Here is a 141,415-nt window from a genome sequence, read left to right on the forward strand (position 1 = left end):
ATATACTTTTGTATGCTGACATTGTGTCTTTCACTGCTTCACTTGCAGCTCAGTACTGGTCTTAAATCAGGTTACAGGAGTGCGACTGCGTCTTTACTGTGCTGCCCGGCCTCGTCCTCATCTGTCACTCGTCCCCTATGATACATATAAGTGTCTCTGTCTTTACTGTGGCCTTTCACAGCAGCTTGCCTCTGTCACGGCTCGTTCACACACTACAACACAATAAAACTTTCACCCATTCTCTCTTTCTCTTTTAAACCCTCCTGGTCCTTTTTCATTCCCTCTCTCCGTCATTCAGCTCCTCTCCTGCTCATTGCCCCAGTCCTTTCTCTTTCTCCCCCCCCTCCCTCCCTCTCTTTTACTCCCTCCCCTCCCTCTCTCCCTCTTGTCTGAACTCTGACAGGTGTGTAATTGAATGATTAATGACCACCAGAGTAACCCCACCCCCCCTTCCTCCCACGGACACACACTTTATGTTAAAATGAAATTGTATATATTTATGCACACACATATTCATGCGCAGACACATGTTTTCACATTACACATGTGTATCCATTTTGCATCAATAGCCCAAATGGTCAAATTCAAACCAGCAGGAGTCTTGAAATGATGGAAACATTATGAGGAGTGTAGAAGCAATATATGTATATATTATCACAGCACAGGGCCAACGCTATACAAGTGCTGCAACGGAGCTCATTTCAAATGACGCTGTTGTCATTTATACAAAACTAGTGCGGTGCCCATTCAGAGCCGTGTGTTCGTCCAGAACGGGCCGATTGCTGGGCCCCCAGAAGTTCTGCTTGTAGTGTTGTTGAGAACCGTGGTATGGCTGCTTGTACCCGCCAAGTGTGAAGTTGATTGGATGAACGCTTCTTGAGATATCCGAAGGCCAGTCATACAGACATACACAGACATACAGAGAATACGTCCTTTCAATGATCTATGATAATGCTGCTACAGCGCCACCTATTTGCCAAATGGCACCAAATTTGCCATGGTCACTCAGACATCATATCTACACATGTCTACCAAATGTGGTCCCAATAGCACAAAGCGTTCAGGAGATATGACATTTCTTATAATATAAGCCCTGCCCACAGCATTTGAGCTAACTTTGAGGGTCAGCTATAGCAAAATTATAAGGAACACCAATAATCCAAAAAAGTTAATTTTCCCGGCTTGGTCCAGAGATGTTTTGTGCCAAATTTGGTGACAATTGCTCAACATTTGTAGATAAGAGCAGCAAAAAACTAAATTTGGACAAAATTCAAATTGGTGGAAAATGAGCAATAGACGCAAATGGGTACGGTTTATATTACTAGATTCGTCTAGATTCACAAAATCCAATCTCTGAAATCTAGGATTCAAAAGTTACAGGCCTAAATGTCCTTGTTATAGCCCCAACATCTGGCCGAACTGCACCACATTCGACAGTGCACTCCCTTGGTTCCTGAGCAATACACCCGCCAAATGTGAAGTAGATCAGATGAGTGGGTCTCTTCGGAGATATGCGAATAACACACAGAGGAATAAACAGAGATGTCTCGCTTTCTAGTTAGATGTTTCAACTTATGTGCAATTCAACAAAATACATTTCCCACAAAAATGTTATTCACTTCTCAGAATTCAACCAAAACGTTACCCCTCTGTTTTGTGAAGTTGTATAAGGATATATTCTCTTCTAACCACAGAAACATTGAAACACAACGCACATATCCAAGCCCCTCTGTTTACCCCCCTCTCCTCTCCATTTGTCAACATAAAGGCAGATTTTATGCAGTGTAATTCCCACCGGCTAATGGAGTCTGTTGGTGAGAGGAAAAGCTGGCAATCTGTCGGAACCAATAATAAGCTGAGGCTGTGACTATGAATGATGCTGTGTGAGAGAGAGAGAGCTGTACACTGATATATGAATGTGTTGTTGATCTTTCTGCTGAGAACCCTGCCTTGGTTGTGATGTTGCAGCATCATATGTTTTAGGATCGTTGTTTTCAAATAGCTGCAGAGAAAAAAAATCTTTCAAGAGTGGCGATATTCATACATTATGAATGGAGTTCACTGTTATACAGTAGATCAACAGGTTCAGTTGTTGTAGGAAGGAATACAGAATTTGTGTATAACTGATCCTGGATGTTTAAAGGGGACACATCATGCTCATTTCAAGGTTCATTGTTGTATTTTGGGTTTCCAATAGAACGTATTTACATGCTTTAATGTTCCGAAAACACAATATTTTTCTCATACTGTCTGAAATGCTCTGTTTTAGCTCCTGTCTCTTTAAGATTGTAAGATTTTAAGTGACTCATGTTTCAGAACAGATAGCAGATTATTGGTAAAGCAACATACGTAACTTAACATGATTTACAGAGTGTGTGTGTGTGTATAGTTTTACATGTGACCACATTTCTAATGGAGGTGGAGAGTAAAAGTGAGGGACCCGTCCTGACCAACATGCCCTCAGAGTTGAGGGACAAAGAGAAATGAAAAGTGGACGGGTGCTGAGGTCAGGACCTGGGTGCTAGGGAGAACAGCCATTTCCTGCTGACCTCCGTTTGAGCTCTGGCCCCTGACCCCCCTCCCGCTCCAGGCCAAATGGGGGCAGGGTGTTCGGTGTTTGTTGTGTGTTTTGGGTGCTGTGGGTGGATGTAGGGTGGAAAAAGGTGGAATTAGTTTTGGATGTTTGACGGCTAAAAGGATGTAGATCAGAGAAGAGGTAAAGGTTATGGATAAGAGGGAAATTAGAAGGGAAAACAGGTTGTTTACGTTTTGGGTGTTTGTGATATTATCCTTAATTTAGGTGATAAACATATAGGACAGAAGAATGAGAGGACTGGAAAAGATATACACGAGCCATAAGGAGCCCTGAGATTACAACCAGCTGAGACCTACCAAGCGTGTAGGAGAACTACGGTGGCTGACGTGAAATCATGAATGGTCCTCTCTAGAGTCAGGGTTTGGTTTGTTTGTTCTGGGCTACTGTAGAAACATGGCGGCCGGTTCCGTGAAGAGGACCCAACTCTTTATGTAGATATAAACGGCTCATTCTCAGGTAATGAAAACACGATTCTTATTTTCAGGTGATTATACACTAAAGAAAACATACTTATTAATATTATATTCCTTTTTCTGCCAATAGATCCCCCTAAATGTCACATACTGTTCCTTTAAAGGAAAGATCTTCTCACTGTGATAATCCTGCCTGTGTGACAGATGACTGCGGCTGCAGCCGGAGGCCGCTGTCAGAGTCTCACAGATAGTCAGAGAGGAGGGAAACGAGTGACGTGACATACGACTGGAAAAAAGGAGGAAGATTACACCATTCGTCAAGAAAAGTCCCTTTAAAGGTGAATGGCTTTGATGGTGGTTTATTTAAAGTGTTTGAACATCTCATGAAGGAGTCAAAATATTCCTGGGTGGTAGGCCTTATGGATTATTGTAAATCAAGAACACACACAGTGTTTTTAATCATTTCCGCTGCCTGTTTTTGACTTGTTGTGTTTGGGAAGTCGTGAGTGAGGAGAGGAGGGTGCTTGAAATTTGTTATGTGTCTTTACACCATATATATTTCATTGACCCCCTTGAAAATGAGATGGTGCATCTCAAGAGGTTTGTCCTCTAATTGAAATGTTAAATCAGATGTTTATAGTTGATTGCACATAACAGTAGACCCTGAAGAAAACCTGCCACACGAATTGGCAAAGTTGAGGGCTGAGATGATGAGAAAAATCAAGCACCTGAGAACCTACCTGAGTATTTGTGGTTTCAGATTTCTGCAAAATTCCTGTCTATTTCTGCTTTTGAAACTGAACTGATTTTCAGTTTTTACTTTTTCTGTCAAACAGAGAGCCTAGACATTGGCCGTGTCCCAATTCCATACAAAATACGATAAACTAATCGTCATAGTATACATTAGAAAGCAACCCTATGTAGGAGTTCATACTACAGTAAGTATACTTGGGTTAGTAGTACTCGTATGCTCAAGACACAATAAGTGGCATAACGAAACTAACTAAATAACCAACAATGCTGTTTTTGCAGTTTTTATATAATAAATTAATGGTTAGTACTAGTGCTTTATCTTTTGCGTAAACAGGAAATAACAAGCTACCACAGTTGCTAATATTTAATACTTTTATTCACAAGATCTTCCTGGAACTGTCTCACCAAAATCTGCAAGTTTTCCTTTTTTTTTTGTTGCATTTTTATCAGTTTTTATCAACTGCACGCTCAATACTCAAGTAAATGTACGCATGGTGCTGACTTCTTTGAACACAATTAATTTAGTTACTGAAAACCTATTTAAAACTATGCTATAAGATAATCCTTTAGTAGTCCCACAGTGGGGGAAATTCTAGTATTACAAAAGCAAATTAAAGAAACTGAAGGAGAAAAGCTCAATGGTGAGCATGAGCTGCTATAAAAGCTGCCACTCATTATGACTAAAAGTTTAGTACAAAATGAGACACATTGACTGACGTGCTGCTGTCAGAAACTTAAAATCCATCACCTGCTGCAGCAATAATCTGTCCGGTACTGTAGGTAGAATCAGACGACACACACACACAAACAGATGACCAGCGACGCGTCTTACAAAAAAAACATTTTAATACTTTAACTGTATTTATCATCATCATCATTCAGAAATGTGTCAGCAGTCCGAGCCGAGTGGAGAGGGAGCCGAATGTTTAAAGAGTCCTTTGGCTGCAGCTCCCCCTCACACACCGCCGTGACACACACAACATGTACTAGAAATGCTTACAGAAAACTGTGTGTGTGTGTGTGTGTGTGTGTGTGTGTGTAAATGGCTTTCAGTGTAGCGTGTGCTGCTAATGTGTAGTGTGTATGTTGTGTGTGTTTTGCAGGAAGGATCCTAAGGTAACGGACACCTGTTGGCGTCTTAAGGAGGTCAGTGGTACGAGAGCGAGGCAGACTGGAAGTCATTCATAGTGTTTAGCTTCATGCTGAGGAAGAGCACTAATATTTCAACAAGCTCACGTGAAGCTGCATCCGCCTGGAGTGGCACACATAAATATAAAAATAGAATAAGAAAACAAATCAGCTTTGTGTGAAGGTGTGTGTGTACAGTAAGTGTGTTTCTTTGTGCAGGAAGACGGGGAGTAGTGACGAAGGCGTGTTCACAGCAGGGTCAAGTCCCATCCAGTAACGTCCATGAAGTCCCAATCTGATCGACCGTCTTCCTGTGGTTCAGCAGGCATGATGGGGAGTGTAGTTTAAAGCATAATGTGTCTCACCCACAGGACACAGTGGAGACATTTGGAGAGGAGGAAGCACTTCTACTCTGGAAGAGGTATGGCTTAAACCTGTGGGTCCAGACTGTGTGTGTTAATGTTTATGTCTACGTGTGTGTGTGTATGTGTGTACTGTGTGTGTAATGTGAGTGAGTGGAACAGCTACATTGAGGTCAGTGTCTCTCAGTGGGGAATGTAAACTTTCGGAGCAATGTGTCTTTTTTTCTTTAAATAGTGTTCAGTATGCGTCATTACACATACACACACACACACATACATATCTCACCTCACACACACACATTCATACTGTAATTTTGCCACACACACACTCCGACTCCCCCCCACAACTAGTGTGCGTGTATGTCCAGTCCCTGGGCGAGGAGCGGCTCTGCGGGGTGTACGTGTGGCGGCGGGTGGAGCAGCATGGCGGGGTGGGGGTGAGGGCCCGGGTACGGGTGGAGGGAGGGTCCCGGGTGGGGGGGGTAGCCGGGTTGGGACAGTAGAGCGCCGGGGTAGTCGCCCTGCAGAGAAGACATCCCCTGGAGACCTGGATGGGAGACACAGAGGACACGTTTACATTTCCATTGTTGTCAACTATTTAATAATCGCACTCTATTTTGATAATCGATTGATCGATTTGAATTTCTTAACTAAACAAAAGTCAAAATGCTCTGATTCCAGTTATTATTATTACTATTAGAGTGAGTTTGCATGGAAATCTGGTAAATTATATCAGAAATTCTACAAGAAACACTGAAAAGTGACGTTTCTTTTTGGCTCGAAAATGGTGAAATGTAACTGCAAAAATATTAATACAACATAACTGCAAAAAATTGTGAGCTTGTATCAGTTGTACTCTGATAGTAGAGCTGCAACGATTAATCGATTAGTTGTCAACTATTAAATTAATCGCCAACTATTTTGATAATCGATTAATCGTTTTTTTAAGAAAAATAAGTTTAAATTCTCTGATTGCAGCTTCTTAAATGTGAATATTTTCTGGTTTCTTTACTCCTCTGTGACAGTAAACTGAATAATTTTGAGCTGTGGACAAAACAAGACATTTGTCATGTTGGACTTTGGGAAACACTGATTGACATTTTTCACAATTTTCTGACATTTTATAGACCAAACAATTAATTGATTAATCAAAAAAATAACTGACAGATCAATCAACAGTGAAAATAATTGTTAGTTGCAGCCAACACGTTCTCATCCCAACTCGTCACATACCGACGCTTTGTCAGACTCCTCGGTAACAATAAACACATGCTTAATGTTGTGAATTAAACAAAACAAAACCACTTAGTTAGGTTTAGGAAAAAACAACATAGTTGGGCTTAAAACCTTCATGTTTGTACAGTGAAAATGTGACTTGACGTTGTGAACACAGCACACGAACAACGGATGAAAGCCTCGTGTTTGTTGGACCTATCCATCTCCCCTCACACCCACCCTATGTGTCTCTTTCGCTCTTTAAACTACGTCTCCAAAGCACTTTCTCTGAGCGTTTACTGTTTACGCAGAAGGGTTTACATTGTAGTTAATGGAACGCCCAGTGTGTTTCATACCGGCGTTTGACAAAGCCTCTGTATTTGATGCCCTGGGAGTGAGAACAGGATGGTATTTCCCTACAGACTTCTGTACCTGCTGTCCGGAGCCCGAGGTGGCCCTGTCCGTCGAGGCTGTAGCCCCCAAGAGCTGCTCCCTCTGGGCTGTAAGGACCACCCTGACCTGTGAGACAACACACACACCGTCACACACAAATATACACACAGAGTTGTTTACTGAGCGACCGACCATCTGACTGACTTATAAACACCGACCTGAGCGATTTGACTGGTCAATCATCGGCTGAACTATTCTCCTCCTGGCGTTGATGAACCTGCACACAGAGAGACATAAAAACAGAGAGAGAGATGGACGTGGCCGCCGTTAATGAAGAAAAAGGCTGACCGGGAGACTATTAACCTTTTCCATTTTACAACCACTTAACCCTTTCAGGGGGCAGAGTAAATCAACGTTAGGGCAGAACAGGTATCGATCGTTCTGTGATAATTGATTGATCGGGTCACTCTGTCTGTGTGTGTGCTGCAGCAGGGGAACAAATAAAAACATCTATGTTATCAGATTATAAAATCTATTGTTTAACATGTAACTCCATAATTTGGTTTTCTATGTGTTTCTGTATCAATATCTGAGGTACAGAGAGAAGTAATTGATCAGCTGCATGGAAATGTGCTGTGTATGTGGGTGAAGATATATGTGCGCCTGGGGAGTGAACAGGGTCAGTAAACCATCTGATTATTGGATATTGATTTGCTATTCTGTTTTATGAACATGGAGCAAGTGGATTTTACTGTGCTGCAGCTTCAGAAAAAAAGTGCTTAGCAGTGTGTTTCTTCATCTCTCTAATAAACTAGATTATAGTCTTCTCCAAAAGTCTTGTAAAGGTGCGACCTTTAATTTAACAGACATTTATTTGTGCAAAAAATGCACAATAAGGACTTATAAAATATAGATACTGCTCATTTCTGCACCACGCTGTCACACCGATATGTTATTGATGTGGCAACAGCCGTGCAGTTAAATTGAAAGTTGACGCTCTACATTTAAACACGACAGTTTAACTGATTATTGATACGCTGCAGGGCTAGAATTAGTGTATTGATTTGGGAGTGCACTGACCAGTTGTTGACCTGTAAGATGGTCAGTCCTGTGTCCTGGGCCAGCTGCTTCTTCTGCTCCTCAGACGGGTACGGGTGCTGGGAGAGGAAAGTGAAGCTTATTTTACAAACATGTTGGTAAATGCTTGTGGATCAACAAGAGAATAATCAGACATAATGTAACGTCAGCTTAAATCTACAACGAAACAATGCAAGTGAGAGAAATCTCAGTGTGAATACCGATGACCTTCCATCTGAATTCACATTTTCAACCTCAGCGTTAATCTCTCTCTGCTGTAATAATTGGAGTGAAGCAACATTTGACCTGCCTCATTTAGTAGCTAATTACCTCACCAACAATTACTCACTCCATTTCTATCACTTCCACAGTTATTCAACAGCGAGCATATTCTCATAATCACTTAATCCCCTGATTTTTCATTTCATCTAATTGACCTCCATTACACACTCGGCTCCCCTCTCTGTCTGTTCTTGTCAGCAACGTTTGCCTCTCGCTAAATCCTCTCTTTCAGTAATTAGTCTCTCTGACACCAGCTTTTCTTTCTTTGTTTCAGCTCTGCACGGTGGTGTAGTGGTCGTTGATGAGGTGGATGTAGGCCTACAAGGCAGCTACTGTATGTAGATAGATGAGTAGGATACCGAGGAGGAAGTAGGTATCCTCTCCTATTCACTCCAATGGCTTTTTGGCTGATAGGTGGGTATACTGTAAACCGCCAGAAAAAGAGGTGGGTATACCCCATATACCTGCGTATAGCCTCCTCTACACCACTGGCTCTGCAGAATGGTTTTAATTATTTTGCAAATTCAATGTTTCAAGTGTAATATCTAGGGCTGTAAAAGTTAACGCAATAATAACCCGTCAACTCAAATTCGTATAAACGCCACTAATTTCTTTAACGCATTAACGCAATCTATCTTTCGGAGGTTGAGTGAAGATACTGACATAATACTAGTAACCCTAAGGAATCCATTGGTACCAACCATGTCATGCTAGCTTGTCACAAAGGACGCCAAATAACGCTCCAAACTTGTGCTAAATTTTGGTGAGGAAAAACTGTCATGGCCATTTTCAAAGGGGTACCTTGACCTCTGACCTCCAGATATGTGATGAAAATGGGTTCTATGGGTACCCACGAGTCTCCTCTTTACAGACATGCCCACTTTATGATAATCACATGCAGTTTGGGGCAAGTCATAGTCAAGTCAGCACACTGACACACTGACAGCTGTTGTTGCATGTTATGATTTGATCATATCTTTTATGCTAAATGCAGTACCTGTGAGGGTTTCTGGACAATATTTGTCATTGTTTTGTGTTGTTAATTGATTTTGAATGATAAATATATACATACATTTGTATAAAGCAGCACGTTTGCCCACTCCCATGTTAATAAGAGCATTAAATACTTGACAAATCTCACTTTACGGTACATTTTGAACAGATTAAATATTTTATTACTAGGGCTATCGATTGACAGCCCATGTAATAATTTAAAGTCCTCTCTCACCGACAGGTGCTGGAAGAGCCACGCTCTCATGATGTTTGTTGCCACTTTGGGGAAGATGCCTCTCTTCTTGTTGTTCCTCCGGTCTCTGTCGGAGTCGTCGTCTCCTGTGCTGGGGGACCCCCCTCCTCCGTCCAGATCATCACCTGCAGGGACACACATATTATATATATATCTCAGGGACTGTTTCAGTGTCTGTCAGGTAGGGCGATTATTTTCATTGTCAATTAATTTGTCTATTATTTTCTCAATCGATCTCAACTTCAGACAGAATTTTTTTTTTTTTTTTACTAATATTTGATACAGTGCAGTGGTTTCTCTCCCTTACAGTATTTCGTGTGTGTGTGTACCTATGTCGCTACAGTTGTCTGCTAAGCTGTGTGACGGCAGACCACAGGTGCCCGGCGTTCCCAGCGGAGTAGTGGCACATTCATCCGGCTCCCGTAACCACGATGCATTCTGCAGGAAGAGAGGAGACAGAGAGGAGGTTGGAGGTTGGACGTGGAGGGATGGGAAGATGGAGGATTCCCAGCAGGTGAGAGAACACGGAGTCATGCAACACACATTGGTCACTATTCAGACATCCAGTGGATGCAGCTGGACTGTCTCTCCTCCAGTGTTACTGTCTCACCTGCTCCGACAGACTGGTGCAGGATCCAGTGAAGTCCTCCACGTCCGACTTGGAGCCGCCCTCCTTGTCGTCCATGATGAGGTCTGTGGGCATTTTGCCCTTCAGACAGGTGATGTAGCGGTGGCAGAAGTTATCGCACAGGTCATGCACCTTCAGAAACAGATTTACATCCATCAGTGCATACTGTTAACACCACTTCCTAGTCGGTGCCTAAAAAGTTCATACAGTAGGAGTGCTGTGAACATTGAACATTAAAGGAGAGGTTCACATTTTCACAACTTTCTCTTAAAACAATATACACATGTCCATATGTACATTGAAGCAGTCTGTAATCATTCCTGCGGTTCAAACTGGACATTAAAAGAAGAATTGTGAACATTTCCTTTAATAGAGAGGTTAAGCCCCTCCCCTTCCGGTGTCTCCCATGAGACCTTATCTCGGAAAAATATATGTATGGTAGTCCACGGCGAGAGACAAATAATTTTTTGATCCCGTTTGAATTGTGTCATGAATCACACATATGATGTTTGTCAATTTAAAAGATAATTTTGCAAATCAAGAAAGTCACAGTTTCTCGTAGTATCGTTTAGTTTTGTGTGAAACCGCTCAGTGAATTACATCTCTCGTCTCGCACAATATACGTCATCAACACTAGCTAACTAGCTAACGTAGTAGCTATGTTCCACGCACAAATGAACCGTTATCTTACCTGATGTGTTTTATCCAGCGACACCAGCAGGGAAGCGAAAGAACGAATAAGACCCATTGCTCAAGTGAGTACATCCCAGTATGAAACACAGGAATTGTAGTTTCAGAGAGAGACTACACGACTTTTGGGTGTATCGTCTTTCTAATTACGTGTTTTCATGATCTGATACTTCAACAGTTTTACAACAAACTGCCACTTTCTGGACTTGCGAAATTATCTTTTAAACTGACAAACATCATATGTGTGTTTTTGCGACACCCTCTCTCGCTGAAGCTACGATGTCTGTGTGTTTCCTACTGGGATGTACTCACACCAGCAACGGGTGTCGCTCCTTCTTTTGCTTCCTGGCTGATAAAAAGAGTCGCTGGATAAAAAACATAGATAAGTTAGCTTGCTAGCTAGTTTTGGTGACGTATATTGTGCGAGACAAGAAATGTAGCTCACTGAGCAGTTTCACAAAACTAAATGATACTTCGACAAACCTACGACAAACTGACACTTTCTTGACTTGCAAAATGATGTTTTAAATTGACAAACATCATATGTGTGATTCATGGCGTAATTCAAACAGGATCCAAAATTTTTTTGTCTCTCATTGTTGACTACCGTTCATATTTTTTTCCGAAATACGATCCCATGGTGGTCCAAAGTTTCCTTCCCAGATTTCCAAATTAAAATGCAAAGATTCCCTAAAAACCATCAGCGGTTTTGAAACTCTTGAACAAATGTGAAGTTATAATAATTCACATCGGATTAAATTTACTTTGTTAAGATTCAGAAAGACTTGTTTATTAATTTGATGACAAACAGCATATGGTTATAGAGCTGTTTAGCGATTTACATACAAGGCCTGGATGTCAAAAACAGTTAAAAAGTAAGATTCACCAAAAAGTGTCAAAATAAAAGCTTCTCTGCCACCAACCTTCTCTAACTCCAGTAAATGAAAGCGAAGAACCTGTATGGCCTGGATCATCTGTGGAGAAGAGAATATAGATTACTTATAAACACATATCCCACAATGCATTGTGAAAAAGCGTGTTCATATTCTTGTGTGATTTCAGAGCTCATCATACCAAGTTGTCGAGCTCAGGATTGGTAGAAAATATGGGCTCCTCAGATCGGATCTGCAAGAACAACAATATATACAAATAATAATAATAATTACAAATTTGCCTTTCATAGACGTCTGCTCTGTGATTGGCTCTCACGGGCTGTCACTCACCTGCTTGGCAAACGAGGCGATGTCGTCGTTGAAGGACTCAGAGGAGCAGACGTCGCTGTGATTGGTCATGCCGGGGAGGTGGGAGGTGGCTGAGAGGGAGGCGGAGTCTCGAGGGGAGCAGGTGGCGAGCTCGCACTTTTCAAACACTAAGGCCAGCAGTGGAAACAGTGGGTGACTGCACACACACACAACACACACAGAGACACACACAGACACACACAGAGACACACACACATACACAGTTAACATACTATACATAAACACAGTAACAGTTGACATATAGAGTACACACGATACATTCACAGAAGGTTAGAGGAAACTTTATAGCTCAGTATTTATGAAGCAGACAGCTGTTAACACATCACATGTATTTTCATATTCAGCACACAAATATAAACTGTATGTTAACTTGTTAGAAGTGTAAATATAATTTAAACAACTAACAGGCGACATAAATCATTTGTGTCCACAACGTCTAGGGTTTCATGCTCACCCATAGATCTGGTCTTTGTGGTGTTTGAGGGAGTCCGGGATGGCGGGTCCGTAGTGTGGGGGAGGAAGCGTTCTGACGTCGTCCCCGTACCCCCCCAACGACATGGCCTCCGACCCTGAGTAGTGCACCAGCTCTTCATACTGGAAACACAATTAGATGGAAAGACAGAAAACATGAGACACGTTCGACATCTGTGCCTGTCTGACATCAAATCTATTGTGATTTTATTAGCTGTCAGGCGGCTTCAGTGACTCGGCTTACTGGACTATAACACTCAGAGATCTGCTGCTGCTGGGCTTTTATATATCTGCAGCACTGTTTGTATTTAGTATTAGAACTTAGTGTTGTATGTGTTTGTGTGTGTGTATTAGAGCTGCAACTAACTATTATTTTCATTACTGCTTAATCTGACAATTATTTTCTTGATTAATCGATTGGTCTATAGCTCCAAAACCCACGTTGACATGTTCAATTTGCTTGTTTTGTCTGAATAACAGTCCAAAACCCCAAAATACTCAGTTCACTATCAAAGAAAACTAAGAAAACAAGCAAATATTCACACTCGAGAAGCTGGAACCAGTGAATCTTTGGCATTTTTGCTTTAAAAAAGACATAAACGATTATCAAAATTGTTGCTGATTAATTTTCTGTTGATCCAGAGATCAGTTAATCAACTAATTGCTTCAGCTCGAATGTGGGTACTACAGCTGCAACAATTAATCAATTAATCGATTAGTTGTCAACTATTGAATTAATCGCCAACTATTTTGGTAATCAGTTAATGGGTTTTTAGAAAAAAAGTCTAAATTCTCTGGTTCTTAAATGTGAATATTTTCTGTTTTCTTTACTCCTTCATGACAGTAAACTGAATATCTTTGAGTTGTGAACAAAACAAGACATTTGAGGACGTCATCTTGGGCTTTGGGAAACACTGATCGACATTTTTCACCATTTTCTGACATTTTATAGACCAAACAACTAATCGATTAATCGAAAAATTTAAATAATTGTTAGTTGCAGGCCTTGTTCTGTGTACTGTACAATCCAGCTGTGTGTGTGTCTGAATATCCCCCCAGTCCCTCATAAGGAAAACTCTCTTTGTTTTCTTAGTTCTTGGAAAGTCTGGTGTTTGGTGTTTAGAAGAAGAGGAGACGAGACAGGAGGGAGATGAGATCTGTGGAGAAACACGGCGAGCTGTAGCTGCTAATATCGTCTCCTCCCTCCTCGACTCAGACTAGACAGGAGCCGTGCTGAGACGTCCCTCACAACCCACTGTGACAGCCTCACTGGGGCACTGATCACACACCAACAAAGTGAGTGAGACACACATATGGCACGCCATCACACACACACACACGCACAGATACAGCATCTTGTACACATAGCATCATGAATATACATGTCTGACTCCCTGGTTTCCCCCCTCTCTCTCCCTCTCTCTCTCTGTCTCTGTGTTACTGAGCTCATTTGTGCTTCACTGCAGCTTTGTGTCTCTGAGGTGATGCTGCTCAGGTCAGCAGATCTGCTTCTGTTCTCTTTCTGCTGGATTAAAGGGACTCCAGTCACCGTCTCACAGGGGCCACAGGGATCACAGACAGACAGCACCTGCCGTAGGTGGCATGGACACCTTTCACTTGGGTGTTATTTCAACCAAACTATAAAAGTTATGATCTGCTTAGCCTAGTTGTGCTGCTATTCCCCAGATAGGCAGGCAGGCAGGCTACCACAAGAGGTTGAGATCTACTACAGAAGTGTGTGACTGCAGATAACAGCACTCTTTTTATATTTGTTCTTTCAGATTTGCAGTAATTAAAACTATATTTCCATTTATTTTGTATACTTTTTTAATACAGTCAGAACTCCAAATGACTCACAGACAGGATTTTGGTCCAAAAGTGTCCATTTTAAAATTATGTTTGTTGTTAAATATCTAAATTGTAAGTGGTGAGACAGCAGCAGTGAAACACAACATAAAAGCACTTATTCTTACATATTCCCTCTGGGAATTAAATAAAAGATAAATTAAATTATCCCTCTTCATGTGCATGCACTGTCCCCCCTCTGCAGGACCCTTGGAGGTCTCCGGACCACACTTTGGGCACCACTGTCCTAAACGGCTTATCAAATTGTTGTACTCCAGAGTCCCATATGGCCACAGGGATCACAGAAAGCACCTGCTCTGATCCTCTGAGGCTCTGAGGCCCTGGTCCGGGACACCTTCTAGTTTTTATGGAGACTGGCTATTAACACAATCACCGCTATCGGATTGCGCGTCTCTCTTTACGCGCGGCTCCTCTCGGGTTTCTGCGCGTCAAAGCGGATCAAAGCGCGCAAGTCGAGATGACAAATTCCAAGAATTTTCCCTCTTTTTAAAAAAAAAAAAAAAAAAGGTCACGGAGCTGGTAAACAGGCTTCAGATGGCAGGACAACAAGTTTTAATTGTGTTATTTAAACCAACGCAGACAAGTTATTACAGGCCCAACAGGCACATATGCAGTAATAACAGCATTAATCTTTGTAGAACTGGATTTATATTGGACTTAAACATTACATTAGTAAAAACTGAATTAATAAACCTTTACAATCAATATAGAAAGGCACGGGTCTATTTAACTATCTACATTTAATTGTATTATAATAACTATTATCTAAAACTAATGCTTCTTTTTTACATTAAAAACTATGTAGTCGAACTCATTCGTTTTTCTCAGTGCGTCGATTTAGGAAAAAGGAAAGTTAAAAGTAAATTTACTTTAAGTTTCGTAGTTTTTTTTCTGCACTTTAATAAACAAGATTGAGAACAACATAAAGTTGGAACGAAACGAGCGAAAGCTGCTATAAATACAAAGTATTTAAAACGCATTTATTAAAGCTGCCTGTATAGTTTAAAAACAAATAGTTTTGACTGCAAGTAGAAGTTTAGAAAATAAATGTTTCATCTTGCATTTAAAGCAGACTAAAACAAAACAAAACCACAGTGCCATAAAAATAAAACTTTTTAAACTCGCTCCAAACATGTTTCCAATTACGCATTAGACCAAACTCCATTTAGTTTTTTCTTCAAATTTATAAAGAATAAGAGAGATTTTAGTTTATCATGCAGCGTTATTACTGTGCAAAATAGAATAGTATAATATAAAGTTGAATGACTTAATGAAATATAACATCCATGCTTCTCCTTTTTAACATCCAGTAACCAGTTTTTAAAAACGTGTGACTGTAGAAATGACCAGTATATCCTCCTGGGAACCGAGTTAAAGTGTTGTGATTTCCTTCCTATTTAGGGTTAAAAAGAAAATCTTAACAATTTAGGCTTGTTAAACTTTATTTTTATTATCCACTGTAGTGGACTACAGGACTATTTCAGTGTGAAAAGACAAAGAAAATGACAGATTATGACTGTAGAGTGATATTAAACCAAGAATACATTCAAATTGATTAAAAAAAAGGTCAAAAGAGTAAGAGGATATGCATGTGGACAAAATGTCACAGAAGACACATGTCAATGACCAGTATATACCCAGAAAGTACATTTATATTATTTAACAAGCAGTAAAGCTACTTGATTCTTTATTTAAATTTTGTTTTTAAGCTGTTGTTGGTAGAGTTTGTTCTGTGTGTGTTGCAGCCTATTGACCTTTCCTCTGCTCTGTTTTCATACAGCAGTGATTTTCTATCTCCACACTGTACATCTCTAATTGCTCTTCTCTCCACTCAGAGCTTCTCCTGCTGTCCATCAGCCTGTTTCTCTCTTCCATCATCACCTCCATCACCATGCCTCTGAACCACTGTAGCAAATAAACTCACCTACTATGCAAAATAGTAGTTTTGGCTGCAGGTAGAAGTTTAGAAAATACATGTCTCTTCTTGCATTTAAAGCAGATAAAACAAAACCACGGTGAGTTAAACACTTTTTAAACTCGCTCCAAACATGTTTCCAATTACGCATTAGACCAAAACTCCATTTAGTTTTTCTTTAAATTTAACCATGAGAAAGATTTTAGTTTATCATGCAGCGTTATTACTGTGCAAAATAGAATATAAAGTTGAATGGCTCAGTGAAATATAACATGCATACTTCTCTTTTTTTAACATCCAGTAATCAGTTTTAAAAAACTTGTGGCTGTAGAATTGACCAGTATATACCCATATATATTATTATTTTTAAACAAACAGCACAAAACTACTTGATTCTTTATTTCAATTTGTTTTTAAGCTGTTGTTGGTAGAGTTGGTTCTGTGTGTGTTGCAGCCTACAGCCTATTGACCTTTCCTCTGCTCTGTTTTCATACAGCAATGATTTTCTATCTCCACACTGTACATCTCTAATTGCTCTTCTCTCCACTCAGAGCTTCTCCTGCATGCTGTCCATCAGCCTGTTTCTCCTCCATCATGCCTCTGATCCACTGTAGCAAATAAACTCACCTACTTTACAAGCTGAAGAGCTGCATCTCCATCTCCTCTGAATGACCTACACCACTCTAACCCTTATGTGTGCCATCATAACGCCTCACTGACATTGCACAATAAATCCATATTACTCTTAAGGGCAGGATGAGATATTAGATCAACAGTTCCTTGTAAAGCATTTTAAGAGATTCCAAGTTATACACTGTTAAGAATTTCCCAGTAAAATAACAGTAAATAACTGGCAGCAGGGTTGCCTTTATGTTACTGTAAAATTAACATTATAATACTGTCGCTGAAATTTATGTACTGTTAATGAAAAATACTGTTTTTTTATTATTTTCACAGTATTTTACAGTTAATTAACTGTTTGAAGATACATTGTATAGCTGTTTTTCACCTTTCTTTTACATTATCTTGAATAGAATGAATAGACTTAGCCGGTTACAGACATAGGAATAGTCACACTGAATACAATTAAAGGCACTTGTTAGGAAAAAGGCTATAATAGACTTGTTGACACTTTTCCCAAAATGTCTGTCTCTAGCTGGTTACAAGCACAGAATGCAAACCATAACAACATGTGAGTGAAGAACAATAAAGCTAATTCACTGATTTTACAATCATGTACAATGTACAAGCCTCACATGTGCAGATCAGGTCCCAGAATTAAAAAAAATACTGCATGAAACTGTTACTGATGATACTTTAGACAGTTGATCAGCAGTAAAGTGCTGTTTTTTAGGAATGCATTATAGTTCAGTTAAAGTAATTTAACAGGTTTTCTTTTGTATTAAAAGTAAAGCACTGTTTTTAGCAATAACAGGTTAATACTGTTGAAATCCTGCTGTAAATTAACAGCAATTTTTTACAGTGTAGGGATTATGACTCCTTAAAGTTGTTTTGCATGCAGCACCAGAAAAGCTCTTACAATTAGACATTTTTGGTGGTGTATGAAGAGAGAGCATTTCTTAATAGTTTTGCAGTACAAAAAGAAGGCACTGTTGTTTTCATACTAGTACAGTCCACTAGTCTGTTTCCAGTGGGCCTTGTGTTCAGTATGGCTGCTATACAACCAACCAGAGAGCCAGCAGAGCAAAGAGGATCCCCAACATATGGTCCCATTATGATGCTTTGTTTTTTCTAATTACCTCCTCTTCTCCCTGCATGGTTGATATATATTATCTGTTTTTCCCATCAGGTCTGAACCATTCCCATGCATTAAAGAAGAAACCAGCAGACCTACCCTCTTCTCCATGCGACTCGACAGCGAGTCCTACACCGGAGATGGTGATGCTCTGCTCGGTTAGTCCAGCTTCTTCTGTCACCCTGGAAACACAAGTAATTATTATTATTATAATAAACACTGAGGTTGTAAACATGATGCACACCAACAAAAACACGAGGCGGTGGTATAGAAAACAGAGCTCCCTTATATTACAACATTAGAGATTTTATTGATATTGATATCTTTGTATTGTGGATATGAGCTTAATGCTTTATAATACACTTAGAGGCAATAAACGCTATAATAAAAGCTTGCAGCCTATTAAATGCGATACTGGCTAAAGGTGTTGAGGCTCCAGTGCATGCATGGTGTAAAAATGTCCCACCGAGAGGTAAATATCCAGTCCTGTTCGGGTTGTGTCCGGTGTAGTCCAGAGAACCGGGTGAAAGTAGCGGTGTCCTGCAGCGCCTCGCCTCCGCCTAGTGCGCCTCTCGCTCCGGCTGCAGCCCGTCGGATGCTCGGTGTGTTGGTGGTTGGTGGTTGTTGGTGCTGCGGAGGAGAAAGCGTCCCTTTTCCCTTTTTGGCTCCTTGTGCTCGCTGTATGTCCGCGCAGCACCACGTACGGCAGACAGGCTGGTAAAATGTCACGGCTGCGAGTGAGCGATGGTGTTTTCTGTGTCAAGAGGAGAGGAGGAGGAGGAGGAGGAGTGGTGGTGATGGTGGTGGTGTGGAAGGAGGTTTCAGAGGGTCAAAACGCGACGGGGTCTCTTGGCCCTCCTCCCTTCCCTCCATCCCTCCTCCTCCCCTTCCTCCTTTACTCCTCCTCCTCCTCCTCCTCCTCCTTATCACACACACAAACAGCCACAGAAGAAGAAGACCCCCTCGATCGTTTTATCTCCTCGGAGCTGATATCATCCCTCCATCCTTTTCTCCTCTATCCCTGCTGCAGCTGCAAAATCTTTATCTAATTACAAATGCATTGGAAATATGCACATTTATCTTTTGTTATTATACTGTTTAACTTGCACCAATAAAACCAAAGCAAATTCCTAGTGTATACCTCTTACACCTGATTGTGATTCTGATTTAAACGCGCGTAATTGCGCATCTAAATGTTGGTTTACCTGCAGGAGAGTTCATTTTGCGTAAAAATAAAGAGTTTTAATGAAGTCTGCACCTCATACCTGGTTCATAAATAAGCTTGAAGCCTGCTGGATGACAAGAACTTTACTGGCTGGTAATAGTTTCCTCCTTTACTCCTCCTCCTCCTCCTTATCACACACACACAGCCACAGAAGAAGAAGAAGACCCCCTTGATCGTTTTATCTCCTCCGAGCTGATATCACTCCTCCATCATCCCTCCATCCTTTCTCCCCTATCCCTGCTGCATGTAGCATTTTCAATAGAGTCTATTGAGCTCTGAACAATCAATTAATGTGATAAGAGCAGATATTTAATCCATTACGCACACGTGTCTGCAGCTTGGAAATCTTCTACTTCAACTTCTACCGGTCCACAATAGAAAGCATCTTAACTGGATGCATATACTGGTATGGTTTGGCAACATTACATCATATGACCACAAACTCCTGATGAGGACAGTGAAAACAGCATCTAAAAGTATTGGATCACCACAGATTACCACAGTTACAGGACATTTACACCACTCGCTGCAGGAAGAAAGCACTTTGTACCATGCAGGACACAAGTCATCCAGCACACTGTACTTTTAAATGCATATGACAAATAAACCTGAAACTTGAAACTTGAAACTATTTCTATATTTATTTCTTTAAAAAAAAAAACTGGCAGTGAATTTGCCTCAAAATCTGGATCTAATCACAAATGCATTGGAAATATGCACTTTTAAACGCGCGTAATTGTGCATCTAAATGTTGATTTACCTGCAGGAGAGTTCATTTTAAGAGCTGCTGCGTAAAAATAAAGAGTTTTAATGAAGTTTGCTTCTCATACCTGGTTCATAAATAAGCTTGAAGCGTGCTGGATGACAAGAAGTTTACTGGCTGGTAATAGGTTTCAAAGTGTTTTATTGTTTTTTGTCAATCAGTTGTGAGTCAGCCCTTTTGACGCAGAACCAAATGGCCCTCTTTTTTGTGGATTGGGAGAAAACAAAGCGTGAGAAAGTTTCATTTTAACCAAAAAAACCTTTTCACGTGTTGGTGGAATAGCTAACCTCTCCGTCTTGTGTTGTAAATGTCACCTAAGTAACATAATAATTATTCAAAACTTGGCTCTTTCTCCGGTCCCCGCTGCGAGGAGCCAACAGGCGGCTGCACTTCAATCAGCAGCGGCTTGGTGAGGAACAGCAGGCCGGGCAGGGGGCTCCATGGGCGGCGTGGAGGTTGACCGTGCACCGGCCCTCTACAGCCAGGGCCAGGGGGCTTTCAACTCCGCAGGGTGCTGCTGTCCTGCAGAGGTGATCACAGAAATCAACCCCCTCCTACACTGAGCCGGTAATACAGCCATGACGCTGCTTCAATGGGCTGGAAAAGACCATCCAAGGCTTGTTTTCACTTTGTTAACAGTCTGAATGAGACGGATTAACACTGAAGTGTGCATCATCTGAAGAATGCATGTTAAAAAGGGGTTTAATTCCTCATTTATCTTCATGCAAAACCTTCACAACTTATATGCTATTTAAATGTTATGACTTCTTCAGCTGATTTGTGTTCACTTCTTGGACGATAAATCTTAAGTCTCTGTAACATTTATCTAACAGACTATTATCTAAACATGCAGATTGCACTCATTAATACTGAAGTGTGCATTATCTGAAGAATTCATGTTAAAAAAAGGGGTTTAATTCCTCATTTATCTTCATGCAAAACCTTCACAACTTACAGTATATGCTATTTAAATGTTATGACTTCTTCAGCTGATGCACACTGAAGTGTGCATCAGCTGAAGAATTCATGTTAAAAAGGGGTTTAATTCCTCATTTATCTTCATGCAAAACCTTCACAATTTACAGTATATTTGAATGTTATGACTTCTTCAGCTGATGCACACTGAGGTGTGCATCAGCTGAAGAATTCATGATAAAAGGGGTTTAATTCCTCATTTATCTTCATGCAAAACCTTCATAACTTACAGACCATCCAAGGCTTGTTTTCACTTTGTTAACAGTCTGAATGAGATGGATTAACACTGAAGTGTGCATCATCTGAAGAATTCATGTTAAAAAAGGGGTTTAATTCCTCATTTATCTTCATGCAAAACCTTCACAACTTACAGTATATGCTATTTAAATGTTATGACTTCTTCAGCTGATTTGTCTTCACTTCTTGGATCATAAATCTTAAAGTCTCTGTAACATTTATCTAACAGACTATTATCTAAACATGCAGATTACACTCATTTACATCACAACAACACTAAAGGATCTGTCATTTTTATCACCTCTCCTTGTGTCCTCCTTGTGGGACAACACTTACTTTTCTGCACTGGGTGAATTAAGGTTGAATGGGCCAGTATGAGTGAAAATAAAAAAAAAACCTTTTTCACAGAGCCCTTGCTATGAAACCACATAATCAAAACTGCATGCCCTCACTGGTGTAACATCACGTAGGTGGGCGGGGAAAACATCAAACAGGAAGTTGACCCTGCAAAGTATGTACTGCAACAAAATCAGTAAAAAAAAAAAATCATCATGTTTCTATTTTTGAATTTAGGTTGTTTTTATTTCTGAGCCAGAGAGTCTCCAGGGTCAAATATAAGTGTCATCACTATGTAGGATAACATAATAATAATAATACATTTTATTTATAGAGTTCAAAGAAACTCAAAGACACTTTGCATGAGTAAAAATACAGAAAAATAACACCCAACATTAATTACACATTAAAAGCAGTTAACAACACTTATGTTAAACACTTTATGTTCATTTCCATTGAATACTTTTCTATACATTGAGTTTCAATGATGTCAGGAGAAAAGAAACATATAAAGGAAAATAACTTTGGTTGATTTGGCAAATATATTATTATTAAAGGAACAGTTTGTAACATTTAGGGGGATCTATTGGCAGAAATGGAATATAATATGAATAAGTATGTTTTCTTTAGTGTATAATCACCTGATAATAAGAGTTGTTAATGAGCCGTTTATATCTGCATAGGGAGCGAGTCCTCTTCAGGGAGTCCGTCATGTTTCTAGAGTAGATCAGAACGTACAAATTAAACTCTGTTAACTTTTCCTGCTTTGGCCGGAGTTGATAACGTTACTCGCTCCCATAGCCGCTGCCGCCGCTCTCTCTCTCTTGCTTCACCACTCACTTCCCACGTACACACACACTCTACACACTGGCTCTGCTACAAAGGACCTACGCTGCTCTGACAACAACCGTCTCTAGAGAGGGACATTTACGTTTTCTTGTCGGCTACCGTAGCTCTCCAACAAGCTTGGCACACTGGAGAGGCTTCAGTTGGTTGCAATCTCCTCACCTCACTGCTAGATACCACCAGATCCTACACACTGCTCCTTTAAAACAATGCAGAAGAAAATTGAACAAAATTATATGCTCCAATATAAAATAGACTTGCTTTGATGCTTTTAGAAGATTTTCTTATCGTCTTCCTAAGATGTCGTTAAACTGAGTGAAGATTTCCAACCTAATTATCTAAAATCTGCATGTTTGAGCATCACGTTTTCAGCAGCATCATGTTTAGTTGAAATGCATGTGTGATGGGGTAACCCGGTTAATTCAAATTTATAAGTTAATCCTCCTGTTGTGTAGCTCTCCTGTGAGAAACCGGCTCCTTTCCTGCACCACTCAGTTGAATATCAGTCAGGCAGGTTCACTGTGGGACCATTCTGCATGTCAAGTCTGCTGCAGTTATTTGTCACTCGCTGTCAAGGCTCAAGCGCTCGCTCCTCTGCACCCACCGAAGCCTGTTGAGTTTGTGCGCTCTGGACTACAGTAGTATGCACGTGTGTTCCTCACTGTGGCATGTGTTTGTGTGTCTGTGGCTTTGTGTACTTGCTTGTTTACGTGCTGGAGGGTCAAGGTGCTCCTATTCTAAGTCGGGCCTCACTGCAGGCGATGCCCTGGGCTAGAAAACAGGAAGCAGGGAGGGAAGCTGTGGATGTTTACCTGCAAGACTGCTTTTGTCTTTGTTTCTCCCTGTGTGAGATTAGAAGTAGAATTAACCTCTGTAATAAAAAAAGATGTCAGACTTTACTTTTGTACAAACTGCGTAGTTTTTGCCCAACGTGATGGTGTTGGAGCAAACAGAAATAAGACATTGCCAGCTGTTGACCCCGCTCAAATGGTAATGCGTCATCTGCAAGGTGAAAAACAACAACCTCTACAAATTGTTGCTCCCCTCACCTCGCTAAAGAGTCTAGTTTCTCTACCAGAGAGAGAGAGAGAGATGGAGGAAGGTAGAAGGCCACCCAGCCTTGTTGACTTCAGTGACTCCGCCATTAAGAGAATATGGCGGCCGTGACCTCTGGCACAACCGCCTAAAACATCACAGAGCTGTGACCCTCCGCCGCCTCCTGCGTGAGGGAGAGGGAGTCAAGTGATGGAGGGAAGTAAAGGGAGAAAGGAAACAGAGAGGGGTAAAAGTGAGGGGTAGTCGAGGGGGTGCAGAGTGCATTTTTATGAGCCTGTGCCTCTCTAGTTTCTGGGTCGTCTGGCCGCATAGACATAAATTTTCGCCCCCTCCCTCCCTCCCTCCATCTCTCCTGCATGCTTTCTTCTGGCACGCCGAGCACATCCAGCCTTATCTGCTCTTGCAGCCTGTTTGCAAACTTTTCCCTCCAGTTTCTCTAGTTTTCTCTAACCCTCCCGGGTCATCCCTCTTCTACCTGTTTGGGCCTCTCACCATCCCTCCATCTTTCCCCTCTCCATCTCGTTTTGTTTATAGTAAGCCAGCACTGCCTTTCCCCCTTCTGTTATTTTCTTCCTCTGCTTCTCCATCCCTCTCCCGCCCCCACCCCTCTTATAGATGGAGATTAACTGGGGAGCGCAGCGCCATCCGTCCTCCTGACTGTTTGTTGTTAAGGAGATGGATGGAGGCTCCCTCTGCCAGCCCCACGCAGCCGCAATTACACCAGCCGCCATGATAGATGGAGGGGAGGGAAAGAGGGGTGGGGAGAGGGAGATACAGAGAGGGGCATCTATCACGCCCCTTAATCTACCTGTCACTGCGAGGGCTTGGGTGGAGGGAGGTGGAGGGGTGGAGGAGGAGGAGGAGGAGAGTCGGCTGACTGCTGGTCAAAGGTTTAATTCTTTTCTTTACTCTGAATTTGTTTCTTGGCTTCCTGGAGAAGTAGGCCTGCAAGGACTGGACTCATTAAATGTCCTGATCACTCCAATTGATTTCCCGGAGCTTATTGGATTCTGTTGAAAATACTGTGTATGTGTGTATGTGTGTGTGACAGGCATCAACATTAGTGCGGAAAGGAGGGGGGCTGTGCTGGGGTTGCTGGCCAGAGTAATATTCTCTGATAAACAACACGTTTTCATCTCAACTCGTCACATACTAACGCTTTGTCAGACCCCTCTGTCTCACTTTTCGGTCGCAGTAAACACGCGCTTAATGTTGTGACTTTAACAAAGACACTTGCTTAGGTTTAGGACAAAACAACTTGGTTTGGCTTAAAATTACTACGTTTTTGCAGTGATTTGAGTAATTTGATTTGTGTACGCAGACACAAATTTCCCTTTTTGGTCGTGACACTCAGCACAACTTTCAACAATGTATTTTTCGTGCTTTTTCCTAGGAATTTCCAGCAAAATGTGACGCACATGTCAATTTCCGATGCAGTCTTTCCAAAATGAAACTACTTAGTTAGGCTTAGGAAAACATCGACTTGGTTAGGCTTAGGAAACAAACTACTCAGTTAGGTTTAGGAAAAGATCACGGTTCGGGTTAAAATAACCCTGGAAGTGCTGTAACTTAAGTACGGAAGTTACGTGACAAATAAATCAATGCTGTCTTCTGGTTTCACATGGGGCGAAAGTCCTGATCCACCCCGACGTCCTTCCTACGCGGCGTTCGCTCTTTATATTTCCCGTTTCACAATTACATGGTTTACATACGAATTGATTTCTTACACAAATTTTTTTTTGAAATTTGTGTCTATGTACATGAATCAGTACATTCAATTTCGTGACTATTTCACAAACTTCTGTGCGACTGGTCTGAAATGTGACTTGACGTTGTGAACACGGGACACAAATGATCAGTAAAGAGAAAGTGAAATGTAACGCACGAAACACAAACAGCAGTCTCCTCAATGAAAGCCTTGTGTTTGTTGGACCCTCCCACCTGCCCTGTTTCTCTTTTCGCTCTTTAAACTACGTCACCACAGCACACTTTCTCTGAACTTTTAACATTGACGTGGATTGGTTTACATTATAGTTAATAGAGCGCCTGGTGCGTTAGCGCTAAAGGGTGCCTTGTACTTTGGTATCAAGCGTCGACGGGCATGACAAAGCGTCTGTATTTAACGCCCTAGGAATGAGAAATTGGCTGGATGAAAATAATGTTTATAGTTTCCTTTCCAGTGCTTGTGGATGCATTAATCTTTTGTACTTCATGTATGAAAAATATGGTAAAGGAAGGATAAATACGGTTTTCTACCTCAGTATACCGACCTGACTGCCTTCACCTCAGCTAAAACTGAATAAAAAATGGTTCCTGTATGCATGAGCATCAACAGGTAATACGATGCAGTTTCTGTTGCCCTTTTGCAGAGATGCACGCTTTGCATGTAGACACATTTCTTTGCATAGACCCCATTATGACATATACACGTATGCACACGACGATGCACCGCATAAACATGCAAACAACAGGATAGCACACACACACACACACACACACACACACACACACTCTAAGTTGTTTATCATCCCATCTGCACCCCGCCCACACACACACACTCTGCAGCTCATCCTCATACCTGTTGAAGGTTTCAAATCTGTGACCTATATCATCTGGTAAATCTGCATACATTACCTGTAATGCTTCTCCATTTTTCCCACAATGCTACAGAAATATTATGAAAAGTAATCTGTGGTCTCCTATCCTCCACCTCTCCTCCTCCCATCCCCATCTCCCTCCTCCACCTCCTCATCTGTCCAGAGGAGTGAGAGATGGGATGGAGGGATTAATACTCTTCCGCCCAAGCCAACCCTGGGAATGATAGATGGACAGATGCAGGAAGGGAGAGGAGGAGGAGGAGTAGGAGGAGATTAAAGGAGAGAAGTCTTGAGGGTTCATAAATCCAAAGTGGGAGACCTGGTCCGCATCACACACTAATAAGATCTGCAAGAAATCCATGATGAGGGAGGGAGACAGAGGTGGAGAGAGAGATGGGAGCGGTGTAATAGCATTAGATGTAATCTAATCATGGCAATAAGATGTGAATGGATGAGTGTGAGCATGGTGATTATGCAGAAGAGGGATGGAAGTGTGTTGATGAAGCTTTGAGGCGCGAGGACAGGCCGCGTTATTGGACAACAGATCAGCAGCGTTGTAGGCCTCGCTGGGGAGTTTTCTGCTTCGAACTCTGTGTTCGTTATGATTTAGTCTGATTGTGTCACTCTAAGTGCTCCCCAAGTGAACACAGTGGGCCTCAACTTGATGTAAATGTGAATCCGGAGCAAAATCCTAAGTGTATCCGTCGTGAAACCTGTGTGCTCATTCGTATATGTGTATGTGTGTCATCTTACTCAGCACTGTGTTATTTAAACCCAAACCGCAAGTGGTTTGTTGCCTAAACCTAACCAAATCGATCAATAGAGTGCTCCTGGGATGACATATTTTTGAAAGCCAACCAGGAAGTTAGCATCGCCCGGGTTCCCTCGACAAAAAGCCAATGGGATTTTTTCCTTGGCTTTTTCTTTATTATTGCACAAAATAAGCTTGTTTATGATATTTACACGTTTCTTCAGCAAGATAATCTCCACAAATAATCATCAGTTTTATGATATTTGAAGTGTGAATGCAATCTCCAGAAGTAAAAAGCTAACGTTAGGCTATAAACGAACTACACCACGGTCGCATGAGTGCGAGTATAAACAACAAGGCGGTAAAGGCGGACGAGTCGGCGTGTAGTCTCATTTAGCCACTTGTTAGCAACCGCCTTTTTTAAGACACGTAAAGGCTTCAAAATTCACAAGTTTATGGATGTATTTTATGTCGTAGAACAAAACGTGGTAACACTTCATTTTGCAGGTCCGCAAATTCCATGGTAACAAAATGTATCTAAAATTACTTTATTATAAACAATTGAAATTTGCAGATCTGTAAAATGAAGTTTTACCCAAAAGTTAAACTCTCTTCAGCTTGTGTTGTTAGGCATCTAACTAAAAACCCATTGACTTCCAGACGAGGTGTAAAATGTTAACTCATTTCAGGGTTTTAGGACTCATTCCTGCACCACTCTATTATGGTAAGAATCAACTGTAAGTGCATAAAGTGCAGCTGTGCAATCGTGACCTGACTCGGATCAGATAGAGTGCTCCTTCACCTCCTTCCTCTCCTCCGCGACCCCGCCACCACCCTCCACCCCCAAACTCCCCAACCTCCCCTCCATCCACCGGGGCCACATTTTTCATGGCCCAGCTGTCGGAGGGCCGTGATTGGTTGGCTCTGCAGACAGATAGCCGATAGGCTCTGATTAATAGTTGAGGCCCAAGAACTTCCTCATTGATCAACAGGACAGGCTGGAGGAGGAGGAGGAGGAGGAGGGATGGAGGAGAGAGAAAAAGCATGCCCTGTCGCTCTGCAAGTGCTGGCTGATAACCCTGATAGCAGCTCTAGTGGTGTGTGTGTGTGTGTTTCTATTTGTGAGTGTTTACAATAGCAAAGCGATGAGCGGATGTTAGAGGCAGGATGAAATGGAAGCACTGCAGTGAAAAAACGCTTCAGGTTTATTCACTTTCTTTAAAGCTTTTGTCTCTGCGCTGAGGTGTGTGATAGCATCTGTGAGTTCCCCATGAATAAGAAAGCCCGTATGTTATCAAACACAACACACACACACACACACACACACACACAGCCTATTTGGCTGGCAGCTAATGTCTGAGAGGCCTTTATGCATGTAATTGTGGTGTGTGACTGCAGGCTGAAACATGAATTAAGTGTTTGATATCTGGTTGTTATCAGCTGTCCACAAGAGACATTTCTATTCTATTCATCATATTTGTGTGATTGAGATGTATTTTTAGTCTATTTTATACTAGATATAAGTTTATTTGTTGGTACTAGGTATAAGTATATTTTTTAGTACTAGGTATAAGTATATTTGTTGGTACTAGGTATAAGTATATTTGTTAGTACTAGGTATAAGTATATTTGTTGGTACTAGGTATAAGTATATTTGTTGGTGCGCCTGCAGAGTGTGTGTGTGTTACAGTATCTAGATATGTGTGTGTTTGTGTGTGTGTCCCCCCTGCTGCTCCGTCCAGCCCGTAGTTGATTGATGATCTCGACTCCCACGGGGTCAGTGGGGTCGTGACCTCCCACTTTTGACCCCCTACGGAGAGGGTCACACACACAACACACAACACACACACAGCAAACAGATGGCCTTGGGACAACTGGTGCTTCCTCACCTTTTCTCACACAAACACTCTCCAACACTGATACAAACACAACAACACAACTGTATCACATCTACGGATAAACTGTGACGTAACACGTTCAGTTTTCCTGCCAACTCATGAACAAATGCTCTGTAATGATAGAAATAAATCTGCACCAAGTGTTCACAATAAAGACATTTGCTGACTTTTATTAAGAACAACAGATAAATATTGTTTGATTCCCGGTGTTTTACAGAGAACGAGGAACAAAAAGTGGGTTTGACACACACATGTAGCAATGTCGCGCCCTAGTGATACTACAGGGTTATGGCACCTGATCAATATTGTAAAAAACAAACCAAAAGCTAATATAGTATGTAGGAAACAGCCATATAATCAGTGTTATTATAAGCATATACAATCATAAACTCAGTAAATGTAAACCTTAAAACTCTCCAGTCTTCTTCAGCGATGTCTTAAATGATAAGAAACCATAACAGCGAATATAATTATCTGACAACACAGGCTAGTTTGGGATATCTCCTACCACCAGAGGACAAATCTACTGTAATTTACAGAGCCATTACAGGATCAGATCAAGTTATTAAGACAAATACCAGAGACACTTTCAAGAAAACATTATAAAAAATGCTAACAGTGATGCAATTAACTGTATGAACGAACAGTTAATTAATCATCTTGCTTGCTGATTGTTTTTGTTTGCAGTGTCTAATGGTTTGATGATGACTATCTTTGTATGTTATGTGAGGTTTGAATGTTTATAATTGTTTGTTAAACTGTGTGATTTCTGTGTCAAACCCCAGGAAGAAACTAACGTAATGACGTGAAATAATAAACTAAACTAAACTGAACCATAAATATCAAATCTAAGACAAAGATAGTGAGGGAAAAGGAGCATAAAGGAAACTGTAGTGGCCAAATTTGGTCACAAAAATCTGAATCAAACTTAAATCAAAGGGACTCTGACGCATCACGGGTATAAGAGTCCATTGTCCGTGCAAAATTTCTGTGTTTCTTATGATTAATTTATCCAAAAACAAGGAAGCAAACAAAAGAATTCATGTCTGTCACTGCTTCTCTCTGGTAAAAAACCATATGCCCACCCAGGTGCATGCTGGTACTTTACCTGCCTACCTAGAAGAATTAAACTGCAGGTGCCCACAGTGTGACCCAATTCACAAACAAAACAAAATACTAATTTTGCAAAAACAAAATACTAAATAAGAAAATAATAACGAAAGAAAACACTATCAAAATCTAATATAAATGAACATCTAGAATAATCAATCAAACAATACTACTTATTAATAGCAAAACAACTAAATACTAACAATTAATTTTAATTAACAATTAAATAGCTCCTACAGAATCTATTTCTACATTCCCAAATTAATATTAACTTTAAAAACAGGAAAAACATCTGTAAGGACACATAAAAAGATTACGGCTGTCAATCAACTGGAATATTTAATCACAGTTAAACTGTTCAAAAGTATTTAATACTCTTATCAACATGGGAGTGGGTAAATATGCTGCTTTATGTAAATGTATGTATATATTTATTATTGGCAATTAATTAACAACACAACACAATGACAGATATTGTCCAGAAACCCTCACAGGTACTGCATTTAGCATAAAAAATATGCTCAAATCATAACATGGCAAACTGCAGCCCAACAGGCAACAACAGCTGTCAGTGTGTCAGTGTGCTGACTTGACTATGACTTGCCCCAAACTGCATGTGATTATCATAAAGTGGGCATGTCTGTAAAGGGGAGACTCGTGGGTACCCATAGAACCCATTTGCATTCACATATCTTGAGGTCAGAGGTCAAGGGACCCCTTTGAAAATGGCCATGACAGTTTTTCCTCACGAATATTATAGTTATTTAGCCTCTTAAAATCTTTAAAAAATAAAACCAAAACACACACAGATGAAGCGCAGTGCTGAGATAGTTATGGATGGATGGTGAGGAGGAGGAGAACAGGAAAGAGGAAATGAAAGGAGATGAGGTTGATAATGAAGCAGAGCAGCGAGGAACACCAGCTTATTAACTGCTTCTTATCTGTTTCAGGGACCGGTGATAAGAGCTGATCGGGTTATAATGTGATCTGATCAGACCATCTTCTGCTGGGTGGCCATCTTCAGCCAACTGGACACATGTCTCTCAATCTCCTGAGAGGTGGAGGGAAGATTGTTGTTTAGGACTTTATCATCTTAATGTTTGTTATGCAGATTACGTAATAACATATCACGACGCATACGTACCTCTCTGGCTTTCTTTAGCGAGCGTCGGTCTGTGACTCTTCTACTCATCATATCAGCACAGTGAGCCGTGTCCTTAATGAAAACGATCTGGGCTTCTTCTCCGTCCTCAGTACTCCTGTCCTGAACCACCGACAACTCCTTCCATGGGTCAACTCCACCTGCGGTAATCATGTTATGGATTTTTAAATGAACCACTGTTTTGTGTTCTTTCACCTCCTTTCAGGTTCAGTCATTTGTTGTGATTTTGTCTCTAGTTTGTCTCACCATTGACATAGAGCACCCTGTGTGTGTGTGGCTTGTCTCCTCCATAGTAAGTGTTGGTGAAGGCGATGCGTCCAGGCAGGGAATGCTGGGAAATGCCAAACACCATAGGACAGAGTTCAGTCTGGCTCCGCAGGGTCACCATCCCAGAGAACGGACAAGTTGCATCCTCGCAGGTTTGGTCTACACACACACACACACGCACAAAGAAAGGGTGGCATGCAGGGGGTGATTTTAGACTCTTTTTATCGGTGCTCAAGCACACCTAAATTTCATCTCAGCACCCCTAAAAAATAATGATCAAACCCTCTGTGACCCCCGGGATTGCCGGCGATCCCGGCCAACATTACTGTCTGTAAGAGGTTGTAGTGGGCTCAGTCTTAAAGCTATGAATATACTTATGAAATTAGAAAACCTGAGGAATCCATTGGTATCAATGTCATGCTAGCTTGTCGGGAAGGAGGTTAAATAACGCTCCAAAGTTAGGCTAAATTCTGGCGAGGGACAACTGGCATGGCCATTTTCAAAAGGGTCCCTTGACCTCTGACCTCAAGATAGGTGAATGAAAATGGTTTCTATGTGTACCCACGAGTCTCCCTTTTACAGACATGCCCACTTTCTGCTAAATACATGCAGTTTTGGGCAAATACATGCAGTTGTTCGCATGCAGTATAGTATATATTATGTTTTGCTTATTCTAAAAATGATGTATTTGAATATTTTTGCATACTAGGGTCCCTAAACAGTCTTTGAATTACATAAATTGGGTATCACTGTAAAGACTCTTGTGGATCCAGTGAACTGAATTGTCACCTGACACCTGAATTTTGTGTTTTCCTTTACATAAATAAAGACATTTCCACGATAACTTGATGCAGAAAAGGCAGAAATTGGTGCATAAAAATTAAACAAGAATGCAGGAAATTAAGTGTTTGACATTCAAATTTCCTGGGGGACAAAACCCAGATCCCCGGCTTCATATGTGTCCCCCCCTCCAATGTTGAAAACAAACCTACACCCTTGACTTTACACATTGTCATTTGAGGCTGTGTGTGTGTGTGCGTGCTAGTGTGTGTGCGTGTGTGTGTGTGTGTGTGTGTGTGTGTGTGTGTGTGTGTGTGCGTGTGTGCGTGTGTGTGTGTGTGTGTGTGTGTGTGTGTGTGTGTGTGTGTGTGCGTGTGTGCGTGTGTGTGTGTGTGTGTGTGTATAGTACAGAAGCCAAACTCGGTGCAGGTCTGGTAGGTCCACTGTCTCGCGGCTCTCCTCCTGCCTGAGTGGAGGGACGTGTCCATCAGATCCTTCACTGTTTTCTCGTGGGAGACATCCAGACACGGTTCCTCACTGGTTGAATGGTAAATCTACACAAACAAACACATACACACACAGAGGAAAAACACGCAAAACATAGAAAGCCCTTGGGTCCCTGGCTGCATAATTCTCCTGGCAAGAGGAATCCTAAAAGGTTGCACCTTTTAATTTTAGCTCTAGGGGGCTACAAGCCTGTCTCTTCATGAAAATGGCTCCACAGTGACATCTGCTGGTTATACTGTGCAAACAAAGAGAAACTCACAAGCAGGAGTTCATCCTTGTACTGTTTGAGTGTGTTTTCTATACCTGTGCAAGTTTAACAAGGCGGTTGTAAGCCTCCATCTCCTCCTCATACGCCTCGCTCTTATTGGTCATCAAACCACAGAGCTCACTAATAGACATGAGCACCCCTTCTTCATTGTACTGCACCGTTCCCATGACGATGTCGGCCAGGTTTTGCATCAGCTCAATCTGAAGTAGAGGTGTACAGTAAAAGAGTTATTTTCCACTCATTTGTTCTGCATCAGAATTGAAAAAAGAATAGTATAGTATGTAAAAGAATTTCATAAAAATCATAGTATAGTATGTAAAAAAAAATCATAAAAAGTCATTAAAAAAGATATAGTATAGTATGTAAAAGAATTTCATAAAAATCATAGTATAGTATGTCATTAAAATATAAAAAAGTTATAATATAGTATGTAAAAAAATTATTAAAAAGTCACAAAAGGTTATACTATAGTATTTAAAAGAAAGTCATTAAAAAATTGAAAGAAAGTCATAGTATACAGTAGTATGTAAAAGGAAGTCATACAAATTATAATATAGTATGTAACTAAAATTACAAAAAAGTCATGGTATAGGATTTCATAAAAAGATAATAGTTAAAAGTAATGGATAAATGATTGAAATTATGAAATATTTCGTGTATATGTTCTTGTTTTTTGTGTTTAGACTTTCGACAAATAGGGGCCTAGTTTCAGAAATTGTGTTTTAGCAATTGCAAAGAAAACCTGTAACTATCTAGTTTAATATAATTCAAATTAGTGCAATTTAATTCATCTCATAGGGCTGTGGGATATCTGAAAGAAGAAACCAGTGTTTTAGAGTAGGCATACAGGTTTGCTTTGTCCAGCATGTTAAGAACTCCTTAACAGTCTGATAGTGCTGTTCAAAGTCCCGTTTAGTGGTCACAAGTATGGAGAGTTTACTACACCAGCATGTGATGACAAATTCTCTAAACTCCTAAAACAATAACATAACAAAGGACAAAAATGCCCAAACAAAATGCCACAGAGAGGGTTCTTTGTTCCCCTTTGTGAAGCCTAATAACCAATACATTTTCCCCTAAAGCATCTCATAAAAACCAAAGCCGTCACCTGATCATCGAGATCTTTGGGGATCTGACAGCAGCCAAAGTCCTCGGCCACCTGGCTAGTATTCCCACCCATCAGTGCTTCCACAGCAGCAAAGGCTTCCTGCACACCAGCCAGACACTGCAGGAAGAGACAGGATGAGTAGTGTGAATTTAACACAAGTGACAGACGGAAATGTAATTCTCATCACACGATGCACAGACAGGTGGCAGCCTTCACACCTTTTCTGAGCCACCGACTGCTTCGTTCGTGAGACTCAAGCCAACAATCTGAAACAGGAAATCACAGATGTGAGAGAGATAGTGTGGTTATTTACAGGAGGCATTCATCACCAGGCTAATTAGTGACTAAAAACAATTCTGCATGTGCAATATGCAGGGCCATAGATACACTAGTACACTAACGTCATGTCCTTGGTAATATTTCTGGGAATTGGGCGTGTTTGATTACACACATATTAAAATTAAATAATGGGCTGTGGAGACAACACGTTCTCATCTCAACTCGTCGCATACTGACGCTTTGTCAAACCCCTCGATGTCACTTTTCCGTCGCAGTAAACACGTGATTAATGTTGAGAATTAAACAAAAACACTTAGTTAGGTTTAAAAAAAACAACATAGTTGGGCTTAAAAGTACTACGTTTTTATAGTGCAAATGTGACTTGACGTGAACACGGGACATGGACGAACAGCTGATTGTAAAGTGAAAGTGAAATGTAACACATGGGACACGAACAGCGGATGCCACCATACTCCCAACGCACTTTCTCTGAGCGTTTACTGTTGCCGCGGATGTGTTTACATCGTAGTTAATGGAAAGCCCAGTGCGTCTCCTACCGTCGCAAAAGAGTGCCTTCTGCGTTGGTATTGAATACCGACGGCCGTGACACAGCGTCGGTATTTGACTTCCTGGAAATGAGAACGGGCTGGTGGAGAAGGCTTTGAATCAGCATTTAGACCATAAAGTTGGAATATAAAATTTAAAGTAACCACGAATGAGTAAATAAATGGTAAAAATTGGGGATTTTTGTTTTGATAATTTGCTTACTTTTTCTTCTAAAGCTTGTCAAAAATGTCTTAGGTGCAAGGGTGGCATTTGGACACTAGAGCTCAGTATTCTAATAATTCCTGGCTACGGCCCTGGTAATATGTTAATATTGTGACCATGCATTTGTGCCACTTTACATTGCTGTAGGCCGAGAAGTCCAACTCGGCCCTGACAGGAGCGGAGGAGGCCACAGCTCCGTACACCAGGTTGGGAAACTGCAGCAGGAAGCAAGAGGAACACAGACAAACTAATATGTAAGTTGATGCATTCTTATAATGTCTAATGTGTTTGTTTTCTGACCCGCGTGGCATATGCATAATAGAAAATGCATCTAATGCCTTTCACAAACTTGGGGATGCAATATAAGGTTGGGTTCTAAGTCTGGTGATATTCTTATTTCTTATTGTCAATGAATCCCATGAGAAGGTCAAAACCAACAATGAATTGACCCTTTTGTCTGTGTAGCCAAAGCCTGATATGTCTTATTCCTCTGTGCCATGGAGCTCCATTGTTGTCCAGAAACTATTAAAAACGCATCAATAAGCCACGGTGTTGCTGACATGCTCGTTACAATGAACACGGCCACTGTAACTTTATTTTGAGTCAATCCCACCTACTCCATCCTGCTGCTGTAAATGCTCGCTAATGCAGCGTCCAAATCGACCTGGAAAAAAAACATCAACAAATAAACTATTTAGGCTACTCCTGTCCATATTTGTGATTCAGTTTTGAAGATTTCCATCTACAGTAGGAAAGACTGGGAGCCACAGACAGGGTAGAGAGACGGACAAATCCATGGTTGGTTTTGTTCTTTTTGTTGACAATGAGAAAGCAGCAGCCTCATCCTTTAAATCTGAACAAACAGGGCAGATTATTAATGATCATCTAAGACCTGAGTGTGACAGTGAATAAGCTGCTTGTCTCATGTGTTGGTTAATGTCATATATATATGTGCACCTTTCCTCTGAACCAGGCGGACAGAGCTCCTGAGTACGAGCCTCCGAAGCTGATCCAGGTGTTCCTGTGGCTCAGATTGAAGCTTTGGCTGATGTACTGGTGGAATACAGCCAAGTCAGTGAGTCTAGACACAAAACACACACAAAAACTCAGTTTAACCATTTCAGTCTTTCACCTGACACACACACACATTATAGATACATGCACAGGCAAAGGCATATATTGAAACAGATAATAGATCAAATAGGGCAACACCTGTCCTGGTGTTCCCTTGAGTATCCTGGAAAATGTGTACCATTCAAGATCACTGCCTGATCATTGTCCCCCCCACTGTATATGTGATTTTAACCTGTCGCATAACGTCATGTATGTAATATAGTGGACAAGATTTCGGGTGGCAAACCAAATACTCACACACACACACTTATAAATAGACAGAAAGAAGGAGAGGGAAACTGAATGAACATAAACAAACCAAAAAGAGACACATGCACATACATATGCAATGAGGGAGAGGAAGTGAGGTGAAAGACACACACACACACACACACACACACACACACTGGTAAGGAGCCAACACTAACGCCTGCTGGCTGCTCAGGTCTGCCAGGTTCTCCGTTTTCAGGCCGTCAGGGTTGATGCTGTCGCCATAGAAACGATGCTCCAGAGCCAATAGCAGAGCCCCGTGCTCTTCAGCCATGTCAACATGGTGACCTGGGAAAACATGGTCACAGCAGATAAGATTCAGTGTAGCAAGGTCTAATACTTTTTTGAAAACAAGTAAAACACTGACACTATTAGGGGACCAAACCGTTTAAAGAATGTTTTATTTTGTTTAACATAAACCTTGTACTACAGGCTTTAAGTTCTGCAAAGTACGAAGAAGCATGTATAAGATATAGGGCATGATAAAGAAAAGATGATAAATATGCTTGCAAACACACAAGTGTCATCTGACTAACACACAACATGATGCTTCACTCATTGTTTCCACTTTCATTTCCAAATCTGTGAGGGGGTGTATCAGCTTAACCAATCTGCTGTTTTGTGTGTCAGACGGCGGAGGACATCCTACTGTACCTGCCAGAACGTCAAACTCAAAGATGGGCCCTTCTCCTCCGATGAAGAGGAACACTGGACCATCAGGACGCTGCCAGTGCGCCTCGTTCACAAAGAACCTCTTGAAGAAAGAAATGTTTTATTCAGAATCACCCAAACCAGCAGTACATTCATAGGCTTTGTGTCAGTAATACTTTATTTAACGCTGCATTGGACACATTTGCACATTGGCAGTGAGAGCTAAATGAAGCTGAAGGTGAAAATGTTCAACCAGTCTAGATTTCTCCAGATGGATGCTCAGTTTAGCTGTTGTTTGTAGAGCAAAGTAAAGGCAACACAGTTCAGTGGGACAGGATACTGATGTAAGCTGAAAAGCAGCTGTTTTGAAGAAGAAGAAGAAGAAGAAGAAGAAGAAGAAGAAGAAGAAGAAGAAGAAGAAGAAGGGACCTGAACACATGTATTAATGGAGAAATGTCAAAGCGAGGGGCCTGCCCATGGACAGGCGCCCCGAGCAGCTGGTGCCTTGCTCAAGGGCACCTCAGCAGTGCCCAGGAGATGAACTGGCACCTCTCCAGCTTCCAGCCCCCATTGTTAGCTTTAATGCTTTGGAAAAACAGTTGAACAATCCTCAGAAATAACATACGATTGCGTCGTATTTGATGCTTTAAATGAAACATTGCCTTCGTGAGATCATGTGTGATTGTTTCTTATGTCTGAAATGTCTCAAGGCCTTTATCATGTCATCATCTTCACTCACACTGTCATTGATCTTTCTCTACCTGAGGGAAGGTGCTGACGTCTTGTCGGTTGAAGTGGTCCAGCTGCTGGTGAATCCTGCCCTCCTTCACATGTTGGAGAGGCTGACGACTACTGATCGTCTGGAGTTGCTGCTTGGCTTCCTGCAGCTGGAGATTACGCACACGCTCCTTGATCTTCCTCAGAATCCGTCCTGGCATTAAAAAAAAGAAACCAAGAAGCAGGGAGAAGAGAGGAGGACAATGATGGGAGTCATTTCAGCAGCCGTACTGACCTGCTAGCCTCCATGCATGCACCAGAGGTGAGTACTTGCTCTAAGAAGCCTCCTATGTGGCTCTATCAGCCATTTGATGCATAAAAACAGCTTATGTTCATGTCATTGATGTGATGGTTTGCAAAAATACCTAAAACTCGACCTACAAAATCTCTGATCTATTTCAAGAACAGTCATAACATCAGTTCCCCCAAGGGATTCACTGTCAGCACCAGCTTCTCTTTTCTTTTGTCTTCCGGCTCAAATGTGACAACTGAAAACATAAATAACCTCGAAATATGACTCGATCGCCTCAGATTTGTCATATTTGTGCTGGAAGTATGATTTCAACTTTAGCAAATCTTGATATGTGTGAATTGCTTTGATTTTTTTTTGTGTGTGTGTATCATCAAGCTGTCAAGTTTTAAATCTGTGAGTAAACACATTATCACATCCAGTTGAGCATCAACTCACCTGCATCGGTTGAGTTGAAGAGGAGTAGAATGATGAGACAGCGGGCCGGTGAGAAAAGCATCTTTACCACCAAATCAGGAGACTTTAAGTTAAATGTAATGCATGTCCAATCTGCAGGACGCCACCTCTCATCAGCTCCCTATATAGTCCCTGATGATGAGGTGATCCCTTGTGATATGACCTGTGCATTATTATGATCTGCATTTGGCATATCATGAGACTGTGTGTGTGTGTGTATCTGCCACATATAAACTGCTCAGCAAAATAGAGCGTCAGCTTGGTGATGTAACGAGATCTCTCTGCCTTGTCATGGCGTTTTTGGAGTGGTTGAGTTACAGGAGAAAACCACACACACACACACACACACACACACACACACACACAGACACGCATACAAGCTTAATCCCAAGAAACACTCACGGTGTCTCTCAGTGTTGTGTGTTCTTAAGGAGCAAAAGAAAGACACAGTGAGTTGCTCTGATAAGAGAGTCGACTGAATACTTAAAATGTAGGCTAATGAATTTGTAATTTAAAATGAAAATGTAATTAATGAAATGCTTCGTTTGAGTTCATACATCTCAAGTCTGTCTTACAGGTCCAGTGTGGATCTGGTGGTATCTAGCAGTGAGGTGAGGAGATTGCAGTCATCTGAAGCCTCTCCCGGGTGCCGAGTGTGTTGGAGAGCTACAATGGCTGACGTGAAAACGTGAAAGGATCTCTCTAGAGCCAGTTGTTGTAAGAGTAGCGTTGGTCATTTAGAGAAGAGCCAGTGCGTAGAGTGTGTGTGTATGTGGGAAGTGAGTGGTGAAGCAAGAGAGAGAGAACGGCGGCGAAGGCAGCTAGTAACGTTATCGACTCCGGCCCAAGCAGGATATGTTAACAGTGTTTGGTTTGTCCGTTCTGAGCTACTGTAGAAACACTCCGTGGAGAGGGGACCTGCTCCAAAGAGCATAGAAGTGAAGAGACAAAACACTGCTTGTTATATTTATAATATTTTTGTTGTTCAACACAGGCCATTTCGGAAGAGACATTAATTAGACAATAAAAGAGAAATAATTTGTAGACGTTTTACTGGCGTCCGGTAGTCACTCTCAGTCTAAAATGGCGAAAGCGTAGCTTTGCTGCTGGCCGTTGATGTTGCAATGAAACAAACAATTGACTTTCACTTCTTGGCCATATACAGTATGTTCTTTGCCCACTCCCTTTGTAGATATAAACGGCTCATTCTAAGGTAATGAAAACACAACCATTCTTATTTTCAGGTGATTACACACTAAAGAAAACGTACTTATTAATATTATATTCCATTCCTACCAATAGATCCCCCTAAATGTTACACACTGGTCCTTTAAAGGTGGCTGTTTAGTTGCTATTTGTAAGCCCTCCAGTTTGAGGATGTGGTATCACATTAAAGATCATCATGCAGTTTCCTCTGATGACACTAACCCACATCCTGACATCTGAAAAGAGCTGGTAAGTTGCTCTCTCACCGTCTTTCTTTCCGTCCAAAAAGCAACGCTGATCATTTTTTCAGATTAAAATCAACGGCATTTGTGCCACACTTTGATCGGTTCAAATTGAAGCAGTTGCTACTGTAGGTAATAAATGGACAGTTCAGTTCATAGATTTTTTTTTTAACATTGACTAATAGAAGAAGAAACATACAGTAGAGTTCCTGTTTTAGAACATGTAAGAGAGGTACATGTGAAAAGATAGATTTAAAGTGGCTACATTCAACGTTTGTATGGATCATGTGTGATGAAATTTAGCAAAAAAGCAAAACCCACCGTGCACGGCCTGCTCAGCACCAAAGAGACAGAGTGGATCAGACCTATATCCCTCAGGTCAACACAGTGGTCAAGTAAATATAGCAACATTAGCCAGTCAATATAACTTGTATTGTGCAAATATGATGAAGCATACAATTTTTGGGGTTATTTGAGTTGTGTCATAGTGGGATTGCTTTTTGTATAGCGCATGAAAATCATAGTAGTGGTAGAAAATCAATTCAATTCTGAAGTAAATTTGAATCAACCTGTTTTTTACTAGTAACTTACACACAAACTACATAAATGTGAACTTTGTTTTATGCCATACATTGTGTAAAATATCACCACAAATGCTCATAAAAACATAAATCTGCATAAAACTCAACATGTCAATAAAATTATGTGCATGAAACTCCACGTTACCCTAAAACTGAGTGAATTACTCACTAATCAACCATAAATGTCAATTATCTCTAAAATATGTCATTTAACTTAAAATATGTCATTTAAAATATGCAATTAAGGCTGCAGCAAGATATAACATTTTTAAATTGCACGAAAACTTAAAGGTCCCATATTGTGCTCATTTTCAGGTTCATATGTGTATTTCATGTTTCTACTAGAACTTGTTTACATGCTGTAAAAAAAAAACTAAGGCTGTCAAAGTTAATGCGATAATAGAGCGTTAACGCAAATTTGTTTTAATGCCACTAATTTCTTTAACGCATTAACATAACTTGTTTTTAAGTTGTAGCGGGCTCCAAATATAACGCCCCAAACTTGTGCTCAATTTTGGCGAGGAAAAACTGGCATGGCCATTTTCAAAGGGGTCCCTTGACCTCTGACCTCAAGATATGTGACTGAAAATGGGTTCTCTGGGTACCCACGAGACTCCCTTTTACAGACATGCCCACTTTATGATTATTGTACATTTCCTGTCACTTTTTTAATCTGCCCTCCCAATCTGTCATTTTCAACTTTTAACCTCACTCCACGCAGATAAGGAGCAGAGGGAGGAACTGATGTGTCATGCGCTTATAGAGCGCATGACACATCAGTAAAGCACACAGACACATTGCTCTTCTCATCAGGTAGACATGAACAACACAATGGAAGATGGATTCGAGCCACAGCCGGTTTATGCTGTGATCCATGGCTGTATTCTGGCACTGGGTCTGCCTCTCAATGCGGTTTCACTGTGGATTCTGCTGAGACACCACGGCCTGAAATCGCCCAGTGCCGTCTTCATGGTCAACCTGGCCATCTCTGACCTGCTGCTCATCATCTCTTTACCCATGAGGGTCTACTTTTACGCCACGGGCACCTGACCACTGAGCAAAGGGGCGTGCATCTGGATATCAATGTGTTCTCACAACAACATCCGCTCCAGCGCCATCTTCATCACCTTCATCAGCGTGGACCGGCTGCTGGCTGTGGTTTATCCTCTGAGGTCGCGCCATCTTCGAACCGCTTCCAACGCCTTGAAAGCTGTTGGGCTCGCTTGGCTGTTTGTGGTGGTGATGAACATCCCAGAGACAGTTGAATTTTCAAGATTTTTAAAGAACCTCAATGGATCCACCTGTTTTGAATATCCCCAAACGTTTCGTCATGGATCAGTAAAGGCTTATCGTAAATCATTAGTGGGTTATCTTCAGTTGGTGTTAGTGCTCACCTTGCTGGCAGTCAACATCGTGTGCACCACTTTGGTGTCTTGGACTCTACGCAGACATCTGAATAACTCTGCAAGGGTCAATAACAAAGTGAATGTCATGCTAATTTTTGTCATGAACTTGGTTATGTTCACCATATGTTTCTTGCCGATGCCGATTGGTTTCTTAACAATTGGGACATCTCCGATTTTAATATGTCTTGCTACTGTGAATTGCTGTCTGGATCCACTGTTGTATTACTTCTCTCTGGATGCCTTCTGGAAGAAAAAAGAGGATACAGATCTTCCAAGAGAACAGTAGATAAATGACCTGCTATTTTCATGAGATGGCTTCAGATTTTCCATGTTTCCCATTCTAATTTTCCTATTTTCCAGCAAAATCGTTTGTTTGGGTGTGTCATGCTGATTTTGGCTAGTATTGTGAAAGTTGTAGATCTCGTGAGAGATGGGGAAACGCTCGGCTTGTAAATATACAGGTGTCATGCTTAATTCATGCTTAAAGGCTGTAACATGTCCATAAAGAGTACAAACAGTTTCAGGAGAAATGATGACTCTTTAAGAAATATTTTGACATTTTGCAAAATACTTTTATTTCCTTTCTTGCAGAGAGTTAGATGAGAAGATTGATACCACTCACTCAGTAGTGCCTTGATATAAAATTAGAGCCTAGAGGCTTTTAAAGACAAGTTGTCAGAGGTGGAAATTTCACACAGACACTGTTTTAAAAGAAAGTTATTTAAAAGAATGGTGTGTTGGCACAGTTCAAGCCATCACATTGATTAAGAGATTTTGTACAGAAACAATAAAGGTGGTGCAGTAAAGCAAAATGTGTAAAGTGAGGAGTAAAATGCATTTTTCATGTTAATATGTAACAATATGTACAAATAAAATGTTTGTATCACTTTAATACTCTTGGAGATATATCAAAAATAAAAGTTGAATTCTATTAAACCCTTTTGAGCTCAATATTTCAAAATGTATATAAGTGATCGTCTTTTTGATAAAAATGTTTGTGAAAGTTGTAGATCTCGTGAGAGATGGGAAACGCTAGGCTTGTAAATATACAGGTGTCATGCTTAATTCATGCTTAAAGTCTGTAACATGTCCAGAATGAGTCCAGACAGATTCAGGAGAAATGATGACTTTAAGAAATATTTTGACATTTTGCAAAATACTTTTATTTCCTTTCTTGCGGAGAGTTAGATGAGAAGATTGATACCACTCACGTGTCTTTGTGACAATATGACAGAAACAGTTACTTAACCTATTGCTTGTATTTAGTACAAATATGACGCCGGTAAAACGTCCGCCTACAAAGTGCCGTACAAAAGTAAAACAAAATAATTTCTATTCCATTGACATATTCTACCGAAATGGCCTGTGTTGAACAATAAAATATTATAAATATAATAAGTGTTTTCAGTCCAAAATGGCGGCAGAGGCTGTTTCGTCTCTTTGCTTCTATACTCTTTGTATATATTGTAGATTTAATAATAATAATAATAATAAATTCAACTTATATAGCGCCTTTAGAGAACTCAAAGACGCTTTACAATATCGGGGGAAACGGTGTGAGACAAACAGGAGACAGACGACACACACAGGTGCACTCTCATTCATACACACGGACAAATAGGTACGGGGAGGCGGGGCTAGGAGTAGGCAGAGGAGAAAAGGTGGGTTTTGAGGCGGGACTTGAATAGGGGGAGGGAATCAGACTGTCTAATGAGTTGTGGGAGGGAGTTCCAAAGCTTGGGAGCTGCCCTGGAGAATGCTGAGGGTGGGGTCAAGAATCACGCCAAGGTTGCGTGCCTGGGGGGAGGGGGAAACAGAGGTGCCATCGATGCTGAGTGTGAGGTTGTTGGTTTTGCTGAGGGTGGATTTGGAGCCGATGAGGAGGAGTTCTATTTTGTCACTGTTTAGGGTGGGTTGTGGGGGGTGTTGGGGCTGAGGTAGAGCTGAGTGTCGTCGGCATAGCAGTGGAAGTCCAGGTTGAAATGGTGGAGGATCTGACAGAGGGTGAATATGTAGATAATGAAAAGGAGTGGACCGAGTACAGAGCCTTGGGGGACACCTTGTGTGACTGTGGATGTGGCAGAGGAGTTGTTGTGAAGGGAGATGAAATGAGAACGGTTGGTGAGGTAGGACCGGAGCCAGCTGAGATAGATTTGTGACTTCACAAATGTACATAAATCCTGACAGTTTTTTTTCAAAAGTATAGTTTCTGAATACAGGCTGTTTGTATTTCTCTGTGGATTGAGAGTTTTGATACTTTCACAGTATTTATACAGCACTTAAACCTGCTTTATAATATAAAAGACGTGACATTATGAGACTTTTAAAGTAAATTTGTTTATTCGTTAATGTCACAGTGACCACAGTTCCTGAGTTGAGTCACTTACATTTCCTGTCACTTTTTTATGTGTCCTCCCAATCTGACATTTTCAACCTCTAACCTCACTCGACCCAGATAAAGAGCAGAGGGAGGAACTAATGTGTCGTGCACTTATAGAGCGCAGCATTCAGTAAAGCACACAGACACATTGCTCCTCTCATCAGGTAGACATGAACAACACAATGGAAGATGGAATCAAGCCACAGCCGGTTTATGCTGTGATCCATGGCTGTATTCTGGCACTGGGTCTGCCTCTCAATGCGTTTTCACTGTGGATTCTGCTGAGACACCACGGCCTCAAATCGCCCAGTGCCGTCTTCATGGTCAACCTGGCCATCTCTGACCTGCTGCTCATCATCTCCTTACCCATGAGGGTCTACTTTTACGCCACGGGCACCTGGCCACTGAGCACAGAGGCATGCGTCTGGATAATATTGCTCTATTCCAACAACATCCGCTCCAGCGCCATCTTCATCACCTTCATCAGCGTGGACCGGCTGCTGGCTGTGGTTTATCCTCTGAGGTCGCGCCATCTTCGAACCGCTTCCAACGCCTTGAAAGCTGTTGGGCTCGTTTGGCTGTTTATCGTGGTGATGAACATCCCAGACAGAGCTGAATTTTCAAGATTTTTAGAGAACCTCAATGGATCCACCTGTTTTGAATATCGCCATCATCCTCCCCGTCAACCTCATAATAAATTAGTAATGGCTTATCTTCAATCTGCGTTAGTGTTCACCATGCTGGCAGTCAACATCGTGTGCACCACTTTGGTGTCTTGGACTCTACGCAGACATCTGAATAACTCTGCAAGGGTCAACAACAAAGTGAATGTCATGCTAATTTTTGTCATGAACTTGCTTACGTTCACCATATGTTTCTTGCCTTTGTCGATTGGTTTATTAACATTTGGGACATCTACGATAACACCTTTGGTATGTCTTGCTAATGTGAACTGCTGTCTGGATCCACTGTTGTATTACTTCTCTCTGGATGCCTTCTGGAAGAAAAAAGAGGATACAGATCTTCCAAGAGAACAGTAGATAAATGACCTGCTATTTTCATGAGATGGCTTCAGATTTTCCATGTTTCCCATTCTAATTTTCCTATTTTTCAGCAAAATAGTTTGTTTGGGTGTGTCATGCTCATTTTGGCTTGTTTGTGAAAGTTGTAGATCTCGTGAGAGATGGGAAAGGCTAGGCTTGTAAATATACAGGTGTCATGCTTAATTCATGCTTAAAGGCTGTAACATGTCCAGAATGAGTCCAGGCAGTTTCAGGAGAAATGATGACTTTAAGAAATATTTTGACATTTTGCAAAATACTTTTATTTCCTTTCTTGCGGAGAATTAGATGAGAAGATTGATACCACTCACGTGTCTTTGTGACAATATGACAGAAACAGTTACTTAACCTATTGCTTGTATTTAGTACAAATATGACGCCGGTAAAACGTCCGCCTACAAAGTGTCGTACAAAAGTAAAACAAAATAATTTCTATTCCATTGACATATTCTACCGAAATGGCCTGTGTTGAACAATAAAATATTATAAATATAATAAGTGTTTTTAGTCCAAAATGGCGGCAGAGGCTGTTTCGTCTCTTTGCTTCTATACTCTTTGTATATATTGTAGATTTAATAATAATAATAATAATAAATTAAACTTATATAGCGCCTTTAGAGAACTCAAAGACGCTTTACAATATCGGGGGAAACGGTGTGAGACAAACAGGAGACAGACGACACACACAGGTGCACTCTCATTCATACACACGGACAAATAGGTACGGGGAGGCGGGGCTAGGAGTAGGCAGAGGAGAAAAGGTGGGTTTTGAGGCGGAACTGGAATAGGGGGAGGGAATCAGACTGTCTAATGAGTTGTGGGAGGGAGTTCCAAAGCTTGGGAGCTGCCCTGGAGAATGCTCTGTCCCCAAAGCTGCGGAGGTTGGACTTGGGAGTGGAAAGTAGACCAGCTGAGGTGGATCTGTGGGACCGGGAGAGGAGGTCAGAGAGGTAGGGGGGGGCAAGTTGGTGGAGGGCTTTGTAGGTGAGGGTCAGGATTTTGTAGGTGATCCGGTGGGAGACAGGGAGCCAGTGGAGGTCTTTGAGGACTGGGGTGATGTGATGCCAGGATTTGGTGTGGGTGAGGATTCGGGCAGCTGCATTCTGGACCGGTTGGAGTTTGTTGATGGAGGTGGTGCAGATGCCGTAGAGTAGAGAGTTGCAGTAATCAAGGCGGGAGGAGATGAAGGTGTGGATGAGCTTCTCGGCAGCGGGGGGTGTGAGTGAGGGTCGGATCTTTGCAATGTTACGTAGGTGGTAGAAGGATATTTTGACAAGTTGGCGGATGTGAGGCTCAAGGGAGAGGGTGGGGTCAAGAATCACGCCAAGGTTGCGTGCCTGGGGGGAGGAGGAAACAGAGGTGCCATCGATGCTGAGTGTGAGGTTGTTGGTTTTGCTGAGGGTGGATTTGGAGCCGATGAGGAGGAGTTCTATTTTGTCACTGTTTAGGGTGGGTTGTGGGGGGTGTTGGGGCTGAGGTAGAGCTGAGTGTCGTCGGCATAGCAGTGGAAGTCCAGGTTGAAATGGCGGAGGATCTGACCGAGGGTGAATATGTAGATAATGAAAAGGAGTGGACCGAGTACAGAGCCTTGGGGGACACCTTGTGTGACTGTGGATGTGGCAGAGGAGTTGTTGTGAAGGGAGATGAAATGAGAACGGTTGGTGAGGTAGGACCGGAGCCAGCTGAGATAGATTTGTGACATCACAAATGTACATAAATCCTGACAGTTTTTTTTCAAAGCACAGTTTCTGAATACAGGCTGTTTGTATTTCTCTGTGGATTGAGAGTGTTGATACTTTCACAGTATTTATACAGCACTTAAACCTGCTTTATAATATAAAAGACGTGACATTATGAGACTTTTAAAGTAAATTTGTTTATTCGTTAATGTCACAGTGACCACAGTTCCTGAGTTGAGTCACTTACATTTCCTGTCACTTTTTTATGTGTCCTCCCAATCTGACATTTTCAACCTCTAACCTCACTCCACGCAGATAAAGAGCAGAGGGAGGAACTAATGTGTCGTGCACTTATAGAGCGCAGCATTCAGTAAAGCACACAGAAACATTGCTCTTCTCATCAGGTAGACATGAACAACACAATTGAAGATGGATTCGAGCCAAAGCCGGTTTATGCTGGGATCTATGGCTGTATTCTGGCACTGGGTCTGCCTCTCAATGCGGTTTCACTGTGGATTCTGCTGAGACACCACGGCCTCAAATCGCCCAGTGCCGTCTTCATGGTCAACCTGGCCATCTCTGACCTGCTGCTCATCATCTCCTTACCCATGAGGGTCCACTTTTACGCCACGGGCACTTGGCCACTGAGCAAAGTGGCATGCATCTGGATCACAATGATCTTTCGCAACAACATCCGCTCCAGCGCCATCTTCATCACCTTCATCAGCGTGGACCGGCTGCTGGCTGTGGTTTATCCTCTGAGGTCGCGCCATCTTCGAACCGCTTCCAACGCCTTGAAAGCTGCTGGACTCGTTTGGCTGTTTGTGGTGGTGGTGAACATCCCAGAGAGAGTTGAATTTTCAAGATTTTTAAAGAACCTCAATGGATCCACCTGTTTTGAATATCCCCATCATCCTCCCCGTCCACTTCATAATAAATTAGTAATGGCTTATCTTCAGTCTGTGTTAGTGCTCACCATGCTGGCAGTCAACATCGTGTGCACCACTTTGGTGTCTTGGACTCTACGCAGACATCTGAATAACTCTGCAAGGGTCAACAACAAAGTGAATGTCATGCTAATTTTTGTCATGAACTTGGTTATGTTCACCATATGTTTCTTGCCGACGTCGATTGGTATCTTAGGATTTGGGGTAACTACGATAACACCTTTAGTATGTCTTGCTACTGTGAACTGCTGTCTGGATCCACTGTTGTATTACTTCTCTCTGGATGCCTTCTGGAAGAAAAAAGAGGATACAGATCTTCCAAGAGAACAGTAGACAAAGGACCTGCTATTTTCATGAGATGGCTTCAGATTTTCCATGTTTCCCATTCTAATTTTCCTATTTTTCAGCAAAATAGTTTGTTTGGGTGTGTCATGCTCATTTTGGCTTGTTTCTGAAAGTTGTAGATCTCGTGAGTGATGGGGAAACGCTAGGCTTGTAAATATTCATGTGTCATGCTTAATTCATGCTTAAAGGCTGTAACATGTCCATAAAGAGTACAAACAGTTTCAGGAGAAATGATGACTCTTTAAGAAATATTGACATTTTGCAAAATACTTTTATTTCCTTTCTTGCAGAGAGTTAGATGAGAAGATTGAAACCACTCACTCAGTAGTGCCCTGATATAAAACTAGACCCTAGAGGCGGTTAAAGACAAGTTGGCATAGGTGGAAATTTCACACAGACACTGTTTTAAAAGAAAGCTATTTAAAAGAATTGTGTGTTGGCACAGTTCAAGCCATCACATTGATTAAGAGATTTTGTACAAAATCAATAAAGGTGGTGCAATAAAGCAAAATGTGTAAAGTGAGGAGTAAAATGCATTTTTCATCATGTTAATATGTAACAATATGTAAAAATACAATGTTTTTATCACTTTAATACTCTTGGAGATATATCAAAAATAAAAATGTAACTCTATTAAACCCTTTTGAGCTCAATATTTCAAAATGTATAACCTCTTACAATGTTTAAACTAGACACTCCACTATAGTAGATAGTTACCACTTTTTAAAAGATTTTATACAGATTTTTAAATTCCTTTTAGTTTTTAAGTTACTCTCATTTCCATACTCTCCTTTCATTCTCCATTTACTACAACTCATAAGATAAGAAGTATAATAAATAAATAAAAATAACAATTGAACAAGATACAACCATCATTCCATCTTCCATACCTTTATTTATATCTCAGTAAACACCGACTCCGACACTTCATGTTGGTTTTAAAACTCTGAGGCCTTTTTCCCTATTTATGGTCCACATGGTTTCTTTTTTGTAGCCTAATAATGCATGTTGCATCAACACTGCAATGCACAATCATGCTATTTACATCTCTTTTTTCAGGACAAACTGGGCTATAAGAATATGTACTGTATGCCGCAGTGATGTCACATGAATCGGCACAAATACAAAAGTGGAAATCAACAAACATTGTAGACAACACAGATCAAAAACTATTAACATTACAGAAGCGAAATAGAATGTGTAAAACGGCAACATCAGCGCCCAGCAGCAAAGATACGCTTCCGCCATTTTGCACTGAAAGCGAATACCGGACGCCAGTAAAACGTCCGCCTACAAAGTGCCGTACAAAAGTAAAACAAAATTATTTCTATTCCATTGGCATATTCTACTTTGTGACATCACAAATATACATAAATCCTGCCATTTTTTTTTCAAAGCACAGTTTCTGAATACGGGCTGTGTGTATCTTCTGTGGATTGAGTGTTTAAATACTTTCACAGTATTTATACAGCACTTAAACCTGCTTTATAATATAAAAGACGTGACATTATGAGACTTTTAAAGTAAGTTTGTTTATTCGTTAATGTCACAGTGACCACAGTTCCTGAGTTGAGTCACTTACATTTCCTGTCACTTTTTTAATGTGCCCTCCCAATCTGACATTTTCCACCTCTAACCTCACTCCACGCAGATAAAGAGCAGAGGGAGGAACTGATGTGTCGTGCACTTATAGAGCGCAGCATTCAGTAAAGCACACTGGCACTGGGTCTGCCTCTCAATGCGGTTTCACTGTGGATTCTGCTGAGACACCACGGCCTCAAATCGCCCAGTGCCGTCTTCATGGTCAACCTGGCCATCTCTGACCTGCTGCTCGTCATCTCCTTACCCATGAGGGTCTACTTTTACGCCACGGGCACCTGGCCACTGAGCAAAGAGGCATGCATATGGATAACAATGCTCTATCACAACAACATCCGCTCCAGCGCCATCTTCATCACCTTCATCAGCGTGGACCGGCTGCTGGCTGTGGTTTATCCTCTGAGGTCGCGCCATCTTCGAACCGCTTCCAACGCCTTGAAAGCTGTTGGACTCGTTTGGGTGTTTATTGTGGTGATGAACATCCCAGAGAGAGTTGAATTTTCAAGATTTTTAAAGAACCTCAAAGAACCACCTGTTTTGAATATCCCCAACATCAACTTCGTAATAAAATGGTAATGGCTTATCTTCAGTCTGTGTTAGTGCTCACCATGCTGGCAGTCAACATCGTGTGCACCACTTTGGTGTCTTGGACTCTACGCAGTCATCTGAATAACTCTGCAAGGGTCAACAACAAAGTGAATGTCATGTTAATTTTTGTCATGAACTTGGTTACGTTCACCATATGTTTCTTGCCTTTGTCAATTGGTATATTAACATGTGGGGTACCTACGCGTAGAGCTTTAGTATGTCTTGCTACTGTGAACTGCTGTCTGGATCCACTGTTGTATTACTTCTCTCTGGATGCCTTCTGGAAGAAAAAAGAGGATACAGATCTTCCAAGAGAACAGTAGACAAAGGACAGACTATTTTCTTGAGATGGCTTCAGATTTTCCATGTTTCCCATTCTAATTTTCCTATTTTTCAGCAAAATAGTTTGTTTGGGTGTGTCATGCTCATTTTGGCTTGTTTCTGAAAGTTGTAGATCTCGTGAGAGATGGGAAAGGCTAGGCTTGTAAATATACAGGTGTCATGCTTAATTCATGCTTAAAGGCTGTAACATGTCCATAAAGAGTACAAACAGTTTCAGGAGAAATGATGACTCTTTAAGAAATATTGACATTTTGCAAAATACTTTTATTTCCTTTCTTGCAGAGAGTTAGATGAGAAGATTGATACCACTCACTCAGTAGTGCCCTGATATAAAACTAGAGCCTAGAGGCTTTTAAAGACAAGTTGTCAGAGGTGGAAATTTCACACAGACACTGTTTTAAAAGAAAGTTATTTAAAAGAATGGTGTGTTGGCACAGTTCAAGCCATCACATTGATTAAGAGATTTTGTACAGAAACAATAAAGGTGGTGCAGTAAAGCAAAATGTGTAAAGTGAGGAGTAAAATGCATTTTCCATGTTAATATGTAACAAAATGTACAAATAAAATGTTTGTATCACTTCAATACTCTTGGAGATATATCAAAAATAAAAGTTGAATTCTATTAAACCCTTTTGAGCTCAATATTTCAAAATGTATATAAGTGATCGTCTTTTTGATAAAAATGTTTGTGAAAGTTGTAGATCTCGTGAGAGATGGGAAACGCTAGGCTTGTAAATATACAGGTGTCATGCTTAATTCATGCTTAAAGGCTGTAACATGTCCAGAATGAGTCCAGACAGTTTCAGGAGAAATGATGACTTTAAGAAATATTTTGACATTTTGCAAAATACTTTTATTTCCTTTCTTGCGGAGAATTAGATGAGAAGATTGATACCACTCACGTGTCTTTGTGACAATATGACAGAAACAGTTACTTAACCTATTGCTTGTATTTAGTACAAATATGACGCCGGTAAAACGTCCGCCTACAAAGTGTCGTACAAAAGTAAAACAAAATAATTTCTATTCCATTGACATATTCTACCGAAATGGCCTGTGTTGAACAATAAAATATTATAAATATAATAAGTGTTTTTAGTCCAAAATGGCGGCAGAGGCTGTTTCGACTCTTTGCTTCTATACTCTTTGTATATATTGTAGATTTAATAATAATAATAATAATAAATTAAACTTATATAGCGCCTTTAGAGAACTCAAAGACGCTTTACAATATCGGGGGAAACGGTGTGAGACAAACAGGAGACAGACGACATACACAGGTGCACTCTCATTCATACACACGGACAAATAGGTACGGGGAGGCGGGGCTAGGAGTAGGCAGAGGAGAAAAGGTGGGTTTTGAGGCGGAACTGGAATAGGGGGAGGGAATCAGACTGTCTAATGAGTTGTGGGAGGGAGTTCCAAAGCTTGGGAGCTGCCCTGGAGAATGCTCTGTCCCCAAAGCTGCGGAGGTTGGACTTGGGAGTGGAAAGTAGACCAGCTGAGGTGGATCTGTGGGACCGGGAGAGGAGGTCAGAGAGGTAGGGGGGGGGCAAGTTGGTGGAGGGCTTTGTAGGTGAGGGTCAGGATTTTGTAGGTGATCCGGTGGGAGACAGGGAGCCAGTGGAGGTCTTTGAGGACTGGGGTGATGTGATGCCAGGATTTGGTGTGGGTGAGGAGTCGGGCAGCTGCATTCTGGACCGGTTGGAGTTTGTTGATGGAGGTGGTGCAGATGCCGTAGAGTAGAGAGTTGCAGTAATCAAGGCGGGAGGAGATGAAGGTGTGGATGAGCTTCTCGGCAGCGGGGGGTGTGAGTGAGGGTCGGATCTTTGCAATGTTACGTAGGTGGTAGAAGGATATTTTGACAAGTTGGCGGATGTGAGGCTCAAGGGAGAGGGTGGGGTCAAGAATCACGCCAAGGTTGCGTGCCTGGGGGGAGGAGGAAACAGAGGTGCCATCGATGCTGAGTGTGAGGTTGTTGGTTTTACTGAGGGTGTATTTGGAGCCGATGAGGAGGAGTTCTATTTTGTCACTGTTTAGGGTGGGTTGTGGGGGGTGTTGGGGCTGAGGTAGAGCTGAGTGTCGTCAGCATAGCAGTGGAAGTCCAGGTTGAAATGGCGGAGGATCTGACCGAGGGTGAATATGTAGATAATGAAAAGGAGTGGACCGAGTACAGAGCCTTGGGGGACACCTTGTGTGACTGTGGATGTGGCAGAGGAGTTGTTGTGAAGGGAGATGAAATGAGAACGGTTGGTGAGGTAGGACCGGAGCCAGCTGAGATAGATTTGTGACTTCACAAATGTACATAAATCCTGACAGTTTTTTTTCAAAAGTATAGTTTCTGAATACAGGCTGTTTGTATTTCTCTGTGGATTGAGAGTTTTGATACTTTCACAGTATTTATACAGCACTTAAACCTGCTTTATAATATAAAAGACGTGACATTATGAGACTTTTAAAGTAAATTTGTTTATTCGTTAATGTCACAGTGACCACAGTTCCTGAGTTGAGTCACTTACATTTCCTGTCACTTTTTAAATCTGCCCTCCCAATCTGTCATTTTCAACTTTTAACCTCACTCCACGCAGATAAAGAGCAGAGGGAGGAACTGATGTGTCGTGCACTTATAGAGCGCAGCATTCAGTAAAGCACACAGACACATTGCTCTTCTCATCAGGTAGACATGAACAACACAATGGAAGATGGATTCGAGCCAAAGCCGGTTTATGCTGTGATCCATGGCTGTTTTCTGGCACTGGGTCTGCCTCTCAATGCGGTTTCACTGTGGATTCTGCTGAGACACCACGGCCTCAAATCGCCCAGTGCCGTCTTCATGGTCAACCTGGCCATCTCTGACCTGCTGCTCGTCATCTCCTTACCCATGAGGGTCTACTTTTACGCCACGGGCACCTGGCCACTGAGCACAGAGGCATGCATATGGATAACAATGCTCTATCACAACAACATCCGCTCCAGCGCCATCTTCATCACCTTCATCAGCGTGGACCGGCTGCTGGCTGTGGTTTATCCTCTGAGGTCGCGCCATCTTCGAACCGCTTCCAACGCCTTGAAAGCTGTTGGACTCGTTTGGGTGTTTATTGTGGTGATGAACATCCCAGAGAGAGTTGAATTTTCAAGATTTTTAAAGAACCTCAATGGATCCACCTGTTTTGAATATCCCCAACATCAACTTCATAATAAAATGGTAATGGCTTATCTTCAGTCTGTGTTAGTGCTCACCATGCTGGCAGTCAACATCGTGTGCACCACTTTGGTGTCTTGGACTCTACGCAGACATCTGACTAACTCTGCAAGAGTCAACAACAAAGTGAATGTCATGCTAATTTTTGTCATGAACTTGCTTACGTTCACCATATGTTTCTTGCCTTTATCGATTGGTTTATTAAGATTTGGGACATCTACGATAACACCTTTAGTATGTCTTGCTACTGTGAACTGCTGTCTGGATCCACTGTTGTATTACTTCTCTCTGGATGCCTTCTGGAAGAAAAAAGAGGATACAGATCTTCCAAGAGAACAGTAGACAAAGGACCTGCTATTTTCTTGAGATGGCATCAGATTTTCCATGTTTTCCATTCTAATTTTCCTATTTTCCAGCAAAATAGTTTGTTTGGGTGTGTCATGCTCATTTTGGCTTGTTTGTGAAAGTTGTAGATCTCGTGAGAGATGGGAAAGGCTAGGCTTGTAAATATACAGGTGTCATGCTTAATTCATGCTTAAAGGCTGTAACATGTCCATAAAGAGTACAAACAGTTTCAGGAGAAATGATGACTCTTTAAGAAATATTGACATTTTGCAAAATACTTTTATTTCCTTTCTTGCAGAGAGTTAGATGAGAAGATTGATACCACTCACTCAGTAGTGCCCTGATATAAAACTAGAGCCTAGAGGCTTTTAAAGACAAGTTGTCAGAGGTGGAAATTTCACACAGACACTGTTTTAAAAGAAAGTTATTTAAAAGAATGGTGTGTTGGCACAGTTCAAGCCATCACATTGATTAAGAGATTTTGTACAGAAACAATAAAGGTGGTGCAGTAAAGCAAAATGTGTAAAGTGAGGAGTAAAATGCATTTTCCATGTTAATATGTAACAAAATGTACAAATAAAATGTTTGTATCACTTCAATACTCTTGGAGATATATCAAAAATAAAAGTTGAATTCTATTAAACCCTTTTGAGCTCAATATTTCAAAATGTATATAAGTGATCGTCTTTTTGATAAAAATGTTTGTGAAAGTTGTAGATCTCGTGAGAGATGGGAAACGCTAGGCTTGTAAATATACAGGTGTCATGCTTAATTCATGCTTAAAGGCTGTAACATGTCCAGAATGAGTCCAGACAGTTTCAGGAGAAATGATGACTTTAAGAAATATTTTGACATTTTGCAAAATACTTTTATTTCCTTTCTTGCGGAGAATTAGATGAGAAGATTGATACCACTCACGTGTCTTTGTGACAATATGACAGAAACAGTTACTTAACCTATTGCTTGTATTTAGTACAAATATGACGCCGGTAAAACGTCCGCCTACAAAGTGTCGTACAAAAGTAAAACAAAATAATTTCTATTCCATTGACATATTCTACCGAAATGGCCTGTGTTGAACAATAAAATATTATAAATATAATAAGTGTTTTTAGTCCAAAATGGCGGCAGAGGCTGTTTCGACTCTTTGCTTCTATACTCTTTGTATATATTGTAGATTTAATAATAATAATAATAATAAATTAAACTTATATAGCGCCTTTAGAGAACTCAAAGATGCTTTACAATATCGGGGGAAACGGTGTGAGACAAACAGGAGACAGACGACACACACAGGTGCACTCTCATTCATACACACGGACAAATAGGTACGGGGAGGCGGGGCTAGGAGTAGGCAGAGGAGAAAAGGTGGGTTTTGAGGCGGAACTGGAATAGGGGGAGGGAATCAGACTGTCTAATGAGTTGTGGGAGGGAGTTCCAAAGCTTGGGAGCTGCCCTGGAGAATGCTCTGTCCCCAAAGCTGCAGAGGTTGGACTTGGGAGTGGAAAGTAGACCAGCTGAGGTGGATCTGTGGGACCGGGAGAGGAGGTCAGAGAGGTAGGGGGGGGGCAAGTTGGTGGAGGGCTTTGTAGGTGAGGGTCAGGATTTTGTAGGTGATCCGGTGGGAGACAGGGAGCCAGTGGAGGTCTTTGAGGACTGGGGTGATGTGATGCCAGGATTTGGTGTGGGTGAGGAGTCGGGCAGCTGCATTCTGGACCGGTTGGAGTTTGTTGATGGAGGTGGTGCAGATGCCGTAGAGTAGAGAGTTGCAGTAATCAAGGCGGGAGGAGATGAAGGTGTGGATGAGCTTCTCGGCAGCGGGGGGTGTGAGTGAGGGTCGGATCTTTGCAATGTTACGTAGGTGGTAGAAGGATATTTTGACAAGTTGGCGGATGTGAGGCTCAAGGGAGAGGGTGGGGTCAAGAATCACGCCAAGGTTGCGTGCCTGGGGGGAGGAGGAAACAGAGGTGCCATCGATGCTGAGTGTGAGGTTGTTGGTTTTACTGAGGGTGTATTTGGAGCCGATGAGGAGGAGTTCTATTTTGTCACTGTTTAGGGTGGGTTGTGGGGGGTGTTGGGGCTGAGGTAGAGCTGAGTGTCGTCAGCATAGCAGTGGAAGTCCAGGTTGAAATGGCGGAGGATCTGACCGAGGGTGAATATGTAGATAATGAAAAGGAGTGGACCGAGTACAGAGCCTTGGGGGACACCTTGTGTGACTGTGGATGTGGCAGAGGAGTTGTTGTGAAGGGAGATGAAATGAGAACGGTTGGTGAGGTAGGACCGGAGCCAGCTGAGATAGATTTGTGACTTCACAAATGTACATAAATCCTGACAGTTTTTTTTCAAAAGTATAGTTTCTGAATACAGGCTGTTTGTATTTCTCTGTGGATTGAGAGTTTTGATACTTTCACAGTATTTATACAGCACTTAAACCTGCTTTATAATATAAAAGACGTGACATTATGAGACTTTTAAAGTAAATTTGTTTATTCGTTAATGTCACAGTGACCACAGTTCCTGAGTTGAGTCACTTACATTTCCTGTCACTTTTTAAATCTGCCCTCCCAATCTGTCATTTTCAACTTTTAACCTCACTCCACGCAGATAAAGAGCAGAGGGAGGAACTGATGTGTCGTGCACTTATAGAGCGCAGCATTCAGTAAAGCACACAGACACATTGCTCTTCTCATCAGGTAGACATGAACAACACAATGGAAGATGGATTCGAGCCAAAGCCGGTTTATGCTGTGATCCATGGCTGTTTTCTGGCACTGGGTCTGCCTCTCAATGCGGTTTCACTGTGGATTCTGCTGAGACACCACGGCCTCAAATCGCCCAGTGCCGTCTTCATGGTCAACCTGGCCATCTCTGACCTGCTGCTCGTCATCTCCTTACCCATGAGGGTCTACTTTTACGCCACGGGCACCTGGCCACTGAGCAAAGAGGCATGCATATGGATAACAATGCTCTATCACAACAACATCCGCTCCAGCGCCATCTTCATCACCTTCATCAGCGTGGACCGGCTGCTGGCTGTGGTTTATCCTCTGAGGTCGCGCCATCTTCGAACCGCTTCCAACGCCTTGAAAGCTGTTGGACTCGTTTGGGTGTTTATTGTGGTGATGAACATCCCAGAGAGAGTTGAATTTTCAAGATTTTTAAAGAACCTCAATGGATCCACCTGTTTTGAATATCCCCAACATCAACTTCATAATAAAATGGTAATGGCTTATCTTCAGTCTGTGTTAGTGCTCACCATGCTGGCAGTCAACATCGTGTGCACCACTTTGGTGTCTTGGACTCTACGCAGACATCTGACTAACTCTGCAAGAGTCAACAACAAAGTGAATGTCATGCTAATTTTTGTCATGAACTTGCTTACGTTCACCATATGTTTCTTGCCTTTATCGATTGGTTTATTAAGATTTGGGACATCTACGATAACACCTTTAGTATGTCTTGCTACTGTGAACTGCTGTCTGGATCCACTGTTGTATTACTTCTCTCTGGATGCCTTCTGGAAGAAAAAAGAGGATACAGATCTTCCAAGAGAACAGTAGACAAAGGACCTGCTATTTTCTTGAGATGGCATCAGATTTTCCATGTTTTCCATTCTAATTTTCCTATTTTCCAGCAAAATAGTTTGTTTGGGTGTGTCATGCTCATTTTGGCTTGTTTGTGAAAGTTGTAGATCTCGTGAGAGATGGGGAAACGCTCGGCTTGTAAATATACAGGTGTCATGCTTAATTCATGCTTAAAGGCTGTAACATGTCCATAAAGAGTACAAACAGTTTCAGGAGAAATGATGACTCTTTAAGAAATATTGACATTTTGCAAAATACTTTTATTTCCTTTCTTGCAGAGAGTTAGATGAGAAGATTGAAACCACTCACTCAGTAGTGCCCTGATATAAAACGAGAGCCTAGAGGCGTTTAAAGACAAGTTGTCAGAGGTGGAAATTTCACACAGACACTGTTTTAAAAGAAAGTTATTTAAAAGAATGGTGTGTTGGCACAGTCCAGGCCATCACATTGTTTGAGAGATTTCGTACAAAAACAATAAAGATGGTGCAGTAAAGCAAAATGTGTAAAGTGAGGAGTAAAATGCATTTTTCATGTTAATATGTAACAATATGTAAAAATAAAATGTTTCTATCACTTTAATACTCTTGGAGATATATCAAAAATAAAAGTTGAGTTCTATTAAACCCTTTTGAGCTCAATATTTCAAAATGTATATCCTCTTACAATGTTTAAACTAGACACTCCACTATAGCAGATAGTTACCACTTTTTAAAAGATTTTATACAGATTTTTAAATTCCTTTTAGTTTTTAAGTTACTCTCATTTCCATACTCTCCTTTCATTCTCCATTTACTACAACTCATAAGATAAGAAGTATAATAAATAAATAAAAATAACAATTGAACAAGATACAACCATCATTCCATCTTCCATACCTTTATTTATATCTCAGTAAACACCGACTCCGACACTTCATGTTGGTTTTAAAACTCTGAGGCCTTTTTCCCTATTTATGGTCCACATGGTCTCTTTTTTGTAGCCTAATAATGCATGTTGCATCAACACTGCAATGCACAATCATGCTATTTACATCTCTTTTTTTCAGGACAAACTGGGCTATTAGAATATGTACTGTATGCCGCAGTGACGTCACATGAATCGGCACAAATACAAAAGTGGAAATTGAATCTCAGATATTTATTCAAATCACACATAACACAATAGTGAACAAGACTTTTGGCTGTTGAAATTTGTTCTTTTAGGCCCTGGTGATCAGGGGAAATCAGCAAACATTGTAGACAACACAGATCAAAAACTATTAACATTACAGAAGCCAAATAAAATGTGTAAAATGGCAACATCAGCGCCCAGCAGCAAAGATACGCTTCCGCCATTTTGGACTGAAAGCGAATACCGGACGCCAGTAAAACGTCCACCTACAAAGTGCCGTACAAAAAGTAAAACAAAATAATTTCTATTCCATTGTCATATTCTACTGAAATGGCCTGTGTTGAACAATAAAATATTATAAATATAAGTGTTTTCAGTCCAAAATGACGGTAGCGGCTGTCAAAGAAAACACAGCAGTTTCGTCTCTTTGCTTCTATACTCTTTGTATATATTGTAGATTTGTGACATCACAAATGTACATAAATCCTGACAGGATTTTTTCAAAAGCACAGTTTCTGAATACGGGCTGTGTGTATTTCTCTGTGGATTGAGACTTTCAATACTTTCACAGTATTTATACAGCACTTAAACCTGCTTTATAATATAAAAGACGTGAAAATCTCACTTTTTACATTATGGGACCTTTAAAGTAAATTTGTTTATTCGTTAATGTCACAGTGACCACAGTTCCTGAGTTGAGTCACTGGAGTCATTTACATTTCCTGTCACATTTTTAATCTGCCTTCCCAATCTGTCATTTTCAATTTCTAATCTCACTCCACGCAGATAAAGAGCAGAGGGAGGAACTAATGTGTCGTGCACTTATAGAGCGCAGCATTCAGTAAAGCACACAGAAACATTGCTCTTCTCATCAGGTAGACATGAACAACACAATGGAAGATGGATTCGAGCCAAAGCCGGTTTATGCTGGGATCTATGGCTGTATTCTGGCACTGGGTCTGCCTCTCAATGCGGTTTCACTGTGGATTCTGCTGAGACACCACGGCCTCAAATCGCCCAGTGCCGTCTTCATGGTCAACCTGGCCATCTCTGACCTGCTGCTCGTCATCTCCTTACCCATGAGGGTCCACTTTTACGCCACGGGCACCTGGCAACTGAGCAAAGTGGCGTGCATCTGGATCACAATGATCTTTCGCAACAACATCCGCTCCAGCGCCATCTTCATCACCTTCATCAGCGTGGACCGGCTGCTGGCTGTGGTTTATCCTCTGAGGTCGCGCCATCTTCGAACCGCTTCCAACGCCTTGAAAGCTGTTGGACTCGTTTGGCTGTTTGTGGTGATGAACATCCCAGAGACAGTTCAATTATCAAGATTTTTAAAGAACCTCAATGGATCCACCTGTTTTGAATATCCCCATCATCCTCCCCGTCCACTTCATAATAAATTAGTAATGGCTTATCTTCAGTCTGTGTTAGTGCTCACCATGCTGGCAGTCAACATCGTGTGCACCACTTTGGTGTCTTGGACTCTACGCAGACATCTGAATAACTCTGCAAGGGTCAACAACAAAGTGAATGTCATGCTAATTTTTGTCATGAACTTGGTTATGTTCACCATATGTTTCTTGCCGACGCCGATTGGTTTCTTAGGATTTGGGGTAACTACGATAACACCTTTAGTATGTCTTGCTACTGTGAACTGCTGTCTGGATCCACTGTTGTATTACTTCTCTCTGGATGCCTTCTGGAAGAAAAAAGAGGATACAGATCTTCCAAGAGAACAGTAGATAAATGACCTGCTATTTTCTTGAGATGGCATCAGATTTTCCATGTTTTCCATTCTAATTTTCCTATTTTTCAGCAAAATAGTTTGTTTGGGTGTGTCATGCTCATTTTGGCTTGTTTGTGAAAGTTGTAGATCTCGTGAGAGATGGGAAAGGCTAGGCTTGTAAATATACAGGTGTCATGCTTAATTCATGCTTAAAGGCTGTAACATGTCCATAAAGAGTACAAACAGTTTCAGGAGAAATGATGACTCTTTAAGAAATATTGACATTTTGCAAAATACTTTTATTTCCTTTCTTGCAGAGAGTTAGATGAGAAGATTGAAACCACTCACTCAGTAGTGCCCTGATATAAAACGAGAGCCTAGAGGCTTTTAAACACAAATTGGCATAGGTGGAAATTTCACACAGACACCGTTTTAAAAGAAAGTTATTTAAAAGAATGGTGTGTTGGCACAGTTCAAGCCATCACATTGTTTAAGAGATTTTGTACAAAATCAATAAAGGTGGTGCAGTAAAGCAAAATGTGTAAAGTGAGGAGTAAAATGCATTTGTCATCATGTTAATATCTAACAATATGTAAAAAATAAAATGTTTCTATCACTTTAATACTCTTGGAGATATATCAAAAATAAAAGTTGAATTCTATTAAACCCTTTTGAGCTCAATATTTCAAAATGTATATCCTCTTACAATGTTTAAACTAGAAAATCCACTATAATAGATAGTTACCACTTTTTAAAAGATTTTATACAGATTTTTAAATTCCTTTTAGTTTTTAAGTTACTCTCATTTCCATACTCTCCTTTCATTCTCCATTTACTACAACTCATAAGATAAGAAGTATAATAAATAAATAAAAATAACAATTGAACAAGATACAACCATCATTCCATCTTCCATACCTTTATTTATATCTCAGTAAACACCGACTCCGACACTTCATGTTGGTTTTAAAACTCTGAGGCCTTTTTCCCTATTTATGGTCCACATGGTCTCTTTTTTGTAGCCTAATAATGCATGTTGCATCAACACTGCAATGCACAATCATGCTATTTACATCTCTTTTTTTCAGGACAAACTGGGCTATTAGAATATGTACTGTATGCCGCAGTGACGTCACATGAATCGGCACAAATACAAAAGTGGAAATTGAATCTCAGATATTTATTCAAATCACACATAACACAATAGTGAACAAGACTTTTGGCTGTTGAAATTTGTTCTTCTAGGCCCTGGTGATCAAGGGAAATCAGCAAACATTATAGACAACACAGATCAAAAACTATTAACATTACAGAAGCCAAATAAAATGTGTTGTACGGCAACATCAGCGCCCAGCAGCAAAGATACGCTTCCGCCATTTGGACTGAAAGCGAATACTGGACGCCGGTAAAACGTCCGCCTACAAAGTGCTGTACAAAAGTAAAACAAAATAATTTCTATTCCATTGTCATATTAAACTGAAATGGCCTGTGTTGAACAATAAAATATAATAAATATAATAAGTGTTTTCAGTCCAAAATGGCGGCAGAGGCTGTTTTTTGATATCATTTGTGACATCACAAATGTACACAAATCCTGACAGGATTTTTTCAAAAGCACAGTTTCTGAATACGGGCTGTGTGAATTTCTCTGTGGATTGAGCGTTTCAATACTTTCACAGTATTTATACAGCACTTAAACCTGCTTTATAATATAAAAGACGTGAAAATCTCACTTTTTACATGATGTCACAGTGACCACAGTTCCTGAGTTGAGTCACTTACATTTCCTGTCACTTTTTTAATGTGCCCTCCCATCTATCATTTTCAACCTCTAACCTCACTCCACGCAGATAAAGAGCAGAGGGAGGAACTAATGTGTCGTGCACTTATAGAGCGCAGCATTCAGTAAAGCACACAGACACATTGCTCTTCTCATCAGGTAGACATGAACAACACAATTGAAGATGGAATCAAGCCACAGCCGGTTTATGCTGTGATCCATGGCTGTTTTTTGGCACTGGGTCTGCCTCTCAATGCGGTTTCACTGTGGATTCTGCTGAGACACCACGGCCTCAAATCGCCCAGTGCCGTCTTCATGGTCAACCTGGCCATCTCTGACCTGCTGCTCGTCATCTCCTTACCCATGAGGGTCTACTTTTACGCCACGGGCACCTGGCCACTGAGCAAAGAGGCATGCGTCTGGATAATATCGCTCTATTGCAACAACATCCGCTCCAGCGCCATCTTCATCACCTTCATCAGCGTGGACCGGCTGCTGGCTGTGGTTTATCCTCTGAGGTCGCGCCATCTTCGAACCGCTTCCAACGCCTTGAAAGCTGCTGGACTCGTTTGGGTGTTTATCGTGGTGATGAACATCCCAGAGAGAGTTGAATTTTCAAGATTTTTAGAGAACTTCAATAGATCCGCCTGTTTTGAATATCCCCGTCAGAGTCACCATCCGCATCATCATATATTAGCTGTGACTTATTTTCAGTCTGTGTTAGTGCTCACCATGCTGGCAGTCAACATCGTGTGCACCACTTTGGTGTCTTGGACTCTACGCAGTCATCTGAATAACTCTGCAAGGGTCAACAACAAAGTGAATGTCATGCTAATTTTTGTCATGAACTTGGTTATTGTTACCATATGTTTCTTGCCGATGTCGATTGGTATCTTAGGATTTGGGGTACCTACGCGTAGAGCTTTAGTATGTCTTGCTACTGTGAACTGCTGTCTGGATCCACTGTTGTATTACTTCTCTCTGGATGCCTTCTGGAAGAAAAAAGAGGATACAGATCTTCCAAGAGAACAGTAGACAAAGGACAGACTATTTTCATGAGATGGCATCAGATTTTCCATGTTTTCCATTCTAATTTTCCTATTTTTCAGCAAAATAGTTTGTTTGGGTGTGTCATGCTCATTTTGGCTTGTTTCTGAAAGTTGTAGATCTCGTGAGAGATGGGGAAACGCTCGGCTTGTAAATATACAGGTGTCATGCTTAATTCATGTTTAAAGGCTGTAACATGTCCATAAAGAGTACAAACAGTTTCAGGAGAAATGATGACTCTTTAAGAAATATTGACATTTTGCAAAATACTTTTATTTCCTTTCTTGCAGAGAGTTAGATGAGAAGATTGAAACCACTCACTCAGTAGTACCCTGATATAAAACTAGAGCCTAGAGGCTTTTAAAGACAAGTTGTCAGAGGTGGAAATTTCACACAGACACCGTTTTAAAAGAAAGTTATTTAAAAGAATTGTATGTTGGCACAGTTCAAGCCATCACATTGTTTAAGAAACTTTTTACTAAAACAATAAAGGTGGTGCAGTAAAGCAAAATGTGTAAAGTGAGGAGTAAAATGCATTTTTCATCATGTTAATATGTAACAATATGTAAAAATAAAATGTTTCTATCACTTTAATACTCTTGGAGATATATCAAAAATAAAAGTTGAATTCTATTAAACCCTTTTGAGCTCAATATTTCAAAATGTATATCCTCTTACAATGTTTAAACTAGACACTCCACTATAGTAGTTACCACTTTTTAAAAGATTTTATACAGATTTTTAAATTCCTTTTAGTTTTTAAGTTACTCTAATTTCCATACTCTCCTTTCATTCTCCATTTACTACAACTCATAAGATAAGAAGTATAATAAATAAATAAAAATAACAATTGAACAAGATACAACCATCATTCCATCTTCCATACCTTTATTTATATCTCAGTAAACACCGAATCTGACACTTCATGTTGGTTTTAAAACTCTGAGGCCTTTTTCCCTATTTATGGTCCACATGGTTTCTTTTTTGTAGCCTAATAATGCATGTTGCATCAACACTGCAATGCACAATCATGCTATTTACATCTCTTTTTTCAGGACAAACTGGGCTATAAGAATATGTACTGTATGCCGCAGTGACGTCACATGAATCGGCACAAATACAAAAGTGGAAATCAACAAACATTGTAGACAACACAGATCAAAAACTATTAACATTACAGAAGCGAAATAGAATGTGTAAAACGGCAACATCAGCGCCCAGCAGCAAAGATACGCTTCCGCCATTTTGCACTGAAAGCGAATACCGGACGCCGGTAAAACGTCCGCCTACAAAGTGCCGTACAAAAGTAAAACAAAATTATTTCTATTCCATTGGCATATTCTACTTTGTGACATCACAAATATACATAAATCCTGCCATTTTTTTTTCAAAGCACAGTTTCTGAATACGGGCTGTGTGTATCTTCTGTGGATTGAGTGTTTAAATACTTTCACAGTATTTATACAGCACTTAAACCTGCTTTATAATATAAAAGACGTGACATTATGAGACTTTTAAAGTAAATTTGTTTATTCGTTAATGTCACAGTGACCACAGTTCCTGAGCTGAGTCACCTACATTTCCTGTCACTTTTTTAATCTGCCCTCCCAATCTGACATTTTCAACTTTTAACCTCACTCCACGCAGATAAAGAGCAGAGGGAGGAACTGATGTGTCGTGCACTTATAGAGCGCAGCATTCAGTAAAGCACACAGACACATTGTTCTTCTCATCAGGTAGACATGAACAACACAATGGAAGATGGATTTGAGCCAAAGCCGGTTTATGCTGTGATCTATGGCTGTATTCTGGCACTGGGTCTGCCTCTCAATGCGGTTTCACTGTGGATTCTGCTGAGACACCACGGCCTCAAATCGCCCAGTGCCGTCTTCATGGTCAACCTGGCCATCTCTGACCTGCTGCTCGTCATCTCCTTACCCATGAGGGTCTACTTTTACGCCACGGGCACCTGGCCACTGAGCAAAGAGGCATGCATCTGGATCACAATGCTCTTTCGCAACAACATCCGCTCCAGCGCCATCTTCATCACCTTCATCAGCGTGGACCGGCTGCTGGCTGTGGTTTATCCTCTGATGTCGCGCCATCTTCGAACCGCTTCTAACGCCTTGAAAGCTGCTGGACTCGTTTGGCTGTTTGTGGTGGTGGTGAACATCCCAGAGAGAGTTGGATTTTCAAGACTTTTAAAGAACCTCAATGGATCCACCTGTTTTGAATATCCCCATCATCCTCCCCGTCCACTTCATGATAAAATGGTAATGGCTTATTTTCAGTCTGTGTTAGTGTTCACCATGCTGGCAGTCAACATCGTGTGCACCACTTTGGTGTCTTGGACTCTACGCAGACATCTGAATAACTCTGCAAGGGTCAACAACAAAGTGAATGTCATGCTAATTTTTGTCATGAACTTGGTTACGTTCACCATATGTTTCTTGCCTTTGTCGATTGGTTTATTAAGATTTGGGACATCTACGATAACACCTTTAGTATGTCTTGCTACTGTGAACTGCTGTCTGGATCCACTGTTGTATTACTTCTCTCTGGATGCCTTCTGGAAGAAAAAAGAGGATACAGATCTTCCAAACGAACAGTAGATAAAGGACCTGCTATTTTCATGAGTTAGATGAGAAGATTGATACCACTCACTCAGTAGTGCCCTGATATAAAACGAGAGCCTAGAGGCGTTTAAAGACAAGTTGGCACAGGTGGAAATTTCACACAGACACCGTTTTAAAAGAAAGTTATTTAAAAGAATTGTGTGTTGGCACAGTTCAGGCCATCACATTGATTAAGAGATTTTGTACAAAATCAATAAAGGTGGTACAGTAAAGCAAAATGTGTAAAGTGAGGAGTAAAATGCATTTTTTTATGTAAATATGTAACAATGTATGCAAAAATAAACTGTTTCATTGCTTTTTATTTTTGCTGCTTTTATTGCTTTATTTATAACTAAGTTAGCTAGCTAGCTAGATTTGGGGAAGTACAGTGCTCCAGGGATGAAGATTTTTTTTTAGGCTTACCAGGAAGTTAGTATTACCCTGGTTCCCTCGACAAAAAGCTAATGGGACATTGGGTTTTGGATTGTTGCAGAAAATAAGCTCTCTGGCAAACACACATTTAGAATATTTACACGTTTTGTTCAGTAGATAATCTTCACAAATGAACACCATTTATATCATTTTTGAAGTGTAAAAAGCTAACATCAGGCTATAAACAAACTACACCACGGTCGCATTTGCGACTTTGCCTCGTAATATTACGACTTTTATTCTCGTAAAGTTATGACTTTATTCTCGTAATATTACGACTTTTTTTCTCGTAAAGTTATGACTTTATTTTTGTAATTTTACGACTTTTTTTCTCGTAAAGTTATGACTTTATTCTCGTAATTTTACGACTTTTTTCTCATAATATTACGACTTTTTCCCGTAAAGTTATGACTTTATTCTCGTAATATTACGACTTTTTTCTCATAATATTACGACTTTTTCCCGTAAAGTTATGACTTTATTCTCGTAATTTTACGACTTTTTTCTCATAATATTACGACTTTTTCCCGTAAAGTTATGACTTTATTCTCATAATATTACGACTTTTTTCTCGTAATATTATGTATTTTTCTCGTAAAGTTATGACTTTTTTCTCGTAATAGTATGTATTTTTCTCGTAAAGTTATGACTTCATTCTCGTAAAAAAAAATAAAAATGATAAATTAAGCCATTTTAGGCAAAAAATAAAAATAAATAATCTGTCTGAAGCCACAAAACATTTGAGCATTGTGATGACACAGTTTAATAGCCCTCCTGTTGTCTTCGGGTCAAATTGACCCAAAGACAACAGGAGGGTTAAAACATTTTAACAAAATAAGTATTTCTGTGCTTAACTAGACAGAACTAATGAATGATTTAACAGTGTCGATAGTTTGAGTGGAATAAACTCTCTTATTGGAAGAAATAATTATTCTTATTTTTTAATTATTATTCATGATATTTATGCTTATCTTTCATATTTATAAATGATCAAAGGAGCCAGACTGAGGTCGTTAAAGGGCCGGATTCAGCCCACCCCCCCTGGTCTAGCACATAACACCGTAAAAACCATAACATTGTAATTCTTTTTACATTTTGATTTCTATATCAATAATATAGCGTGTTAATCAGTGAACTTGAGAGATGTTGGTATGCAGATTATGAACAGAGCCATGCAAGCTGTGTCCCCCTGTTTCCAGTCTTTATGCTTCAAGCTGAGCAAATAAGTGTATTTACCAAGATAGATACCTAGATTACCTCATGTGCAGACTTGAAATGATCCAAAAGTAATCGTTGCAAATGCAATTAGCCATTGAGGATCGGCAAAGTCTGCACTGACTGGATATCCTCTGACATTAACCTAATATTACACAATACCCGGTCAAATGAGGCCACTGATGGAACATGATGTGCTTTTCTGGTTAAAACCCACACAGATATGAAGAGTGGAAAAAAATGATGTAATCATTCTCACTTCCGTTGTGTAGCAGAAAGATGTGATGCAAGAGCTAGATGAAGATGATGACATTAGAAAACAAGTAGAATTAGCTACTTGATGCAACACTGTGGGAAAACCATTTCACAGCACACCAATAACAAAAGTATGTATGAGAGTAAATGGTAAGTAAATATGAGAACAAGCTTTGAAAGAATTAAAAAATCATGGTTAAATCATTTGTTGTAGAGGCCCAAACATGGACACACTGGTTTATTTGTCTTAAAATCTGGACAAATTAAACCAAAACTATTTTTTTTTTTTATAATTTGGGTAAAACACATACAAAAAATTGCTGATTGATGATTATAATATATGTAGATGACTATTTAAGTGAGTTGTTATAATTAAATAATGACAGAAACATTTACAAAGTTGAAAAGTGTGAAAAATTAATTCTGACCACAATAATCTGGGTTTATTATAATTTGGGTAAAAACCCATTTAAGAAAATACTACATTATAATATGTGTAGCTGATGTGACGGCCCCTGCCTCACTACTGAGATGCCAGTGTGGATTTGGCCATTCATTCTTTCCCTGTGTCCTTGAAGGTATCACGGGAGAGGATGCCTGATGCAGAGCACCTGATGCTGGCGCGTCCTGAGTATAAAAGCCCCAATCAAGTGCTGCTCTGCCCTCTTTTCCTTCACCTGGACTCATCCCTGTCAGAACCTGCCGGGCTGCCTTTGTTTGGCTTTTCTTTAGTTTCCACTCACAACACATCACACTTCATCATGCTCACACATCCACATCTACATTACTGATGTTACTGACTGACACACTCCACATTTGTAGTTATTTCTGTATATCCTTAATTTATTTGTAATAAATATCTTTAATTTACAATCAATCACTGCGTCCTTTCCCGTATTTGTCATGGCCTAGGAGCCGGGCTATGACAAATTGGGGGCTCGTCCAGCTTTTTTCCCGTTTGTGCCGCGACTTTTTGATAAGATCTGGTAATGAGTGTTTTTGTGCTTTTGGGCACTTTGGTAATTAGTTGCGCTCTTTGTGACTTGTTTGGACCATTTGGGTCAGTTAAAACGGTAAAAACTGTCTGCAGCAGAAGTTTGATCTTGGCCTGTTCGTGTGTTTCAGAGGATTTGGCGTGCGTAAAGTTTGTTTGGAGCGCCCGTGGCGCGCGGCTTGTTCCTTTGTTACCTAGTACCTTGTGTGCGCGAATGTTGTTTTGAGGGAAAGGACAACGTATTTGGGATGCTTTACAGGGTGAATTTAATGACTTTTATAGGACTTTGGATTTGTAGTTGTTTCTTACCTGGATTTTGTGGAGAGAGGAGTTTGTTTCGCCGTCTTTGTTTGCGCTTAGATCAGCTGGTCCAGATGACACTTGCGAGTTGCTCTGTGCGTAATTGTTGCAAAGTGGTGCAGAGTTTTCCCTTGTAGGCTGTAGCGACGTTCCCTTTGGGTTCGTTGAGCTGATTTATTTGTAGTGCTGTGGCAAAAGTGGTTGAAGCTTCCATGCTTCACGGGAGCATATCCGTGGTTTCAGGGGCTTGCTAGCTTGCTAGTCGCTCTGCTGGGCCAGCGGTCTTCAGTGCATAAATACCCACCGCAAGTAGCTGCATGAAGACTAGGGATGAGCTTAGTTAGCTGGGTTTTTCTTTAGATAGCGGGGAAACTCTAAACCGTGTTGAGGAGTATTCCTCTTTGAGCGCAGGAGTAGACATTGTGGTGTCTGCTTGGTGCGGTTGTGTGCGTAACGGTGGATTTGCTCAGTTGTCAGTTGGCTTTTTGACTTTGTAAATGTCTGAGATTGAGGCGTTCATTGCTGCTCCGTCTCTGGAGTCCCTGGATACCTGCACAAAAGAGCAGTTGCTCTTGATTGCCGAGCATTATTCAGTGGTTGTTGTAGGAGACAAGCGTATGAAAGAAAATATTAAAGAGTCTATAAAATCAAAATTAATCGAAATAGGAATTATGTCCGGAGATGAAGAGAAGTCTTCTCCAATTCCTTCTGCTATGTCCTTTCAGACTCAAGGACTAACTTTTGAGCAACAGAAGGAGATTTTGATGCTGCAGCTTGAACATGACAAAATGAAACATGAATTGGAAATTAAAAAGCAAATCGAAGTAGAGCGAATCTGTCAGCAATCAGAGGCAGAAAGATTAAACATGGAGGGATATCGTTTGTCTATGATCAAAGATGGCGTGTTGTCTGGTGAGAATGAGGGCGGACAGGTGCCCAGGTCTTCTGTGAATCGTTTTGATGTGAATAACTTGCGCTTGTTACCAAAGTTTAATGAGAAAGATCCAGACACCTTTTTCTTGCTGTTCGAGCGTGTAGCTCAGGCTAGAAACTGGCCTGAGGCTGACTGTGCACTTCTGCTTCAGTGTGTCCTCTCAGGGAAAGCGCAGGAGGCTTATTCATCATTGAGCTCAAAGATTTACAAAATTGAGTGTGAAAACTTAATTCTTGTGTAAAATAATCTGAGTTCACACTTACAAGCTTTTTTCTGGCGCTTTCAACTGCATCTCATTTAAATATCTCTTTGTAATTAATGTGCTCAACTCAACTAACTGATGCTGGAAACATGAGGAACTGGTGATGGCTGAATGTCCAGTTGGTGGCACTGCAGGCTCTCAACATGTAGCTGCAAATATTACAATAGTTTATAAAACAATAATACAATAAATAATAAATAATCTCACATCTGCTGCAACAAAACAAAACAAAAATTATAATACAAAGAATTTAAATGATATCATGTATTGTGAAGATTACAAGGAATATTAAAGCATGGCTGCAGCATAATAATGTTGCTGGGTTATTTAGCCAAAGGTTTGAGGGTCTAAAAATGAATGAAGCATCAACAGATATCTCGTTATTGTCACTACTTTATTCACAGACAGATTTCATGATTTCATCGGCAGACAAAATATACAGATCAAGGTTGGTTTTGTTTGACTAACATACCATGTACAGTAATATGCTCCCTTTCAGTAGTATTGACTTTAGTCCAGTCTCTGACTCTGGACTAAGGCTTTAAACGTTGTTTTACAAAACATTCTACCAGTGCTGTTTTTTTTCTCTTATAGATAAACACATGCAAGGGAAAACAAAGACAGTATTTTAAAAATGATTCACAAAGGCATTGATGAAGAGTGAGCGAAAAAAAAACAGGCAAAGAGAAAAGCTGATGACAAACAAGAGCATCCAAAATAAAGATGTCTTCACCAGTTTAAATTATGATGGCATTAGGGCTGTCAAAGTTAACATGATAATAACATGTTAACGCCACTTATTTTTTTAATGCATTAACTTGTGATTTTTAGATTGTAGAGGGCTCCGTTTTAAAGCTGGCGTGAAGATACTGGCATCATATGAAACTAAAAAACCTAAAGAATCCATTGGTACCAACTATGTCCTAGCTTGTCATGAAGGAGGTTAAATAATGCTCCAAACTTGTGCTAAATTTTGGCGAGGAAAAACTGTCACTGTCCCTTGACCTCTGACCTCAAGATATGTGAATGAAAATGGGTTCTATGGGTACGAGTCTCCCCTTTACAGACATGCCCACTTTATGATAATTACATGCAGTTTGGGGGCAAGTCATAGTCAAGTCAGCATATGTGATGCTTGGAGCATATTTTGTATGCTAAATGCAGTACCTGTGAGGGTTTCGGGACAATATTTATCATTGTTTTGTGCTGTAAGTTGATTTCCAATAATAAATATATACATACATTTGCATAAAGCAGCATATTTGCCCACTTTCATGTTGATAAGAGTATTAAATACTTGACAAATCTCCCTTTAAGGTACATTTTGACAGCCCTAGATGGAATACTTTACAAAAAAAGTGAATGCAAACTAACGCCCAACGCAACCTTCTCGAACTTCTAGGAAATGAAAAGCAGAAATGGGAAACGAGGAAGCAACAGGCAGGCAAGAAGATAAAGATGCAAAGCAAGCAACTAGTCATTAGCAGTTACATGTTTACATTACAGAGAACATGAGAGAAAATAAGATCATTATTGAAATCTATGGATAATGTTTGCTCAGAGATGCAAGGCTTCATGCTTTGCACAGATGATTGTGTTAGTAGACACAAAGTAACCTCCAGGGCAGGAGAAAAAACAAAAGCACAGTCTCCTTGACGACACATGGAGACGGTCATCTCCCCCAACGACAGTAACCGTCATACAAATCCCCGGAGGAAGAGGAGAGGTCTTGAAATTATAATTCATTATTGGCTACAGGACTTTGCTACAAGGAAAATCCTGTGATAGAACCACCGGTTTAGTATTGCATCACACTTCAGGGTAAATATTACCTTAGGGAAATAGGAAAGAAACTAAACAATAGGCAGAAATAACAACATCAAACCAGAATCACAAGTAAAGTGCAACTCAGACGTGATCAGATCCACAGGAGGATGCTACAGTGGCTAGAGATGATGTGCCTTTGTGTGGGCGGGATGACACGGACGGCCGTCGTGTTTTTACTCTTCATCGCAGATAACAGTCTCCACCACAAATGTATTCTCGAAGTGACGGATGTGGTGGCAGTCCTTCGCCTCGCGCTTGTTGATGCCTGAGAAGGAAACGGAGTGAGGCACAGAGAGGGGACCGGTGATGTGACTTAATCTGATCACAACAGTCTAAAACTACAAAGTTGTTTCTATCCATTAAAACACAGACATCCATCATGTGACCTCTTAACATGTTTCCATTGATCCCTCCATTAACCTACAACTTACGTCTGCGGGTGACACGGCGGTTCAGGCGGAACGTGTCCTTCCCGTTGCACAGGCGGTAAATGAAGGGTCCCAGCTGACGCATGTTGTGCACTCTTCCAGACACCACCATCTCTTCATGGATGATGTAGGTCTGAGGCAAGTACGTTCCCTTCTGCAAGACACGCAGGTACAAGAACAACAAGCTCACTGGGATATGTTTTCCAACAGTAAACACTAAAGGGGGCCAAATAGTCCAAAAACAGACTCCATTGAGTGTCTGCACACACAGACACACATAACTCGACAGTTATGTGACATTTGAGGTAACGAAGAGCTGGAGAGGCCAAAATGGAGGGAGCTATTATAACTCATTAGCCGTGTCGCACCATCCACTTATATTTAAGTCCCCCTCTGTCGGAATATAAAGTGCTCCACACAAGATTTTGTTACTAGTGCAGTGCACGTGTACATCACAAAGCCTCCAGCGCTGCCTATTTTGGATGAATTTCACTGTGCCGCTTTCTGCTGAGACCAGATTTTAGTTTTTGTAAAGTCAAATGTGAACATCTTAACCATTTCATAGTTCATTTGGATAAATAGGCTAAAAGTAGAGCCTTTCCTTTCTATGAATACCAGAGAAAATAACGCTCATGAAGACAATTAGCTGTCGAGTTGTTGAGATTGCAGTTGTTGTGTTACCTTCACGTTGATAAGGAGCTCCCAGAGGTTTCGCGGAGGCATCACGATGGTGGTGTTGAGCTCAATAACGTAGCACTTGTCCAGAGCAATGTCGTGGTAGGCGGTCAGTCCCTGGAAAATAAAGCAGTTTATCAAAGACAAACTCTAAAGACAAGCACTTAGGTATTTTTTGCTAATGTTGTTTTGTTTTTTTGTATAGCTTCAAAAAGCCGCTAGCATGGCTGTAGACATGATGCTATTTCTTAAGTTCGAAAAAAGATAAAATATTACAGGGTCAACCCAAAAATTCCATACAACATGAGACCCTTCCCCAAAATTAGACAGGCGTGTTAATTTTATTCATCATGATAAATTTTCATTCATATTTCAAAGCATGTTTAACCATCTCTTCCTATGCAAAACTTTAAATTAATTAATCTGTATGTATGTTTTATTTTATTAATTTTGTGATCCTGGCTTTTTATTTTTTATTTATTTATTTATCTTTTATTTTTATTTTTTTGTTATTTACATTTTTTTTGTTAATCTTACTACACAATTTTTAACCATCATTCCATTGTGTAAATATGTCATTATACATTATTTTGTCTAGGCAGCAGGGAGTGGGAGAAAGTGAAAATGCTCTATGTTATATATCTCTGAATAATGTTCTTTTTCTTAAATAAAAATACTAGCATGGCTGTAGACAGTAGTTTTGTTTTACATTAAATTTTTCTTTACATATTCCTTTTCTTTTGCTGTTATTTGTGTAAAATGTAAAACTATGAGTTACCTGTAGTAAAGATTTAACTGTGTACTTTGTGTGTGTTCTCTATTCAAGTTGTATTATGTCAAGTGTGTGTGTGTTTGTCCTCACTCTGTGGAAGTCGTGGATTATATCAGCGGGGTCGCTGCCTCCGAAGTGAGGCACAGGCACAGTGATCTTCTCATAGTTGTCGGCCAAGTAGATGCCGACATTTTCCTCCAGCTCCTGACGCCCACGCAGCGGGGCATACACCGAGTCTTCATAAAACACCCCGCACTGGAACAGGTTCTCCTCTGGGATCTGCACACAAACACACAAATTAACATCTGGATCAACGCGCCAGCTGGAACACTACATCTGTAGCGAGAATATCCTTCTGTTACAGCATGACTCGAATAAAAACACTCAGGACATCATTTCATTTAGGAATACAGTATTTGATGCAATCTGAGACTCATACAACACGTAGTAGAGTAGACTCAGGTCTTACATGAGGTATGAAGTAGTAGCGGTAGACGTAAATGGAGGCAAGGACCAGACCGGCCATGAACACGACCAGGCCAAACGTCAGGCAGCACAGCCCATTGAGGGGAGACTTCTTGGGCCGCAGCGGCAGGACCAGCTCATCCTCATCCTCATCCTGGAAAACACACAACACACACAGATATTAAAGGAGCAGTGTGTTACATTTTGGGGGATCTATTAGCAGAAATGGAATATAATATTCATAACTATGTTTTCATTAGTGTATAATCACCTGAAACTAAGAATCGTGTTTTCGTTAACTTAGAATGAGTCCTTCATATCTATATAGAGGGCGGGCCCTCTTCACGGAGTCCACCATGTTTCAGACAAACCAAACACTGGCGAGAGTCTTTTACGTTTTTATGTTACCTGAAGGCCACCATAGTTCTCCGACACGCTTGTGAAACTGCGGTAACGTGACGTACACTCTCGTAGAATGCACCTGATTGTTCGCTGGTTTTCTGCTCGCTTTTGCGTTTGCGCTGAAGGGCTGGCCCTCTGCGGTCCAGCCAAAAAGGGAGGAATGAGCGGAGGGGTACTCAGTTGGTTGCAATCTGCAACCACACCACTAGATGCCACCAAATCCTCCACACTGTACCTTTTATACTTCAAAATGGGCACAGAAAAGCATTGCTTCAATCCAACTTTCAGCTTACTCATCTTCACCATGACGAGCAGCTGATGATGATGACCCAAATCAACTAAAATAGAAGCTCACATAAACGGCGACGCCGCATTTAAACCAGGAATTAGTAGCGCCGAGCCCGGCCAGAGGAAAGGATGACGGTGCGCCTGGTAATGAAAACTTGACTGACTGAGAGATGGTGAGTAATCTTCCCAGACGCCTCCAGTCTCGCAGCCCATCTGTTGGCAAGCGTGGCACTACAACACCAGATAGTAACCACTCACTGAGCGCTTCCCTTTACAAAAAAAATAATGACTAACAGAGGAGTGCTGTACTGCTGAGTGCTTGCGGCAGGTAAAATAATCTCCTTCGTGAAAGAACAATGGCTGCTATTCTTAGCTGGAGCTGTGAAGGATGATTGTGTGCATGCAGGGACACAGCTGTTTTAAGAAACTTCAAAGACAAATTATGACAATCCTTTAAAAAAAAAAAAAAGAGATGACACCAAAAAGCTTTGTTTCTGCAGAACATGCTGTTCATGTAGGAACATTTATTTCAGCTCAGCAGCACGCTGTTCTTTGGAAACAGAGGGCACATAAGGACAACTGTGTATGTGCAAACACACACTTCAGTGAGACTCAGTTCTTTGTGTTCTCCCACCCCACTGAGAGACACATAGAGGCTCTTTCACACCAGTGGAGAGCGTGACACACCATGAGGCCTGTCCTGTCCATCTCCTGTTCATTACATTCAGATGATGGACACATTTTCAAAGTCACACATAGCCACTCCAGCTCTGCACTTTCTTTTTTTGTTGCAATATTCACTTCATATGCATGTCATCTATATTCCATTATGGTTCATCATGTTCAGGGCTCAGTCATGTATGTTTGATAGGAGGATGCTGGGATGCTGCAAAGTTGAGGACTGCCTCATTTAGAGCTGTGAAAAAATAATCTTTCATGCGCTCCATCTGCCATTTTGTCTGTGCATTTTTGGCATTTTACCTTTTTTTTAAGCTTAGGGGTTGCTTTTTCTTGTTAAATCAGAGGAAATGCATGCTATTTATATAAAGCAAACACCAATACAAATCCTTTGCATTGTTAAATTGCTTGTAATCCTCTAACAAAGAGCATGCATTTGCACATTCAATAAGTGGCGCAGCAATGACATGTTTTGTTTTGCAGCCAAATGGCGAAAGATGCTGTCAAAAAAAATCCCCCTGCTGCTGCTGCTGCTGCTGCTGCTGCTGTTGTGCAGGTGCAGGCTGCCCTGCAGAAACAACCATGCAGAGGAGAAAACATGCACACATGCACACAATGCATCACATTACATATCATATTAAAGACAATGACAGGCATTATTATTAATAATAACAGAAATAATAGGAGACTCACCATCGGATGAGGGATGAGGATCTCGGTCTTGTCGCCATCGTTCTCCTCTTTCTCCACTTTCTGTCCCGCCACAGACTGGAAGCTGATCTTCACCATGTCTCAGTGTGGTGGTCTGTCTGCAGGTCTCTGTCTGTGTTATCTGCTGCTGCTGGTCCACCTTCTCTGTCTGAAAACAAGAAGCCCTGCACCTCGTCGACGGGCCGTCCTCTTCTCACCGCTGGGCTGCTTCTCTCTCTGTTTTTGTCTCTATCAACCGGAAGTGTGCTGTTTCCTTTTTTTTGTAATATCTGCCCTTAAAGGACTAGTGCGGTGCTTTCTGCACAATTCACACAATTTTAGCAGCTATTCGCAGTTTAATTCTGCATGCACCCAATTCTTTATATTGATTTATTCTAGTCTAATAAAACAATTTAAGACTTAATATTCCTCCACTAACTAGTAGCTGGAAATTCACTGTAAATGTAGTCAAATATTTGATAGTGTTTACACAGTAATTCCACAGCAGCATACTGCTAAATCACAGTAATCTGATAGATGTTTACTGTGAAGTTAGTTAAATACAGCTGCTAAATCACAGTAATCTGATAGTAATCCGTTTACTGTCAAAGTCAGTATGCCAAAAAATGTCAAAAGTCATAGTATATGTCATGAAAGTCATATAAGTAGTCATAGTATAGTATGTCATAAAAAAATCATCAAATGTCATAATATAGTATGTCATAAAAAAATCATCAAATGTCATAATATAGTATTTCATAAAAAAATCATCAAATGTCATAATATAGTATTTCATATCAACTATGACTGTGACATTTATATGACATATGCCTACTATATTATGAAGTATTTATAGGATACTATACGATGACATTTTTTATGACATTGGGTATGCATACTATAATAGGACCTTTTATTGGCATACTGTGAAGTTATAGTTAAATACAGTAATTCTACAGCAGCGTACTGCTAAATCACAGTAATATGATATTTACTGTCAAAGTCAGTGTAGTATGCCCAAAAATGTCAAGAGTCATAGTATAATATGTCATAAAATAAATCATATCAAATTTCATAATATAGTATGTCGTTAAAAAGTCTATTAAAAGGTTTTATAGGATACTATACTAGACTTTTGTATGACACTTGACATTTTTATGGCATACTATACAATGACATTTTTTTATGACATTGGGTATGCATACTATACTAGGACCTTTTAATGACATACTGTAAAGTTAGTTAAATACAGTAACTCTACACCAGCGTACTGCTAAATCACAGTAATATACTGGGATAACTACTGTGAGGTCACAGTATACAGCTGTCATTCATTTCACAATAACTTACTGTATAAAATATACAGTATCTTACTGTGAAAGTAATGCAACTAGCAGCCAGTAATTTACTGTAAATGTACAGTCATATTTTACAGTGTTAGTTAAAAGTATTAAAACACAGCTTGATATTGTGAAATTAAAAGGTCTTAAGTGGCTCTAATGGATCTTTTTATAGCTTTTTATAGGTCACTCGTATAGTGATGGACCTACAGAGATTTATCACCTGAGTCTACAGCTCCTCTCGGCTTTACAGAGCCTCAAGGGTCCCATTTCAATATACCAAGCTGATGTAGGTTGCATACCTCGATGTTAACACACATTTGACAACTGTTATTTCTTTAGACAAGAACAAAATAACCACAGCTTTATTTTATTCCAAATGTTTTTTTTTCTTTATTTCGATTGTAGGGCCCAGGCCTTTGACACTTCTGAAAGCACCCACACGCTCTATGCTGAACCTGGAGTCAAAGTCAGCACACAGCCAAGAGCTCAATTTGACATTTCAATGTTGTTAAATACTTGGAAAAAAGAAACAATTCCAGTACAACATCTTTAGTACAGCATCATGCACAGCCAGTGGAGGAACATGCATGTTCAATGCGAATGGAGGAGTGCTGTCGTCTGCACTGAGATGGTTTCTTATTTGCCATATTTACCGTAAATTAACAAATCTGTGGTTTCATCAGTTTTTTGCTCAGCACCATGAGAACAATCCAACATAGTGCTCTGCTACCCACAATGCTTTACGCTCACAATTGTACTGGAATTATAAACCTTCTGAAGAGAAAGGCTCAAACATGAGGAGAAGGGGGAAAAGTAAGAATAGTGCGCTGAGTTGCCAATATCCTGATGAGCTCACCCCTGAAGCACACTCACTGCGGGGCCACACAGCACTCCCAGGCCACTAGCATGAGGAAAAAACAAGTTAATGAAATAGAGGAGGGGGGGAAAGCCCCGCTATCCTCGACTCCAGTTAGGTGATTTTCATCGCTCAGCACCTCACAAAGTGCACAAACACACAGGCTTTAATGTTTCAGTTAATGCTCTCCCAATCCCCTCCTGCACGTTTTCAGCAGTCTGAGAGATACTCAAAATGTAGACGGAGAATAAAAAGAGGATTAACAGATCCAGAGCTAATACCATGACATTCCTCCGCTGTACAAATTGTTAATATCCTATAGGTTAGCTAAATGTGAGCTGGCCCTTTAAGTTATGTACAAAGAAACCCAACAGCAACCATTTCAGCAGTAAAATGAAATGCAAAAAAAAAACAATGTCACTTAACTTGTTTCTTTTATGGTTTAGAAAGTAATTTGATTACAATTAACCAAAAACGTGATGTTTAAGGTAATATATATATAATATATATTCATATGTCAAGGTTAAACAAAAAATCTACAAAGCAAAAAAAAAAAGGCATATGTACATGTTCACCCTGTCCCAGAAAACAATAAAGAGACCCAACTCTGTGGCGTTTACCAAATTCATACCGTACATCCCTCCTACCCTTTCCTCATGTGCTTCAAGTGCTGCGTCGTAACAAAGCACACGGGAGGTTAATGGTTCTGTGTGATGGCATCGGAGAGCTCGTCCCTGCGAAATCGCTAAAAATGAACCACTGTTGCTTTATCGGATGAAGGCGTAGATACGAACGGTAGCGGTCGCTGTGATGCACGTGCAATTTCCGAGTCTGTGGCACTGAACATGGGAGCCAGACTGGGCAGGCCATCACAGAGCCGACGCCGGGTACAGCCATGGATCTGTCACATTTCAAGGCATGCAACCAACACACCAATGTTCAACTTGCTCGTACCATTTCCATCACAAGGTTTTAGCTGATATTCTTGCAGTATGTGTTTTTTTTATGTAATACATATATGTGTGTGTGTGTAAACGTGTGTCTACTTGTGTGTGTGTGTGTGTGTGTGTCTACCAGGATGTCTGCCTTACTTTGACTGCACATTTTCTGTCACTATGTTTGATGGACTGTTGTGTCATTATAATATACCTAACATGTCTCAATGTGCAAGAAAGCAGCAGCATCTATTATTTTCTTAATTATCTTGAAGGAAAAAGACTGAAAAAAAAGTAATCAAATGTTCACTGAGGAGCAGAGGAGCTGGCGACTTCCTGATGAGTTGATATGGGTACGTTGGTTTTTCTTTTGTTTCCTCAATTTTTGTTCAGAAACCAGAACAGCAGCTGCTGATGGGTCCGTTAAGCAGACGTGGTCTGGATGTTGTCCAGACATGGTCCTGGTGGCTCCTCCCCCTCCCCACTCCTGCACCCTTCCTCAGGCCTCCTGGGGGGCAGGCCTCTTGAGGTCCCTGATCTGTTTGACCAGGTAAGTCTTTTCATCGTTGAACTGTTCGTCCTCCGTTCTGTCGTTCTGGAACTTGCTGAGAAACTCGATGAGTTTGGTTTGGTTCTTCAGCAGGATGTCCAGGATGGGCTGCGTCTTGTTGGGGTTGGCCACAAACACCTGGTCGTTGAGGAAGAGGATGTTAATATGTGCAGATGTTGTACCTCTTTGATGTGGTCAAAACTGTGTTTTAATTTTTTACCTTAAAAACATGGAAAGCCTCAAACTGGATGTTGCGGCTCTTGTCCCGTAGCAGGTTCATCATTAATTTGAGATTCTCTGGCTTGCTGATGTATTTCGTCATTATGGTGAAATTGTGTCGGTCAAGAAGCAACTCCCCCAGTAACTAGATCATTTCACAGCGAGAAACAGAAATAAATATTAATTTGAGTATATCATTTTGTTAAACTGACAGACAGTTGTAGATTTGCCAAATTGACAGGCTCACTGCTTAACCCTCTAAACTCTGCAATAGAAATGGTCCGCCAGCGCCTACTTTGGTATTTTTGCTTATTGTGATGTCATTTCTTGGAATATCTTCAACTGCTTCATATCCCTCAAATGTGTACAACCTAAGCTAAAAGGATATGTCAGTCAATAAACTATAATAATTTATAAAAGTATTGAAATTCTTTAATAAATTAAAAAAAATGCAAAAATCTGACATGTTTTTTCATAAAATGTTACCAAATAAACACAAAACGAATTGATCCAAAATATTTCTAAATGTAGAAACATGAACAAAATATGTCTTAACACTATAAGTAATTACTAACAATGCAAGATTAAATTAAAAAAATTAACTATGCACATTTTTTATTTTTTGATGTCTGCTCATTTTTATGAGCAGATCATGTGCGTTTTGATAGTAATGACGTCATCACATGCAAACAACATGATCACGTGAGCTATTATGTTTTTTTTATTTTACATCGATTTAAACAGGATCATGCAAACAACAATCTCCCGCGGGCATTACGGGGCAATACTCTGGCACTACCGGCGCATTTCACCCTGTTTTGTACTGCATGTACCGTACCGTAATGTAATGACGCCTTTACGATCGTATAACGTGATGACACAAAAGACAAAAGCCTTTGTTTTCTGCAGCAAAAAGAATGAATGCTCTATCTATTATGGCTTTTGTTTTAGATCGATTTAAACAGGATCTCCCAGGGGCTGCCTGCGGGAGATCCTTTTTTAAGGGTTAAAGCCCCAATCTATAACTTCCTTGGCCTACCTAAATGTTAAACAGCATTTTAACTTAAAACAGGCCAGTTAACTCCTTCATGTACAAACACTACTAGTGTTAACCAACCTTAAATGTCAGACATCAATAATAACCTTGATTAAAAACCTGACAGAGATAGCAGGTTTCAATCGTGGGTAATAATGTGGCCAGTTTGTTTACATTTGGATTACAGATGTGGTTTCAGCACTACAACATGCATGTTATTCAGATTAAGGTGAAAGTAGGCACTAAATATAGTCAAATACATAAGTGATGAAAACACCAGATATTGACATGTCAAACATATAACGTGCTCCTACCACTAGATGGCAGTCAGACAACACGGTGCTGGAGGTGGAATGGTTTTTAGAGAAACCAAACACTCTGACCAGACAACATCTTTAAATAGCTCTCTTACACCACTACATGAGACCTGTTTACTGACATAACCGACCCGGGGTCCTTACCTTCAGGGACTGCCTTTTAGTCACGTAGTTTTCTGAGTGGAGTAACTTCTCATATTCACTAAAGAACTAGAGAGAAAGGAAGAGATAGTGAGAGAGAGAAGACAGAGACGAGAGAGAAAGAGTCATCTAAATGCGTCAAGTTGTGGTTTTCACAATTGTATCTGTGTCTTGTATCAAAACACAATGATAGGGAAGTAAGGGATTTCCCCCTCACAGACTGATGGCTACTTTGTGTACACAGCCTACAAATTATGTCCCAAATGGCCGGTTTGATGTTGTTAAGGAAAGAGACCGCTAGCATGCCAAACACCCAGACTGCCACAGTTTTAATTTACATATAACTGCTGAAAAGACAACAGTTTGTAGAAATAGTAGTCTCAAACATGGTGAATTCCACTGCAATAAAGCAGTGGTGGAAGAAGTACTCAGATCCTTTACTTAAGTAAAAGTAGAAATACCACAATCTAAAAATAATCCATTACAGGTAAAAGTCCTGCATTCAAAATGTTACAGAAGTATTAGCATCAAATATAATTAAAGTACCAAAAAGTAAAAGTACTCATTAGAGCAGAATGGTTCCTTTCAAAGTGTTATATTATCAAAGAATATTATATTGTTCTGTTTTTATCACTAATGAGTACATGTAAGAGCATTTTAATGTTGTAGTTCATCAATGTGGAGCCAAAATACATTGTTTATTACGGTGTAGATTAGTAATAATAACTTTATATAGCACCTTTCAAAAACAAAGTTACAAAGTGCTTTACAATAATAACACGATAAAAGATTAAGATATAAACAAGATAAAATCCTTTAAATAGCTACAACAATATACCATCAGTTAAGAAAAAAACATAAGATAAAAGTCTTAAGAAGAGATATAAGGGAAGATACTGAGTTTGCCTGCCTGAGATCCTAGTAGTGCTGCATCATATCAAATAAGCGTACATGCTTTTTAAATGTAAAAAGTATCTAGTAACTATAAGTTTTAAATAAATGTAGTGGAGTAAAAAGTATGATATTTCCCTGAATGTAGTGGATTAGAAGTATAAAGTAGCAGAAAATGGAAATACTCAATAAAGTATATTAAAAGTGCACTTGAGTAAAACAAGTTTAGCTACATTCCACCACTAATAAAGCAGCAGCTATAGAGTAATTAATAATTGATTAATTATTCTTTGTTCATTGATGTGTTGAGATGAACTCTGTACTGATGAATATTTAAAACAAAATACATTTTCGTAACTGTTATCTACTCGTTTAGCTGCCAATAAACATTGGTGGTAAGGATACATCATTTCTTCCCTCTATGATGTCATGGCCACTTTAAGCAATTCTATCACACTTTGGGTGAATCCACTGTTTCTTAAATACCAGGTTACAGTTGAGTGTGGACTTACTCTGTCATAATGTTGCTCCAGAAACTCTGCACTCAGTAGCTTGTGTCTTGTGAGGAGGTCCTGGAAATAGAATAGACAATGCAGACTATGAGAGATAAATTCAGACCTAATGGATATCACTTAGCCTGGTCACATTTGTCTCCTTTTAGGACACTGTAGGTACAACAAACTGAAGCACATACAGAAATAATCTTTCAAATAATAATAATAATAAAAAACTAAAATTAGACAGAAAAAATGTTTTGGGTTACAGTATTATTTCTGGACATAATCCTTCTCAAAGACATAAGGCGACTGGTTTATCTGTTGCAATTACGTCAGCAAATTAATCCTTTATTGGACTGAATAAAAACTGCTTTGTAATAAAAGAAATCTTAGCTTTAATGCCAGGATTAAAATCTGACCACTAGGTATTCATTAAGCAGTGGTGTTAAAGTTTCTCCAAATAGCATAAGATTTAAAATTAATATTCTGATAGAAGTCTGGACAATCAGCAAACATCTGGTAGTGGTTTAACTATTTTGCTAATCGATTAATAAGTTTGAGTATTTTTTTAAGAAAAAAAAAAAAGTCTAAATTCTCTGATTCCAGCTTCTTAAATGTGAAAATCTTCTGGTTTCTTTACTCCTCTAGGACAGTGAACTGAATATCTTTGAGTAGTGGACAAAACAAGACATTTGAAGACGTCATCTTGGACTTTGGGAAACACTGGGCGACATTTTTCACCATTTTCTGACATTTAATAAACAAAACAACTAATCGATTAATAGAGAAAATAATAATTAATCAATAATAAAAATGATCGTTAGTTGAAGCTTACTAAATATGATCTCATACTTAATCAGAAACTAATTTAAGTTAAACATTAAGGAGATTTTGACAAGGTTTCCACAACAACCACTGAGACTTTCTGTTTTGAAAACTCAAGGCAGATTTCATGGCCGCACAATTGATGCGTCTCCAAATCAAGACATAACTTTGTGTGTGAACCCCGTCTTTCCCATTATAACAGCCATTGTTGGCTCCTCAACCTCCAAGTCTGTTTGTGTCAGCGTGTCGTTATAATTACAATATCAGCAGCAGCTTGTACTTGCAGCCAACACATCGTCAAATTTGCTGATGAGCTTAGTTAGTTACGATGATTCATATTATATCATGTAAACAAACCACAATCAGCAAAGTAGCAGGAAGTAGGAGATGTGGATGCTGAAGAGAGATCAAACTGTAAACAACAGCTCTGCTAATCATTTACAATATATCAGTGAGTTACTATGTAAGGAGTCACACTTTACTCAAAACAACATTTGCAAAATAGCTGAACAAGTGAGCCAACTTACTTTGAAAGTGGCAAATGCGTCTGAGGCGATGTCGAAAGTAGACATCTCCACGTATCTGAAGAAGTCGTAAAACTGCTCTGACCACAGTGTGATTTTGGCCAGCGGTTCATGTCTGATGCACTCCCTCAACATGATACCGCAGTTTAGGGCAATCTCTGGAGACTCGTACCTGCACAAAACAGCAACATGTGACAAGGACTTAATCATTTTTATTTTTTATTTTGCAAATTACTTCATTTATCCAGATTTTAGTGCTACATAAATAAGCTTTATTATTAGGGATATTGTTGCTTTTTAAATGGCCTAATGAAATGAAAGAACACAGAAGGGCAACGCGTTTTGTTTTTCAGCTGAGATCACTTTGGTTGTGTCTGGTTGCTATGATACAGAATATCCGCAGAAGTAAAAATGTCTACACAAGGTAGAATACTTGCTCTGGATATATGCAAAATATGCGACGCTCCCATTGCAAAGAATTTAAAAAGAAAAAATGTGAACATAGCTGTTGTGGCGGTTGCTTACATTCCCTGTGGTTGGCTTGTCAATGGCGCGGTACTGCAATATTGCGACAGCTTTAAGTTATAGTGACCTTGAGCTTTGAACACGAAAAACGAATCAGTTCATACTTGGGTCCAAGTGGCTGTCAAATTTGAAGAATTTCTCTCCAGGCGTTCCTGAGATATCATGTTCACGAGAATAGTACGGACGGACGAACAACCCGAAAACATTATACATAATACCTCTGGCCACATCTGTCGCTGGCGCAGAGGCTTAAAAACTATTAAATCTTTTTACACAATGGGGTTGTATTGTCTTTAAGTATAATGAGCATTTCCTTCTGTACACTCAAAGTCATGATTTAAATCCAAATATTATCATCTTTATCAGTTGTTTTTGTCTCGCCTCATGGAGCACAGGAACACCTGCTGAAGAGGATCACCCGCAGTATATGAAACTTATATCACAGGAAGCTCGACAGGCTCAGTTTCTACCAAAGTTTAATGTTGCTTTGGAAAGAAATAACTGCTTTATTGGCAAAAACATCTGAGCCCATTTTCATTCTTCTTCTTGAGGCAGCAGTTAGACCATTTGAAAACAGGTGCTTTAATTTCCCTTTATGTTAGAAAGTTACTTAGGAAGTTGCTAGATCTTTTTTAAATAACGTGTTAACATAAATACTGAATACTTTAAAAGATCAAGGGGAGCGTGATTACTCTCTGAGCTTGTGTGTGCGTGCCTCTTTACCCTTTAAGCAACATGAAGAGGATATTCTGCTGGGTGCAGAGGTACTCCACCGTGGGCGTCCGGGTGCCGATCTGACGCCTCAGGATGTTGTTGAAGATCTGAGCCACATCTTTCTTACCCTGGTGGAAAAAGATAATTCATAAAATGAGGCTTGATAAAGCAGACGTTTATTTATGCAATATAATAGAGAACACATCGCACAAAAAGGTTATACAACACACTTCCAAACTGACAATGCAATCAGGAGCTAGAGAAGGGTGGAATGAGGAAGATATGTCAAAACTAGCTGATAAATGAAATAAATTAATTGAACTTGCTTTGGTGTTTCAGCATAGAGAGAGAAAAAACAGATGTCCTCTTAAGATAATGACAAGGTTATTGAAAAATAGCTACCAATAAAGGTCATCAAACTGACAAATTCAGCATACACCAAATTTGACTTCCTAAAACGTTTAATCACTGTCACATTTCTATGTTGCACGCTTGTGATTTACAATTCTTCACCAGCTTCTCTTTGTACAAGTAGGGAGGGTAAGAGAGGGTAAAAGAGGAAGAGAGAGAGATCACACAACACAATGAGTCATCCTGTGATAGGGTGAGTCAGGGAGGCCTGCAGCAGCAGTTATTACACAGCACCAGTCTGACATATTGCAGGGAGACGTGAGTTTGCCCACATAATCGACATAGGCAGATGTGCACATTTTCAAAACATATGCATACTTTTCTCATGCTCATAAGACGCAATCGCTGTGTGGAAACCTCAAATAAACTTTGACCACTTTACTGCGTCAATCTCATTCATTAGCCTAAACGTTTTTCTCCCTCACTCCCATGAAATACACAAAGTCTCACCTCAAAGTCGATGAGCTGCAGGTCCGCTATTAGGGTGCTGAGCAAGCCGCTGTTGTAGAGCTCCTGGGCAAGCTGGGCCACTGCTTCTGTTTGGGGCTCTTTCTCATTAGTCCCATACAGGATCTCCTTCATGGCCACCAGGCTTTTTGACACCTCCTCTGTGGCCTGAGTCATACAAACACACATACACGTTATAGTATTTCAAAGCTACTCCAAACTCGCTTTCAGCCTCCAAAAGAGTGATGAGATGAAACAAGATTCCCCCTACCTTCTCAGCCTTTTTGTCAGAAATGTCATGCTTCTCAAGCACGTTCATGCTGTCCTTAAGGTTCTTGACGATGTCCGCCGGCGACTTGTGGGACTTGCCAAAGGGGAAAGGCATGGCGGAGGGTTACCACGAGCAACCAGGCAGCGGACTGTCCACCTGAGGAATGAAATGTAGAACTGGATCAGAGCCTGTAAAGATGGAGGGACTGCTGAGATGAGAACTAAGACTACATCCACACTAGGTTTTAGTCTGGAAGGACAGAAAGGAACACCTTTGAAAACGATGACACAGCCACCCACGTTAGCTTCTTGATTGGGTCTTATCAGTCATGACGTGTGTTCGTCACGCCCCATCATGTGAATCTTTTCCAGATGAAAACAAACGACATCAGCCTCGACCACCAGTGGTTAATTTCAACATGATAACGAGTTACAAGCGTAGCTGACCTTGTTGTCGATGCTAGCAGCTGTTGCGCAGTTAAATTCCGCATTTTACGATGCTACTACTGCCTATTATTTGAGCGCTTTATATCAATTCCCATGTCCAGCACTGCTTCATGTTTACACCGACACGCACATACCCAGTGTTTGTGAATGGTCATGTTATATGCCTTTTCTAGCGTGGTAGTATGGACGGAGATAGACAGCCCTAAAACGCTCGTCTGGACAGAGATTAAAATGCTGTTTTAAAACAAAAACGTATTAGTGTGGATGTAGCCAAAGAGCGTGTAAAAAAAAACCAGCAGACCTACAGACAGACCTACATTAATGTTGTCTTACTGTTTAAAACAAAATCTTAATTAACAGATGACCTACAAAAACAACATGATCTTTCCAGTCAATATCTTTGTAATACTCAAAGCTCATGCTTAGCTCAAGCTAACACGTAGTCATAGAAAAGTACAGAAATAGGTGGTGTAGTAGGTGGAGAGGGTGATTACAAATATATAGCCAGTGACTCGCAAATGATTCAGAAGTAGTGCTCATGCAAACATAGTAATGACACCATGCAAGTCTGGACAAATGCTGACAAAACAGAGCTTAAGAATGATAACAGTAGATACAACACGTATACCACTATAGTGTCTGCGTCACCTCTACAAAACACTTGTGTATTAAGTTCATATGATTGGGTGATGCGTTAGGATTAGGCAATATATCAATATTGTGACATGAGACTAGATATCCTAATATGGCAGAAGTGTTGTCTTTTCCTGGTTTTACAGGCTGCATTACAGTAAAGTGATGTCCTTTTCTGAACTTACCAGACTGTTCTAGCTGTTTGATTATTTGCCTTTACTCACTTAGTCATTATATCCACATTACTGATGATTATCAAAAATATCATTATGAAAATATTTTTTAAAAGCACCAAAGGTTAACCATACGATAACGTCATCGAGGTATTTGGTCAGAGTATTGTGATATTTGATTTTCTCATATTGCCCAGCCCTATGATGCATTGGGTTCCAGGATGTGTTCTTTTTTTAAATGGAAAGTATGGAAAAAAATAACTATTGTAACATTTTTTATATGTTATACACTGTAAATGAATCACAATTACCTATTAAAATGACTCACTGAACTCTCACATACACTACCACTCCCCTGCCTGTCACTCGTTGCTCATGGGTTAGATAAGTACTTGATATTGCATTATACTGTCTCATATGTTATTTAAACTTTGGCACCAGTGTTGTAATACTTCCTTTTGCGTTACTGGGGTAGAGATATTTCCTTTCTTTTACATTTAAATTAAATCTATATTACACATATTACATATACATTAGGGCTGCAACTAATAATAATGTTCATTGTTGATTATTTTCTTATTTAATCGATTAGTTGTTTGAGCTATAAAATGTCAGAAAATGGTGAAAAATGTCGATCAATGTTTCCAAAAGCCCAAGATGACGTCTTCAAATGTCTTGTTTTGTTCACAACTCAAAGATATTCAGTTTACTGTCATAGAGGAGTAGAGACACCTGATAATGTTCACATTTAAGAAGCTGGAATCAGAGAATTTTGACTTTTTTTTTCTTAAAAAATGACTCAAACCGATTAATCGATTAGCAAAATAGTTGGAGATTAATTTAATAGTTCACAAATAATCGATTACATGGATTAATTGTTGCAGCTCTAACATACATATCCTTTACCTACTTAGGGATATGCTTTCCTATAATATCATCGATGTGTTTCTTCCTATATAGCACTTGTCAAAATACTACTATTGTTCTTGTGTTTCTTGACAGTATTGTGAGTCACCCTATGATTTCTAGGCCAAGTGTAGAGTACCAAAAACAACAGCAGACAGAGAGAGAGAAGAAGGAAGCGCTGTTGGAGCTTATCCTCAAAAAAGGTTCTGTTGGTGGGCCAAGTCTAGTTAAAGTTCCATACCAGGTAAATATTGAATATACAAACAGCTCGAGGAAATGGGATGTAAATAACTTGTGAATGTTATATCTAGATCTGACCTTTGATGCCCCATTGAGCAATAGTTCAATCTTGTGAATCTTCTGGTCATTGTCAGTAAATGATTAACAAAGCAATGTTTACTATAACATAGATATATTTCCACCATGACACAGCCTCAGCCCTTTGTATGACCCTGAACAGCAACTAACAAATCCAAGTAAACACCTCCAAGTAAACACCTCGTCACATTAAACATGCAGTACTTCCTCAGGTAACTAATTTAGGTCATACCCATTACATCTCCTCTCTACAATAACCTCTAACCCAGAAACAAAACTGAACCAAGCAAAGACCATATCTCACTGCTGCTCTTATTTAACTAGGTTACAAGGACCCTTATCTACACAACTCCCCGACCCACCCAACCACCTTACATAAACTAAGGCGCTACAGCCAAAGTTTTCTGAACAGACCAGAAGTAAGCCGAGAAAGCCTCAAAGAGTGTAATCAGCAACACAACAGCTTTAAATGTGCTTCTTTGTTCATATCGTTAGGGATGCACCAATACAACTTTTTCAGTCCTGATACCAATACTGATCTGATACTAGTGTTTAATTAATAAGCTGTATGCCTCAATGTGTGGAAGTGAATGGGATCAATCATTCTTTCAAACTTAAGTTTTAAGTATTTTATGTGTATGGCAACAGCAGGCTTGACTTAAGCATTGCTTTGCCTATGTATTTATATATATTTTTCTCAGGAAATGTGCAATATTATACATGTTTTTCTACTGCGTCTTTGGTGTACTGTAATGTCTTGTTGGCCATGTATTGTTTTAAGGTGATTTGCAGCTGTGTTCAGCACTATTGCCCAAGCAAAAACTTAAACAGGAATTGAAATTCCATTATATAATGTAGTCTATATGGTATATAAACATAGAACTGAACTGAATATATAGACCCCATTGTCATCAATACTCGATCCAGAAACATACCCATTTCTCAGCATTTTGTATTTACTTATTTGCAATGTGGTTATTTGTCATATATTGCACATCTTAATGCAAATATTTGTACATATTTCTTATATTCTCATTTTTAGGGATTTACTGATACTGGATTGGATATCGGGCTGATACGGACTCAAATAGCTGAATCGGATATCAGCGACAATGGGACCGATCTATTCAGTTCAATTCTATGTTTATATACCATATACATTATATACTGGCATTTTAATTCCTGTTTACGTTTTGACCAGTTTGTTGCTGCATTAGAAGGGTTTACAGTTGAATGTAATCCTTGATAATTTTGGAAGATTTTTATCAAGTTGCTGGTTTACGATTTATTATTTTAATAATAAATATCAATTCAGTAAATTTATATCTATGTATTTATTTTTACATTTTGTTTTACTAAGTTAAGAAAGCAATGTTTAAGTCAAACCTGATGTTGCCTTACACATAAAAGAATGATTCCAGTCACTTCCACATAATGAGGCATTCAGCTTATTAATTAAACACTTGTATTGGGTCGGTGCACCCCTAATTTCTTCATATTTATAAAAAAGTAACGCCCCAATTTCCCCCCCGGGATCAATAAAGTATTTCTGATTCTGATATCAATCCCACCAGAATCATGATCATCATCATCATTTTAGCAAAGACAATTTTCATTAAACCTGCTTCACTTTGAGACATCTGTTTCCAGCATGATAATGAGGTTTGCCACAAAACATCAACACAAGTCACTTAAAGGTAAACATCAGACACTAAGAGGCACTGATCTAAAAGTCTGTCACCAACCTGTTGACCTGCTCGGATCCTCTAAACACTGAAACTGAACACAAACCCTGGAGTAGTCACACTCGTCCTCTTAGGTCTTGGCAGTGAGTCCACATTTAGAAAGCAACCCTGGAGCCAGGAATATAAACCCAAGTGGGAGGTGCCGTCCACCATTCGTATATGATGTGTCATGTGTGAGTTGAAATAGAAAACGTGTCCCCCGGGTTCACTAGCGGTGACCGAAGCATTTAAATTGTGTTTGCTTACATCTCTTTATTAATCTGGAACACACCTCAACTTCGCCAGGTGGCCAAATCCGTCTGTCGCACACAGACTTAATGCTCGTTAATGTAGCCAGCAGGCAGGGAGCAGAACCGCCTCTCTCCTCCTGACCCGCTGCAGTGACACTGGCAGTGACGCAAATAGGAGGGAAACATATGGCAGGTTCAACATCAGCTGGTCGCAGCTAACCAGCTATGACTCCCTTACTAATCAGGTGCTGGAGTGATGTTAGGCCAACAAATGTCAAAGGTGGCTATGGGCCTGACTTCTCCTCATAACTGAGGGAAAGGAAGTCAAAACCCCTGGCGACTCTATTAAAGGAAACCCTAGGCTTTATATATCCGCGACTACAACAGTCAGTAGAGCCTGAAGTATAGTTACCCCCCCAGAAAACAAACTAAACAGTGTCAGAAGACAGCTCAAACGTCACCCGCACCTTTCAGTCGAGAGAGCAGCTCTGCTATCATCTCTCCACATCAGATCTGCTCCCTCTGCAGAGTCTTTCAAAGCACAGCTCAAGACCCACCTCTTTTCTTTGGCTTTTGAATGTACTTGAATTGTGATGACTAATTGGCCTTTTATAATGCTCATTATAACAGTCTTTTACTCATGGATTTTATCTTGGTCTCTGTCTGTGGATATGTGAGATTTTGTTGTCTGCTCTGTTGACCTGTTTTTATTCTGCCTATGTTTGTAAAGCACTTTGGTCAGCTCATGTTGTTTTAAATGTGCTATAGAAATAAATTTGACTTGACTTGACTATCATCTGACAGTAAGCTAGCCACCACTGAGAGCAGCTATTATTTACATGTGTCACAAACTACTCCAAAGCTATCTAATGTTATAGACAAGTATAACTTAACAAACTACAACAAGCTGCAAACCCTGCAGACCCAGTTATAAGCTGGCCAACATGCCAGTGAGCACCATCCCTCTCTGCTATATCCATGCCTGATTTGTGATGGTGTGAAGCCTGCACACTTTGCGCAATCAATGATAACAAAATGGATACTTGCTCACCAGCAGTAATTATGTAGCTACTAGCAAATGCAAGACATCTTTTATCTTTATCTTTTATTCGGATCTCCATTAGCTGTGGCTGAAGCCCAGCTATTCTTCCTGGAGTCCACTTAAATCACTGTGAACTGTTAGGCTACATTTCAGTACACAATCTCATTACAATCTTTACCAACAATGACCACAATCATCAAAAGTGACAGCAACAAGACACAACAATATTTAAGACACAACACAGGACCTACTGTAGGTTCAAGTTAATACTATTCACAGAGTATAGAGGTAAATATGATTCATTAGTGGTTGGACCATATAGCATATTATGTCAAAATACTAAAACATACTAAAACAGAACAAGCAACAACTTCTTTTACCATAAGTACCATCTTAATAATGCAGAGCCCGCAGTGAAATATGTGATTCAACCACCTTTTACCTTTCACTTTGACCCACTTACTTATGAATCTAAGCTAACGTGGCCTATAATATTCAATCACTGTCCACCAAACAACAGAGTGCTACTGTTGGTTTGCTTTGTGGGAAGTGTCAACACACAGGAGGCCTCGGCAGGCCTATAATGCTTACAAACCCTCTCCATCTGCTTTAGCTTTATTATTCACTTTGAACTGTTAGTGCTACATTTCAGGACATAATCACATTACTATCCTTACCAACAATGACCACAACATCACAAAGCGACAGCAATAAAACACAACAATATTTAAGACAACCCAACACAGGACCTATAGGTTCAAGTTAATACTATTCACAGAGTATAGAGGCAAATATGATTCATTAGTGGTTGGACCATAGTATATTATGTCAAAATACAAAAACATACAAAAACAGAACAAGCAACAACTTCTTTTACCATAAGTACTATCTTAATAATGCAGAGCCTGCAGTGAAATATGTGATTCAGACACCTTTTACCTTTCACTTTGACCACTTACAGCTAGCTAGCTGCTCTCAGTAGAGCCTGAAGTATAGTTACACCCCCAAAAAACAAGCTAAACAGTGTCAGAAGACATTTCACCCCCACCCTTCATGTGGAGACAGCAGTTCTGCTATCATCTGACAGTCAGCTAGCCACCTCTGAGAGCTAGCTAATGTCAGCCCAGTCATCTAGATAGCTTATTATACATGTGTCACAAACTATTCCAATGTTGAGACAAGTATAACTTAACAAACTCCAACAAGCTGGAGCTCAAGCTGGCCAACATGACAGTGAGCACCGCCCCTCTCTGCTATATATCCATGCCTGGTTTGTGATGGTGTGAATTCAGCCTGCACACTTTGCGCAATCAATGCTAACAAAATGGATACTTGCTCACCAGCAGTAATGATGTGGCTAAGCATAAATGCAAGACATCTAATAATGCAGAGTGAGATATGTGATTCAGACACCTTTTACCTCTCACTTACTGTTGAATCTAAGCTAACGTGGCCTATAATAATAATTCAATCACTGTGCACCAGACAACAGAGTGCTACTGCTGGCTTGCTTTGTGGGAAGTGTCGACACACACAGAGGGAAGGCCTCTGCAGGCCTGTAATGCTTACAAACCTTCTCTATCTGCTTTAGCTTGATTTAAAACAGCGTAGACTGCAGGAAGTACATTTATTACAGCCTGATTTGTAACAGTAATGATGCTAACAGTTAGCTAGCCCTCGTTAGCATAGCTAGCCAGGCCTAGCTCCTCAGGCTAGTAACGTTTCAAGATTCAAGAGTTGTATTTGCCATTTGCACCTATAAGTACATTACATATATATATATATATATATATATATATATATATATATATATATACCGAGTCAGCTTTAAGAAAATAAAAAAGGTAGAAAAGGCACAAGGTAATTACAGTACAAAATAAGTAGCACATTCAACTCAACACAATAAATAAATAAATTAAAAATATAAAACGCCCTCAGTGTAGTCAATAAATAAACTAAGATACCCTCTGCATAGGAACGACACCCACCAGAATAAAAATATACAGTATATAAATAAATACTTCCAAAACTGGATACAAAATAAATGCAAAAATAAATAAATAAATAAATGCAAAAATAAATAAGTACATTTAAATATTTATAAAAATAAATACACAAATACATAAAAGGGAAAATTAAACAGAAACCCAAATAGATAAAGGATTAAATTATTAATGAATTCATGGTTAAATTAATTTTTAATATCTGTGCTACATTTAATGATATTTATTTATTCATTAATTTATTAAGTTATGTTTGGTGTTGGCAGGTTGTTTTGAAGTGAGGTTGTATGAGGTACTTATTGTATTACCTACAGTAGATGGAGTTTGGAGAAACAGGAGTACCAACACAAAACACAAAAGCAATGTACTGCTAACTAAACTACCCTCTGTATAAGGAACGATACCCTCAGAATACAAATGTACAGTATATATATATATATATATATATATATATATATATATATATATATATATATATATATATATATGCTCCATGACCATGTTAAAAAGAACTTGTAACTCATAAAAATATTTTTAAAAAAGAAATAATTAATATATTTCAGACAATTATACAGGAAGTTTTTTTCCCCCAGGCCATAAGACTTTTAAATAGATAATTCATACGACACCTTCTCACACAAAAATATATCTTATACTGTATATACTATATATGTTCTAAATATATATATGTTCTTAATATGCACATATACAACACTTGTACAAATTATTTCCTTTTATAATTGTAATGTAATATAACTTATTATTATTTTAATGGAGCTTCCCAGCAAAAAGTATTTCACACGTTTGTACCTGTATAACCGACTGACAATATACCCCACACCTCACCTCCATACCATTATTGACACACAGTACACCTGAACTGAATGGACTGTAATGCTGTGCAATATGCTGCCTTCCACTGTGTAATTGTCTGAAATATATTCTTTTTTTTTTTTTAAATATATATTTTTGAGAGTTACAAGCTCTTTTAACATGGTCATGGAGCATATATATATATACTGTATATTTGTATTCTGGGGGTATCGTTCCTATGCAGAGGGTAGTTTAGTTTATTTATTGACTACACTCAGGGCGTTTTATATTTTAATAATTTATTTGTGTATTTATTTTTACAAATTTTGAAATGTATTTATTTATTTTTGCATTTATTTTGTATTCAGTTTTGGAAGTATTTATTTATATACTGTATATTTGTATTCTGGTGGGTATCGTTCCTTATGCAGAGGGTAGTTTAGTTTATTTATTGACTACACTCAGGGCGTTTTATATTTTAATAATGTATTTATTTATTTATTGTGTTGAGTTGAATGTGCTACTTATTTTGTACTGTAATTACCTTGTGCCTTTTCTACCTTTTTTTTCTTTTCTTAAAGCTGACTCGGTGTAAACTGCTCAGAATGTACTTATTTATAGGAGCAAATGGCAAATAAAACTCTTGAATCTTAAATAAACATATTGAAAGGCAGCATATTGCACAGCATTACAGTGCATTCAGTTCAGGTGTGTCAATAATGGTATATGGAGGTGTATTTGTGTCCCTCTTTAATGTCCTTTGCCATTAGTCTTATTGTAGCTAGGAAGAAGCTGTTGTCTGACTTTTTAGCACATCATCAACAGCAATGATAGACTCAGATAACACGTTTTAACTCGTTAAAAAGCTGCACAACAGGCTAACTAACACATGTAGCTAGCTAACTTTAATGCAAGCTAATGCTAGCTGAAGTAGCCACCATTAGCTGTATATATATATATATAACGTAGCTATAGTGACGTTACCTTGTAAATGTCGTTTCCCCCGGTTTGTGAAGACAGCAGCTCAGGTACTCCTTTAGATTAAGCCCTGCTGTGTTTTCCTCGTCCCCTGTTAGTAGCTCCTGTAGTTAGTAGAGCAGCCAGCCTCTCAGTTGTTTCCTAGTTGTGTCTCTGAGCTCGTCTGGTGACGCTAACAGCAGTTAGAGGACGTCACTGACGTCACTGCAGCAGCAGCAGTCTACTGCCTCCTCTGGACGGCTGGTGTCATGGCAACTAGTGGTTATTGCACTGCGCGAGGACGGCAGGTGACCGTAGGGGGGCGCGCGCTCACCCCCATGCACAGCTCCTGGTGTTATTTATAAGAACTATTACAGATGTTCTCAGTCGCTTATGCCCAAGTCTTAACTTTCTCTAAACTATAAGTTTTAACCCTCCTGTTACCTTCAAATTTACTAACATCTTTTATCCTTGGGGTCAATTTGACCCCAGCAATTTAAACTTCCAGAAATTGATTATAATTAAAATTGTTACTCAAGTTTATGTGTCAGGTACTTTATGTTTGTTTGTTGACTACCTAAATAGCCCTTTAAATAAAATCAATATCTTCATGGGAACCCCCAAAGCGTGGGGAAATATCAAAGTTCTCGCGAGAATGATGTTTCCCCTCCTCCATGTCGTGTGAACTATCAGTGGTTCTCGCACTACTACAGTTATGGTTATGTTAGGTTAGGGCCCTAAAGCTTTTTGAAGATTATAAAGTTGCATGTTATAGTGACCTCAATATCATCCAAAACAAATGTGTGTAAAATGTTGATATTTCTTATATGTTTTATACAGCTAAAACAGCCTGGGGTCAAATTGACCCCAAAGAACACCGATGCGTACAGCATGTGTACAGGACATTGAAAACATATCATCATTTTAATTTTATGTTTACCCAGTTGTCCCCATTAAATTAGGAAAAGTCATTAAATATGAAGCAAAAATAATGATGTCATTCATTTAATTAAAGACGTTAAACATTGAATGGGGTCAAATTGACCCCAAAAATAATAGGAGGGTTAAGTCCTTCATGCTGGTAGCCATCAGGCTCCACAACCAAGGCTGACCCCCATATGAGAACTATGAGGACTTCAAGAACTTTAAACATGCACTATCTGCAACTATTTTGGACTCTAACCACTGGCACACTTTACACTTACTTTACACTATACATCCTATATACCACTTTATACACTGCACATATGTACATATTCCATTTATTTATTGTACATACTACATTTATTTATTGATAGACTGTACACACTATGTTCACCCATTCACTCTGTATCATTATATCTCTATTGTTGTTTTTATAATTTTTACCTCTCCTGTGTTTCACTCTGTTTGCTGATGTTGCTGCTTTGACACCTGAATTTCCCTCCGGGGATTAATAAAGGTTCATCTTATCTTATCTTATCTTATCTTAATTGTCACAACCAGGGAATGAAATTAGCACCTGCCACCTGCCAAATAACAGGGTAAATGTTGGCTGTGGAAGGTAAGAATTGCAGGTCACCTGCCACCATGGCAGACAGGTTTTCCTTATATTAAGAAATATAATTTTTAAAAAGCAATTCTAAATATTAATTTATACTACTTGTATAATATAAGGTTACATGATATATTCCCAAATTCTACAGTCTGGGTACCACTGACACAATGTTTACAATTTTAAAGTGTTCTACCTAGATTTCAGGAGTGGCAGACAAAAGAAATTGAGTGGCCGGTAGAGATGTTCAGTGACCTGCCAAAGGGCAGGTGAGGAAAAAGGTTCATTTCAGACCCTGGTCACAACTGTTTGATGGGACATCCCAACTCTATTGCATGTTTGCAAGACAGATAATAATAATAATAATAATAATAATAATAATAATAATGCACACAGTGCACTTTAATAGACTTTTTAATTCTGCACACCACCAACAGCTCTCCTCTCTACCTCAGTTCTAATCCCGCATTATACTCCCGCACTATATTCAGTTTTAAGGAGGTGTGTTTGTATATAGTGTTAATACTTAAGTGTTTTCCTGTGTTATTTGTAGCATCGCTCTATATAATATATTATAGGATGCCTATATGCTGGAATCAACAGCAGCCAGACAGACAGGCAGGTATGCATGCAGAGCTCAGGTGTGTGAGACATTCATTCAGGTTTTAGGAGCAGTCAGGATGCTACTACATATTATACAGAGGCATTTATACAGCGCTTTTCTAGTCTTCCGACCACTCAAAGAGCTTTACACTACATGTCAGCATTCACCCATTCACACACACACACCCATTCTCTCACACACACACACACACACACACACACTCATACACTGATGTCAGAGGCTGCCATGCAAGGTGCCAACCTGCCCATCAGGATCTAATCTAAATACTCATTCACACACCGATGGCACAGCTTTCGGGAGCAATTTGGGGTTAAGTATCTTGTTCAAGGACACTTCGACATGTGACTGGAGGAGCCTGGGATTGACCGCCGACCTTCTGATTGGTGGACGACCTGCTCTACCCTCTGAGCCACAGCCACCCTGATTTCTATGGTGAATAAAAGATACTACAAGATATTGGGTTGCAATTTTTTCATTATTTTGGAACATTATTATTACTAATTAAATAATTATTTTATTATTTATCACAGACAGCCTCTGATGCTACTTTATACATTTACTTAACTAAAGTTTAGAGGGCAATATTTAACCTTTTACTCCTCTACAAATACCTGACAACCTAGTTACTGCAGGCATAAATACAAAACATATAATAATCTTAGAAAATATGATTTACATTTTGACAGATTAAAATGACCTCACATGATATAAAATCATTAAAACCAGCTCCACCTTGACCAACTACAATAGGTCACTAAATGAATGAGTAGTCTAATACTAATCCAGTAATATGATATCTAATACCTGAACACTCACAAGGGCCATTGAGTACTTTTTATTTTTGCATTTTAATGCAAAGATAAAAATCTAGAGAACTAATATTTAGTTTTGCACGGGCTTGCCCCACCTCCTTAAACATTAATTAATTAAACATTGGGCTGACAGTGGCACCAGGGCCACCACTAGAGGGGACTGTGAGGTGCCACAAGGCGCACCAGATTTGGTCAAACTGTGCTGTCAGTAAAGGGAAGGAAAACTTTTCCACGTGCAATAACAGAGTGCCCTTCATATCCCACTTTTAAGACTCATCTCGAACAATGGCTTACGACAAATCAGAAGGGCGATCACTTTTAACTTGACATGTTGCATAATGTATTTTGTCTTTTCTACTTGTGTGTATATTTGTTACCTGCCTGGGGCTTAAGGATGAATTAGCATTTTTGCTAACTGTTGCATGTTTACATCCCGTATTTTATACTAATATTCATTAACATGCTCTGTCCCTGTCAAATAAACAAATAAATGAAATCAAAGTTTGGGCTAATCTAATGGTGTTCATTAAAGGATGCTTATTCTAAGTACCTACACATCTTATATTGCCAAAAGGCTAAAATATATGGGAATATTATTTTTCATCCATATGTACCAGCAACACTAGTGAGGAGCTGGGGTTACAGCTGGCTTCTTAAAAATGACACTGCAGGCAGCAGAGGCTGCAGGCAGGTGGAGACCGTCTAGGAGTGTTTTTCTAAATGCAGAGTGTGCAGGCAGGAATGACTGCAGGTGATAGCTGGTGCTGCCAGGAGCTTTCTTTGTAAATGCTGTGGCTGCAGGCAGAAGCTGTGCTTGAGCCTGTATACCCACCACCAACCCAGTACAGTGGAAAATAATTTTTATCTATTTATGCTTCTCAAAACATTGACAAATGCATCTGTAAAATTAAATGTCCCCGTTATTCTGGAGGATCCACAGACCTCTTCGTGAAAAGTTACTCTTTGTCAGTTAAAATAATTTAATTTAGAAGTCAAACATGCTGTTTTTACTGTCTGATTAAAGATAAACCACCACCAAAACACTGGTAACTTTAGTTGATCTTTTAATGTAGACCTAAATGTAGACCTTTGCATGCATGCAAAACTAAATTGCACATACAGTATTTTGCCATGAACATGTCACATATAATCTACAGTACATCTGCTGGAAGTGTAAATATATTAACTAAATTGCTTCTTTGTTTTGTTATTATATTTTATTTTATTATATTCTATATATGTCCTTTTATATTTACTATTTATTTTCTTTCTTTCATGAAGCCTCCCAGCAAAAGCCTTTCACGCGCTTGTACTTGTATAACCAGAGTGACAATAAATATCTTGAATCTTGAATATACTTGTGAGTCCTGAAACAATGCTGTTCTCTTAGCTCTTAGCTATTTGATTATTATAATCATGATTTTACCAATTTTGGAGATGCACCATAGCTGTTTGCGATAATACGATGTGATAAGGTACAGAAGAAAGCACAAAAGAAATCTTGTTATTTAATGATATGCATGATAGAAATAGCTGACTCTAGAAATTTATGTAACTCTGTGGTGACAGCGTTCTACTATTGTTGATCGGTTACATAAATAAACCATTGTTGACAAGCAGCTGTTGATTTTTTTTGTATATGTTTGGTACTACTCACCAAAATTGTCTTTTCATTGAAATGAAGGAGTTGGTACAAGGTAAGGATTCATATATTCATTCTTCCAAAAGAGCCCCACTGGCGTCCTCTGGTGGGTTAATCCTGCCCTGCCTCCGCCACCCTGCAAGTAAAAACAGTAGGATTAGAGACAAATGATTTGACGTCCTACTCATGGCCTGATTAACCTGCTTGTTTGCTGTGTGGTAATTCATTAAGCACAATAGGATGATATCAGCTACATTCATTCATTTTGACACAGCGTCCTTCTATACATCAGGGCCTGGAGATAATAGCTAATAGGACATTAATCACGTCAGTTGATACTGTGTGCATATTACTATGTTCCTAGACAAAGTTAAAGTTAACCAAATTACCACCAACCAAATGCAGAGCAGTGAACCTGAGACTTTGAACATAACTGGACAACAAGCCAGACTGAACAATATCGGAAACAGAACTCGCGTTTTATCGTCTAACTTAGTGTGTTTCATTGAAATTTTGAGATTCAGTTCCCAACTTTTTCATTTTTACAGAGATGAAATTTGCTGTGGACATTAATAACCTCTGTAGGATGAATGACATTGTCTTTGTTGACCCTTTGACCCTTCATCTCGCACCACTATATGACTGAAAATCTACATTTTCAACCCAAACTGAATCTCAGGGCACACCTGGCTTTGACCACCTGTTGTCTTGATATGGACTGAGCCTACATCTTTTTTAAATATGAAATGGACAAACAAAGATCAATAATGTAAGACTAAATACAGAAGAGCATCAGGGACACATGTTTGAGTTCTGAGTTTAAAGTCAGAGTTCCTTATTCTCAGAGAATATTCAGAGTTTCTGAGGTATTTAGGCCTAATTGATGCATTTCTGACATTCTGATCTAATTAATTGGTTTTGCTGCACCTTTGCAGTATTGGACTGGTTACTATCAATTACACCTGCAGCACTGGTCATCCACTGGTCACCCGCCAAAGCGTCCTCCCCCTCCTCCTGTTCCTCCTCCTTCCTCCTCCTCCTCGGCTGGACTGTGCTGTCCACCCTCTCTGGAGGTTATTGCGCTCTTCATGCTGATTAGGTCTGAATGAATAGTGGCCTTTGTTTGGCTCCGGTTCCCACGACCCGGCATTCGCCTGGCAGTCGCGTGGCTCCAAAACAGGGGCCCTTGCTTTAAGGGACCTAAAGGTGGTGGTGGTGAAGAGGGGGGACATCTGGTCACTCTGACATCTGCTCGCTAACTGTTAAGAGCAGATGTCTGACATTTGAAAACACGGACAGTGATCAAAGCTGGCTAAATACATGCCAAGATGTTGACTGAGTGTTGTCATTCTATGTATGTCAGCAACAAACCATTAGAAAATGCTTAACTAACGCACGGCTCATGATGATTTAATGCATAAATTAAAATGAAGAATGTATCATGAAAAATAGCTCCATATTTCTATGAGAATATGTATTGTTCTGCTTTCAGAGAGGCAAATGCAGGGGTCTGTAATTGAACTTTTATGAGACTGGAATCCAGTAAATGTGGTTGCATGTCAATTAATAATCAACATTCCTAAAGTGTGAACTAATCACATAAAATCATAGTGGCTTTATTGCATTAAATCATCATGAGTCATGATATGGTTTGTACCCTTATTTAGAAATAAATAAATAATTAAATAATTAAATTAAAATAAATAAAGATAAATTAAAAATAAAAAAAAAATAAATAAAAAATAAAAAATATATTTAATAAATTAATTTAATTAAGTAATTAATTAATAATAAAATAAAATAAATAAAAAATAAAAAAATGAAATAAAAAATGAATACATAAAAATAAATAAATAATAATAAAAAAAAACATAATGAATAAATAAAATAAAATAAAACAAAACAAAACATAATTAATAAAAAAAAGAAATAACATAAAATTAAAATAAATACATAAAATAAATGAAGAAATAATAATAAAAAAACAAAACTAAAAAAACGTATTTGTTACCAGAATTGTATCTATCTATAAGTGAAGCGACTTCCAGGCAGACCGGTACTGTATACGGGCAGATATATTCTCCAGTGATTTGTCAGTGTATTGTGTCTTCCTGTGAGCTTTGAGGGAATAGGTTTGGCCTTTTTGCAGGTAGTGTAATGTTGCCCCTGAGAAGAATAGACGAGGGGCTCCCAGGAGCAAAGCATGGTAACTGCACACTGTTGTTCCTCCCTGGGAGAGGAGGAAACTGTTGGGTGGAGGCTGCAGGAGGAGGAGGAGGTGGAGAGCAGTGCATGGTTTCAGGCTGGACATCTGTCGCTTGTGAGTATTTTTTCTTTTTTTTTCTAGGCCGGGTCTCTCGGTTATTGAATGGAGCCAGTGACCTGTCAGTCTTTGACTGATGGGACCCCGTGTGTGGGAAAATCCCGCAGCCAAAGAAGTTGGAGCATTCACATGCTAATTGAGCCCTGATAAAAAGAGGGCTGTGCCGCGCCGAGGGCCCTAGAGAGAGACGCGCTGGGATCCGGAGAGGAGCGGAGCAGGCAGAAGCCCACTGGACACCAGAGAGGAAACATGACTGCTTCATCCATGGAGCACAACGTGGGGAAACATCCCAGTGCCAAAGAGGAGAGAAAGGTATTTTACACTTGGATATATTGATCGATTTCTCTTTTATTATGGTCCACACACACTTTGTCCTGTGTGCTCCTGCATGGTGCCTCACCATCCTACATGGTGCCTCACCATACTGCATGGTGCCTCACCATACTGCATGGTGCCTCACCATACTATCCTGCATGGTGCCTCACCATACTGCATGGTGCCTCACCATCCTGCATGGTACCTCATCATACTACATGGTGCCTCATCATCCTATCCTGCATGGTGCCTCACCGTCCTGCATGGTGCCTCACCATCCTGCATGGTACCTCATCATACTGCATGGTGCCTCATCATCCTATCCTGCATGGTGCCTCACCATACTGCATGGTGCCTCATCATCCTATCCTGCATGGTGCCTCACCATCCTGCATGGTACCTCACCATCCTGCATGGTGCCTCACCATCCTATATCCTGCATGGCTGCCTATAACCAACGTTATATCTATTATTTCCACCTTTTACAGATGAGAAAGCCACTCATTGAGAGGAAACGACGAGAGAGGATAAACAATTGTTTGGATCAGCTGAAAGAAACTGTGATCGGAGCGTTCAGACTTGATGTGAGTATCTCCTCACGTGTCTCTACAAGTAAACAATGAATGGAGGCTGAATCATCAAGTTAACTTCAAGGCTGCTCATCTCATCTCTCAACAGCAATCCAAACTGGAGAAAGCCGACATCCTAGAGATGACAGTGAAGCATCTGCAAAACATCCAGAGCATTAAACTCAACGGTAAGGAACACTTGTCTTTATGAGTCACATTATATGGTAATGCAAGATTACTGTGGATCATCTCAATCATTTATGTTATTCTTTGCGTAAAAATGGGCAATAAGAAGTGAAATGTGCCATGAAATATCTTGAGATCCCTAGTTGACAGCAGAGAGCAGCATTAGCACATCAAATGATCTCAGAGGCTACTTGTATTCAGCTGTAAAGTGATGGTTAGAGGAGGGTTGTTATCTGGTCTTATTGTGTTGTGAAAGATATATATATCCTTTATTTACCAGGTGAAAACTCATTGAGATTAAAATGGCCAAGAGGGCAGCACAGACATAGTTACTACATTAAAAACAAACAACACAAGCAGACAAATACACCTGTCACACGCCACAAGTGAAGGAGCATGACATCCACTTTTTATGTAACATAAAAACAGCTAGTAATGTACAAACAATTCAGTGAGAAATTCAAGAACAATCGACCTAGAGTGCCACTTTCTCGATTCTTTAAAATGGGCTTAAATTCCCCCATCAGCTCTGACAGTCTCAGCTCCTACATGAAGTATTACTGAGCAGCTTCCTGGTGGGAAAGAAGCAACAGTTGTTGTTTTATTGGATGCATGTTGTTCTCCTCTGTCACCACCAGGAGCTGCTATAACCTCACACCTCCTCTCTCTCCTCCAGACCCCACACTAGGCCTGGAGGCCCAGCAGAAGTACAGCACAGGCTACATCCAGTGCATGCATGAAGTCCACAACATGCTCCTCACCTGCGAGTGGATGGACAAAACTATGGGCTCCCGCCTGCTCAACCACCTCCTCAAGTCCCTGCCCAGGTCCACCGATGAGCGGCCCCTCCAGGCCTCACCCAGACGTGATGCCCCTCTTCCGGCCGGCACTCCCCCCAGAGGAGACCCCCGTGCTGGGAGGCAGCTCCAGAGAGAAGGGCCCACACGCCCAGAGAGGCCCGCACTCCACAGCTCCCACCTGGGGATGCTGGAGATGTGGAGGCCCTGGTGACCTGGTGGATCATCCGTTGTGTTAGACCACCTTGTATTATGTATCTTATAGATATGCTGCTCAGAAGACAAACGTGGGGCAGTTTTGTTCCAGTGATTATTATTATTGTAGGTGTGCTATAATGATGACCTTTTCTCAGTACTTCCCTTCAGAAGTCAACTTCTCGTAGCCTGCATTATAGAAGGCCTTTATTAATCTTTTATGTATTTATTGTATTAACAGCTTTATTTATTTGATGTTATAAGGCATGACTCTGCTTCTTATAGACCACTCGCTTGTCATTGCATAGATTTTTTATGTCTTCCTCCTTTGCTGTATGATTAACCCAAACATTAATAATAATAAAACTGATTGTAAACCCTTGAGATTTGATTCTGGTTCATGTGTTGCTCTTGTCATTATGTTTGGAAATGTCTACTATAATGGCCATGCAGTGCAATGGGACCCTCCCATTTAGCAGCTCCAGCAAGGAGACCCAAACTTTTTACTTAACAGATTATTTACTAATATAATCATACAAATATAGATATGGAAATATGATCAAATGTTTATTACAACAGTCAGCCTGGATTTTTGGATATATTTCTTCAAAATCATGCAGCCCTACCTGACAGTACTATAACAGGAAAAAAAAAAATATATATATATATATATATATATATATATATATATATAAAATTGTAAAACATAATTCAATAATAAATAATAAAAAATATTAAATATATATAAAAATAATATACATGGGTAATAAGAAAATCTTCAAGAAAATTTGCGAGATAAAATATTGTCAGGGAATGTTAATTCATTGTTGAAAAAAAAAATTAAAAGATTAAATATATTCAAAAATAATATACATGGGTAATACAAAATTAAATAAATAATAATACATTATTAAAATTATTCAATATATTCAAAAATAATAAACATGGTGACAGAAAATTGAATAAATAATAATAATTAACTAACTCCAGGCTTCTTTGTTAAGGAACCCAGTGAGGATTGAAACAGGGATTTGGGAGCACTTAACATCACAGCCGCCTCCATATGGGCGCAAAAAATTGTCAGCATGTAGCCTATGGTCTGGAACATATACGTTTTAAAGGTCCCATATTATAAAAAAGTGAGATTTTTTTTAATTTTTTATTATAAAGCAGGCTTATAAATACTGTGAAAGTATAGAAACGCTCAATCCACAGGGAAATACACACAGACCGTATTCAGAAACTGTGCATTTGAAACAAGCTGTCAGGATTTCTGCCCATTCGTGATGTCACGAATATACAATATTAAGACCCTTGACACAATTTTTTCTAAATGTGTCCCAGTTTATTCCTGGTTGCAGTGGATGTGAATGTCATCAGCTGATAGGAAGTATACATGGACCCAAGGTGTTAAAAATAAAGTTTTTTTTTAACATTACAGCATGTAAACATGTTCTAGTAGAAACACAAAATACAAGTATGAACCTGAAAATGAGCATAATATGGGACCTTTAAAGGGACTGTTTGTAACTTTTTACACTTATAAATCTATCCGGTCGGGATCCCATGCGCGCTCGCATATGCGCACTCGCGTGTGGCTACGCTGTCCAGACTGCTCCTCTGCCTGCCTGCCTTCACTACCACACCGCGTGTGTTCTTGCGTTCTCGCTCAACCTCTAGACGTGCATGCGTGCTCACTACACACTGCAGAATAGTTAGTTTAGCTCTGAGAATATCTAGTGTACATTCACTAGATATTTTAGTGAACGTTTGTGCAGAAATAATTGCTGCAGCTCCTCCAGACCAACAGAGGTTTCCTGTGTCTTGTGAAGTGACGGAGCTCCGCAGCGAGAAACGTTACCGTCTCCGACCGGGTGCCGGTGTCTCCCTGCGGGCACCGACCCGCTTTTCGTGCTTCAGCCCCGGAGCGAGGCTGAGGCAGGAAAAGCCAACACTAGGATCAGCATTGATTCATGGAGAGACCTTCGTCTGGTCAGCTAACATTACTGCCAAGCAGCTGAAATATAGAGTGATATTGTTGTTTTAGCTGACGTGTGTCGCCTCACTGTTTTGAGTGATGCTCGTTTATGTCTATTTAGAGCGAGTAATTTGCGAACCCGATGCTGACTTTCGTTGACTTCACGGCCACAGGTGTCGCTGTTAACAAGCATTTCTTAAAGTTACAAATAGTCCCTTTAAAGCATGTAAACATATTCTAGTAGAAACACAAAATACAAGTATGAACCTGAAAATGAGCACGATATGAGACCTTTAATAAAGATGTAATTCATCATTGGCTTTTGAAAAGCAGAAACGTGCATATGGCCCATTCTCCCCCCTATTATTGGCGTTCTGACTGGCCGCCACATGGAGCCAGGCGGCGGGTCTGAAGAGAGGAAGAGAGGGGGACGCCTCGGTCCCTCTGCGGAGCTCTCCAACAAAGAGCCGAGACAGCTGCTCTCTCCACAGTCTACACCATTAAAGATGTGGAGCAGGGATCTGGGGGTGGCGAGGTGCCAAACAAACCCTCCACATGAAAGGTCTGAAACTCTTCCTTCATTTAGGGCACTATATATTTTAGTGGTGCCCAATTGTGGGAATACCGTGCGTAAAAGAGCACCTGAAACATGCATGATTGCATTTACCTGAGAGGTGGCACAGATGCCTGCGTGCTCCTTGCTCGAGCAGACAGAAGTGCTCCATTGTGAGGTTAATTTGCATGATAATACCGAGTACAAAACATGTCTAATAACGAGGGCGGAGGATTGGGCGCTCTTATTAAACATAAACAAATAGACATTGTGCGCAAAAAGGACCAAACCAGCACATCCAAACGCAAAAAAGTTAAACACGAATACCACAAGAACCAGCATCCTTAAAGGTCCCATATCATGCTCATTTTCAGGTTCATACTTGTATTTTTGGTTTCTACTAGAACATGTTTACATACTTTAATGTTTAAAAAAAACTTTAATTTCCTCATGCTGTTGGCCTGAATACACCTGTATTTACCCTCTGTCTGAAACGCTCCGTTTTAGTGCATTCAAATGAAATTGCAATGGAATTGCAACAGAATTGCATTGCTAGGCAACAGCTGGGGTCCATGTGTACTTCCTGTCAGCTGATGTCATTCACATACACTGCGACAGGAAATAAACTGGGACCCATTTCGAATGTTTACGTTTAAAACTTTGAAATGGTCTAAATATTGTAGATTTGTGACATCACAAATTAACAGAAATCCTGACGGCTTGTTTCAAAAGCTCAGTTTCTGAATACTGTACTATTTCTCTGTGGATTAAGCGTTTCGATGCTTTCACAGTATTTATATAGCACTTAAACCTGCTTTATAATATAAAAGCCATGAAAATGTCACTTTTTATAATATGGGACCTTTAATTATCAAACAAATGTTGTTGTAATGGAATGACAGCTTCAAAAATGTGCATGATTTTACACACACACAGCACATCACACTAAAGACAAGCACAAAATCAACCCAGATATTATAAAGTCTCGTGCAGCAGAGCATGCAACGTGAGAACGCAGTTGCACACAAATCAGAAGTCACCAAACAAACGGAGAACAAACGAGGCGCAGGCCAACACCTGTCGCTTTCTTTGGAGAAGGGCCCTTAATTCCCCCGGCTGATTCAGTTTGGGCCGAGGGGCCGCCAGCAGCAGCAGCTGCCAACTGAAGGCATCGCGTTACATCCGCCAAACAGCCGGCTAAATCTGCTGAGGCTCGGACACAAAAGCCTGCAAAACCAAGAACTGGTCGGGCAGAAAACAATACACACATACTGGTGATAATGCTGAGATGCCCTGACGCGTAAAAGTGGTCAGAAATGTCAGCCTGGATTTTTGGATATATTTAAAAAAAATCATGCAGCCCTACCTGAGAGTAATATAACAGGAAAAAAAAGATATATTTTTTATAAATATATATATAATTGTAAAAAATAATTCAGTAATACAAATATTAAATATATGTAAAAAGTAATATACATGGGTAATAAGAAAATCTTTAAGGAAATTTACGAGATAAAATATTGTCAGGGAATGTTAATTGTTGAAAAACAAATATTAAATGATTATATTTAAAAAAAATTAAACATGGGTAATACAAAATTAAATACAAAATTAAAATTATTAAATATATAAAAAAATAATATACACGGGTAATAACAAATCTTCAGGAAAATTTGCGAGATAAAATATTGTCAGGAAATGTTAAATAATTCTTGAAAAAAAAAATTTAATTATTAAATATATTTAAAAATAATATACATGGGTAATACTAAATTAAATAAATAATAATAAACTATTAAAAGTATTAAATATATTAAAAAATGATATACATGGGTAATAAAAAAATCTTCAGGAAAATTTGAGAGATGAAATATTGTCAGCAAATGTTAATTAACTGTTGAAAAGTTAATTATATATGTATATATATATATTTATATATAACTCCAGGCTAATTTGTGTGAAGTGATTTAGGCCAAATATATGTATATATATAATTGTAAAAAATAATTCAACAATAAATAATAATAAAAACTATTAAATATATATAAAAAATAATATAAATGGGTAATAAGAAAATCTTCAAGAAATTTTGCAGGATAAAATATTGTCAGGGAATGTTAAATAATTGTTGAAAAAAAGTTATTAAATGATTAAATATATTTAAAAATACAAATAGTCCCTTTAATAATGTCACCAAATTATAGTTTTACACTATATCACAACTCACTCTCCAATGAAATAATGTTATATTTAACAGATATTAAAACATTTATCAGAGTTTTATTTATAAGACCAAGTGTAGGTGTCACTCTAACAGCCTATTGTGCATAATAATGCATTTTGTGCAGCTGAATAGAGGCACACACATTTGATTAGAAGCAATACTAGGGAACTTATTATTGGGGACATTTGTGAATGTTTGTTCTGTTGTTTCAAAATGAACAAAAAAACAATAAATATAATATTGAAAATAATAATAATAATAATATTTTAAAAATACCAAGTGTAGGTGTCACTCTAAAAAGCCTATTGTGCATAATAATGCATTTTGTGCAGCTGAATAGAGGCACACACATTTGATTAGAAGCAACACTGGAGGAAAAAACAGAGCAATCGGTCCCTTAAACCCAACAAACTGTGTGATTAAAGCCCATCCAGCTCCTCAGGCTGACCGGAGACAAAGACAGTGGTCTCTCATTGGCTCTCCGGCTGTGTCTCTCTGTTGTCCCCCAGCGAGAGCAGCTCAGCCCCCATTCACATGCTAATAAGCCCCTATAAATACTAACAACAGACACTCAGCGCAGCAGCAGCAGCAGCAGCACGTCTCACTAGGATTGCACAATAAACACAGGGCGAGTTTGTAGATTGTTTTTTTCTTTTCCTGTAACCGGTTGTGTTTGCCAGCTGCTCCTCGGTGGGTGGACGGTAGTAAGCAGTGGGAGAAGCCACAGAAGAAGCGGCCAGATCCGACCAACATGGCTCCCTCTGCTCGACCCAGCAGCACCGACCTGGAGATGGAAGAAGAGGAGTCCGACTATGGGATCCAGAGAGGGGACAGAAAGGTACCGACTCTGCACTCTTTGGACAGTGATGCACTTGTCACACCGGTGACAGCCTGCACACTGCATTTCATATCTCTGCAAACTGCACACACTGTAAAACTGTTAATTTACAGCATGATTTCAACAGTATCAACCTGTTATTGCTTAAAAAAACAGTGCTTTACTGTTAATACAGAAGAAAACCTGTTAAATTACACTCCCAGGCCATTTTTTAAAATGTATTTTATTTATTTATTTGCACATATAAAACTTCACAAAATCCAGCCAATGAAAAAAACAAACAATAAATGTGTCAGGAGAGGTCAAGAAGCCACCAACCCCAGGAGAAAAAAAACAATAACAAAAAAGAAAGAAAGATCTAAGCTAACATAATTTAAAAAATACAACAAAAGTTAAACAACAAGAAGTACACAAAATGTGCAGAAAATAATCCAATAAAAACAATGAAATACATAAAGAAAAAAAAGAAATATATATCTAAACATATCAAAAGATAATTAGACATCATGAATGTGATGATAGTTTCGTTTTAAAATGTTCTAAAAGAATAACGAGCTCTTGATAACATGTATTTTTGGTGTTCCATATTTGTACACCATGATATCTGAGGGAGTACTGGCCATGTCCAGGTGAAGATGATTAACCTGTCTAGTATTATGTGAATGAATTTGAGAATTAGATTTAAAGAAGTTGCTAAACGATGATGGTAAAGAAGAAGGCAAGAACATATATTTATATATAAACACACATATCTGATGAATATTTATGTCATAAACTGAAAGAATGTTCAGTTTCCTGAAGAGTGGAGCAGAAAGAAGCCTCCTTAGAGTTTAAACTGTACACTGTAAACAATAGCTGTTAGTTTCCAGCAGGATTTCAACAGTATTAACCTGTTATTGCTAAAAACAGTGCTTTACTGTTAATACAAAAGAAAACCTGTTAAATTACTTTAACTGAACTATAATGCATTCTTAAAAAACATCACTTTACTGCTGATCAACTGTCTAAAGTATCATCAGAAACAGTTTCATGCAGTTTTTTTTATTATTCTGGGACCTGATCTGCTCATGTGAGGCTTGTACATTGTACATGATTGTAAAATCAGTGAATTAGCTTTATTGTTCTTCACTCACATGTTGTTCTGGTTTGCATTCTGTGCTTGTAGCCAGCTATAGATATACATTTTGGGAAAAGTGTCAACAAGTCTATTATAGCCTTTTTCCTAACAAGTGCCTTTAATTGTATTCAGTGTGACTATTCCTATGTCTGTAACCTGCTAAGTCTATTCATCTAGGCAAAAAATAATGTTTATTAAAATGTATGTAAAAAATAAATAGTGCATTAAAACAAATCAGTAAGATAATGTAAAAGAAAGGTGAAAAACAGCTATATAATGTATCTTTAAACAGTAAATTAACTGTAAAATACTGTGAAATTAATAAAAAAACCAGTTCAAACTGTATTTTTCATTAACAGTTAAAAGCTGTAAATTTCAGCGACAGTATAATAATGTTAATTTTACAGTAACATAAAGGCAACCCTGCTGCCAGTTCTTTACTGTTAATTTACTGGGAAATTCTTAACAGTGCAGCTTTATGCCTTTAAACCTATTGTTTGTAACAGTTGAGTCATTCTATAATTAGGGGTTACATTTCATGTCAACCAAAAAGTGAAGAAATCAGTTTTCTTTTTTTGATAAATAATTTAGTTGTTACCATAATATACCCCCTAAATGTGCTAAATTCATAAATTGCCAAGCTTAAGCTCTAATGACTTTTTAAATATTTTAATGAAAATAAACATTTGATTTGATTATTTTGTCAACTGTGTTACAGACAAATGTTGTTTCATATAAAACATGAACAAGGTACTACACATTTGATTGAAAGTTTTCAAGACTTTAACTTTATAAGACTGCTGTGAGTTTATGTCACTGACTGTGATCTTTGTGTTCCTGCAGACCAGGAAACCTCTGGTGGAGAAGAAGAGGCGAGCTCGCATCAATGAGAGTTTGCAGGAGCTGCGGACTTTGCTGGCAGACACAGACGTGAGTATATCTAAACACTTCAGCAGCTCACCTGTAACCTGTGATGATGCACAGGTAGATTACTGGTTCTGATGGAGCTCTTCTGGTTTGTTTCCACAGTTTCATTCCAAGATGGAGAACGCAGAGGTGCTGGAGATGACGGTGAAGAAGGTGGAGGACATACTGAAGAACCGAACCCAAGGTCTGCACAACTCTGCTCAGTTTACACTCTAATACCACGTCTTAAAATCCTGTATCTGACACTGCCATACCCTGACAAAGAGGTGTGCATCCTCTTATATCTTCAGACCTGAATCAAGGGATGTTCTAGCGCATGTATGCTCGAAGTTCAACCTGAAATTTAGAGCCCCACACGGGATCACAAGATACATTTCAGGGGTCACGAGATAATGAAGATGAGATAAAAGAGAATTGTAAAACCAACTGACTTTGACTTGGCTCAGTGGTCGTTGATGAGGGTGGGTGTACTAGGTAGATGGTAGCCTATAGGTTACTGAGGAGGAAGGCTGATAGATGGGTATACTGTAAACCACCAGAAAAAGAGGTGGGTATACCCAGTATACCTGCGTTTACCCTCCACTACACCACTGACTTGGCTGGCACCATGAGCAATACATTTCATCTTTCTCTCTCCTTCCACAGAAACAGACGCACTCAACCGAGAAGCCAGCGAGAGGTTTGCGGCCGGCTACATCCAGTGCATGCACGAGGTCCACATGTTCGTTTCCAGTTGTCCTGGGATAGACGCCACGGTGGCGGCGGAGCTCCTCAACCACCTCCTGGAGTGCATGCCCCTGAACGAGGACCACCTCCAGGACGTGCTGATGGATTTAATCACTGACACTTCCGGGAGTAACGGCAGCACTTGGCACGGAGGCGATGAATCGCTCTGCACGACTCTGTCTTCACCCGGAGGAAGGAGTCTGTCCAGCGGCTCGTCCTCGGCCCTGTCCCCGGCCCCCTCCAGCACGTCCAGCGAGGACCTCTGCTCCGACCTGGACGAGACCGACAGCGAGCACAACCAGAGCTCCACTGAGAGCTTGGAGAACAGCGAGGCCCTGAGCATGCCCACCGTGACCTACCCTCGGTCTATGTGGAGACCCTGGTAGGGATCTGGGGTCTGGATGGATGCAGTTTGGATACGTTGAAGCAGCTTTCTTATAAGATGTGACACCGGGCCGCTTATTGAAAGGGAAAATTCCACTCTACAACATATGAACACTTCAAAAATAACCATTTAACTTGCATTTCTTGGCTCATTTACCCCGGCAGATAACCGGCCACAAGCATGGATTTTTTCCTGGATTACCCACACTGATATTCAATAATCGAATCTGTTCTTGAAGACACACAGAGACCAATTTGTTCACTAACAGCAGCCTCAGTTGATCACAATGCAATGCAACAGCAGATCACTTTTGGGAGGGACCATGGTTGTGGCTTTTCTCTTCAGCAAGTTTGAATCCTTTCCTTGGCATTCTGGGAGATTTAGGAAATCCTTCAGTGAGGTAGAAGTAGAAAAACACTCTTTGGATATCACAGAAAAATGTCCAACAGAGTGTTAAAGGGTGGAGTTTTCCTTTATCTCATTACAGGGGCCCTTCCTCTCAAGGGCCCCTCCATCTTGGGGCCTCCTGAACGTACTCCCCCTTCCCTTTTCAGTAGCGACTCCCTGGCTTTGAGTCCTCTGTCAAGACTTTTCTATACACCTGGAGAGAGTTGAAACCTCCTCTCTCAACATTCACTTACAGACGAGGAACAGTTGAACTTCACACTTTTTTGTTTTTTTTGTGTCAATAACTCTGTGTATATAGGATTTGTATGTGGAGAAAAGCTCTTTTAGAAACCGAGAAGTTTGGCAATGCCTCTGATTAATATAAATATTTCTATTGTATTTCATAAAGGCCTGTAGTTTATTGGACCAGTAGCCTCCTTCAGAATGACCACTTTATGTTGTAATGATGTTTAGAGATGCCAGTAAAATGTCTGAATTTGATAAATAAAATTATGTAATTGAAGAGCTGTCGTCTGACTTGTCTCAATGCCCGAGAGTAAGGCTAAACAATTAATCAAACTTTTATCAAAATTGCAATATGGTCTACGAGGTGCAATATTTGTTAAATATGTCTGTCAAAATACCATTTTATATCAAATACTGTCATGCTGCAGAGATGTCCTGACCTTCACATCATATTCTACAGACTTAAGAATATATTTGTGTAGATCCCCGTACAATCACACCATAATCATTTCAATGTTTTTCAATGAAAATAAGAATAATGATGCAAAAATTATAATTCCCTCTAATATCGCAAATCATATATATCAAATCATAGAATTGCCATGATTCAAACTAATCACAATTATATATTATTTTTTCAAAATCGTGAAGCCCTACCTAACAGTAGAAAAAAAGGATAAAAACTTAAATAAATAAATATTAAAAAAATAATATACATGGGTAATGAAAGAAATCTTCAGGAAAATTTGCAAGATAAAATATTGCCAAGAAATATTAATTAACTGTTGAAAAGTTACTTATACTTAAAATTACTCCAGGGTAATTTGTGTGAAGTGATTTAGGCCAAAGAGCTCTTAAGAGCACTGACATTTAAGTTTGATTGCATTTCCCATTAAATCACATTTTAAGCAGCAAAAGAGACAAATAACATTTCTCACAATCAATTGTCCAAATAAAATGAATTATATTTTACACCTTTCTCTGCGAATCCTTACAAAATATCCCTTTGGTGCCACAGGCTAAAAGCCAATTTTGATAAGATGAAGGTTAAAATATATCACCCTTAAACTGAAGATCATAACTTTGAGACATGCTCTGTTCTTCCTGTTAACACCTCCGACCTGCAGTCTCTTCCCACCACGTAGAAAAAACATGAAACATGAAAGAGTCGCACCTCTCCAACAAGTGTCTTCACTCTCACCTCAGATACAATGAGGATATTAACAAAGGACTGTGAGTTCCTGTCTGGACTCAGTCAGGACCAGCCTACAGCCTATATGGGCCCTCAGTTCCTGATATAAAATGAAAGTCTCCTCTCTCCCTCTTTTCATCACATATTTCTGACCAATAGGATCAATATTTGGTGCAAATAACATGTTACTGCATTCTCTGTTGTCAGGTGATCCTGGAGCCCTTTAAGGAATAATTAATAAACTCTGGTGGAGGTGGAGGTGGAGGTGAAGGTGGATGTGGTGGAGTTGGAGGGGACCCGGGTGTGAACGTCGGAGGAAACACATTGAAATGGGAGCGGAGGAGACATGGTGATCAAAGAGAGCTGTGACCATTTGACAGAGGAGCGTCAAAGCAGCTGAAAGGACACTAAAGAATACAAGCAGGCTCCAATTCTTCAAAGAGACCAGCCAGCACACGCACACACACACACACACACACACACACACACACACACACAGACAGAGAGACAGAGAGGCTGGCCCTCATGTCTTCTGACTGACACTTGATCAGTGGTGGAAAGTACATTTACTACATTTACTTAAGTACTGTACATGAGTACAATTCAAGGTGCTGTATTAAATGAATAAAGTGTAAAATTGCCAATATGTCTTGTTTGTTCCTTGTTACTGATAGAGAGTTCAATCATCCCATCCACCAAACAACTCAAAACAAGAGTCAATACCAACAGGAGAATACACTGTTTACCATTGGCAGAGCATTTTGGCAATTTTTTCTTGGGCGCTCCCCACATAATCAGCTGTGCTGCTCATCACACTAATGCATGATCCTTACAAGTTGGACATCATTGTGAAGGTAAATAAACAGGCTTTCCAACGATGTAAAATACAATGCCAATTAGTATTGTAACAACAGAGAAATAATCCACCAAACACAAGCTTCTGAACTTTTTTATCTGAGTTTATAAAGTAACATATAAGTACCACAAAACTTACTTACTTACTCTCGTTTAACATGAGTTGTCAACACTGACAGTCCCTTCAGAGCTACTCCCCCACTATTATCATTAGGAACATAAACATATATAATGATCTTAAACAACAAACATGACTATTGTTAGCATGGTTGTTTAGTACTCACAGCTGTCAGGCAGCTTCTGGAAGACTGACGGGGACGCGCATCAGTGCACGAGCAGAGAGCGCGCAGGTAGGTCGTTGGTTTTTTAACTGGGTGTCCTTTTTTTGTGACATTTTTTTATTTTTTATTGAACAAATTCAAATTTACAAACAACATGACTCATAGATCATTGCATTAGAGTAAAAGGACAAGGTGCATACGTCTTAAAATCCTTTATCTGACACTTCCACGCTGACTATAAGGTGTGCATCCTCTTATATCTTCAGACCTGAATCCAGGGAGTGCATGTATGCTCGAAGTTCAACCTGAAATTTAGAGCCCCACACGGGGTCACAAGATACATTTCAGTATTGTTATTGTTGTTATTTTATATATATTGTCCTAATTGTTTGTTATCAATATTATGTAGTTATATTATTTCTTTATATTAATCTTGTCTCTGGGTGGAAACAAAATAAACTTTTTTCTTTTCTTAATAAAGCTGACTGTGTAAACTGCTCAGAATCACAATGTACTTATATTAGGTGCAAATGGCAAATAAAAACTCTTGAATCTTGAATCTTAAATCTTGAATGTAGCTTGATAGTAGTACAAAGAAAAGCTAGGGCTAATCATACATGTATGAAGCCTGCGATAAACAGTCAGGCCACATTAGCATCTCTATAAACACATAAATATCGAAGTGAAATCATTTTAAGGACAGAAATGTTCCCAATCAATAATCAGTGATCACAGGTTTGGTTTAGTTTCAGCCAGTGTTTCACCTTTTCATTAAACGTTTTCAGGTCATATTGTATTTTTATTTCCGTTGGTAGGGCGTTACAGAAATGTATTCCTTTTACTGAAAAAGATCTTGGATGCATCCCTGATTGAAATGATAAATTCTCACCAATATTTCCCAACTGTCACCAGATTTAACCAGCAGTTCCTAGTTTAACATCCATAGGACACATTTACTTCTTCTGCCTTTTATTTTTGGTCTCTTGTGGATTTCAGCCAAACCCTGATTCAAACCGACTAAATTAAATGACAGCGTACAATGTAAGCATATAGTCCCTAAACACACCAGTCATTGTAATTATGGACCGCTGTGTACTTTGTAACCTTATAGTGTGTATGTTTGGGTGTATGGAAGGAAGCAGGTGGGTGGATGTTGATTTTAAAGGCCCTCAGCCAAATTAAATTACAGTCACACCCCCATTGTATATTGTAGATAAGTAGACCTATTGTATAGTTTCTATAGTCTCTAACCTAACCCAAAAATATAAAAATGCAATTTCCCTGGGGTAATACTTCCCTCCATCAAACACCTGCATGTAACACCAATCTGCTAACTGAAAACGACAGATGACCACGTTACCAGATTTAGTTTTAGTGGGGAAAAAGGAGGGGAAAAAAACAGACAGGACCTCCCTCCTGTCTGTTTTTTTTGTTTTTGCATGCATCAGCTGTGTGTTTGTGACCATGCATATGAATTCTGAGGTCAAAGGTCAGTGCAATGCAACAGTTGGCGTGAGAGTGATTCAACGGCGGCGGAGGCGAGCATATGGCGCTGAAACAGATCCCCGGGGAACCCTGTCATCCTTGGCTTCTTCTCAACTGTCTTTGACTGTGAGAGAGAACAATCACGTCCTAGTGGTCAGCAGCAGCAGCAGCAGCAGCATGCAAGCACAATGCACTTATTCAGCAGTTTCATTGACTTCTTATCTGGACACATGAAAACAAGCTTTGCAATGACGTAGATCTAGAATGATAGATTCATTAATTACTGTGATTGTCTTCACAGAGTGAAAATGGATCAGTTACTATTTCTCAAGTACTCAAGGAATATAATATCATGTGTTTTGTAAATGAATTGTTCATAAATTGTGAACATTTTCAGATTTTACTTGTACTTCTGTACACTAAAAGAAAGGGAAACAATTGGTGGTGTTGTTAATTATAGGTTATTATGCAATTGTTTACTGGTCCGGCCCTCTTGAGATTAAATTAGACTGAATGTGAGCCATGTACTACCTGATTTAGAGAGCTGCAACGATCAATCAATTTTTCTTGATGGAAAGAAAATAAAGATTGTTTTTCATATTCAGCAACTACTTTGATGATCGATTGTTATTTTTTAAGCAAAAGTATGAAACATTTGATGGTTACAGATTCTAAAATGTGAGACTTTGCTGTTTTTCTTTCTCTTAAATAATAGTAAATTAATCATCTTTGGTGTTTGGACTGTTGGTCGGACGAAACAAGACGTCTACGTAACGACGTCACTTTGTGTTCTAGGACATTTTTCAGTGTTTTCGGACATTTTATAAACCAAACAATTAATCAATTAATTAATTAATTAAAAAAAAATTAACCAAACGAAAAATCTATAATGAAAAAAAATAGTTGCAGGCCTCTTTATTCAAATAGCAACCACTCTGGTATCATCTTACCAAAGAATGTAGGGCTGCGACTAATGATTATTTTCATTGTTGATTAATCTGTCAATCATTTTCTCGATTAATTGATTAGTTGTTTGGTCTAAAGAATGTCAGAAAATGGTCAAACATGTCAATCAGCGTTTCCCAAAGCCTAAAATGACGTCCTCAAATGTCTTGTTTTGTCCACAACACAAAAGATATTCAGTTTACTGTCATAGAGGAGTAAAGAAACCAGAAGGTATTCACATTTAAGAAGCTGGAATCAGAGAATTTTTAAGTTTTCTTTTCCTTAAAAAATTACTCAAACAGTTAAATCGTTTATCAAAAGTTTATAGCAACTAATCGTTTAATCGTTGCAGCTCTAAAATAAGGGTTTGATTTAATTTATTAAGTTGTTTTTTAGGTTTATCATTTATTTCCCCTATCAGCGTTTTCTTTCTTCTTCCAGCCAACAACGTATGACCTCGATATGTTGAGCAAAAAAACAATCTAAGTCACTCGGGTTATATTTCTGTAATTTTATTACAACATTGGTTCTCAAACATGTCTCAAACAACACATCATCTTACCTACAAAAAAAAGCACATAACTGTGCTAGTTTAATATACCACATACTCATACAGTGGCAATGAAAGAAATGTACATGTCCATACACATCATCCTGTGCCAGTACCGTGTGTATGCATTTACAGATCAGGGTGCTTCCAACAGCCCACCAGTGTGTATTTAATATAAACATGAATTCCCTCTATGCGAGGTCTTGTGAGTAAGTTCTCAGGCTTACTCTCAATTCATGCTTTCTTAATGGTTTATACACAGGTGAGTGTTGGAGGATGCCCCTAGAGATATTTTGTCACAGAAAAGACAGAGATAGACTGCAGTTAAGGGTGGTGACAGGCGGCTGTCCTCTCTGTGTATTCATTCATAGAAACAGAAAGCAGAGTCTCTGTACGAGCCCATCACTCACTGGAATCATTCAAGTATCTGACCGCTCTCGCCATTGCGCTTTGCCCACATGCACATACATGCACATGTTCTCCTTACAGTAACATGACCTGGGTTTTATTGGAGGTAGGGTCCGTCCCCTAAGACACTCAAAAGCTCTTACTGTCGCCAAACAAAACACACGAGAAAAAAAATAGAAATATATATTTAAAAATAAATTCAGACAAAATTAAAATCTTGAAAACAAAGTTGGATTTGCTCTTGGTCCAGTCTGTTACATTCACAAGCCTGCCTCAACAGTTTCTCTGTCGTAGCACCAGAGTTGTTCCCAGTTCTCCTACTGTTCACCTACATGGAGCCACCGTTTCCTTAATACTTAACGCTAGATGACAAGTGGCTCCTCACGCACACATGTCACCATTTCCTGTGTAGCCCCGTCTCTATAAAAGGTTACTTCTGAGGCAGGTACCCCTGGGTCCCTGTATTTGCTACAGCTGTAACGCCGTTTTCCCCTGTACTCCTATACGTGCTCAGTATCGCCCTCTGTCGAAAACACGGTTATCACACACAACAGCTTTTCAATGAGTCAAGGATCTGTCATTTTGCATAATGTATAAATCCCCCACTGACTCCCGACTGATTTGTTCTATACATGACATTGTGTAGTAGAGCTGCACCACATTGACAGAAAAAGAATATTACTTGACATTTTTTTTGCAATATTCTGCATTGTACACGGACACACCTTTGTTTTAAAAACAATCACTTAGAGATAGAAACCGGAGGTGAAAGGGAAATGCTGATCCCACGCAATGACCTTGTTAGTTTGAATAAAATTAAAACATTTTCAGCTTTGACCTTGATTTGCAGCCTTGATGTAACCACCATCCTGTCAATCTCTGCTTTTCATGCATCGATTTTCTGCTGTTTCCTATAACAGAAAGTATTTCAGCAGCTTCTTAATCTGTGATGACGCCCACTTGTTCATAGCACATGTGCTGGTTTAAGGTCTGCGGAGGCCCACAACACTTTGAGGTTATTCTGTGTAGCTAGCTCCAGTTTAGAGTTGTCTTTTAGCTGAGAGGATTTGGCTTTAGCTTAAAACAATCTATTCTAGATATATTATCCGGTAGAAAATAAATAAGATACTTAGGTAAATGATCAGATTGTCATTGTTGAGGAAAGTTATTATCAGCCTACGTGTCTGTTGGCTGTTGAGTTAAGTGCAACCACTGCCCTGCCCCTGAATTTTACAAATACTCAGGTTCGAGGACAGTAGCGATATAACTAATCCATGACACAAAAGTTTGACCCCAGCCTGCATCATCCAATGTGCACCACAAGTATTCTACATAGTTACAAATCTGAAAACAAACGGGGGTTTGAGAATGCTTGAATGTGGCAAAACAAGAAAACACGAACATTATGACTGGCTGCAGAGGATTTAAACAGCTATGCTGTTAACAACATTTTTAAACCCTAATCACACATATATTTGAATAAGTTAATAAGATACCCATTAACTTTTTTAGGATAATAACTGCTCATGTTGCTGTAATGCTCTGCCTCTGACAAACAGGGAAGGGAAACAATGAAATAAAACAATATCTGGGAGGCCAAAGGTCACCAACCACACAGGCTAGGCCCAGATCCTTTCAGTGTGTGTGTGTGTGTGTGTGTGAGCTGTAAAAAGTACTATATGAGGGTCATGCATACAAAGACCCTCATACAGCGCTACTGCCCCCTGTACGGGCGGGTTAAGAACTGCACTTCAGCAGCAGTCCTCCTCAGAAACTCACACGCATCCTTATATTCACCACAACGGCAGCACAGAGTCCTGCTTGAGTTTATGCTGTGTGTGCGTGTGGATGGTCAGGCACACAGTTTGTTTGTCTCACATCCACAGTGTGTCTGTGTGTGTGTAAGTGAAGGTCCATGGGTGGTCGAGTGTGTCCCCCTGCTGGCGGCGTGTGCGTTCAGGAGCCAGTGTCTTGAAGCTTAGACTCTGATTGGCTCTGAGCGCTCTGGCGTTCTCGGCTCAGCTCCTCGCCCAGGTCCATGTGTGGCATGTCCTCCTCCATGGGGGCTGCCATCGCGTCATCGCAGTATACACACTCCTAAAAACACACACACACACAAGGCCGATATTAAATACATTTAAATTTGACTATATAACTATAGCTGTATATGTATATCCAGCCCGTTTGCATGAAAAGGCGTATAAATGCCACGATAATGCGGAAGGCGTTTAGCGTGCAATAAGTACGCCTTTCTTGATTTCCGTGTTTCATTTGCACGCCATGTATCCTGTACTGACTGAAATGTAAACGCATCTGTGAATTAATGCTACGGTAAGAGTTAGTGACGTAGTATAAAAAGCAAGAAAGATCACTTATGGTGGGCTGGTGAGGAGGTGGATGGGTCCAACAATCACCAGACTTTTAACCAGGACACCCGTGTTCAAGACTGGAGTTTTGTTCTGTAAGTTAAGTTAGTGACGTTTGTCATGTGTGTTTTGTTGACATTTGTCACATGTTTTCCGTAGTTGTTTCTGTACGTGTTTTACTTACTTATTTTAAGCCCAACCATTACGATTCCCTTACCTTAACTAAGTGGTTTTCTTGCCTGGACCTAACTGTGGACGTTTGCTCAGCGTACAAATGACACGTGAAAAGACTAAAATGTGTACTCATGACATGCAGAATGTCCGTGTAATGTTATGCTATTTATGCGCCTTCACGTGAGACAGGGTTGGTATATCTGTATATATTTCTGAGATACACAAACATGTGTGTGGTCCTTACCTTCACGTTGATAGCAGCAGGTAGACCTCCCCTCCTCATCCAGGGGTGCTCCCCCATCAGCTCTCGTCGCTGGTCTGAAGTGAAGTGAGGCTGGCTCTTCTGCATCTGCCTCAGCCTCTCCTTGTCTTCTCGCAGAACCCTCTGAATGTCCCTGTGGGTCACCAAACACGCACATTATAGTTTACCGGCAAGACCGATGCATATTATGTTTAGACAGTTGAGTAATCAGTCATAAAGAAATCTGCACACTATCAGAAAACTCAACACATCTGACTGACTTTTGCACTTTCATTTGTTTCTTTTGTTACATTACAGGCCTTTGTTTACCCCTAAAATAATACCTCCTCCCAGTCTGTGACTCACCTGGGTGGCATTTGATATGACATCATGACCTTGTCGTCAGCGTTGGCCATCAGCAGCCAGAGGGGCTCCTGGAGAACACATTTGATGAAATGCTCTCCCTCGCCTTGGGTTGAGACCTTGGTCTGTGACTGACTGCCATCAGAGCCTCCTTCACTTCTCGTCTTGGCTTTGGCCTTGGGGTCGTGTTCCAGAGAGTCAATGCTGCCAAAGTATTTGCTGGTGTTGCTGCTCCCTAAACACAGTTTTAGAGAGACACAAATCAATACGTGTACTTTTCATAGGAAATGTTCCTAAGAAAAGTGAAAGTGTTCAAGCTTGAGTGTTGCTTTACTGACCTGTTCTGCTGCCTGAAGCTCCACTAGCTGATGTACCACAGCCTGAGCCCGATCCTGAGCCCGATCCTGAGCCCGATCCTGAGCCCGATCCTGAGCCCAATCCTGAACCTGATCTGGAGCCCGATCTGGAGCCCGATCTGGAGCCCATGGAGCCAGAGGTGGCTGATCCGGTCCCAGAGTGGGAGTCCTCCTGCATTAGGATGTCCAGCAAGTCGCAGGATGAGGAGTTACCGTCGCTGTGAGCCCCATCTCCTGGAGACTCCACCTGAAACATGAGGCAGCAGACCATCAGCGTTGTGACAAGCTTTATGTGGGTGAAGCCGTAACAAGACGGAGATACATTCTCTTCTTTTCACTCGGTACATTGTGACTCTCACCTGTTGGTGGTTTTCAGTCTTGGCTGAGCCTCTGTTCTTCTCACCAGCTGCCCCTGAGCTGCTGCCCAGGCCTCCAGCGAGCAGCGCTGTGCTGTCCTGCCGCTCCAACGAACGCTGTCCCTCCTCCATGCTCAGCAGATTGAGCTGCAGGGGCGAGCTGCACCGCGACTCAAACAGTGGCGGTGACGCGGCGGGGTCCCTCGCTCCAGAGGCTGGGGTGGAGGAGCGCGACGCCGCCCCCTCTCTGGGCTCCATGGCCATGGGTTTGAGAGGCTCGGGGGCTAGACTATAGGGGAAGGGCTGAGCTGGATACGTGGCTTGAGCCACAAACTGAGTCTGCACTGGGAAAGAATGCTGGGCAGCGAAAGGCTGCTGGGTAGTGTAGGCAGTCTGAGGGGCCTGGAAAGGCTGCTGGGTAGTGTAGGCAGTCTGAGGGGCCTGGAAGGGCTGCTGGGTAGTGTAGGGGGTCTGAGAGGCCTGGAAGGGCTGCGGGGTAGAGTAGGGGGTCTGAGCAGCCTGGAAGGACAGTGGGGTAGTGTAGGGGGTCTGAGCAACCTGGAAGGGCTGCGGGGTAGTGTAGGGGGTCTGTGTGGTTTGGAATGGCTGCTGGGGGTAAAGGCTGTCTGCACAGGGAACGGCTGTTGACTGTTGTAGGGGGTTTGTGTTTGCATGGCATAGGCTGGCTGTTGGGGCTGAAAGGGCTGCTGGGTAGTGTATGCAGGTTGCGTCTGGGCCTGCTCAGGGAAAAACGTTGGTCTAGGAGCGGCCCCCAACTGCCCGATCTGACCTAACGGTCCTATTTGGGGAAAGAGGTAATTGGGTAGCACCAGAGCCACCACAGGTGTAACAATGGGTGCAGCAAACGGAGAGGCAGAAGGTGGGGCTTGGGTGCTCTGCCCCTTTCCAAAGCCGGCGGAAAGTGAGGGGTCAGGGTGGGGGGCCTGGGCTGAGGCTGCAGGTGCAGGGGGGTAGAGCGGGTAGGCAGGCACCATGGCTGGGTAGGAGACGTTAAAAGCTGACTGGGATGCCTCTGACAGAGACCAGGAGGTTTGGTTGAGACCCTGGAGAGGGGGCCGGGGTTTGCGGTTTGATTCGTCGCTGTCTGACGAGTCAGGATGCTTCATCCGTTGCTTTCTTGGACTTCCTGTTACGGTTGCCCTTCTTGGCGGTAGTCTCAGGTCTGGTGGTCCCCTGTTTGGCTGCACCTCGTACGCCTTCAGCGTTGGCTGGACGTCTCTGCTTGTGCAGATATGTGAAACAGTCCTTATGGAAGGTCCTGGCGTTGTGGAGCTCTCGGCAGCGGTTGAGGAAGGCCTGCTCTTCTTTCTGGGTGTGTGCAGCCAGCACCTGTTTGGTCAGTCCCAGCCGCTTGTAGGCCTCCTCCTCTTGACTGGGCGGGGACACCACGCCGACATGCAGAGCCGGGGGCGCAGGGCTCTCCGCCACGTCCTCGATCATTTCTGTAGAACGAATCGGAGCCATAAACATCAGTCAAACAGAACTTGTTTTCTAGCATCACTTATGTTAAAAAAATGGACGCTGACACTCACCAGACTCTGGCTGAGGCTTCTTGTCTCCCACGTGGACGATGGTGCTGCTGTAGCTGCACTGTGAGGTGATGGACACCACGCTCTCGGCCTTGCTGGGCAGGGCTAGGGGTGCCAGGGGGCCTCCCACCACAGCAGCTGCCCCAGATGAAGGCTTCTTAGGTGCTTTCATGTTTGACAGGCTTGGCTGGGTGTCAAGCATCAAAGGGTCTGGATGGGGAGAGAGCAATCCTCTGTTAGCTCCAAGCCATAGATGATTACAGTCTAAAGCTGATGCAGGCAACAACGATAATGAACAACACAGGGGGTGGATCTAATATCCTAGATGTTTTGTGGCATGTGTTTATGTACACAGATGCATGGTGTGTACATACTTTGGTTTGTGTCCTGAGGCACTTGCATCCCGTCCTCTGAACCCTTCTTGTCATCATCAGAGTTGGAGGAGGTGGTGCTGGTGTTGGTGGAGAATTGGTACTTCCTCTTCGCTCTGATGGGGATGTTATAACTCTCCAGGTACCTGAGAAACAGATATGGATTTAATCAGAGTGCATGCGCCACACACGTGATCTTAAAACTATCATCATACGGGGACACAAACACCAACCTGATGACACTGTCGAGGCAGCTGATCTGCTGGTAGGAGCAGACAGTCTGGTCTTTGCATGTGAGGTCCTCCATGCTGGCTGCAGTACCGTCTCTGATCTGCAGAGGGGGCGCTGAGCCCTTCAGACGCGCAGCTGAACTCCTCTGAACTGCTGCTGGAGGGTTAGGGAAGAGAAAACATCAGAAACAGGTAAACACACAGAGCTGAACACAAACATTAAACACACTTTTGTTTGATTTTGAATTCACTTTTCACTGCACATTGCAGTATATATTACAGTAAAAGCGACCACAGGTAACGGGTATATTAAATTGAACTCACAGTCAGAGCTCTTCTTCTGCTCAGGCTTGGATGGCGACGGTGAGGGCGACATAGGAGGGGAGCGCAGGCAGACCTGGGAGTCCTGGTTCTTAAGCATGTGGACCCCTTTACAAATCTCCTGGAATGTCCTGGGAGGCTTGGCCTTTTTGGTCTCCTCCGCCTTTTTGGTCTCCTCCGCTGTGTTCCCCACCGCGGCGTTCCCGTTGCTCACCAGCTGCTCATGGGAACCATTGCTGCCGTGGCTGCCGTAACCGCTGGAGCCCACATTGTGGACCGGCTGAAGAGAGGGAAGATTGTTACAGAAACTGGCAAATGCGTGTATGAAAATGTGTATTTAAGTTTGCGTCTAGTGTGTGTACATACTTGAAGTAGCAGCCTGTGGATCTGTTCACTAATTTCCTGGATGTCTGAGTCCATGATCTTCCCTCCATGGAAAGCTGGTGCAGCAAATACATCTTCATTCACAGGACCCCTGAAAAACGCACAGACCGCTGTCATCTACAGTGCTCAAAATTAAAATTATTCCAACTACTGATGACAAAAAAACCTTCACTAAAACAACACATTAGGTATACTTACATGCGGACTTTGTGCCTGCCAATGACAAAAGAGACCTTGCGACTCCAGGGGTTGACGAAGCTGGACCAGCTGGTGTCGATGGTGACGTACTCGCCGTTTCTTGCACAGAAACGGATCGAGGAGTGATCGAACGGCTGACCGGCGGACTGCAGAACTGTTGGCAACAGAAGATGTGTGAGTGAGAGATGAGCAAATTATTGAATTATTTTATCTTTGAGTACACTTGACTAGACTGTATGTTTTGTAATATATACTGCTGTCCCAAAATCAAATAAAGAATAAAAAAAAAGACAACCACGTGAGAGAAAGGGGTTCTTACTTTTTCGATGCACAGCCAGCATTAAGGGTCGGTCACTTGGGTGCAGATTGAGTAGCACAGGGGTCCCGATCAGGTCCTGAGGGAGGTAACCCAACAGAGGAACAACCCTTAAGGAGAAACAATAAAAAACAGTTATAAACATTCACTTCATTCAACAACACAGCAGCACAGATGATGTTCAGTCCACTCACCTCTCATCCACATCCTGGAACACACAGTTAGGTGTGTGTGTGGTGGTGAAGATACGCTTGTCAGTAGGGATTCTGGGTGCTGTGGAGAGAGAAGAAGAAAAAAAATGAATTGGCCTGTAAAACAAAAAAGCAAATGGTGATCATTAAACATGCACCTCGCTTTTAGCCAACTGTTTTATTTAAATGTTTGTGCCATTTGTATATCTGGAGGATAGAACCCGCCAAAATAACAAATAAATAAATAAATGACTCGATAAATAAATATGCCATTAAATGTACCAAAAATAGTATTACAAATAAATGTAATTGACATTAATTGCTATTTGTTTTAGTTCTTTACCGTTGTATTAATTCTCCCATCTACTCTTCTATTTAAATTTACCTTTTATTTATTCATTAACTTTTAATTTATTTATTTGTTTTTGCATTTATTACATTTTATTTTAAATACATTTTTAAATTGATTTATTCATTATTACATTTTATTTATTTATTTATGCATTATTTTCCCTTTGCATTTTACTTCCCTTATTTATGTCTGTATTAAATGAAGTAAAATGAACACTAGAAATGTGTGTGAAAACATGCGGGTGTGGTCAAAAGGCCTCACCTTCGTATCCAGAGTGCACCCTCTCGGCCAGCAGGAGACAGCAGAACTGTTCCTCAGCCAGCTCAGCATCCTGGACTTTCATCAGGTACGGAGTCATTCGGAAAGGATAGTACTGCATAACTCCTTCACGCTCCTTACCGCCACTACAACACAACCAAACACACACCATTATAATACTGTTTCATAGTATTGGAGTATTATCTAAAGAGACTTTCAAAATAAATTTCAGTTTGCCTGCACCAAATGGTACCAAGGGATTCTTTAGGTTTTTCTAGTTTCATATGATGCCAGTATCTTCCCTCTAGCTTTAAAACTGAGCCCGCAACAACCTTAAAATCGCAAATTGCCTTAAACCGTTAAAGAAATTCGTGGCGTTAAAATGAATTTGCGTTAACGCGTTATTATCGCGTTAACTTTGACAGCCCTAATTCTAACTAATGATCATCCTTTACTGTATGTTAAACTGTAGCTGTAACGCCCCATCTGGCCACTTGATGGAGAGACTGTTTAAAAGCTCACAACTGCTGACTTCCTCCCTCCTCTCACTAACCCTGTGCTGCTGACTCAGAGCCTGTTTGAGCAGGAAACTATGGATCAGAGAAGGCGCCGGCCGTTTCCACTCACCTGATGCGGCAAAAGAAGGATTTCTCCTGCATGCACTCCGTGGGAGACGACTCTGAATGAGAGACAGAGAGAAGGAAGGTGGGATGAATATATCACCAAATACATTAGATCACCAAATGCATTAGATTTCCAAACCAACCATTGGTTAGTCATCTGTAGATATGACCTGAGAAGTTTGTCTCTCTTCCAAAAAAGGGAAGAGGGTAAAAACGCAATTATGCAACTGAAGTTTGAAGATACATTACAGTCGAAGCACAAGGAAAACGTTTTATGTAAAACTGCAGCTGCTCGGCCATTACTTAACCAGCTTGAATTACCCAGTGATCCCTGCAAAACGGCACTGCTTTGACATCACTGGACTGTTAACAGCTCCCAAATCCCCAAATGACCACAAGCTGTTCCAGTTAAGACCACAACAGCAACCACAGTACTTAAAGTGGGTGGACAATGGAATAGCATTAAAGGGGACCTATTATGCTTTTGTGCTTTTTCCATTTCCTTTAGTGTGCTAGTGTGTAGTTTTTTTGTGCATGTAAAAGGTCTGCAAAGTTACAAAATCAAAGTCCACGCCAAAGGGAGTTACTCTCCCCCATAGAAACACTGCTCTTGAACTGCCTCAAACACTTTGATTAAAGTCCTGCCTCTTCTTCTGTAATGTGTTGATGTCATCAAGTAACACATAAGACACATAGAACCCAAAGAGGTGCTGCAGCACAGCCGCTATGAGAAACATTAAATCATGTAAACATGTTCTAGTAGAAATCCCAAATATAAGTATGCACCTGAAAATGAGCATAATAGGTCCTCTTTAAAGGGACAACCGGCTAAAAAACTGATTGAAGGATCACATTATTTGATGCTGACGTACGTCTCAGAAAGTTGTTTTTAGTGGATTCTTGAAAAAGACCGGACATAAAATTAAAAACACCCATCAATATAATGCCATACACCACAAAATGTTACCATAGACATGAATTAACTCCTCTAAGACAGTGTCAACAATACAATTTTAACCCTCAAAAAGGATTTATTGCAGAGCTTTGCATTAGATTTCTGCATGTGTACCTAATAAACTGGCAACTCTTCTTAGCTTCTGAATGCACCAACATGCGATTATGTCTTCAGCAAATCTGTGGCAGGTGTGTGTGAGTAGGCCTGCATTCATTAACGTGTGAATGAGCATGTTAATGAAATATGTGCTATGTGTGTATGAGCGTGTGTACACGGGGGGGAGTCATGTGAAGGAAATATATGCCGGTGTGTGTGCAGGTGGTATGGGTTGTGTTTCGCGTGCATTCTCCATGTGCCCTTTGTGGGTGATAAAGTCTGTAATGGAGGATTTTAGGTTACATAAAAACAGTTTTTCCAGTTTAGGGATAGCTGGTACCTGCTCCGGTGCACATGCTCCATGAGGGCAGGCGGTACGGCGTGGTGAAGCTGTAGAACACGCTGACGTCCTGAGGTGACAGGAACTCCACAAATTTGGCATTGTTAAACACTTCCCGCTTGCAGTTCAAGATGGACGCCGCCTGGTCCGAGATGTAAACAATTTTCCCCGTGATGAGTGAGACGGCAACAGCAAAAATATCCTGAAAAAAAAAAGAAAATCAGTTAGTTATGTGTTTTCACATTTTTCACAATATTTTGTATGTTGTACTGAGGAATTCAATCTTAAAGGGCAAGTCCATCATTTTATTGTTTGTATATCATTCTGTAGCTTCCCAGTGGTGATCCTTATGTATTCAAATCTGAAAATTAAAATCTTGGTCAAAGTATGTATGTTTTAGTGTCAAAATGCTATTTTCCTAAGCCCTTCCCAAGCGACATAACTGCTTCAGCTCCCTGTCGGAAAGGGCTGTCTGATGGCAAGGTACAGCGGTGAAAATATTCTAAATATAGCGTACACTTAAATTGATGTTGATTTTTTTAGGTGGCTAAAATACGCTTTTCTGCTGCTCCCATCTACTGCCGTTTTACCTCGCCGTCAGACGGCCCTTTCCGACGGGAAACGGATGCCCTCATACCGCTCTTTTCAAAAGCCACCAGACTCCATTCACAAAAATAATAATTTTCCTCACAGAACATGGGAGAATATACATACCACCCCACTATCCCTTTCAGTTATTTCCTAATTTAGCACAGCTAACTTTGACTCAGCTGGTGCTAGCGTTCACATTATTCATAATCTTATTGGTTAGCTTTGATAAGCTTACTTTGGTAACTTACGTAACAGATTTTTGCAACGTCTGAGTGTTCGTTTCCATTTGAAAAAAAAGGGAAGACAACGCACAATATTCAGTCTATTAGTTCTATTAGTATTAGTTTGGTAAACATCATCAGATTTCAGCAGTTGAGAAATTACTTTCACTTACAACACAAATTCTTAAATTTCATTTGCACATTTCAAATAACTCAAATCATATTTTGAGACAAACATAAGCTAATTCCATGATCCTGTTGTGAGGTGAAGATCAGAGGTACTTACAGTGTTTTTGAGGGTGTACTCAGAGGTGATACTGTTGATTTCCTCAATGGTGTAGGACGATACATCAAACCCTGGTGGCTGACTGTCATTGGTCATCAGCATCTGGTAGTATTCCTCATTGGCTGCAAAACAAAGAGAAGATGGATCAATGCACAAACAATTTCAAATACAGTATCAATGAAAAAGATACTTTTATATATAAGAATCATGCTTTATCTCATAACCATAGTTTTTTCATTGATCTTTATGCAATATTCACACCCCAAATTAGAGAATATGATTCAGAATTGATGGCCCAGATGGATCAAAATTCGACAATATTTGTAATTATTTAAGAAGAAATATCAGTTTCCTCACCATCATCACAATAGCTGATGTACAATAACTACAATGTGAATACATGTATGATGAACATGTGCATGAAAAAAGTGCCAACAGAAGGAAGCGACTCTTACCTTTCACCTGTTTGACACATCGCAGCGCATATTTGAGCGTGTTGACGGTGCTGGGCTTGCCCTTGCTCCTCTTTTCCAGCGGTAAGTGCATCTTCAGCTCCTTGAGGGTCTTGAAGACCTCCTTCTGTGTCTTCGCTTTGGCGGACAGTTCGCTGCTGCAGGGCGAGCATGAGACAGATACACGTGTGTCAGAATGACAAGGTCTCACCAGTGCCGTCACACCCCGAGAATGTGCCATCAGTATGTAAGAGGATGAATTATGGAGGGATTGATTGGCAGGGGTGTGCATCTCCAGCAGGTCTAGTCTGGAGAACTTTCTACTGTTGCATGCAAGTAAAAACTCCCATTTTACCACGGAGGAAGACCGTAAAAGTTATCTTTTACGGTCTTAGTTTATTTTCTTAAGATGAAAGATGTATATTAACCTGCAGCCGCTGGTTGAAGGGTTGTCCTGCTCGGAGCTCACCAGACTAAAGGCGTTGGAGCTGCTTGGCGGCGAGGGGCTGTGAGAGTTTGAGCTGCAACCATAAACAACGGAGCGTTATGGGAGAACACTGAGAGCACCAAAACAAAAAGGTAAGACTAAACATATTAAGTGAGTCAAGGACTTGGTGTTAGAAAGTGTGCCCAGAATACCACAAACATACCATCTGTATAAATAAGTCTATATAAATATGAACAACAGCAAACAAGGAGCAAACAGGCGGGTCAAGCGTATCTGTCCCTGGATTTGAAATGTAAAAATAAGTGGCACAGTTCAATGAAAGGACCAAGTGGTGCACCACTAAATGTAAACAGAGCCTTTTCTCTAAGTATATATTTATTTGACTCTATTATCTGGGATAAGTAAGCCATAACTGAAAATACAAGGGAAGAAAAAATGCTGTATAAAGTTATTTCTGATTCAAACTGAACATTTCCTACTGCTGCTGCTGCTTCAAAAGCATTTTCACTGTCAAAACGACAAATTCTTTATTAAATATAGTTTGTTTTGTATTCTGGGACCTGTAGTGTTAAACCACATTTGCTGTTACCACCAGTAAACAGGGTGTCACCAAATCAACCAGGACTGAAATCTTACGGGTTGACACTTTAAAACTTGGTTATGTAACAGCCGACCTCCAGTAGGTGAGCTGTTTTCTCCAGACGAGCTATTTAGAATTGCAACTGAAATACAGCATTCTTCTCAAAATCATGTAAATATTATCTCTGAGGAAATGGCACAGTGGTATTTGACTATCTCACAGCATATGATTAATGTTGACACCTACAAATAACAATTAACCTGCTTAAGTGATGAGTCTGCATTATATTTATTTTTCCTTTATAGAGATAGTTTTGCTTTTGAACAAGTTGTTTCTAAATGAAACTGTGCTAACGGTCCTTGTCTTTTATAGTCGTATCATATTTAGGATTTAAATAACCACTTCTTTCCTAAGTGTGAGACAGTCACTGCTAGACTACAACAATGACTCATACCACCAGTGACTCACAGAGGAGAAAATGGCCCTTCTATTACATTTAATGAACCTTACTTCCGTGGCCTAGATGGTCCGCTCCCCCATGGCGGTGGGAAAAAATTTAATTTACCACAATTCAGTGCGTTTGATGTGCCCTCACCTCTTGTTGCTCTCTGACGACTCCATGAGAGCGGAGTCCTTGCAGTTGCCACTTGAGCTGCCCACAGACTCATTGCCGTGGGACTCATTGCCATGCGATTCGTTTCCATGGGACTCTGTCCCGCTCCCGCTCGAGCCGCTGCCACCCATCTCAACATCCTCGTGTAAGGGTGGGCATGGCCGCTTCCTGTCGTCGTGCGGGGAGCCCGGCGAGGCCAGGTGCTCGTGGCTGCTGTCGCTCCCCTCAGATGACAATCCCAACTCCGCTTCCAGTTCGACCCCGTCCCGCCCGTCACAGCCCTTGTTGTAACTGTTGGCCATGCGGTGAAGTTGGCTGATGGGGCCGCAGGGGGAGCCTTCCTCTTCCTCCAGCTGGAGGCCGATTCTTTCCCGGTTCCTTTCGCGCCCGTCCAGGGTTGAGTAAAGGTAGTGCTTTGAATCGCTGTGCTCAGACATGGGGCGGACCAAAAGGCAAACGATGGGTGATTAAGTTATCTTCCACATGGCATGCGCCTGGCACTAGCACGTAAATGGAGTTGATGCCTCAGGATGCAGTCTGAAAATAAAACACAGGTGAAATTACTCAGACACACCCTCTCCAATGAAGTGCACTTCCACAGATAGCAGATCAATACAGAGAGTAGGATAAAATAAGAAGCAATCAATAGGGATTAACCATCACTTTGATCTGAACAGCCAGTGTAGCGTTGGATCTCAGCCTTTTAAAAAGTCAATGATAAAGAAAAGGGCACAGCAGGACCGAGACACACACACACAAAATCACACGAAGGCAGCAGCTATACATCCTTCAAAAGGTCTGCACAGTAAATAGGCCTTTGTTTGCCCTTTCCAGGTGGACTAAAGCCTCCAGACCAGTTTGATCTGGTTACATTTTCAAAAGAGCTTTTTCCTTTTGAAAGGTTTGTCTGTAGAGATGAAAACACAGCTCTGAAACCTTCACCTCCAACACAGTCTCACGGCAGTTCGTGAAATAGTCACAAAATCTAATCTATTTGATTTGTGTACATAGACACAAATTTCCCTTTTTTTGATGACGCTCAGCGCAACTCTAAGCAACGTACTTTTACCGTGTTTTCCTACGAATGTCCAGCAACACGAGATGAACATGTCAATTTCCGCTACTCTGTTAGGTTTAGGAAAAGATTGACTTGGTTAGACTTAGGGAACAAAACTACTTTGTTAGGTTTAGGAAAAGATCGTGGTTTGAGTTGAAATAACACCGGAAGTGGTGTAACTTAATTATAGAAGTTACGTGACAAATAAGTCAACATTGATTGGTTTCACACGGGACATGAACATTGGTCTCCCGGGTGAAAGTCCTGTGTTTTTTGACCCGCCCATCCACCGCGACCTCCTCCCTACGCAGCGTTCACCATACTCTATACTTCCACAATTCCACAAATCAATACATTCATTTTTGTGACTATTTCAGGAACTGCTGTGCGACTGGGCTGTCACCGTGCTCACAAACCATCAGGACTAATTTGGACGTTGGGAAGATAAAATGCTCTGGAGCTTCTCTGTGGCCTTTCCCAATTTAACTAATCAACTGGCAGGAGGAAAAACTGACAACCAATCTATGGGGAAAAACAGCTCTCCCTAATAAATAACAGAATTATCATTAATACCACGGACACAGATCCCACGCTAACACATGATAAACAGATGAGTTGATGCATTGACCATGTTCACAAATAAACATAGCCTTATGTAACACAGTGCAGCGCCCCTGAATGGACGAACAATATAAGAAAAGATGTGCCTACAGTCCCTCGAGAACCATTTACCTTGTGTCATAACATTCAGTAATTACACAAGTCACCTTACATAATCTCTGCCAACTCTATGATCGTAACATGAGCATCCACATTATGAATACAGGTTGAGTTTCACTTCCTTGTGGCTAACCACACGAGCAATTCAGGGGTGTAAAAAACAGTTTCAATCAGCCTTGCGGCCTCCTCCTCGTCCTCCTACACCCTCCACAGCAGACCAGCAGTAGCTTAAGCTATTTATGTCTGCTTGAGCCATAATAGGAAAAACTGGCAACAGGTACTGATGCCAAATCCAAAATATTGCACAGTTTCCCTGCAATCCAATATCAGGGCGCAGCTATTTATGTAAGAGCGCAAGTTCAACTGGTCTATTCTTCTCGCTTTACATAAGCAGTTTTACGTAACTTCTCAAAGTTTTAATGAAGGTTTTTCCTTTCTCAACGATCTACAAAAAGACTTAGGAGACTTTCCAACCACCCACTGCCACCTTAGAGGAAATGACCCACTTAGTTCAAATGAGGAAGTTGCCAAGCGCTCAGATGGGACTTTCTATTGGCTGCTGCAAATGGCCAATCAGGAGAGAGCAAGGAGGGACAACAGGTTAGGATGTCAGGAGGAAGTTAGGGTTGACCTCAGGTCAGCATCATGTCAACAGAACAGAGCTGCAACGACTAATCATTTAGTTGTCGACTATTAAATTAATCGGCAATTATTTTGATAATCAATTTGAGTAATCTTTTAAGAAAAAGTCTAAATTCTCTGATTCCAGCTTCTTAAATATGATTATTTTCTGGTTTCTTTACTCCTCTATGACAGTAAACTGAATATATTTGAGTTGTGGACAAAACAAGACATTTTAGGACGTCATCTAGGATTTTGGGAAACACTGATCGACATTTTTCACCATTTTCTGACATTTTATAGACCAAACAACTAATCGATTAATCAAGAAAATAATCAACAGATTAATCAACAATGAAAATAATCGTTAGTTGCAGCCCTACAACAGAAAGTTATTATTTCCTTGTGCATAGAGAAAAGAAATGTTTAAGCTTATGACACAGCACTACATCACACAAAATCATAACACTAACATTGCATAACCCAGCAAATTATTTATGATCACTCAGTCTGTTTACTGGGAGCAGTGTTAACTGTATCTAGCAAGGTATTCAAGCTGCAGTAGGTAGAGTAGGAGCAAATGTGATTAAAAAAAAGTTATTTTTATAAAACGCTATATCCTGACAGTAGTGCATGAGACTGGTAATCTGAAAAAAATCATGTGTCTCTGTGTCCTCTGGTGCTCCTAACGGCATCTGCAAGATTTCACAGTCCGGAGGAAAACAACCAGTAAGAGCTGATCTGGAGCCTGCCGTCTTTGAGCAGCTGTCAATCACTCGCAAACTCCAATCAAACTGTCAAACTAGGCAGCGCTGATAAAATATGAATCAATATTCTGTTACTGTAATGCAGTATATTGAGTCATATTTGATCAGTGCTGCCTAGTTTGACCGCTTGCTCGGAGTTTACGAGTGATTGACAGCTGCCGCCGTTAAATGAACAGCCATTATGAACGCTCTCTCTCTCTCTGAAATCACCTGTGATTGGCAAAAGTCTCCCGTCACAGGCTAGATTTTTTAAAGCCTGAAAACAGAGCCATGAGGAGGTGCAGAAGTGTAGTTTTCTCTCAGAACATCTGAATTACAATATGCTCAAAGGTTATTATGAAATTTTTGCCCAAGGATGCCAAAAATATTTTGCCTACCCTCGCTTTAAAGCCTTGAGCAGCCAACAAAACATGCTACAAAAGATATAAAAACTAGGTTATCGCAATGGAACTGTTGCCAAACATGTATCAAGGTCTGCAGCAATAAGAGGTTTATCATGATTTCTCCCATATCAGTCCTGCACCATCATGAAAATATCAAACAATTTGTCCTCCAAAACTTGTGCAAACAGCAGCCAGGCTTGCCTCGGGAAACAGCAAAACAAAACCACCATCATTTATAGCAAATCAGAACAACATCCTGTCCATTTACTTGTTTTAAACCTTAAAGAACATGCATTTCAATATGAATATGAGCTTACCAGATACCCATTCCTCTATAAACATCACATCACAGAACAGCAGGTGCTAAATTACAAATTTCTCTCCAAATCTTCAAAAGTCTCCAAGAAATGTCCACACAAACACTCTCGAAACAGAGCAGAAGAGTGACATAATTGAAGTGAGCTTCCTCCTCTTCCAGCTCAGCCCGGTTTCAGCTGTGAGCGCTGATACACCCAACACACTGGCACAGATCTCAAGTAGCATTATACAACGCTGCTCCAGTCACATGGATTTGGCTCTAGTGCAGCACAAAGCAATAATAGCCTCGTTTCATAAAACCACATGCTTTTCACTTGTATCCAGCTACACAATGCTTCTGAAGTCAAGAATTACATAAGCAACAGCTAAAAGATAGAATATATAAAAGAAAATATAATGTTGGAAGATGGGATATATATTGTATTATCATTTACACAATCTAGTTAATCACAGGGCAAAACATTTGTCCAGTGTTATTTTAAGAGGATAAGCTGCTGTACATATTCTGGTCTGAATAATTAGTATTTTCATGACATTATAGCTAAGTTACATGTATCTTATACCTTATGAATCATGACAAGAGTAATAACATGAGTAAAACTGCAAAAAAAATAATGATAATAATAAGAATAATGATAAAATACAAAGTCTTTGTCACCAAGAGTTAATCAGTCTTTTGTATTAAAGGAAGCTGCTTTCTGTGTAGTCATATGGTGACATATTTAACATAACTAGAAATCAAAGCTCTACCTGAGGTTAAATCTAATAAAAGGTCTCAATGTTTAGATCACATTGAATTAAACAGCATTGTAATGTGATTAACATTTCAACCTAGTATCCATTATCAAGCACAGCTCAAGACCCACCGCTTTTCTTTGGCTTTTGAATGTACTTAAATTGTGATTACTAATTGGCCTTTTATAATGCTCATTATAACAGGCTTTTACTCATGGATTTTATCTTGGTCTCTGTCTGTGGATATGTGTGATTTTGTTGTCTGCTCTCTTGACCTGTTTTTATTCTGCACTATGTCTCTAAAGCACTTTGGTCAGCTCATGTTGTTTTAAATGTGCTATAGAAATAAATTTGACTTGACTTGACTTGACTATCCACAGGTACTGTGAGGCAGGGACAAACTATTCTGTGTGTGTGTACAGTAAGCCAAGACCTTGAAAAGTATTTTTTTAATTTAAGTACACCCAATTACATTTGACATACTTAAGGAAAGCCATTTTTTCAGGTGACACCTGTGTTAAATAAGGTGAGCAATGATGACAAATCTTCCTCTTAGTTTAACTAAAACAGCTCATTTTTAAAAGTGAATGATCATATTACAGTGTATATCATATTTCACACATAGTTTACACAAGATAAAGGTTAAATATAAGTAAATAAAAGCTGATTAGTAATGGGAGCAAACCTCCCTTCCCCTCCTAATGTTGTTTTTAATGTGTTATAGAAATAAATTTGACTTTACTTGACTATCCACTGTGAGGCAGGGACAAACTGTTGAAAACCTTGAAACGTATTTTTTTTTATTTAAGTCCACCCAATTACATTTGACATACTTAACATATTTAAAGAAAGCCATTTTTCTCAGTTGATACCTGTGAAAATAAGGTGAGCAATATTGACAAATCTTCCTCTTAGTCCTATACCAACTAAAACAGCTAATTTTAAAGGTAAATTACTATATATTACAGTGTATATCATATTTCACACATAGTTTACACAAGATAAAGGTTAAATATAAGTAAATAAAAGCTGATTAGTAATGGGAGCAAACCTCCCTTCCCCTCCTAATGTTGTTTTAAATGTGCTATAGAAATAACTTTGACTTGACTATCCACAGGTACTGTGAGGCAGGTACTCTGTGTGAACAGTAAGCCAAGACTTTGAAAAGTTTTTTTTTTTATTTAAGTCCACCCAATTACAGTTGACATATTTAATATATTTAAAGAAAGCCATTACCTGTGTTAAATAAGGTGAGCAATGATGACAAATCTTCCTCTTAGTTTAACTAAAACAGCTCATTTTTAAAAGTGAATGATCATATTACAGTGTATATCATATTTCACACATAGTTTACACAAGATAAAGGTTAAATATAAGTAAATAAAAGCTGATTAGTAATGGGAGCAAACCTCCCTTCCCCTCCTAATGTTGTTTTTAATGTGTTATAGAAATAACTTTGACTTTACTTGACTATCCACAGGTACTGTGAGTCAGGTACTCTGTGTGAACAGTAAGCCAAGACCTTGAAAAGTCTTTTTTTTATTTAAGTCCACTCAATTACATTTGACATATTTAATATATTTAAAGAAAGCCATTACCTGTGTTAAATAAGGTGAGCAATGTTGACAAATCTTCCTCTTAGTCCAACTAAAACAGCTCATTTTAAAGGTAAATTACTATATTACACTGTATATCATATTCCACTTATAGTTCACACAAGATAAAAGGTTAAAATAAGTAAAAGCTGATTAGTATTGGGAGCAAACCTCCCTTCCCCCTATCTTAACACCACTGACCTGCTATTCAACATCCACACACACACGTTGACCTGCAATCCAGAGCCACGGTACACTGACACAGTTATGTAAAAAGTGCACCATATCCATCAAAACCAGCCAATAAAAAGCAGCTTTTTAACCACAGAGGGGTTCATTTAACATTTAAAACAAGCAGACATGTTTACTCCATCTACTTGTGAAGAGAAACACCTGTAAAAGTGCATTTAATTAGGTTATAAAAGAAGTATAAGAAAGTAGAGCAAAGCTGCGCATGCGCAGAAGAGAGCTTCAGTTATGCAACTGGTAACGCTCAGTTATTAATGTTTTATTACTACAATGAAGAAGTTAAAATGAACACTACCAACCTGTGCTGATAAAAAACAATCGCCTTTTTGGTTGTCCTCGGTGTCGAGTAAAATTATAACCGAGCAGTTAGTGAAAAGGCTCCGGTATTCCTCATCAATGAGACACGGAGGATTCAGACGGTTTGACACAGTGACCAACGGCTCCTCCTCCTCACAACGTCTCTCAACGGCTCTGGAGCTACCGACCAATCAGCGGGCTCAAAACGCGACCTCAATTCAAACCCCGCCCCCTAGCGCTCTCCTATTGGCTAACAAATAGGGGTTTCCATGGTAAAAAATGACGTGAATGACATAGTGGGAGCTGATTGGCTCAGAGCTGCTGTCCGTCATTTTATATAAACAAGTCAGCCCCTTCACGTGGAAACCCATGTTGCCTGTGTGGTGTGCAGCGTGAGACTGGTGCTGGTTATACGACCATGCTGGATGTAAAACAACGTATCTAGTGTTGACATTACATAAAAGTGGAAAAAGTGTGACAACCAGGAAATAATTAACCACGTTAAATATCACAATAAAATAGGTTCAATTAGAATAACATATACCTTGAAAAACAAACTGGGTGTTTATGAGGAAATATGGAAATCTTTTAATGATTTCATAAAAAGTAGTGATATTGGTGAGCTTCTACAGGAGGAATAATTAAGATGGGATACGCAAAAATTCAC

At 40.2% G+C, this 141,415-nt stretch overlaps 14 protein-coding genes, 1 long non-coding RNA gene and 2 pseudogenes across 16 annotated transcripts; 11 read left to right on the top strand and 6 right to left on the bottom strand.

Moving 5' to 3' along the window:
• Positions 1-4,605: 4,605 nt before the first annotated feature.
• On the bottom strand, positions 4,606-18,893 carry meis3 (myeloid ecotropic viral integration site 3). Its single transcript, XM_037776135.1, has 13 exons — positions 18,520-18,893; positions 18,153-18,235; positions 12,500-12,639; positions 12,007-12,181; positions 11,858-11,908; positions 11,707-11,757; positions 10,076-10,225; positions 9,795-9,903; positions 9,448-9,590; positions 7,941-8,017; positions 7,079-7,137; positions 6,900-6,986; positions 4,606-5,799 (listed from the first exon to the last, which is right to left on the bottom strand). The coding sequence occupies exons 2-13, from the start codon at positions 18,162-18,164 to the stop codon at positions 5,600-5,602; spliced, it is 1,254 nt and encodes a 417-aa protein (XP_037632063.1). The 5' UTR covers positions 18,165-18,235; positions 18,520-18,893; the 3' UTR covers positions 4,606-5,599.
• An 11,945-nt stretch (positions 18,894-30,838) lies between these two features.
• Positions 30,839-38,546, bottom strand: LOC119491637 (thymus-specific serine protease). Its single transcript, XM_037775789.1, has 13 exons — positions 38,486-38,546; positions 37,782-37,951; positions 37,024-37,123; positions 36,528-36,657; positions 35,944-36,067; positions 35,124-35,201; positions 34,158-34,205; positions 33,940-34,056; positions 32,867-33,031; positions 32,466-32,610; positions 31,256-31,435; positions 30,992-31,149; positions 30,839-30,898 (listed from the first exon to the last, which is right to left on the bottom strand). Exons 1-13 carry the CDS (start codon positions 38,544-38,546, stop codon positions 30,839-30,841), a joined length of 1,536 nt encoding a protein of 511 aa, XP_037631717.1.
• A 2,805-nt stretch (positions 38,547-41,351) lies between these two features.
• LOC119491638 lies at positions 41,352-42,990 on the top strand (annotated as a pseudogene).
• A 1,429-nt stretch (positions 42,991-44,419) lies between these two features.
• LOC119491883 (lysophosphatidic acid receptor 6-like) lies at positions 44,420-45,727 on the top strand. The gene has a single exon (XM_037776147.1). It carries the CDS (start codon positions 44,489-44,491, stop codon positions 45,356-45,358), a length of 870 nt encoding a protein of 289 aa, XP_037632075.1. The 5' UTR covers positions 44,420-44,488; the 3' UTR covers positions 45,359-45,727.
• A 1,741-nt stretch (positions 45,728-47,468) lies between these two features.
• On the top strand, positions 47,469-48,651 carry LOC119491639 (lysophosphatidic acid receptor 6-like). Its single transcript, XM_037775791.1, has one exon. It carries the CDS (start codon positions 47,469-47,471, stop codon positions 48,336-48,338), a length of 870 nt encoding a protein of 289 aa, XP_037631719.1. The 3' UTR covers positions 48,339-48,651.
• A 1,208-nt stretch (positions 48,652-49,859) lies between these two features.
• Positions 49,860-50,913, top strand: LOC119491644 (annotated as a pseudogene).
• Positions 50,914-53,316: 2,403 nt separating this feature from the next.
• Positions 53,317-54,959, top strand: LOC119491885 (lysophosphatidic acid receptor 6-like). Its single transcript, XM_037776149.1, has one exon. The coding sequence runs from the start codon at positions 53,563-53,565 to the stop codon at positions 54,421-54,423; it is 861 nt and encodes a 286-aa protein (XP_037632077.1). The 5' UTR covers positions 53,317-53,562; the 3' UTR covers positions 54,424-54,959.
• A 1,920-nt stretch (positions 54,960-56,879) lies between these two features.
• LOC119491886 (lysophosphatidic acid receptor 6-like) lies at positions 56,880-58,302 on the top strand. The gene has a single exon (XM_037776151.1). It carries the CDS (start codon positions 57,126-57,128, stop codon positions 57,984-57,986), a length of 861 nt encoding a protein of 286 aa, XP_037632079.1. The 5' UTR covers positions 56,880-57,125; the 3' UTR covers positions 57,987-58,302.
• Positions 58,303-59,935: 1,633 nt separating this feature from the next.
• On the top strand, positions 59,936-61,183 carry LOC119491884 (lysophosphatidic acid receptor 6-like). Its single transcript, XM_037776148.1, has one exon. The coding sequence runs from the start codon at positions 60,002-60,004 to the stop codon at positions 60,866-60,868; it is 867 nt and encodes a 288-aa protein (XP_037632076.1). The 5' UTR covers positions 59,936-60,001; the 3' UTR covers positions 60,869-61,183.
• A 1,614-nt stretch (positions 61,184-62,797) lies between these two features.
• Positions 62,798-63,668, top strand: LOC119491645 (lysophosphatidic acid receptor 6-like). Its single transcript, XM_037775799.1, has one exon. The coding sequence runs from the start codon at positions 62,798-62,800 to the stop codon at positions 63,665-63,667; it is 870 nt and encodes a 289-aa protein (XP_037631727.1). The 3' UTR covers position 63,668.
• A 1,753-nt stretch (positions 63,669-65,421) lies between these two features.
• On the top strand, positions 65,422-66,291 carry LOC119491646 (lysophosphatidic acid receptor 6-like). The gene has a single exon (XM_037775800.1). It carries the CDS (start codon positions 65,422-65,424, stop codon positions 66,289-66,291), a length of 870 nt encoding a protein of 289 aa, XP_037631728.1.
• Positions 66,292-68,876: 2,585 nt separating this feature from the next.
• Positions 68,877-94,391, bottom strand: LOC119491899. The gene is made up of 3 exons (XR_005207671.1): positions 94,382-94,391; positions 91,675-91,681; positions 68,877-69,133 (listed from the first exon to the last, which is right to left on the bottom strand). It is a non-coding gene; the product is annotated as an uncharacterized LOC119491899 (long non-coding RNA).
• On the bottom strand, positions 72,659-77,185 carry itm2ca (integral membrane protein 2Ca). The gene is made up of 6 exons (XM_037776153.1): positions 76,915-77,185; positions 74,858-75,001; positions 74,479-74,667; positions 73,623-73,733; positions 72,945-73,095; positions 72,659-72,778 (listed from the first exon to the last, which is right to left on the bottom strand). Exons 1-6 carry the CDS (start codon positions 77,008-77,010, stop codon positions 72,687-72,689), a joined length of 783 nt encoding a protein of 260 aa, XP_037632081.1. The 5' UTR covers positions 77,011-77,185; the 3' UTR covers positions 72,659-72,686.
• cab39 (calcium binding protein 39) lies at positions 78,616-96,899 on the bottom strand. 2 transcript variants are annotated; one of them, XM_037776141.1, is made up of 9 exons: positions 96,707-96,899; positions 87,414-87,569; positions 87,146-87,310; positions 86,294-86,412; positions 85,049-85,217; positions 83,712-83,771; positions 82,312-82,377; positions 80,816-80,959; positions 78,616-80,733 (listed from the first exon to the last, which is right to left on the bottom strand). In XM_037776141.1, exons 2-9 carry the CDS (start codon positions 87,525-87,527, stop codon positions 80,545-80,547), a joined length of 1,026 nt encoding a protein of 341 aa, XP_037632069.1. In that variant the 5' UTR covers positions 87,528-87,569; positions 96,707-96,899; the 3' UTR covers positions 78,616-80,544. The 2 variants fall into 2 exon arrangements, with proteins under 2 accessions (XP_037632069.1, XP_037632070.1); XM_037776142.1 differs by lacking the exon at positions 96,707-96,899 and adding an exon at positions 91,635-91,691.
• Positions 96,900-103,216: 6,317 nt separating this feature from the next.
• her8.2 (hairy-related 8.2) lies at positions 103,217-106,061 on the top strand. The gene is made up of 4 exons (XM_037776157.1): positions 103,217-103,927; positions 104,419-104,514; positions 104,609-104,687; positions 105,362-106,061. The coding sequence occupies exons 1-4, from the start codon at positions 103,865-103,867 to the stop codon at positions 105,694-105,696; spliced, it is 573 nt and encodes a 190-aa protein (XP_037632085.1). The 5' UTR covers positions 103,217-103,864; the 3' UTR covers positions 105,697-106,061.
• A 4,845-nt stretch (positions 106,062-110,906) lies between these two features.
• On the top strand, positions 110,907-115,335 carry her13 (hairy-related 13). The gene is made up of 4 exons (XM_037776156.1): positions 110,907-111,270; positions 113,231-113,317; positions 113,417-113,498; positions 113,960-115,335. The coding sequence occupies exons 1-4, from the start codon at positions 111,184-111,186 to the stop codon at positions 114,424-114,426; spliced, it is 723 nt and encodes a 240-aa protein (XP_037632084.1). The 5' UTR covers positions 110,907-111,183; the 3' UTR covers positions 114,427-115,335.
• A 4,977-nt stretch (positions 115,336-120,312) lies between these two features.
• LOC119491848 (period circadian protein homolog 2-like) lies at positions 120,313-140,899 on the bottom strand. The gene is given in 23 exon segments (XM_037776096.1): positions 120,313-122,871; positions 123,559-123,709; positions 123,922-124,153; positions 124,257-124,521; positions 124,634-125,247; positions 125,250-125,760; positions 125,762-126,093; positions 126,184-126,390; positions 126,555-126,697; positions 126,785-126,938; positions 127,106-127,382; positions 127,469-127,577; positions 127,685-127,838; positions 128,004-128,110; positions 128,195-128,273; positions 128,805-128,947; positions 129,429-129,480; positions 130,816-131,017; positions 131,914-132,035; positions 132,369-132,523; positions 132,794-132,886; positions 133,989-134,543; positions 140,751-140,899. Coding segments are annotated over 22 exon segments (4,698 nt in total). The 5' UTR covers positions 134,444-134,543; positions 140,751-140,899; the 3' UTR covers positions 120,313-122,730.
• Positions 140,900-141,415: the final 516 nt, after the last annotated feature.

Source organism: Sebastes umbrosus, chromosome 7 (genome assembly GCF_015220745.1).
Source record: "Sebastes umbrosus isolate fSebUmb1 chromosome 7, fSebUmb1.pri, whole genome shotgun sequence".
NCBI classification, from domain to species: Eukaryota; Metazoa; Chordata; class Actinopteri; order Perciformes; family Sebastidae; genus Sebastes; species Sebastes umbrosus.

Bases quoted from the DNA above. Each gene is read 5' to 3' on its own strand.
- LOC119491639 (XM_037775791.1), top strand. From the start codon at position 47,469: ATGAACAACACAATTGAAGATGGATTCGAGCCAAAGCCGGTTTATGCT.
- LOC119491885 (XM_037776149.1), top strand. From the start codon at position 53,563: ATGAACAACACAATGGAAGATGGATTCGAGCCAAAGCCGGTTTATGCT.
- meis3 (XM_037776135.1), bottom strand. The intron at 9,904-10,075 runs GTGAGACAGTAA...CTCTTCCTGCAG, and splicing joins GCACCAGTCTGTCGGAGCAG to AATGCATCGTGGTTACGGGA. The intron at 7,138-7,940 runs GTCAGTGCACTC...CTCTGTGTGCAG, and splicing joins ATCTTACAGGTCAACAACTG to GTTCATCAACGCCAGGAGGA.
- itm2ca (XM_037776153.1), bottom strand. From the start codon at position 77,010: ATGGTGAAGATCAGCTTCCAGTCTGTGGCGGGACAGAAAGTGGAGAAA. The intron at 74,668-74,857 runs GTAAGACCTGAG...GTTTGTGTGCAG, and splicing joins GCTACTACTTCATACCTCAT to ATCCCAGAGGAGAACCTGTT. The intron at 73,096-73,622 runs GTAACACAACAA...CGTGTCTTGCAG, and splicing joins AGCTCCTTATCAACGTGAAG to AAGGGAACGTACTTGCCTCA.
- LOC119491883 (XM_037776147.1), top strand. From the start codon at position 44,489: ATGAACAACACAATGGAAGATGGAATCAAGCCACAGCCGGTTTATGCT.
- her8.2 (XM_037776157.1), top strand. From the start codon at position 103,865: ATGACTGCTTCATCCATGGAGCACAACGTGGGGAAACATCCCAGTGCC. The intron at 103,928-104,418 runs GTATTTTACACT...CACCTTTTACAG, and splicing joins GTGCCAAAGAGGAGAGAAAG to ATGAGAAAGCCACTCATTGA. The intron at 104,515-104,608 runs GTGAGTATCTCC...ATCTCTCAACAG, and splicing joins TCGGAGCGTTCAGACTTGAT to CAATCCAAACTGGAGAAAGC.
- LOC119491645 (XM_037775799.1), top strand. From the start codon at position 62,798: ATGAACAACACAATTGAAGATGGAATCAAGCCACAGCCGGTTTATGCT.
- cab39 (XM_037776141.1), bottom strand. From the start codon at position 87,527: ATGCCTTTCCCCTTTGGCAAGTCCCACAAGTCGCCGGCGGACATCGTC. The intron at 83,772-85,048 runs GTAAGTTGGCTC...TTCTATTTCCAG, and splicing joins ACGCATTTGCCACTTTCAAA to GACCTCCTCACAAGACACAA. The intron at 82,378-83,711 runs GTAAGTCCACAC...CTTTCTCTCTAG, and splicing joins TGGAGCAACATTATGACAGA to TTCTTTAGTGAATATGAGAA.
- LOC119491886 (XM_037776151.1), top strand. From the start codon at position 57,126: ATGAACAACACAATGGAAGATGGATTCGAGCCAAAGCCGGTTTATGCT.
- her13 (XM_037776156.1), top strand. From the start codon at position 111,184: ATGGCTCCCTCTGCTCGACCCAGCAGCACCGACCTGGAGATGGAAGAA. The intron at 111,271-113,230 runs GTACCGACTCTG...GTGTTCCTGCAG, and splicing joins TCCAGAGAGGGGACAGAAAG to ACCAGGAAACCTCTGGTGGA. The intron at 113,318-113,416 runs GTGAGTATATCT...TTGTTTCCACAG, and splicing joins CTTTGCTGGCAGACACAGAC to TTTCATTCCAAGATGGAGAA.
- LOC119491646 (XM_037775800.1), top strand. From the start codon at position 65,422: ATGAACAACACAATGGAAGATGGATTTGAGCCAAAGCCGGTTTATGCT.
- LOC119491637 (XM_037775789.1), bottom strand. From the start codon at position 38,546: ATGCTTTTCTCACCGGCCCGCTGTCTCATCATTCTACTCCTCTTCAAC. The intron at 37,124-37,781 runs GTAGAGAAAGAT...TCTTTCTTCAAG, and splicing joins ACGTCAGCACCTTCCCTCAG to AGGTTCTTTGTGAACGAGGC. The intron at 36,658-37,023 runs GTACAGTAGGAT...ATGTTTTCCCAG, and splicing joins TGAGTTTGACGTTCTGGCAG to GTCACCATGTTGACATGGCT.
- LOC119491884 (XM_037776148.1), top strand. From the start codon at position 60,002: ATGAACAACACAATGGAAGATGGATTCGAGCCAAAGCCGGTTTATGCT.